The 144179-nt window shown below is 41.6% G+C and overlaps 1 protein-coding gene across 1 annotated transcript; it reads right to left on the reverse strand.

The window, feature by feature from the left end:
* Window positions 1-66426: 66426 nt before the first annotated feature.
* BASP1 (brain abundant membrane attached signal protein 1) lies at window positions 66427-119957 on the reverse strand. Its single transcript, XM_075084234.1, has 2 exons — window positions 119754-119957; window positions 66427-68054 (listed from the first exon to the last, which is right to left on the reverse strand). The coding sequence occupies exon 2, from the start codon at window positions 68043-68045 to the stop codon at window positions 67314-67316; it is 732 nt and encodes a 243-aa protein (XP_074940335.1). The 5' UTR covers window positions 68046-68054; window positions 119754-119957; the 3' UTR covers window positions 66427-67313.
* Window positions 119958-144179: the final 24222 nt, after the last annotated feature.

Below are 144179 nucleotides of genomic sequence, written 5' to 3' on the forward strand. Positions count from 1 at the left end.
TTACTTCAGCCTGTGAGATTGCCTAAAAGCAGCATTACTTTGCAAGTGGTCCAACACAGGCCCCATCCTTGCCTGATTTACAACAGTACTCATATTGATGTGATTGCTTCTAGCTGCAGAGGCATCTGTTACTGTGGTAACACTAGGAAATCACCAGGGGCCTTGAGAGCTTGTCCTCTCAGTACAAGCCAGTAGGTTTGCAGGAGGCTGGACCTCTGGTGCTTGGCGGGGAGGGAGACGGATGGTGAGTGAACCCCTGCAGAGCTTCAGGTTACACAGCTCAGAGGCAACCCAAATACAGCAGCTGTAAGTTAAACATCTTTCACTCTCCTCCTCAAAGAATCCCCTTACCTGTGTCTGAAGTCACACATTTTATATCAGTTTTACATTACCTTTCCGGAAGACAGCCTTGGAAGACAGATCCATGGCTTCTTACCTAGCCAAGGCTGGAGGAAATTACACAACCCCTCTTCCTCCGCTTCCCTTGCAGTAATACTACCAAATATTTAGAAGTCTCCAGTTCCAGCAGATGAAAGACACTTGAGACAAAGGTTTAGGTGCTGATTATTGGTTTCCCTCTCACACAGCTGATAAGTTTCTCGCATAGTTAATTGCATTTTAAACAAAGTAGTATAGGAGAACTGCTGCAGAAACCTGACACATATTAAGGGAGTGTAGGAATTGATAAAAAAACACAAAGAATAAAGATTGATTGCTTTGAGAACAACTGATGAGATCATTCACTTATGAAATAGCAGGCTTGACAGCAAGGATCAGGTGTCCCTGAACTAGCTCCTGAAGTGTAACCATACCATGTAATTAATATCAGCCCTCAGAGAGGCTAACATTTCTGTTCAAGTCGCACTTCTTTCTGCTATCAGTGAGTATTCCTGCAGGCTCAAGGCACAGCAGAGCTGAACAACAGGGAGTGCAGTGCTGTTACTATACAGGCTGCATTGTCTGCAGAAGCACACTGCTAGCTGGTAGTGGAAAAGGCAACAAAGAAACTACTGGAGGGTCACTTGGAAATAAAAAAAGTAAAATGAAATAAAAATGCCAGAGCTGTAGCACTGGATATGCTAGCTATTACAAGTTGGCTCAGGAAACAGAGAACTTTCCAGGGCCATTTCCAGCCTTTGCAGGAGACTCTGCTCTCTGGAACACAGAGCAGACCGGGCTGTGGGCTTGCCATGCCCTGTCACGCTATTCATGCCAATCCTGCCTGTTTTATCCTCTGCTTTTCTGAAGAGAAAGATAAAAAGAAGTGCCCCAAACAGCTCTTCCAAAATATAGAAAATGCCAACCAAAAACAGCAAAAGTAATTAAAACCTAAGGCCAGTTTAAAAAACATGTTGGAAGTCATACAGCTGCAGTCTTCAAAGGCTTGCTTTTTTCTGGAGAGGGGTGGAGAGGAGAGCTTTGATTTAAACACCACCACCACAATGGATCATTTGATCTTTTGGTTCCTCCTGTTTTATTTTAATTAATGTTTCTAAGTACTGATTTAAAGTCAATCCAGCTTTATTAAAGGTTCATTGCAGGATTAAGAGAGATTTGAAACCAAGCCCAATACAGTCAGCAGAGGCAAGTTCAAAATGGCCACTCAGCAAATAAAAAGCGTATCATGCTGGTAGTGTTTTGAGCGATCAGCCAATAAAATCAGGCAGCATTTCTAAACACTGTGCTATTTTTTCTTCCCCTGGCAAAGAAAATCTTTTAAACTCCTAGTTAATAGGCCTTTGTGCCACTTGTGAAACATTCCTTCTCATTTTTTTTAAAAGAACATTCATTCATTTAAGGTCAGTGTTAAACAGGATCTTACAACTGTGTACATCAAGTACACAGTCATTACCCAAGCTAAATACAACATATATTAGCAACCTCGTACTATTTGATTCCACTGTTTTGCCAGATTTTCAGGCTCAGAAAGAGCAAGATTCCCTAGTTGAAGGGGGCACCAAGGCTCTAACATAATATAGACTGTACATTCCTCTCTACATGCAGCACGTGCAGGACACAGAAGGAGCAAGGCTTGTGAAAGCAATGAACTTACTTTAAATCTTGCAGAAACAGTAGCCTTTCTAACTCTTCCAGATAGGTTGCATCCAGCTGACAGCCTGCTTTGGTGGTATAAGGACTGTGTCTAGGAACTTATTGTATTTTATATGGATTAGGCACCAACTTATTTATTTCACACTCCATTGGAAGAGCAGAAAATCTGACATCCTTCAGGAAAAAGCCCTGTGTTTTGCTTGCCTTGTTCCCACCTCAGATGAGACAACATGTCACTGGTATGACAAATGCCCGTCCTCCAAGGGGATGTTGTCCAAGTCATACATGCTGAACTCATTAGAGCATATCTATAGTACTGCATCTATTCAATGCTTCTGGTTTCTGCAGGTTTTGGAGAAGACAAGGGAGAGGGACACTAAAATTTCACGTGAGGCGAAAGAACCATTTTCTTTTGCAGAAACCTTTCCACAGCTTCTGCAGTGGGTAGGTGGGAAAAAAGGAACCATCCTTTCATGCTTGACCAACCTGATGATAGCCTACTATGATGGCGTGACTGGCTGGTCGATGAAGGGAGAGCAGTGGATTTTGTCTAGCTTGACTTCAGTAAGGCATTCGACACTGTCTCCCATAGCTTCCTCACAGGCAAGCTAAGGAAGCATGGGTTGGAGGAGTGGACAGTGAGGTGGACAGAGAACTGACTCAGCAACAGAACTCAGATGGTCGCGATCATTGGGCAGAGTCTGGATGGAGGCCTGTCACTAGTGGTGTTCCCCAGGGGTCTGTGCTGGGTCCCGTCCTGTTCAACATATTCATCAATGACCTGGATGATGGGATAGAGTGTAACCTCAGCAAGTTCGCTGGTGATACCAAGCTGGGAGGAGTGGCTGATACACCAGAAGGCTGCGCTGCCATCCAACGAGACTTGGACAGGCTGGAGAGCTGGGCCGAGGGGAACCTGATGAAATTCAACAAGAGCAAGTGCAATGTCCTGTACCTGGGGAGAAACAACCCCATGCACCAGTACAGGCTGGGGGCTGAACTACTGGAAAGCAGCCCTGTTGAGAAGGACCTGGGAGTGCTGCTGTACAGCAAGCTGACCATGAGCCAGCAATGTGCCCTTGTGGCCAAGAAGACCAACAATATCCTGGGCTGCATTAAAAGGAGTGTGGCCAGCAGGTGGAGGGATGTTATTCCCCCTCTACTCTGCCCTAGTGAAGCCACATCTGGAGTACTGTCTCCAGTTTTGAGCCCCTCAGTTTAAGAAGGATGTGGAACTGCTTGAGCAGGTCCAGTGGAGAGCTACCAAAATGATGAGGGGGCTGGAGCATCTCCTTTATGAGGAAAGGCTGAGAGACTTGGGTTTGTTCAGCCTGGAGAAGGGAAGGCTGAGGGGGGATTTCATCAATACCTATAAATAACTAAAGGGTGGGTGTCAGGATGACGGGAGTAGGCTCTTTTCAGTGATGCCCAGGGACAGGGCAAGGGGCAATGGGCACAAGTTGCAACACAGGAAGTTCCACTTAAATATGAGAAAAATCTTCTTTCCTGTGCAGGTGCCTGGGCACAGGCTGCCCAGGGAGGCTGTGGAGTCTCCTTCCCTGGAGACATTCAAAACCCACCTGGACATGTTCCTGTGCCCCCTGCTCTAGGTGTCCCTGCTTAAGCAGGGGGTTGGACAAGATGATCTCCAGAGGTCCCTTCCAACCCCTACCATTCTGTGAGTCTGTGTGTGATCCTGTGAAAGACCTGGATCCAGTCATGAGGGAGCCAGGGTATTAGGAAAGAGTGTGTAGCAGAACAGTGTGGGCATTGGTGCTTCTAGACAGCAGGTCCAGGATCAGCTGGTATGGCTCATAGCTCCTCGGCTTCATTCGGCACAGCTTCCTCTTGTTCAAATGGGCCACAGTTCACAGCTGTGGATATATTACCCTAATTCACTCGCTCCCCTGAGAGTGTCTACAGAGGGTATCAGGGGGCCTCCATTGCATTAGTGCTGCTACTAAAGTAAGGCGGTACTTACAGAAATGCATTTCAATTCTGAGTCCTGCAGACATGCTTTGGTTACTTTTGCCCACTTAATGAGAAAATAATCTAAGGCCCAGCTGGTGTAAGTCAGCACAGAAGCAATGAGCCCAAGGAAATCGTGCCAATTTACCTCAGTGAGGATCCGGCCCAAGGGATTCATAATGGATGGAGATGTCTAGTCAAGAAGAGGTTAGAGCAGCTCAGAATGTCTGCATTTATCGTCCCATTTTCACAGTTCAGACAGCTTCTGCCAAATGGTATGAGCAGCTGGACATCTCTTTCAAATCCATATTTAATTCCCTAAAGCTGCATTGAAATGAAGACTCCTGCCCACAAAACAGATCAATATCTTGCACTGCTTTAAATTCAAATTGTAATGAAGAAGGAAGATGCTGCTGCAGCTTAGGAATAAATAAATTAATCAAAAATACAGAATCTCTAGGCTGAAGAAACTAAGAAAATAAGATTTTAAGATGTTTTCACAGTTCATTGCCTATGATGGAAACAAATTTATCATCAAATATGACACCTTTGTTTTATTCAATACAGGGCTGAGCAGTAGAAAAAAAATACAGTCTGAAAAGTGAAAAAATTGTGCTAATTAATTGAGCAAATTATGACTTATTGTCATTCATGATACTGTCATCAATAGACAGAGATACTATGACTAAGTCAAACTATTTGAATCTGGATCAGATTATTATTAACATTAATCTCTCTACTTGAGTTTTCTCTTTCACCACAAAAATACACAAATTTCAAATCAGTGAATAACCATAGCTATGTATGGAAGACAGGGGTCATTTAAATTCTGATTGAACTTTGCTGCTTTGCTCTCCAAATCTAAGCAGAAGAATGTTCCCTTCAACATTGTATTGTGGTAAAAATTTAATCAAATATAGCTGAGATACACCTGAGCATAGGGAATGGAATATAAAGAGGAATAATAACATCAGGTAGTTTTACTGATTTTGTTGGGACTACTTAAATTGTATGAGAGTACATTACATTATTGAGTGGGACAGAATCCAGATATATGTAGCTTCTTGGATTATACTTATAAAGTCCAGTCTTAAGAATCTCTTTTGTGGTGTCTCAAGTTGAATTTTCACTCTTGTTAAGAAAGGCATTGTAAAGGCATGCCCACTAGATTTTGTCTACAGCCTTGATCAAAAGCAACCTGAAACCCTTAGGTTTCACAAGACTAGATAAAAGAAGCCTGGTTTAGAATACAGATATTTCTAAAATTTTTACCAGCACTTGAAACAACATTCCATGAAATGTAAATCTGATCTTTACTAATGTGTCACATTTTAAAACTAACATCTCCACATCTTTTTAATTCCTCTTGGTAGTCTAAATCAAAATAAGAAATATGGCCCCATAACCACAGAGGTGCAAGCTTCCATATGCTCACCTGAGACTATAAAACACATTCTGGTTTATTTTATGTATGGATCAAACCCTAAAGCCCGAAATCACCCAAAAGCCCAAAGATAAGAAGATAGAAAGTTCACTTTCTCTCTTTGACCCTTTTAAAGCTTAAAAGTGGTATCTCTCCTCTCAAAATGAAACAGAAGTTAGTTCATCTCGAGAAATAAACATGGGAAAATACTTTCTCAGAGAAAGAGGCTCAGTTTCTCAATCAGGTACAACTACACTTTTTCTGCAATGAAACAACTGTCATTTTGAAACTCCACCAGAAAATAAACTAAAGGTGCTTTCCGCTAAGAAATAACTCTTACTAAAAATTACGTTATACAGGCTACACATACCTTATATAGAGTACACGTTAGATAAAAAAGTCCCTGGTTGTGTCTTTCAGAACTTCTTTTTGTCTGCTATACAAGGGATTTCTAGGACTGCCAGGAGTGGTGTGGTTTTGAAAGGTAAAACTGCCTAACCATCAGGGAATGAGAAGCCAGATTACCTGCTTGACACAGCTTCAAGGACAATGTGCATTCTCTGTTCCAAATTAAACTTCAGAAGAATCCCATAATCAAACAAACTGAACGTAAGAGGTATCCAAGGACAGCACAACAAAAGGCTGCTTGCAGGGACAGAGAAAAAAAGGAATGGGAAATAATACAGTCAGCCCTCATAGGCAAAAGAATGCAAACTGAGAAAGGAATTGAAAAGTAAGGAATCCAAGTGTATTAGAACAAGGTAAAGAAGACTGAGGTGGGTTTTTTTAATTAATTGCATAAGCAAAATTATTTTACACCTCCTGAACTGAAAAAACAGCTGTCCCTCTAAAAGCTTCCTTTACAATTTAGAAAATTCTTGCATGAGGAATTGCAAATCCTACTTATCAAAGTCAAAACAAGATGTATATTTAGAGTCAAATTTCCATGTTTTTATTGGGAGAAAAGCCTTTTTACTGAAAGTACAATGGTTCTTATTTTATTTATTTGGCTTGGATATGCAATTAACAGTAGTCCAGACCCTAGTCCTACTTCGTACAGCAGCATTAATTTCACAGGATGCAAACACCACTGACACATTAATACAGAATCAGTGGATTGAGTTTTCTAATCAATATGAGCATAATGTTGAAAGTTTGTTTTTTCTAATTTTGAGGGAAGGGATGAAGCTGATAAAGTCCAAAGACAGGAACTACAATACATACTGTAATAGGGAGAACAGAACAAGGAGTTAGCAAATAGTGTGGCACAAAGGAAAGGAAGGACTACTGGACAGGAAGAAGATAATTCTTCAGGTTATATCTGGCCTAGTCCTGTTGACTGAACGCACGCTGATGCAGTCAGCACTTGGAGCACATCTGCAACTTTAATGTCCTCCAGAAGGAATCAATCTAGTCTGTATACTCCAAACATATCTGCAGTGCAAACAAACCATGGTAAGAGGAGATGCATGGGAGAGTGACTTGAAAAGTGCTTTCCTGATCCAAACTAAAACATTAACATGGATGTACCCGTCATGTTCCCAAACGAAAAGCAGAGACAGAGTAGGGAAGGAGCAAAAGGGCTCAGGCTGGGAAATGAGGAAGCTGGGAGAAATGAGGAAGAGCTGGGCACCACCAGAGCAAAGTCTTCTGGTGAGCTCTGAGTGACCAGTGCGGCAACCCAGTAACTGCAGACTATGCAACTCTCCCATCTCTGTGACAGTTCAAACCAATAGGAAGAAGTCTGTTTCTGTTATTGAGAATGGGGAAAGATCTGTGCTGTCTCTCTAGAGGATCCAGCCTTGCCAGGTAAGGAAGATTCCTTATGAGTGAGGCCATCAAAATTTGTTTTGGAGAAGTGCTGAGTATTACTTGTGCACATCTGAGGTCAGTGGGAGCCTGGCTAAACATGTCTTCTTTCAAACATAAGCATCTCTGTCGAACCAGATAAAGTAAAACCAAGAATCTGAAAACTGTCCCTTCAAAAGGAGGATGCCTGGGTGGGGGTCAGGTGTCTTTGATGCAGGCCAGAAATGGTGCAGGAATGTGCAATATCCTGCTTCCTTCAACACCAAAAAAATCAAAGAGTTAGAGATCGTCTCCCTGCTCACAGCTCCAAACCTCCCAGCCAACAAGCCTTCCACTGAGGGGACCTCTCTCAGGGGACTGCTCCAAGCGCCTGGCTGTGCCTTGCCATCTGTGTGTCTGCTTTTTTCTTTCCCCTTGCTTTTTTTTCAGTTGTTGTTCTTTTCTATCTCTGACTCCATATTCCACTACTCAAATAGCCCTGCACCTTAGTCCACACTGTGCAAAGCCCTTGGGCATATCTTTAGTTTGGAGACCAGTGCCATGCCATAAAGCAATTTAAGTTTTTGCACTCAGGGCGGTATTTATACTTACCCACTTCTGTGCACCTAGGCCTTGATACTGATGGGGGTGGAGATGTAAAGGGCATTTAGCAAGCATTTGCACAGCTTTTTCCCATGTCATGGTCCATAAAGCCAGGCTGCAGGGTTCTAATGAAACATCACAGATCCCCCAGACCCCCAGTGAGCTGCCTCTGCAACAGACATGGAGCTTTCCAACAAACTCTAGCTGCACTCAAAGCAGTCACCCAAATTGCCTGGGTACATGAACACACATACACACACATATAATCTTAAGTGTTCTGTGGCTTAATACTCTACCTGCAAAATGGTAGTCATATACCTCAACCTCCCAAAGGTCGTGGGACAGGAACTTAAATAATATTTGTGAAGTACACAGAAGTGTTATTATTAGCGGCAGAGCCCACACAGAAATTAATGACTATTCACTCAGAACAGGCTTGGCTCTGAATGTACAGCAGACAGAAGGCGTTGAACGCTGAAGGCTAGTGATAAAGGAGAAAAAATACGGTCATTTCCTCAACATCTCATGCACTGAGGCAGAAATCAGAGGGAGAAAATACAAAGTGATTATTAATTCAAACTTATGTTATACTGTACATGTGCAGAGATCAAGTCTGGAAGGAATAGAGACTTTGTTCTTAATTTTTCTTACTTCCAAGTTATTTTTATTTTGCAAATATGACTTTATATACAATATAAGTAATACTCACAAAATATATTTTATAAATTCAATTAGCTACTAATGGGGTATGATGCATTTCACATCCCAGGCTGCCAACTAGTAGTCCAAAACTTGCAAACACCCTTTTGCAGGAAAGCCCTACAAGTGCCAGATAGTCATATTCCATTTTCATGCAATCCCATATTTGCATAATTAAGACTGAACACAACCAACTGTTTGATAATCTCAAGAACGATACAAGAGCTCAATGAAGATTAGAAAAAGCAAGAAAATGTCAGTGTCTGAGAGAGAAATTAGGGAAGAACACAGGGCCGGGGGGATATAAAACAAGCAAGCAAACCAGAACGTCAATTATTTTCCACTCCTCTCTGCCAGTTGCATGCTAGCTCTAATGAGAACAGCAGCTAAGTAGCCCTGCCAGCCCTCCAGGTTGGAGAAGGATATGATGACAAGGAATGTGAGGAACCGAGCACTGCTGCTGCTGTTACATCTGTTTTAAAAAGTGAAATCAGCCTCAGAGCTAACTAACCAAGCAATTTTTGCAACTGTTAATGGGACACACTTGCTATTAATGAACTCAAGGTGGCGGGAAGAATCAAACCCAATCCACCCAGACTACCAGCCTGATTGCTATTATTTTATCCCTTAAGCTTTTGTTGTCTGTACCTTTAAATAGAGTTTTCTTTTTTGTAAATTAAGTCCAGGCCATTAAAAAGGGTAGCAAAACAACAACTTTAAGCATAGTCTCATTATATTCCAAAAGTGTTAAAAGATGAAATATCTTTGGCCTTTATAAAAGGCAAAAAATAAAAATAATGAGGACAAAAAGTGGGAAGCTAATGCCTGCAATTGGGAGTCCCCAGCTCAGTATGCCTGTCACTAGTAGTGCGTTACGCCATAACAAAGAAATCAGCAAACTGGAAATTCCTCCAGCTGTGCAGAAATGAAGCCAGAAATGACTGTCACTGCTGCTTGTACAGACAACATCAACATCAATGTGATGCTTCACAAGCCGGGTATGTTTGGTAGCCCTGGACTACAGAGCCTGAGCAGCATATTCTGACGATTCAGCAGCACGCTTAGGCATGAGCTAGTTTCACTCCCATTCTGATGTGGATCCTGTTAAATGATTTTTTGTAACCACTGGGGGATCTGAAGTAGCCAAGGGGGGAAATAATAATTTCTTTGAAGTTCCAGACAGAAAAAGACTGAATGCCACTCGCTGGTTTAGTGCAAAAGACAGTAAGGAAATGACCATTTTTATTATCCTTCTTTTTCCCCACCAGTTGTTTATGTTTTACCCAGTGCTTTTTAGAGGCAGAATGCTGCCTTTCTGGACAACAATTCTACAACATCCGAATCTGTACACTTGTGTGAACAATCATTATTAACTGCAAAATATCACAGTCTCCTGTTATGATGTAATTAAGCATCAGGCATGATAAGCTTACTATTAATGAAAATGTATTGCCTTCCAGCATGGCTGCTGTAAGTAAAATCATTCAGCTCTCATTTTATCTGATTGCATGAAGTGCAACAGCAAGCTTTATGTTTTGTACAGAATGCACAAAAAGTTAAACATAAAATTTAGACTATTGAGCAGAAACTTGTATTGCAACGTTAGCCATAATCTGTATGAGACATTTCAAAGACTTTTTCTTTGACCTAATTAGAAAGCAGGCAGTTTTCACCAGTTGACAAGAGTTCTACCCAAATTAATCTCAAACAGAACCAAAGGAATGGCTGATTGTGGAAACAAATGGAGAGACCACCCCTTTTTGTAAGCAGCTCAGAGGATGTATCTTAAATAAGGGACAACAGAAGAAGCTACAATGGAACAAACCAACAAAATAACCAGTAAGAAATGACCAGAATTAAGTTGATATTTACTGGTAAAGGGACTCAAGCAAACAGCTGAAAAAAATGTGCTTTGTAGCTCTCCTTTAATAGCCTTTGCATCTGAGGACTGGGAGATGGCAAAAGGGGTGTTAGTTTTTTAAAGAAATTTCATAGGGGAAGTACAGACTTTTAACTCTGGCCATATCTGTGCTGGAAAATTAAGAGAAACTATAATAAAGACCAGAATTAGTGGACACGTGGATAAAGATTATATATTTGGGAAAAAATAATGGGAGATTTTACATGGTCCTGCCTGGGAAATGTGTGGGAGTTCTTCACTGGGTCAAAAAGTATATCCAGCTGATATGAACTACCTGACTTTCCAAAGGTGTTTTTAAAGGTCCCCTTACAGTACCTTTCCAGAAAATTAACTAGTTATGGCATTGCATGGTGATTACTTGGTTATCAGGAAACAGAAAGCAGGGTGAAAATAGATCAGAACAAGGTCATCAGGATCAAGAAAATTCTGTGTTGGGACCATGTGCTCCTCAATACAGTGATGATCAACCTGGAAAGGGCATGAGCAGCAAGTTGAAAATGTCTGCTGACAATACAAACAGATACTGAGTAGGAACAGGAGGAAATGGTGGTGAAAAATTGCAGAGGTTCTTTGCACACTGTGTAATTAAAAGGCAGATGAAGTTCAGTAGAGATTAGTGTAAAGAAATACACCGGGGGAAGAACAGTCCTAACTTCATATAGAAAATAGTAGGCTCTGAGCTGACCACTAGGACTCAGTGGGGCTGCAACCGTGTTAAGATGAAGTGTCAATGATTATTACAAATGAAATTGAGAACAAAACAGAGAATAGCCTCATGCCACCGTAAGGAATCAGGGTTCCCTGCATATTAAGCTGTGCAATTCTCTCCCCCCATTTTAAAAAAGACGCAGCAGGACTGGAATAAACGCAACAAAAGGATAATTAGAAGTGCGAAACAGCATCAGTAGAGGTGATGACTAAGTGGAGTGAGACTCTTATCTGGCTCAGAGGGAATCCTGGGGAATTAAGATAAGGGTATCTAAAACCATAGGCAGCAGGGAGAAGGCACATAGAGATCAACTATTCATCTTCTCTTTTAACTTAAGAACTAAATGTCATTGAAAAGCCTTGAAGTAGCAGGCCTCAAAACAGAGGGAGTGCTTCACTTAGGTGTTGCTACCTACTGGAATTCCTTGACAGAGAAATTTGTGGACCACTTTACCTGGTTTGAAGAGAAAATTAGTGAAGTTCATGCAAGGAAATCCCTCAATAATTATTATCTGTCCAGAAACCACATCTAGCTCATGTGTTCTCCAGAATGTTCAAGGAGTAAGAATCCCTTTCCCCTACCTATGTCAGCCAACCTGGAAGTTGGTAACAGACAGATTCGTCAGAGAGGTCTCTCCAGAGACCAGCACCAGCCAAAACAAATATGTCTTTGGTGAGCAGCAGAAGAGTAGAGAGATTTTGATATGTAATGTTCTAGGACTGAGGCAAGGACATTAGAAATCTGGATTTATGACAAAATAAGTTGAAAAAATTAATGAAATCTGGGGATACTAAAATTTTCTATGGGGTCAAGGGCAGATAGGCAAGTCTCTGGAGAAATACTGCTATATGCCTCTCCTGTCCTTATATTCTTTGCAGTAGACTTGTATTACCAGCTATAGCAAACTGAGCTAGAGGCAACTTTGGTTTGACCTGCTACCGGTATTTTGTTTGATCTGACCTCTGTTTTTATGGCATCATGCAAACAGGCAGTGTCAGGGCTTAAAGCACATCCCCCTGCTCCTGGGGTTTTGGCTGCCTGGGCTCAGGGCCAGCTTAGAAAGAGCGCAGCTGCTGACTTTAAAAACTGCTGTGAAGAAAACTAGAAGAAGCCTCAGCAGATGCTGCCCCTCCTTCCCTTGGGAGCTGCTTTTAGCTGTGACTGTCACCCTTGGCTATGTTGCAGTTGTATTATAGCCATGCCTGCACCTGGCCGTGTACCCACTGATCAGGAGTCCTGACCCTGACCCACAGACTGACTGCCCAGTGCACCCCAGGTCCTGTCTTGTCACTGTGACTTCATCTGGTCATCACTGGCCCCCAGCCGTCCCTTGTCCTCGGCCCCAGCCCTGCTTTGCTTAGCTTGTTGGGGTGTGGTGGGATTGCACCCAGCCAGGGATGGCACAGCCCTACCAGCCTGTGGGCACCTACCCCAGCTGGGTGCAGTCAAGCACCTAGCGTGCCCTGCCCATACCTCATGGCCCCTGTTGTACCCTGCCACAGAGCAGCAGTGCAGAAGTTTGATCAGTGTCTTCTGCTAATATCCACCCTGGACTGGAAGAACACATCAATAAAACATGAGGAATCTGAACAGCCAGTATGCCTGCGACAGCATCTTTTGTCTTTGAAAGAAAAAGTATCTCCTAGAACACTGTCATAATTCAGAAGAGCTTCATTTATATAGAGATCTCTACTGTGAAATTCTATTGATTGCATAATACAACGTTTCCTTTTGGAATTGGCAGCTAAAATATATAAAGCCCTTTATCACAGGAGACTTCTGTCCAAAGTAAGTACACAGGAAATGTGGAAAAGAAGGCTAAATACAGGCTGTTCTCTTCCTCACTGTGCTTTTAGAACAATGTTCCCCATTCCTGTCTCTGTAAGAAGCACTGTGAGAAATAACTCAAACTGTCTGCTCTAGTAGGACAGCAAAATTGCAAAGCCCTGATTCTGAACACAAGTGTAAAAGTACATTGAAAGCCAAGAAAAAGGGGAGGGGGGGAAGCCCTCAATTGACATTTTCTTTACTGTTTCATTCATTGCGGTAGATATTTCCCTAAATAATATATTGCATTACATTTTAAAGTATTACGTGTTTCAAAATGTCTGATCCTTCATTCTTTGATTCTTTCCATAGTCATGAAGATTAGAATTTTCCTTTTTAGTGTTAACGTGGGTATCTTAACTCATTTAGTCAGCTGATTCCAGGAACCGAGGTTTTAAAAGTAGAACATTAAACACTGAAAAATTAGCAGTAAAGCTCTAAGAGTTGGCAACAGTTACCACTGCAAGAACTTTCCTTTTTAGCTCTTAAAGTTCCACAGTTCTGAATCAATGCAGTTCAGTGATGGAAACAGTAGAAATCTGATACTGCCTCCCAAAACCTCTCCTTTTAAGACTAGAATTCCCGTAAAATAAGTCAAAACAAAAAGAGCAAGAGCTTTTATGCAGGATACCAGTTACATGTGCATGTACTTTACTCCTGATCAACCACTTCACCTTTCTTACTTTTCCTACCCATTTTTCTCATTTACTTAATTGTCTGTTACTATGCATAATGAATATTGCTTCGTCCAGAATGATATTTCTAACCGTATAGAGTGACAGGCTCATTGCTGTTCTGCTGAACTTAATGCAAAATTTTCTGATGACCTATTGACTTCAGTGTCTGAAAAAACTAAGGTGTTTTTTTTCTGCCTCGGTAAAATATGTTGTTAGCATTGAGTCAATGATTCTAGAGTTTAAGCAGATTTTTCCTTTACAGCCAATTCAAACTATTAATTCTGTGAAGTCAGGCTTACATATATTATAAAAATTAAAAGTTAAAATTAAAAATAGAACATGAAGAGTTTCCACTTCACTCAAAAATGTCTTTTGTATTCAAGAAAAAATAAAAGGAGGAAAAGGCAAAGTTCTGGGTAGGCTTAATTTTAATATCCGGTATTTTACATTAGAATGAAATTGACTTGAATTCTATCAAAAACAGAATGAGATTTCAGGTGAAGCTTTGTGAAATAAGTGTATGTATGTAATTATGATAGATTACACCAAAGGAAAAACTAAGGTTTGTATTAGTAGACCTTGCTTTCCTTCAGGCATTTTTGGAGACCAGAACTGAGACATGTCTGGGCTCAGGAAAAGCTGCTGCTGATAACCCAGATGAGGAACACAGCTTTCTTTCCAGCTACATTTAGATGTGAGTTAACCCATGTTAGCAAATTTTGGGAGAAGGTAGGCCTTCTGTCTTATGTTACTAGGCCATATTTGGCTCTTTCCTTCATCCTGCCTCTTGAGTTGAAAAGAGAAAGATAGGCTCAATCTCTCATGAGCATACCTGTGAAAGGTATTTAGCAACTAAGCTTACCTTGTCATCTCCCTGCAAGGAGAAATCAGATACCTGACTTCCCATTTACAATGCCAAAACCTAAACATTATGCCCTTCAATAGCCTTTCTCTCTCTGCTAAACCACATATTAACAAGACTGAAGGTTTCTTTCCCAAGAAGCCCTGGAGCATTTTGGCTGATTTACATAGAGGCAGATTTCTTCACATGTAACAGAAATATCATAGTAATCAATCCACTAAAGGAGAAAAATTAAATATTCCCCCAACTACGCAACTTCTAAAGGATTCCAACAGTTTCTGAATTTAATTACCAACAAGTTTAGATATGCTGGGAGATTCCAAGGCTTTTTTTAATGCACTTTCCCTCGAACATCTCTTGTCAGACTTTCTCACAGTTCTTCATAAATGAGGGCCCTGATTGTTTAGATTAAATTGGAACATTGTGTTTATGTCCATACAGCGTAATACTAAACATAAACAAAGTCACATAAAAATTCTTGGTATGAGAAAAGAAGACAGATCTCCAGTGTAACTCTGTTCTATCATAGCACATAATTTCTTTTAAGATCCAGATTAAATATTATTATTTAAACCCAAACAAATTACTGCAATGTAAAAGAACATATAGGTTTATTCTCAATAAAGCAAGTAAATCCTGATTCTTTCCACTGAGTATTCAGACAACTTATTGTGGTACAACTAGTTTCAATGCTAGTCCGAAAGTCAAGGTCTCTATCCAGGCTCAGCTGAACACAGCAAAGAACACTGAACAAACTTGCACAAAATCAACTACATCAGTTCATGCATTTTCCAGTCCTTCAGCTGGGGAATGTTCATGTGTACACAGGACCTTTGAATTGGAATCAGAGTTCCCAGCTATGCGGAGCTGGTGGACAGGCTGTTTCCCTTTTAGCTGCAACCTTTCACAGCAGCTCCTGGCTTTCGAGCGCTGTAGCCTGAAGTCAAATAAATTGTTCAAAGACAATGTAGCTGCACATTTGTGTTCAGCTACAAAGGTCACATGCTCGGGATGCAGAGATCCAAGAAAAAGGCTGAATAAGAGGTTGGTGGTCAGAAGCAAAGTTCTTGAAAATATTTGTCTTTAAATTCATGTCAGAATAGTCTCAGAAGAGCCCCCTGCCCTTTTTCATTATTAAAAACACTTCTTAATGAAACACTGAAGTTTCTTAAAATTAAAAAGTGAGATTATTAAGAAATTCTCTTTCACACATAAAACAACATTTCTCTCAACTCTTTCCAATGTCTTTATAGAGCAGTCATCTCCTTTCTTTTCCATATATTTAGGTAAAAATGCTGAGCAAGGAAGATGACAACTAAACAGATAGTCAACTGCAAAAATCCAAGAATGACTTCCTGATCCATCCTGCATCAGCTTTTCCATTCTTACTACAACTGTGGTCCACATACCACTAGTAATGACATTTTTGATCACACTTTGGTATGATATTTTATAATTTGAATCTCCAGGAAGTTACAATGACACTCAGGAAAGTAAAGTGTTTATTTTAGGTACTTGTTAACTTGCCATGACTGGTGAATAAATTGTCAGCAATCCCATAATTTCCTGGGAGATACTGAAAATGCAAAGAAAAAGTGTAAAGGTCTATGTAGCTTAAATATAGAGTTTACCCTTTGCTAATGCCTGTAGTGACTTTTTCATTGCAATGGACAAGAGGCCTTAATTAAACAGGCACTTTCAACTTCGAAGAGCCAATGAAGCATGCAGATACACACCCCAAAAGAAACCAAAACACATGACGGTATTTGGGGGAGTTTTTACAAGATGTTTGACATACCTGCTATGGGGTTATTACAAGGAAACAAACAGCAACTGAACACAGAAGGATTTTTTGTTGCAAGAGCAGAACTTGAATTCTTTGCACTACCTACATTCCCATGAAGTCATGGGAACTCGCAAGTCATTGTGGTACCTCCGAAGACCTATATTTTCAGCCCATGACACTGTGTTTTAGCCTTGATCCACATATAAGCCCCATGAATCTATTTGGAAGCATTGGAAGCATGCTCGTGCACGTGTAAGCATGTATTGGATTTAATGAGCAGTGAAAAATTAAGTGACAATGATGACACTTCAGCATAGTTTATAAATGGCTATTTGGGAATGTACATGCACTGTAGAGGCTGTTCTATACTATTATTTGAAGCAAAAGTAAACAGCTATCAGCATGTACTTCCCCATATAAAAATACCTCATTTGACAGCCTTACTTAATGTTGTGTAAAAACACCACATTTAGAAAATAATATGCCACAGAGAACTGCTCTGCAGAGGCAGCTACTCTCAGGAGTTAAGTTTAGATGCAGAAAGCAAATCTTTCATCTAAAGCTTACCTTGTACCAGAACTCATTCTCTGTTGACTGAAAATTGAGATTTTTAGGTTCCAGTTTTTTTGTGAAGCTGAACTGCCTTCAGCATGAAGACCTGAGTAGAAGAGTAGAATTTAATTGCGTGTAAAACCCCATTTCACCAGTCGCTGCTAGCTAGGTGGGTCCTCAGACATATTTTAAGATAATATGTTTAATTTTTTAACACCATTAAAATTCAACCCATAAAGGGCACTACCTCTCTTCACTGTGCTGTGCTGATGAGGCAAAAAGGTAGCAGCTTCTCCACATAGACCCTCACCATGTAAGTTCCTTGGCTAGGCTTGAAGCTACTTGGTGCCCTCTTTGAAAAGGGGTGTTAAACACGTGTTACCATCATAAGGACAGAGCCAGACCAGAAGATTAAGCATCTTAGCTTGCGATACATTAATTTTGTATAGAAGAGATGTAAGATTAAGGGAAGGAGAGCTGATGCAGGTCACTGAGGTGGAAGGAGACAAATACTAAAGGAGAAAAGAGCCATCTGTTAAAGTTAAGAACTGGGGAATGGGCAGGAAAAATGCTGTACAGATGGAAAAATAGACAGTCAAATGAAGGAATTAACCAAAGGATTGGAAATCTGGAACTGGGAAAGTATTTCCTACTAGGTATAGCTGGGGAGGATATTGTTCTGTTTCAGAGAAACATGGTTATGTTCTCTTTTCCCTTTTTTCAACCCAGCAATAAAATGAACTCCTGGACACCTGCATTGTACTCATATGTAAAGAGAGAAAACCCAAATGAAAAATTAGGGAACCAACAAATATATGCAATAGAGGGAATCCAAATTACCATGGCTAGGTGGTTCAGCATACAAAGAACGAGTACGGTAGAATTCTTTCCTTAAACAAAAGAGTTTGGAACTCAGCACAATCCCAGTTCTGAAGTTATAACTAGGAGACCTGATCCTAGCACTATAACCTAGTCAGCAGCAATTTTCTTTAGAAGAGGTCTTCTCATGGACTGTTTTAGAGGCAGAACTAGACAAAAATTGAGCAGAATCCAGCCTGAAAAAAAAAAAAAGGTGCACTGGGATTTTATTCTAAAGCCTCTATACCCAAGGGTACAGCAATATAAGAAAATAATAAAGGTGTTGGATGAAAATGAGGTGGAATCCATCAGCAGGCACGTACTATGGGAGATCTCAGCTAAAGAAATGGGAATAGATATTTGCAGACTACAGAATGAGAGGTGTTTGTACACATATCAACAGAAGGCTTCCTTCTACAAAACAAAAGGAAGAAACAGAGACAGGAAGGAAATCACAGGGAACAGCTTGAGTAATAGCCAAAATGCAGTTTCAGACCTGTGTAAATGTCAAGGTAGAGGACAGAAAGCGGGGAGGGCTTACCTGTAGTGTTAAAAATCAGTTCTCCAATTAAACCAAGTAAAGTAAGAAAGAGAAAAAAAGAGAGAGGAAGGGGCAAGTACTTCAAACAAGAGTGTTGCTTCCAAAAGATATACTTTCCACCTATAAAAATAAAACCCAGAGTCCTAGCAGAGCCCGTAGGTATGAATAACAAACTGCAAACATTAGCTGAAAGAGGAAATATGTAATATGATAAAAAAAAAACCCACAAGTCACAGAAAGAAGACTATCTAAAGTAGAATGTGGTCAGGTGGAGAACACACTCTGAGATGAAAATTTAGTTATCTCTTCATCTTTCTGTTCTCAGATGAAAATGGATGACCAAAATGTTAGAACAGAGGATGAAGAGACAATAACAAATACTCTTTCTGCCATTTTCACTTGAGGTAATGAAGACTGAAGGAAATTAAATGACTGCCAAAGGCAGCAATTAATGCAAACAGGAGAATTATTTTTAAAGGAACATAAATAATATTAGAAGGAAGCAGACTGTGTGAAGCTTCTCAGATGTCAGTGCAGCAGATTCATGAATTTCCTGGCTTCCTTTTGTCAATGCTTATGTAGCACTATTTTAAAGCTTTGCTGGCTAACTCTTCTAGTCCTGCAACTCTTTTGTATACAGAATTTGTCAGATACCAGAAAAAAAAAAACTAGACTCAAAAACTATAACACCATCTCTCATAAGAAATGTCGTTTGCTTCCATGTTCATAACAATGAAACCTTACTGCTCAGTGAGAGATGGACAAACCAGTAACTATAAAGTGAACGTTTATCACCTGACCATGGTGGCTGTGGTGCTGCCCTCAATAATAAACAAGAAACATAGAAACAGACATTTTACAGGATCAGGCTATGCATGTTGCACTAAAACATCATCTTGAGCAATTCTTTTGGAGTTCTTGCATGGGTGTACTATGCTCAATGTATCTGATTCTGTATCCTTGTCCAATATATAGTTGCTGACATGGTGGAGCAAAATCTAAATATGGAGAAGAGGAGCTAAAGGGGAAGCACTAGAAATAGAACAAAATTTAAAACAGAGGCCAAAGACCTCTTGCAACAGATCTGTCTTGTAGACTTTCAGTGTTCAGCTTTCAGCCCTGGTCAGAAGGTGAAACCCACTGAAAAATCCTTCTCAGGCTCGTTCATACCATAATCAGCAAATATCTTTATGAAGAATATGAGGCCAATTTATGCTGCTCATCAGTAACCACGGTTGATATCAGAACCAGACCATACAACTCTTTTAAAAGTCTAACTAATTCAAGGCAAGGAATTTTAACAATATGCTTTTTGGATTAACATGGAATGTTAGGCGATTGACTCAGGATCGCTAAGGTTTCATCCTTCTTACATAGGAATATGTATGGTGTAGCATTTTTTTCCTAATTCTAATTTCACTAGGTGATCCAAATGGTTTTCTTGTGGTGATCCACTGGGTGATCCACTAGGTTTCCAAATGGTAAAGATTAAGAAAAGTAGAGTGATAGTTTTCACACTACCTTCAGAACCGATGAAAAGTGCACATTTGGACTATCAATCCACCTGACCTAAATTAGGAGCTCTTTCTGACAGCTGGGAGAGAATCTGTCAAGAAGCTGAAACCTGTCCTTCTCAAAACATTTGGGACTTAAGCAGAAAAAAACCTATGTTTTCTTGAATAAGAATTTACATATATGCTTTTTTCTTTACAAGTGTGGACCTATAAATTGCCCAAGAACTAAGAACCCACTAGATGATTAAATCAAGTTTTGAGGCTTCCAAGTAACAATTAATGACAAGAATAATGTTAGATGTTTTATTTTTCTTCTCCCTGAAACTACTATAGGTAGAATCTGGAGCTTTTTAACCTAAAAATCCCTTTAGTTTTTAAAAGACATTCTGCTTGTATGCCCGTCTTTGAAAATTCAGATTGAGACCTGTGAAGAAGACTGTATAGACTGTTACCTTCACTTCTGAAAGAGTAAGAGGGAGTTAAAAAGAGATTGCTCAGAAAATCCTACTGTGAAGCTCAGATGGCATGTGGGCATGTTCACAAGCTTGGTCGCTTGCACAGATTTCCTCAGTGAAGAAATCAGATTGAGCCTCACTGTAGGTTTCCTAACGTGACACTTTTTCTATGTTTTGAGAAGGTTGACCAGCACTACTGAAAGGGCTGCGCTGCAGATGTAAGCCATGCCCAAGTAAAGGTCCAGGTCTGGCCATTTTTAAAGCAAAAGATAAAAGGATGCAATCCTTTCCTAAAAAAAAGGAGTACAAGCTTTATTGTCAATTACTGTGAAGAATAATCAACCTTAAAAGCCTACAAGTGAGTTACGAACCACTCACTGCCAAGTTTAATTACAAGTGGAATGAACTGTGTGTGATGGAGAAGAGGAGTTTAATTTTCTGCTGCATTTCCCTTCATACAGACACCAACAGATGATATCAGAATATGATGTGGTGGCTTTCTACACTTGCTTTTTTGCCAGTAAGAGGTAACACATAATTATACAATGTGGAGAACAAACATGGGGTAAAGATGGGGGCAATCAAGATTTTCCACTCTAAGCAAAAAGAACATCTCAGATCCTCTGCAAGAGCATTCAAAATTTAAGATAAAGACACTCTGGAAGGCCCTTTCCCCAGAAAGGGCACACAGTAGTTGCTGCTACTACCATTCAGTGAAAGGTTGAATTGTGTCTTCTCATGAAACTGCTCCTTGCACACCACCTCCCTTCCCCTACTCCTCCTCTGAAGAGGAAGAGTGTACTAAATTTTCTCTACCACCTCTGACGAAGTGTGCAGGTGTCTCATTCTCATTTATTTCACCTGACCTTGCTGTCCCAATAAGGGCTTGTCCAATGCCTAATAACTGTAATACCTGTGGAATTCTGTTGATGTCTGAAAAAGCATAAATTGTCTTTCCTAAACCTAACACAATAACAAAAATATTGTCAAAGGCTCTCTCTCTCTAAGTATAATTTGATATTATACAGAACTCAAAATGAACATTTAGAGTACTGTTTTGTCTTTCATAGCAATTGAGCATCCCCAGGAAAAGGCAACCTACTAAAGGAAAGTAAGGATCACAGGACTTCAGTCTCTTTTTCATCTCTGGCTGACATGTTCCACATCACATGGCTTTATAAATTCTTACTGATCTCCATCAACATGTCTCTTTGATGTTTAAAGTCTCAGCTGGAGTCACATTTGTAAGCCAACAACTCCTTTCAAAATATTTATGTCCTTCGACTCAAAGTTCAAAACAGGGCAAGATTCTTTTTGTATAATTGCTTAAAGCAAGCACAGTGTTTCTGTTACACCAGTTCACGGAACAGGCATGACGTGTATTTTAAGACACTATACCTCATATAACTTTTGGCACTGGCGACGAAGAAGAGTAACCTTTTAGTAAAGGAGAACAATGTGCTCAGTTCTTCTCACATTAATCCAGTTTTGACTCTACTGAAATCAACCTCAGTGGTCTATAAGTTTTCCATGAGGAGAATTAATATAAAACATCCTAAAAAGAAAAATTGTGCGCACAGTTTATTGTGGCTCCAATATATGCATAAACTACCTATAAAAAAATCCAACGGAGTACGTTGGCAATTAAGTCAGTAGGGTTCATTTATCTTAAAGAATCTAATAAATAACGGCATCCTTTCTCTAGAATTTTTTAAGCAATATGTACTTTCTCTAGCAGGAGAGAAAATGATGAATTTCAGTCTATAGAGTTCTGTGTGGAGTATCAGTTTTATGTATATCACCACAGATTTTGTTTTGCAAGATTTTTAGATTTATGGTTCCAGTGCCCTTCTGCTTCCTAGGTATTCTTGGCAGGATGCTAAAGCCCCCCTCAGGATGTCAATTCTTTGGCTAGCTGATACGGAGAGAGGGTGTGAGACAGATAGAGAGGAGGAGCAGTTCCTTCAATTCTCACCAATCTGCATAGTTCATTCTGTCTGGGCTGGAGGGCTCGAGCCAGCTGCTGCAGAAGAGATGTCAATTGCCACATAGAAAGATACACCCCAAATCATTCCATAAACCATATTCCAGATACCCCTGTTCTCAAAGCAAGAGTCGAATAGGGGATTATGTTAAACATAGGTGGCAGTTTCAACCTCTCTGCAGCTGAGCCTGAGTGCTGCTGCTGCCTTCTCTTTCACATTTGCATCCTCCCATCTGTTTTTACTTCATTTCCTGCCATTCCACACAAATTATTACACTCCTTACTCAGTCCTCCTCCGTCTCTTTCCTTCTCTCATTACATCTACAGTCACTGCTTTCTCACTTGCCCCTGCCTTCCTCAGGCTGCCGCATTCCTTCCTCCTTACCCAGCTTCAGCCATCACAAGTCTTTCCCTCCTTTGCTCTGCCTTGCCTCTCCCCGCTAGCAGCTGTGACAGTGCCAGAACAGAGAGCATGACCACAAAGCTTCCTGAACTTGCTGATTTTATTACAAATCTGCCCCCTGCAAAAATAGAGCAAAAACGTGGCAGTCTATAAGCCTTATGTGACGTTACATTGCACTTTCATCTCTCATCAAGCATACATATAACCTTGGAAACAATACCACAGAAAAAAGATACCTCATTTAAATGAGATTTCTTTTGTCTTTCAGTTAATTATTTTTTCATGCATAGCACAATGAAAGAAATCCCTGTGCATTCTCTCAGCCCCAGGAATTTTACAGAAAATTCTGGTGACTTTCTGGCTATGCTATTTGAGGAATGTGGGAAATTACCAAGGGAACTCCCATGGAAATTATCTCTCAATATTTTCAGATTTGTATAACTGACAACAGAGTGCGACACAGAACAAAACTAATGGAATATGGATGCTTCAGAAAATACATGCCACCACACTCTCCTCCCTACATTAAACCCATTAAATAACAAGCAGAAAATGCCTATGTGGCTTATGATGAACCAGTAGAGAACGTCATGACCATTGAGGTGCCAGAGCAGCTCCAGATACAGTACAAAGACCACTTTACATTGAAACCATCCGCTGCTTTTACAAGGGGTTGTCTTAGAAGACTGCCCAGGCGATTAAGGGATTTCCCTACCAAACTACAGACAGAGCTTTTAACCACAGAGAAAACTAAGCTGACAACTCCAATGCTGTGGTTTACTTTAAAGCCTAATATGTTTTCTGCACCTTTTTTTGTTTATTTGACAAACGTAAACTCTTTAATCCAAAGCATAGGAAACCGTATTCTTATCATCAGGCTTTCCCTATACCTGTGCTTGACCAAATAGGGACCACTTCTCTACCAACTCAAACCTTTCCCCTTCTGTTTATATGCTTTCATCCAACTGCAACAATCCACAGAGAAATTTACTTTTCAGGCCCTGCTTGTGCTTCACTCCTGTTGCACCCATGTTCTTAATATTTCAAAAGGAATGGCATGACACTTTCACAAACCCACTCTGAAGCCAGTAGGGAAATTTGTCTGAAAGATATTGTGGCAGAAGGGAATTTTGTGAGGATGTACAAGATCTACCTGACTTACATATCTCTGTGTCCTTCTCTAGCAAAGACAAGTCAATTCTGTGATGAAAATTATCTTTAAGGAAGAATCGCTATGATGCAAATTGGCCCTGCTTTACTTCAGGCAGGCTCATTATTATCTTGTGAGTGATCAGATAAGAATGTCCAGTGGACTGAAGGTCTGTGAAACAGGATACAAAAATCTAGAGAAGAAATGGCTCTGCTTACAATATTTTTTCCACTATGATCTGCAACATTACCTCTGGTCTGCAGGGCCTAAAGATTATTAGGGAAAGATAATCAGCTTACAATACAGGGGTCCATGCCAGGATTTTTTCCTGCTCACTGAAGAAGGTTGAAAATCACTGCTTTAGACCCCTTACAATTAAATTTTCCCTGTGTGATTGCATTCTGCAGAACAGCTACATAAGAGAATTCAACGATGTTTTCACTACAGGAAACAGCAGCAACTTCAAGTGGCAGAGAAAGCTTGCTTCTCTGTACCATCTGTGTATCACTATTCCTACCCATCTTTACCATTAACAAACTCTGGCTTCAGATAGGGCCTGACAAGGGTGGGCTGAACCCACCTACACAGATCTCCAGTGAGTTTTCTGGGATTTCCCGCACTGAATCAGGAACTGAAAATATAAGTGATGTGTACAGCTGGTTGTATTTATAGGTTATGACTCCTCTGACTGACCAACAACAAAGTTGGGGATTTTTTTTCTTATAGAACTCAACTCTCTTTGCTTTATACTAGATGTCAAGAGGCAAAGCTGTATTTGTAGAAATAAGATAGCAACTGAAAGCAGAAAAACACGTCTATTGTCATAGGGCAGCCTTGAATCAGGCCCACAAACACTAGTTCTCCTACTTTGGCATCCTGAATTTTTGCTTTGACTTCAAGTGGGGAAGAGGGGACTCACATGTATGACATAATTAAACTGTGTATGTCCAAAAAAGAATTTATTCTGGCTATTTACATTGTATGCAGTCTTGCATAGGTTTATTTTTATATCTGTGACACCTTTATTTGCTGTTGGCTCTTTCTAAAAACAATAAGGACTTCCTGCGTTTTTACAGACTATTGTAAGCAAACAACTCTCCTTTTGGTTTTAAAATTAACTTTTGGACAAGAACATTTGTCCTACATAACAGCCAGTAAATTAAAGATATATTTGTGTGTAATATATTACAGCAAGTTTGCTGACTTCCTACTTAGTAAATTTTCTACTATTTTGCAAGTGTGGGCCATGAGCCATTCTGGGGTAATTAAGAAGTCAGAAACTTCTCAAGTGCCAGGTTTTACATGAAAATTACAACAGGCAGCTGAGGTTTTATGTAGATCTGGACCTTCCTCACCTCCCAGCCTCTTCTTCCACATTGGTTTATGGCCAGATTTTCAAACGAGCTCAACCACAGTAGTAGACCATTTGAAGACCTGACCCAAAACCTTTAAAAATTTTGGAAGTTTAAAAAAACCCTCAGAAACCTGGAAATCTAGTCTGTATTCAGTATCTGACCTATTGTTCCAGGCTATGTCTTTTTCTAAGTTTTCAAAATCTCATGCAAGATCTTAAGAAGCCTGTTCAAGCTGCTTTTGTATAAGTCCTACCCCACTGAACTATATGGGATCCTTAGAGCAGTTAGAGCAAATTACAGAGGGATTTTTTAGCCCAATAGCCATTTCTGAAAGATTACTCTTCAGAATATCTCTGTTTCCTACCTCCCCTGTTTCCATCCCTCCATTCTTCCACTTGCATTATTCTTCAGCTAAACTACATGCTGCTCTTCTCCTTTTCCAGCCCACCTTCCAGTTCCAGTAAGTACAAGCCCTATATTTGCTCAGGTTTTGACAGCTGACACTACAGTCTTTAATTTCTACCTATTTGTGGAAAGGGTTGAAAGGGTTGAAAGGGGCAATTCTGCTTCGTTGAATATGATGAGAAAGAACTGTTTGCTCTTCATCTTCAATTCTCCTTCCTGTCGAAGTGGAAGTGGACAGGCATCCCTGATCCATGCTTTGTGCTTGTTAGAAATGTTGTCCCAGCTTTTCTGTTATGAAAACCTGTGGGTTTTTTGAGCAGGAAAATAAGAGATAAGAAGTTAGCCCTATGCTTAGAAGAGATATAGAGGGTTATAAGACCTCTGGAGATGTGTTGTTGCTGGATGAGGAAAGTCTGAAAGAGACAACCTACAAGCAAAGGCAAGGCGGGTAGGTAACAAGCTGAGAGAACGAAGGAGGTTGTTGATCTCCAGAAACAGTTATCAGACAGAACATGCAAGACTGGTGTCACAGGTAGTAGAAAAATCAGGCAGTGAGCCCGGATGAGAAGACAAGGTGCTCTTTGGTAAATTCCACATACGGTGGTTGTCAGCACAGATACAGACCAGAAGTGACAACACAGATACTGGCCATGGAAACCTGGCTGTCTAGTGTTGCTATGAAAATCATTGTGATATTTTGCTGGCTAGAAAGTAGCTCCTGAAATTTCTGTGCCCTCTCATCCCAGCCAGCCTGAGCAGGGGTGAGCCCTGGCAACATATCAGGAGCTAGAACCTACTGGTTTATACCTGTCGGTGACCTTTCAGCACAAAAACCCAACTATCTGCCAGAGCTTGTCACAATGTACCCTATGATACCTTACCAACAGCATAACAATATTCAGTCAGCAGTGGTATTTTATCAAGAATCTGTTTTAAACCTAAATAGTTGTGGAGGAAGGGGAGAGGGGGGCTGCAAAAAAAATACATTTGCATTTTTTATTTTATTTTAGCTATCTTTAAATACATTCATCAACTTTTTGCTTTTTCAAATTTTGCCAGTCCTGTCATGAAGGGCAACTTCCCTGGTACAGGTTATTAGACCCTGTGCTTTGGAGTTGAAAAGTGTTTGCAGAGATAAAAGTCACAAATACATGCAAGCCCAGAACACTCCAGTGAAAAGTGGACAGCGGTATGGGAAAACAAATGAAACCTGAAGAGATATGAAAGAAGAACATACACTGTTAAACAGCTCCTGGCCCTTTTCTGTTGATAGTTTCTGAAGATCCATCAGACTGCCTGTGGTTTAATAACAGGAGAGCAGAATGCCCATATCCATGTCACAGCTTAAAGAAAATAACGGTCCAGCTTCATTTCTAGTGAAGCCAGCTTCAGTTAATTTCTCCATGGAAGCCAACAGAGTGACAAGAGGAATACTCCCCTGCCCAGGTCAGTCAGCTGATCCATTTAGCACCTATATGGGTAACTCAAAGAGACCAGAGCTTGGCACTGAGGTGGCAAGTGGCGCAGTGCAACTCACCTCCAAATGGCTAAGCTTTCCTTTCCCCACACACAGCTGGATGGCCTCATCCATACTGCTTGCCAGGAAAAGTCCTCGGTGCATGGTCCTCCCCAAACCATGCCTAGAAGCCTGTTAGGAACCATGGGTCAAACAAGAACATGGCCACAGTTATGCATGATCAAGGGCCAGTGCCTGGGCCTCGGCACTGTTTAGGTGACTAGCATGTATGTAGCCTTGTATTCCTTTTACAGAAGATCACCGGGAGCCCAGCTGAACTGTGACATGAGGGGGAAAAAACAAGACTTGGTAGAAATTGATTCTGCCCAATTTAAGAAGCGAGGGGAGACGAGCTGTGAAACACAGGAATTTTATTTCCATTATTTGCTCTTGTGACAGGCTTGCTGTCATCACCCTACCACACACACCAAGTTCCAAATATCAAAACAAACCGGGGCCAAATGCACAAATGAGTTTTGGCAATCTGCCACATACCTTGCAATGAGTGCATTTTTCCTATTAAAAATATTCTGCCTGTTGCAACAAATCCCTTTCCTCAAAGGGCTTCTGTTGTCTTGCCCTTGTCAAACACTTTCCATGAAAGTAAAATGGAGCCAAAGAGGAGAAAGAAACAAAAATAATAAAGAAAAAACCCCGTTCAGGCTATTTATCATTAAGATTTCTACAAAGTCCAAAACAAAGTTCTTATTTGTCTTTAAATACCTGCAAGCAGCTTAGGTCACTTACCTTCAAAAAGTATAGAGTTTTTAAATGTTGAATGCATCAATTGCCAAAACATTCCCCAATAATTTCATCTGATGGAAAGGAGTTTGAGTGTATCAAATGGGCCCTACATCAAGGACATAAACCATCCTAGGATAAATCTGGAATGAACTTCTAAAGCCTGTACACTAGTGTAAAACCTGGGTACTCCATATAATAGTGGCTCAATTATCTTAGAGGTAATCTGTTTCCTTTGAATAGCTGAACATCTCGTGGGGAACAGGACAGAGGGAATAATGCAGGGGACAAAGTTTTAACAGTGTATTTGGTTTGGGTAGCACCTTTTTATCTGTGACTTCCCAGTCACAGTCAATGTTCAGTCAATGCTCTCACTTCATGTCATACACCGCGAACCTGGTCCCAATTTGTACCATCTCTTAGGTTTGTGCAGTACTGTTACAAAATGAAACAGATGTCCTAGGACCGAACTGCTTATTGCATTTGGGAAACAGTGTCTGGACCTGGTCTGCAATTATAATGACGGCACACAAATAAACACAGAGGACTCAGGAGTGACAGAGGCATGCTATGAAACAGAAATAATCTGGCAAGCTCAATAGATACAGTGCTGGGAAGGCACTGAAGACTTCGTTAGGCTGGAGGTTAAACGCTGAGCTGTTCATTTAGCGTTTATCCCATTAGTGCATATATTGGAAATAAAAGTTATTAAAGTGACATTATATTTAGAAGTAAGCTTTGTTTTACCCAAAAGTAGGCTCTCAGGTATCATAAAAATGCCCTTCCTTTTGAGGCTTTTTGGCATCTGGCAAATCAGATCCAGACTGCTGTAGTACAACTGTACCCAAATACATTTCAAGCTCATAAGAAAGATCCGCACCTTTGAATTACACTGATCTCATCTGGAACAAGTTTCTTGATTCTAAGTGAAGAGACACAGAATAAAATCCTCTTGAGACATGGAAAGTTTTTATTCACTCCTTTGATTCAGCATCTTAATGTTAGCTATGGCAGGTGTTGACACTATTTTCTTTCTTCATGTGTACAGCCTGCTCACATAGTTTCCTTCACCAATGGGAAAAGATTGTCTGCTTAAGTAATGGCTTCTCATTGACATGATTTGTTTTTTCTTGCATACTGATTCAGTGGATGTAAATGAAACTATTTCCCCATACAACTCTCTTCCTCAATTCAACCCCAGCTAAAGTAACAGAACCCATGCTTTTTTCCTAAACTCAAACTGATTTTTTCTTTTAATAAATATATTACCATCAACTGTTATTATAATTGTCTTAGTCATTCCTCTATAAGGTTCTGCTCATTTATTTGTGACTTTGACCCACTAAGTTTTGGAGATAAAATTTTCTCTTTTGCTACTGGCTCAGGCTGATTTTTTCTAAACAGTTTTCAATTTACCATAGATCAGTCACTTTTGAAATACTAGGAAAAGTAAAGCATGGGTTTTTTTCAACTTTAAAGCTGATGATTCTTTCCTTGAAAGTTACATGCTTTGGAGCAGGAACTACAAAAGGACTAGGTAATGGCCTTTGTATCAAGAAAATGTGCTTTGCAAATACGCATTCAGAATGGATTGTGCTACAAGCCTTCTGGTGCTGGCAGTATCATCCAATTTTTCATATGTACAGTAGAGATTAACTAGGGTTCAACGTCTAAAACTGCTGTGCCACTCACATTTTCCAGGGATAAAGCAACACCTTCTTTGCTACACCAGCTTCCCATCACATGTGCCAGATCCCAAGTAAAGAACACGAATCTAACTGACTCATACACAAAGGAAGAATAAACGATAGGATAAGCAAGTTGATGTAGCAAGAAGAGGTGTCAGGAGGAGTAGCGAAAAGGCGGCTAAAAGCAGGGAACCTGCAAACCACTGAAAAGATGCCCTAAGGGATAGGTGAGACAGATTTGATGAAGCATGTGGGCATGGAGCTGACGGGGCAAAGACGCTAGGACATGAAACAGTGAGAGACTGGAGAACAGAGCCAGGGCGCTAAGGAACAAGTGACTAGAGGCCAGACACAGAGTGAAGAGATGCAGGGGACAGAAAGGTGAGAGTAACATTGTCAAAACAATGCTGCAGAGCTCTTCCCAAATACAAAATGCTCAAGTCTGTGAGAGTGGTGAAGACCTTACATGTGAATGTAGGAACAAAACATGAATGTGGTCCTCTTCTATCTTTGCTTATGCTTATGGACAATTACAGGATCAAAATTCAATGTGACCTTACAGCCAACAAAAATCATAAGCTAAAGGAAAATATAGTCCAGTGTCTGAGCAGATGAGCATTTAAAGAGATAACGTATAGAACTACAAAGACACAGAAAGAAAATGACAGATTACAGCATGAATCTAGAAAACTGGATCCCAGAGAGTTGCGATAAATGGAGTTAATTCCAGTTGGCGGCCAGTCACAAGTGGTGTTCCCCAGGGCTCAGTTTTGGGGCCAATCTTGTTTAATACCTTTATCAATGATCTGGATGAGGGGATTGAGTGCATCCTCAGTAAGTTTGCAGATGACACTATACTGGGCAGGAGTATTGATTTGCTCGAGGGTAGAATGCTCTATAAAGGGACCTGGACAGGCTGGATCAATGGGCCAAGGCCAATCATACGAGGCTTAACAAGGCCAAGTGCCAGGTCCTGCACTTGGGTCACAACAACCCCATACAACGCTACAGGCTTGGGGAAGAGTGTCTGGAGAGCTGCCCGGCAGGGAAGGACCTGGGGGTGTTGGTTGACAGCTGGCTGAACATGAGCCAGCAGGGTGCCCAGGTGGCCAAGAAGCCCAACAGCATCCTGGCTTGTATCAGGAATAGTGTGGCCAGCAGGAGTGGGGAAGTGATTGTGCCCCTGTACTCGGCACTGGTGAGGCTGCACCTCCAATACTGTGTTCAGTTTTGGGCCCCTCACTACAAGAAAAATATTGAGTTCCTGGAGTATGTCCAGAGAAGGACATCGAAGCTGGTGAGGGGTCTAGAGCACAAGTTTTATAAGGAGAAGTTGAGGAAACTGGGGTTTTTTAGTCTGGAGAAGAGGAGGCTGAGGGGAGACCTTATTGCTCTCTACAACTACCTGAAAGGAGGTTGTAGCGAGGCGGGTGTTGGTCTCTTCTCCCAAGAAATTAGCGATAGGACGAGACGAAATGGCCTCAAATTGCATCAGGGGAGGTTTAGCTTGGATATTAGGAAAAATTTCTTTACTGAAAGAGTGGTCAGGCATTGGAACAGGCTGCCCAGAGAGGTGGTGGAGTCACCATCCCTGGAGGTGTTCAAAAACCGTGTAGATGTGGCACTTCAGGGCATGCTTTATGAGGCATGGTGGTGTTGCATTGGTTGTTGGACTTGATGATCTTAGAGGTCTTTTCTAACCTTAATGATTCTATGATTCTATGAAATTAAGAGTAGCAGACTTTTACAGTTGTTACGGGCAAAGTGTGTTTTATACTTCAGTGACATCCCACCATGTCAGCAGCAGGCAGGGAGAAATCCTAATTCTCCTGAGCATTTTAGTTCATTAAAAATTCCTGTTACATGAAAGGCTCCTTTTTCCATCAATCAAGATCATGCAGAACAATGGGTCAGAGCTTTGGCAAACTGCACAAAGATGACTGATTTGTGCAATTACCAAACTCTACAGGCTGAACTAATTTGCGATAGAATAATGACAGGACAAAAATCCAGGCACTCAAATGAGAATGCTTAGAAAGCCCATTAGCTCTACAGAGAACTAAAAACATGTGCACAGCTAGTGAACAAGCTCACATCCAAGTAGGGAATATAAGCAAAGCAGTCACAAAGGTATTTCAGAAGGCAGAGCAAGGAAGGCATGAAAATTTACTGAAAATTGACAAAGGAAGGCATACAAACACAGAGCAGAAGAGATGAACAAAATCCAAAGACCTATGGTTATTGTGGAAAAAAGGAAGATAATAATGAAATGCCATTTATACGGGGTCACATGCAGAAATTCTGACAAGACGATTCATTATGCAAAGCATTGCAGACAAGAAAAAAAAATGCCCCCATATTGAGAAAGTAAGCAGTGACTCAGAGATCTTTGCATTTATGTGACATCAGTGCAGTGAAAAACAGCAAAAAATAAATGGACTGTGAAGTTCAGACTAGCACCAGATGCAAAGACAAGGCAGCAGAACACAATAAGAAATGGAATGCAAATGAACAGTGGGCATCAATGTGTGTGAAAGACACAAAGACCTCTTCAGAAGTGTACATGAAGAGAAAGGAAAATAGCAGAACCAAAATTTAAATTCTGTGATAATACAATCACAGTACCATAAGGCTGAGTAAATTAAGAGCAGAATATCCAGTGAGAAGTTGACAGAGCGAAAGTTCAGGTGGTACAAATGGTAGAGAGATGTTTAGCAAAAACCCCATCACATTAAACCTAAATTATGGATGATTCGTAGGAGAGACACAAAAATAAAAAACACACCCAGTGCACTATTGCATTTATGCAGTGAAGAACTGGACATTTAAGGCAAGACATTAACTGAGATGCTCAGAGAGAAAAAATGGTCAAGTGCCCGCTTTTAACAAAAAAAAGGTAATAACTTTTTTATTTGCTTTTAGTATCACACATTATACAACACAAATTCAGAAAGCTGCATAGAATACGTATCAGGAAGCCAAACACATTAAAAATAAGAAGACTGAATTATTCTATTAATTAAAAATTAAAATAAAAATATTAATTAAAATTAGTTTACATCCAACTGCTAAAAGTTAAAGAACCATTACCTGATATACTAAAGCAAAACTCTTCTTTAAAATCAATACACATTATCAGGTGAGAATAGCTATCTCAGTAATTCTATGCAGTAAACCAGTTTGTTTTGCAGTTACCATCATAGAAAATGATAGTGCACATTATACAGTGCCAGAGCCTGCCATCACCTACCTGGGGAGCCCCTGTCACTCCCAATGCCCAGCCCCAGGGAGCCACAAGCCCCCTCAGTGGCTAGACACTGAAAATGCTCTTGGGCCGCCAATCAATCAAAAGAAAAGAAGTTATAGCTCCTGCATCCAGCTATCTACTAAACACAGAGGCTTTTCGTACTAGCGAGCTTGAGCCCTGGCACACAATAGTCCAACTGTTGAGCTGCCAGGGTGCCTCTGTGGCAATGGCCCATCTCCCTGACACAGCCCAGCTACCCTTTTGGGACCCACACAAGCTAGAGGGTCAGCGTTGCTCACTGGCAGCACGGGCAACACCATTTATGAGGAGTGGGAAGGGAGCAGGAGGACAGTTTAGCCATATGAAGAAGCCCTGTAAGGCCTATTTTATTTATATTTTATTTACCACTACAGGTGAAAGCCCGGTGGAAAAGGAATATCTTTCAGTACCACTCAGGTGTGAAAAGTTCAAGCTGTATGTTCAAGGAGAGGTAACTCTTCAGGCAAAAATTAAATAGACATTACTACAGAGCATTTTTAAGAGCTGCTGCCTGTTACTCAATCTGCAATTTGATGCATTTGATGATGTATTCGATGCATGGTACACAAGACAGGTATGTGTTTACCAGGTTATGCAGAGCAACCTCACACTACAAAAAAAAAACCCACTATTAAGTCAGAGCATGAGATCTTCAGCCAGCTAGAAGGATGTCTATCTTTCTATAAGAAGGAGAAATAAAACAGAAGGCTAAGGGACTGCTCTGCCCCAGTTTCAGGGCAAGGGGGAGGACAGAGTCCAGTAACACATCTTGCAGAACAAAGATGAATACTTGTTCACATATGTTGTTGTGTTGGGAACTTGCAGAGCGACCTCACCTGTCTCTCAAGACACCAGGATTTCACATAAGCCAAATGTGTAGTATTTCACCTCCTATATTCTCATATCATAATACACATGCTAATAAAAACAGCAAATCTCCTAAGAGATCAGAAACACACTGAAAAAAAGGCAACAGAGAAGGACCATACAGAAGGCTCAGTTGAATTCATTTCTCCTAACTGCAGGCAGACAGATGTTACACATGTCCGCTGAACTACTTGCTTACTATGCCCTGGAAGTTAAAAGACAGCTATCTCTGGATGAGATAACTGTCCTGGAGGCACCTATTTCTTCCTACTGATTTCAGGGGGAACCTTATATCTAGCTTAGAGTACAGGCCTACTTTTTTGCTAGCTAAAGCCAGGAAGATGATTCCCAAGCAGCACAGAAAATGCCATATGTAGAACAACGCAGGAAAGGACTTAAGAAAAACATGGGAAAAAAATGTACACATGAACTTCAGTCCTTGAAGCAAAAAAAGAAGTGAAACTGTCACTGCAAACTACTTCATTATCATAGACCACTAGAAATTAAATTCACTGCCCTAGTAGCCCTCTCAGACAAGACGAGACATCTTAGCAGCTATGATACCCAAAAAGTATTACTTCAGCCAATGGGCACCTGCTTACAAAACTCAAAACAACAAAATCCAATTTTTACAATACCAGTCAAATAAATAAGCCAAATAAATTGTTAAAAAATTTTATACGCTACCGAAAGAAAGGAGAAAAATTTAAAAAAAGTCACAGAATCACAGCATGGTTGAGGTTGGAAGGGACTTCTGGAGGTCCTCTGGTCCAGCCTCCTGCTCAGGCAGGTTGCCCAGGACCATGTCCAGATGGCTCTGGAATATCTCCAAGGATGGAGACTCCACAACCTCTGCCAGTGCTCAGTCAGCCTCACAGTAAAAAAGTGTTTCCAGACATTCACATGGAAACATCATATGGCACCATACTCGAATTCCAAGAGATATTCATAAAAAAGCATGGGCCAACACTTTCGTGACAAACCCCCTATAATAAAAAATGTCATTGAGGAAAAGGGGTAGTATTTGACCAAGCATCAATTTTTTCTTCACTGGCTACTGCACCAATGTATCACAGCTGATCTCTGAGAGATGCCGGAGGCAAACTGTGGGGTTCACAGAGAGTTCATGCCATAGTTATTTTTAAGAATGATTATGAAAGAAATTTAGTACCAAGCAAGAAGATGTTGTTTAAAATAGGACAAATAGACTGGTTAAAGACAACAACTAAAACCCAAAGCGAACTCCCAGAGTGAGGAAAGAGACCACATTTACCATACAAGCTCTGTAACAGAATGAATTTGATGGCAAATGAAGATAGGCTGCCACGACAGGAAAAGTAGTAGATTTATATTCACAAGTTCTCCTATATGAAGCAAGCCAGTATTAAATTTGTATTTTCACTGACAAACAAGACTGCAACATCACCGAGCTGAATAGCAAGAAAAGAGGATACTGGGAGTTAAGGTGTTTTTTTGAAATTCACTTGCATCTAGTCTTTAGCCAGGAAGAAGGAACATCTCCAGAAAGTAATGATTAAGAAAAAGATCCAGATTTGTGTACCGATAAAAAAAAAGCACAATACCTCTGGAACTGGCCTCTCAGCAGGACTACTTGTAGATAACTTTTCAGAAAATATATTTCCAAACATGTCACCACATTCTGAAGGCTAGTCTTTGCTAAAATAAGGTTGATGGAATTCTTTCATTTAATCTTGTCTAGTAGTAAGATACTTCTTAAAATGAGCTAAAAAATGCCAGAAATTTTTTCCCCCTTAGCAAATGACTCTGCTTTGAGTGGTGCAGAGATAAACTCCAGAAATACTCTCCCATTACAGGTGCATATTGACAATCGACAAAGTAGGAGCCCATGCTTACCATGTGGTTATCAACTTCAGTGATACTCAGATACATATCACATCAGTAGAGGGAAAGCTTTTCTTCTACTTTTTATCAAGCCCTTTGGCAAAAAGCAGCTGGTAGCTGTTATCTTACAACTCCATACAAAAAACCTAAACAAAAAAACCTGGATATGAAAGAGCTCTAACAACAGAAAATGGGCCCCACAACTTGAGGATGTTGAGGTACTCGAATGCATCCAGAGGAGGGCAACAAAGCTGGTGAAAGGGCTGGAGAGAATGTCCTATGAGGTGCGGCTAAGAACTTCTGGTTTGTCTAGTTTGGAGAAAAGGACGACCTCATTGCTTTCTACAGCTTCCTGAGCAGGGAAGTGGAGAGAGGTGTATTGATCTCTTCTGCCTGCTATCCAGTGACAGGATGTATGGGAATGGTTAAAAGTTGCACCAGAGGAGGTTCAGACTGGGCATTAGGAAGCATTTCTTTACCAAGAGGGTGCTCAAGCACTGGAACAGGCTTCCTGGAGAGGTGATCAATGCCCCAAACCTGTCAGTGTTTAAGAAGCATTTAGACAATGCCCTTAACAACATGGTTTAACTTTTGGTCAGCCCTGAAGTAGTCAGGCAGTTGGACTAGATGATCGTTGTGGGTCCCTTCCAATCAAAAATATTCTATTCTATTCTATTCTATTCTATTCTATTCTATTCTATTCTATTCTATTCTATAATAAACACCCTTCAGAGAATCCACCAGTCCAATATGAATAGAACATGGGCCAAAAAGCAATAAATGCCAAAACAGATTTAACTTATCCCAGCACAAGATGAAGCAAGTGCAAAGCACTAGCCAGTTATCAAAAGAAAGACTTGAAGCTTGTCCAGCAGCTTGCTAAATAAGCAAAAGGCTTTGTACCAAATACAGAAGATGTTATTCCCAAAATAAAATAACAAACTCTCAGTAGATTTGGTGTTAATTTATCTGAAATGGATTTTCAAGAAATGTACCTAGGAGTTCAGTAGGTGCACAATTTATGTTATTCATGTCTCACTTCATTAACTCCCATGAAAGTGACACAAGAAAATTTACCGTATGAACCTCCCAGTATAGGTCTGTTTAACATATGTTTATAAGTTAACGCACAGGAATTTAAAAGCGCTCACAGAACGTACTTGGTGGTTGTCATAACACAAAGAGCAGAATAAAGCCTGGGTACTGCTTTTTCTTGCCTGCCATTTTACATCAATTTAATGCAAATAGCAAGGAACGGAGGCAGGCCTGAGAAAGGAGGTGGGAGAGAGAAAGTGTCTGTAACAGGGACAGGATGGAAAGATGTAGATGGAAAAGAAAGAAAGAAGCAGACAGACACAGACAGACAGACAGACAGCAGACCTGTGCCCCTAGCGCACACTCTCCGAGAATCTGAGGGAGTCTGAGGGTTGTGAATCTTGCATCCTCCATTATGGAGCTGCTAGGAAAACTATTGGAAGAGAGCCCCTTCCTTTTGCAGCACAGGCTACAACAGATGACACCCCATCTCTGGTACCATTGTGTGCTACGGTAATCCAAATGGCAGAGGTCAGGGTGGTGCATATAAGGGGTTCCAGTCCTGCTGTTGAACCATGGTATGTGAATATGGAAAGACGTAGTGGAAGCTGGGAGATGTAATTTGATCCACTGCTTTTCAGCACACACCTAGTAATATTCAGCTAACAGTGGCTTCTGCTGCTAGAGCAATCTACTCTTTTTCAGCCTAACTGGCAGTAAAACCCAGAGAACTGAGATGTTTCTGAGAGCTAAAACCAGGCTGATTGCTCCTGGGGTCAAGAAGAACAACACCATGTATTCTACAGAGTGGCATATGATTGAGCTTAACTTTTAATCTAGTTTGAAGAGAGATATTTTTAAGACAATTCTCATACAAAGAACTAGTGCCTTTTAGTTCAACACTTCCTGAAATTTTCTGAAATGCAGAAGCAAAACCAAAATAAAATTAAAAATGTACACAATAGAACAGAAGATATCTGTGGGAAAGTCTAGTTCTCAGTTCAATGATCAAAGTGGAAATAACCCATGGAAGTACTAAAGATTTAGACTAGTGTAATGAGAAAATAACCTTTACTGGACACAAAAATGCCAGTTAAAATGTTTACAGTCTCAGCATTTTGCTTTTCATTGCTGCACAACAGCCCAATATTTGTTCAAATAGCAGGGATAAGCTAATCCCACAGCTTCAGAGAAGCACATGTGAGCATATTCAAATAACAATAGCAACAAGCCTATGATCACCTCAATGAAAGAAATTTGGATCCCTCTGGATCACTATGTGGACACTCAAGATATTGACATGGAAATCCTGAAACCCTATAGAGATGTTCTGGATGCATTTCTTTCACTTTTTTCCTATTATCTAATTAGAGATGGGATAAATTAATTTTCCCATCTTTCTACACTACGTTTTCCCTTCATACTACAATTCACAGTAATTGATACTAACTTACTTCAGCACTGAACTGTTACTAGCTACAGCCTAGTGCAATTCTGGTTTCTGTTTGTAACAATATCTAATTTATTTTTGCAACACCAATCAACATCAGTATTAGAAATGAAGGGGAAAATGAAAAATCAAGGTTATTATTTCTGGCAGAAAAAGAACCTAAATATTTTCTCTTAGGATTAGAAGAGCTTGTACCTCCTGGAGGGGAGATGTGCGGCATCAGAAATCCAGTAGTCCAAAACTGGAAGTAATCTGCAGGGATCAGCAAAGAACAAATGGTACAGTCACATATAAACAGGAGGAGAGGGCATCCAGCTTCTGTGTCATTTACAGAATTTGCCTTTCACCTGCATACCTCAAGGATCACAGCACCTTCCCTTTCCACCTGTGGGAACCGTGATAACATAAGATAGCTCACTCACATCAGCCTAACAGAAGAGTCTGACAAAAAAAGGACTTGACCAGAACAGCCAGTTGAAGCCAATGTGCCATATCAGAGCAGCTGACTGTTTGTGAACAGATACTCAAGACTGACCTGGTGCTTCACATACTGAAGTCAACAGAAAGCAAGATCAATGATAAAATAAAACAAAACAAAACCTTAGGTCAACTAAAAGCTGTACTTCATGACAAAATAAAAGTCTTAACTTGTACATCCTGTCTGGAAGGGAAACCATATGCTTATTCAGCATAACCACTTAATTTTGAAATAACCTTATTGTGATTTTATGTATCCACTTCATAGCCCGTAAATTTCCAGGCTTGATATAGGCTTCTCTATTCTTTATACGTATCTCTTTATAGGTATCACTATAAAGAGTTTAACTGTTGTCTCTGAAGTGCAGATCGAAACCTCATGTCTACAATGATACAACAATGTTAAAATCTTTGACTTCTGAAACCCACATCTTTCATCCAAATTAATGATTCTCTCTAGTCAGTAGGTCAAAAAAATTCTTGCTCACAAAGATAACTCAAGTAACTGAAGAGGAAGGCAGGGGTTCTCTACATCAGACAACACTGATTTTACTTCTTCTCATGACAACAGGGGTTTAAATTACTCTTAGAAGCAGAGTCATAAGAATAATCTCTTTTGTATAAATTTGTCTGCATATACTGCATAGCTGTGTTTGCTACTAGCGAAATATTCTTTAACCAATAGACACTTTGACTTATAAGCAAGCCAAGAATTAAAAATCTAAGTTTTTTGAGAAAAGGCCAAACACTGCACATATTAAAACCATTTTTTTTCCGAGAAATTGGATATAGCTTGATTACAAGTTTTATTGTTTAATTTAATATTCTTTCCTTCACAATCCTGAAACTGATTTAGGAACAACATCAACAAGAACCCTACCCAAATCTGTGAAAAAACTACTGCAAATGAAAAAGGGAAAAAGACTAACTATGCTATTTGGATACTTAGCTAGTAGTTATTATACCCACCTCTCTAAAAAAAGTTTAATATTTTATTGATACTCCAGAGATTTTTTTCAGCTTAAAAATGTAAGTGATCCTATGTCTGTTACACTATGTTAAATGCACACATTGTAGACTCCACTGGGGGGTAAGGTCCAAGAGGATGCGATGATAAGAACGAAAGATCCAAAATTTTGTTCATGCAGTTACAAAGAACAATCTTCAACTGCACATTTTCCCTCTCTTTGAGTAAATTATTCAAAAAATGACCAAGAAACAGTAATACTGTAAGAAACAGTAATAGCTGTCTACAAAACAAACAAAAATTGCACCTGTTATGATTAAAGATATTTCAGATTGTAAATTTACATTTCTAAATGATATATTAGACTATGCTGTGCATGACTTGTAACTGTCTTGGTGCAGCTTTTATAATGATGTGGGCTGGATAGATTGGATATCCTAATAATTACAGGTTTCACATAACATATGCCTAAACAGAATCCACAGCCCCTAAAATTTGCTTCTTCCTGTACTAAATTGTCTGACCTCAATTGGTTTAGTGATAGTCGTATGGCCTTTTGAGAGAAGTTCCTCAAAAAAAGTACATAAATCAACAACATATTCTCATAGAAAGAACACTAACAGTGCAGAAGACATTTCTTTCTTACAGGGAGGAAGCACTAGCAAACATTTGACATGACATTTCAGCTGTTTGGAGAACAGTTCATGGGTAAGGAGAGCTTAATTTCCTACAGAACTGTCCTCTCTTTCCCACCTTCTTTCCGAGGCACCCCCACAAACCTTTCAATTTCTCCTACTTTCTTCTTCCAAGCATGGAGCTTGATGGAAAGCAGGACATGAGGTTTGAAGAATATGGAACATTACCTGCCCGTCAACAACCAGCTGCCCTTTGTGTTTTCATTGTGCAGGTTCATGCCCTCAAAATATGAAATTCAAACTCTTTTCTTTGTTCTCATCTTTCCCTACCACCAATAGGTTAAAGAGTTTGTTTTCAACTGCTCTTCTTGTCCTGCAGCAGGTGTGTAAGACTTAGATCAACAGAGCAAAGAATCTTCTACTTGGAGAAATTACTTCCATCTTTTCATACCACCAGTGTCACCTGGAAATGAAGGCAGTGACCAAATACAGAATATTAGTAAGAAAAAATTGTTGGTCTTAAAGGAGGAGGTGGACAAATACAATTTTAAAGTTATCATGTTTGGGAATATGAAGGGATAGAAAATGTAAAATGTATTTCTTTCCCCCAAAAGAATTCTATTATGTAGCACAAAGCCAAGGCAAAACATTTTCCTTGTATCTATCCAAGATTATTTTCTCAGCATTACTTCAGAGCAAAGAAAGAATTTGCAAGTTTCAGTCATTTTCAGTATAAAAAATTATGTTCTGTTCCTACTGGATATTGGGGAAGGGTATAAACCAAGGACAAGCAAACTTGTTATTTATGCATTTAAAAAACAAATAAATGTTTACTTACAGAAAGACCAAAAAAAAGTAAATCTCAACTAATGGAACATAAGTAGAGCAATTTGGCAGTCTGCTTGCATAACTGAAGAGCAATAGAAATATTTTTATTTATTTTTTAAAAAAAATATTCACTAGGGAAAAATTAATAACAGTCAACCACCTCCAATATCTTTGCAAAACAAAATTTGCATCACTGTTCTGCATATTAGAATTTAGCACAAAAATAATAATCCAGCTGATGTAATTTTACAATAAGGATGAGTATCTTGGAAAACAAAACAAAGTCTCACGTGAATTTTGGAATGAAATTGTGGGTTTACTTCACCCATTAGTTTCAAGGCATCTGTATTTTGTTCAGTCAAGTGACAGAGGGGATTTTTACTCAATAATATCACTGGTACAATTTCATTCTACATGAAAGTTTTGCTTTGAATGGTATTAGCTACATATTGTAGCTAGAACCATGCTGTTTATGCTGGTAAATAAATGAAAAACACTAACTTTCCCCCACCCCTTTCCCAGAAGAAAACATGCTAATTTGAGAAGCAATTATTTACATTTCATATTGAGTCAAGAATTGCTTTTCTCCTTTTTTCCAGAACTCCATTCAAATACTTTTAATAACTTGGTAGACTGCTCTGTTATTTCTTAATTTGACGTTCCTTCAGAAGGTTGGGCTCCCCCCTATAAACACAAGCAACACAACATGGGGTTATGGGTTATCAGAAACCACTTCTGCTCAGATCCTGTGCCACCAAGACTTCCCTGTCGCTCACTAGCAGGTGATTGACAGTGGGCACTTTATTCCGGGCCTTATGATGGGAAGGGAGGTGAGCATGCTGCATGTCCCTGTGGAGGTTTCTGAGGGCTCGCTGGAGAAAGCAGAAACACCTGCCAGAAGTTCTGATGGGATTCCTGCCAAACTGGCAGAAGCGAAGGGCTGCTGATCCATACACACCAGCTGGAACAACTATGTTTCCGTTACTATTAATATATAAAGAGGTTTTTAAAATTAATTTAAATCACATTTGGCATAGAAGTATGTGTTTTTCATCCTAGAGCACTGTACGTACAGGTGAAGTTTTCTGGCTCAGGCTGAGTAAGAGACCAGACAAGATAGTCCCAACAGTCCATTGAAGGTTTTGAAAAGCTTTTGAGCTAACCATTAATGCAGAGACAGTTGTACAAAACACAGACAACCATGAAATTGAGGCCTACTTTGAAGTTGCTGGCAAATACTTCATCACAGAAAGAGTAGAAAATATAATCATGTAGAAGAGCACCAAAACCCATGAAGACAATTACATTTGTTGTTCTGTTTGTTAATAATCTGTAAGAAAACAACAGCCACATCAGAACTGTAAAAACTGGTGAAGAAAGCTGGAAAAAATAACATAACGATCTGGATATTTCAGGTGTTTCTTTTCTCTTTGTCCAAAGCAAGGATGTAAGCATTTTTCAGGCTGAACCATTATTCTAATTTTACAGCATTATTCTCCTGTCAGAGAGAAAACATATTGATGAGAACATTTAAAACACAAAATATTCCTAGTGATCTAATGTCCAATTAGAGCTAAAACATTAGCTAACTTCAAAGAAGGGGTATACTGCAGATGCCAGTGTTTTGGAAAGTGCTCCACATTGGAATGCTTAACTGTTAGCAGAGAATGAGACTCCTGAGTATCATATTGGACTCTAATCTGTTGTGAGAGATACATTTACTTTGTTAAAAAGATTGTTGTTTGTAGGCACAGCTAATACAAATGAGTTTCCTTCTGGTAAGGCTACTTAATGCAAAACACTATCCCAAACAATTATGCCTAGCTATGGAAATTACTTTTAATATATAGGTAAGTGTACATGTATATATCTGCAAAGATCTATTTATTTTTATGCAAAATGCACGTGTTCATAGACGTATCTGTGAACTGGGCAGTAGGTAGTTCTCACATTCTGATTTCTTAATGTATAACAAATACTAAAAGAAAAAAAGGTGGAGGGGGGAAGATAACCAGAAGAACTCATGGAAATCTGAAAATGAATAGTCTGGAGGTTTTCCTCTCAGCAAAGCAAGGACTGAAGCATTTTTTCCATCCTTTCTACTACAAGGCTTTCCGACAACTCTTTACATGTTTTCCAAACTTTACCTGTTTAGAATGAAGCATTCCACGTTCATGTTTTTCAGAAGTAAATAAACAATATCCTCAGAAATAAAATAATACAGAGGAACCACCATGTTAGAGCACTCTAAGGGTATTTGCTAGGCCCCCTCTGTGCTTTTGAGCAAAGGCTTTGGATTTGGCTGATGGAACATCCCTGTGCTGCTTTTTTGTTCTAGGACTTTTTGTCCTAATGAATGTCTACTCAGACAAGTTTATAGACCCCTGAATATTTCAGTGAGTATCTGCTCAGTGTTTTGATAGCAAAACTCTTAGAAAACTCTGTCTTCTCTTCCCAGATCTCCACAGAGCCTGAGGAATGAACAGGACTTTCCCTGGAATTGCATCTGCCGTGATGTAGTACCTACTTCAGTGACAGAGAGCAGAACAACTCAGTGGCTGCTCTAACAAGACCCATGCAACAGAGAGATGGAAAAAAAAGTAGACTGTTTAGAAGCAAGTAAGAAGAGCAGAAACTGAGATGCTAAACCAATACAGATGCTGGAGGTGTGGGACACTGCAATAAGAAAGTAAATGAGCAGCAAGGAGTTGCAGAGCTGAGAGATAAAAGCAAGATTTTCCCTCTGCCATAGGTATTTTCTGTGAGCTAAACATTTTCCACAGATGATCAGTGCACAGTGCATTTTAAATATAATTTCCCAAACTGATTTGATTCTCCACTCCCAGGCTCTGATCTGCAGAAGTGCTAAGCACTTTATGCCGACTCATGGTTGAGAGAGCTATGCTCTGAGCAGAGGAGCTGCTCTCAGCAGAGTATCTAAACTCAGCCACATATATCTCAGGTTGCACAATTTCAAATGAACAGCACAGTCCCCCTGACCTACAGCTTTGAGGAATTTAGGTGCCTAACTTCCACATAACTGATTTGTCTGGGAACTGAGAATCTAAATATCCTTTTTTGGTGTTTTTTCCTTAAAAAAATATGAAGTGGTCCTCAGTTCCATCTGTCAAATTACCCACACTTTACTCAGGACCGGTCTCCAGGTCTGCCACTTATTCTTCTCAACCTTTTTCACAAATCTTGTTATCATGTAATTTGCTCTTAGAAAGTACTCAACTACAACCAGAAGAGAGAAAGGAAAGTTTTGATCACACGGGATTTTCTGAATCAACAGCAGGATCCTTGGAATACATTGTATAGGCTGCCACTGTGAAAGTCCTTAGCTTTATCTTACTGTTGGAATGCGTTGCTTTGCTACTCCACAGCATGGAGGGGAGTCTGTATGAAAGTCACCAGGTGTTTTTCTTTGAGAAATGTATGCTATAATCACCTTATCAGTGTGCTCATTTCTATAACAATTTTCTCTTTCACATCCTTTACAATCTGATGTGACTGGATATGCTAGAAAACATTCCTCCTCAACTTGTCAGTTTTTTTATAACACTTCAGGAAAGAAAAAAAGAGGGGAACCTTGCTCTGGCTTGGCACATCTGAAGATTTACCTCTCTGCTATGTATATTTAAAAAGAAACAAACAAACAAAAAAGAAAACCCCACCCCCAAAAAAAACCACCTAAGACGTTACTCTGCACCAACAAATTCAGTGGAAACTTTCCCTTTGACTTCATCAGGTACAGAAATAGGTCACAGAACAAGGGTGAATATGAAGATCTAGTTAAGTACATAACTATCACTTTATCAGCTGAGATGTAATCCTGGCAGGAGGGAAGAGGAAAATAATAAATCACTGGATATACATGGTGCAGTTGGCAGCCTTTGGCTACAGAAATTACACAGGGAACTTTAGTTCCACCACAGGACCTTTGCCCAGAGCCCTCTTTGACCTACACCATCCTCATTCCCTGAACCCTAAGAGTCAGTTGTTTAGTTGCAACAGACATTTGGAGAAGCAGAACTCCAGGCACGTAGCTAATGAACAGATGATGAGCCAAGAACTGACTAGCAAAAGGCTTTAGTTGAATTTGGGTTTTGCTTTTCTCTCTCTATAATAAATATCTATTGAATTATATCAATATAATAAATATCTATTTAATTGTATCACTGCAGTCAGAAGAATGCAGTAAATCTAATTCAGGAAGCACTACAGCAAAAGCCTCTCAAGGCTTTCTCAACTCCTTCTTAAAACACCATTCAATCAACCAAAGCATTACTGTCACTCTTCAAAGCAAAAGCACTTTCACTTTCAGTAATAAGAAAATATGTGAGCTTCATTATAAGAAGACTAACAATTAGCATGTGAGTTAAAGATGGGAGCTGCTAGAAGAAAGCGCTACAAGGATTGCAGTGGGCTTTACTGAATAAGATACCACCCCTTGAGTGATGGTGTGAGATAACTGGAGATCCTGAGCTCGATATTGTACTTGATGACTTTACAGTTCACTACAGCTACTCCTAACTGAAATCTGAGCAGACTTGTATACTCCTTAACTTTTCCCTTATCCTGAGACATCAGTCTCTGGCAAGATGTTTGCCATCTTTAAAATGAGAGTATCTATATTCCTCCTTCTGAGGCAGGCCTAGATATTTGTATTCCTATATGTCTATTTTGAGTCATCTAAATATTCCTCTGTTATATATTAATCATTGAGCAAAACGGAGTCAAAGACATCTGATTAATCCAGTCTCAAAGCTGTCACATCAGAGAGACACATCACAATGTGGTAGATCTTTTTCTTGTGACAGTCCCTGGAGTGACTTTAGTTTGTTTAGAAGAATGTTGTCTTACACAGAGATTCCTCTTTATTCCCAAAGTAATAGTGTACGTATACAAAAGATGGAGCTTCATATCCACTTTCATATTTTTTCATGATTATTATAATAGTGTTGATACATGCTTTCATGTGCTTGTCAAGCTGAGAGGTTAGCTCAGATTATCTGAAGGCTTCACTTAATTGATTTTCTGGTACATAGCTAACTTCTCTGCTGGCTCAAACTAGCACAGCAGCACTGCATTTGGCCGGTAAAGATACAGGCGTTTAGAAAGTCAGTAGAGAATATTGGTCAAATTCAGCTTTCGGTTGCTATAAATTGAGAGAGAGTTAATTGATTTCAGCTAATGTATTCTGGAGTTGCACTCGTACATTTGGGAGCCAAATTTGGGCCAAGGACAGTAAGGACTACAGTCACAAAATGATTGCGACAGAGAAGTAGCATTTAAATTCAGGGGTTTAGGGGCAGGTAATAAGCAAGCCATGGCAACGCTGGGCTGGGTAACTGACCTGCCAAAATAGTAGCTACAGTTAGCCTGCAGTTGGGTTACAGATAGATTGATCCCAGCTCTAAATTTCTGCCACTAGCTAGGGCATTTAACTGTTGGATAGCAGTTTGTGTTGTGACTGCAGCACAGGTATATCCAAAGTTATACAACTCTGCAAAAAAACCCCCATTGATTAACCAGTCACCTACTGCTGATAACATTTTTTCTAAATAATTCCAAATAGCTCCTTACCACAGCTCCATTTCTAGAAGATAGCTTAGCAGTTTCCCATGGTGTCATTTATAAAACAGCATGAAAACAACAGCCTCCAGGTGCTGTGAATTTCAAGCTGTTCCTTGTGACATAAGTACCATCAAGACTCCTTAATTTAGTTTTGGCAATCCCATATTTAACCATGTTGTTAAGTGTGCTGAAAGAAAAATCTGAAAGGGTTTTTCTCAGTTTTCATGTAAGTGTTGCTAGAGAGCTTGCAGGGTGAATCACACAATCACAGAATGGTAGGGGTTGGAAGGGACCTGTGGAGATCATCTTACCCAGCCCCCCTGCCTGAGCAGGGACACCTATAGCAGTGATTGCTTTTCAAATTTCCTTTGAAGTACAGTTGTTCTTTGGTCTCTTTTCTTGAACGTGGGCTGTTTCTTGGTTGCATTATAACCTCAGCTGAGAGCAGGGATGTGCCTTGAAAAGTTGCACACCAAGTGTGTGCAAAACTCCTAAGACTGAGATATTTTGAAGCTGGCTTCAGATTTCAAAAGGGTACTGCAGTACAATCATTATAAGGAAAGATAATTCTGTGCTTGGAAAACATGCTTAAATGTCATTTTATAGATACAGATTCTGTGTTTAATATGAAATGACATGTTCTGAACTAACATTCAGCTTTTGAGATCACCCTCTGGATTAGTTTCTTTTTCTTTTTGAGCTAAAAAGATACAAATATCTGTGAGCCATATAGAATTAAAAAAATCTATGCCTTTCTGCTCATAGTCATAAAGACACTCTTACCAAAATTTCAACATGAGGCCCACTCAGTTTTGTAGAGACTGATAGAGAATATCAGTGAGCACAGAAAAGTCTGTGAAACCATTGGGTTTTGGGTCACTAAAAAGTAAGACCTTCTGCAAACAGGGAGAGGGGAACAAGATGAGAGCTGCAGGTGACCCCAGCACTGGCCATGCCCTTTGCCGAGGAGGAACCAGCCCATGGCACCAGCACATGGGCTACTGACAGAGACAGGTCCCATTGACAGTCTACTGATCATCTAATGAAGGCAGGAGGATGAGCTGAGTCAGGCCAGGGATTGCCCTGTGAAATCCAAACAATTCAAAATGGCCACCTGCAACATAGCTCAGGAAGGGGCTGAGGGCCTCAGGCTGAGCTGAAATGGGGTCCTGAACCATTGGCAGCATGGGGAAAGCCCCAGGCTAGGCTGAGCAGGGACAGTCAGGGCTAAAAGTACCCTCAGAGAACATACAGCAGCCAAAATAATGAATGTCTTGGATACTTTAACTATTTGAGACTGTGATTTTTATGACTGGTTTAGTGTTTAGTATTTTATGACTGGTCCAGGTCCAAATATTATTTTCACATAAAAGCCTCAGCCCTAAAGAACAGACCCAGGTTTAGTCCTTAAATTAAAAACTCATCTCAGGTACTCCTGGTAAATACACAACCATCTCTAACGGTGGCATCTTTTACATCTTAAACTTATCACATGGAATGAAAATGTCTTGATCACAAAAAGTCTGCTCCTAGTAGGCGGAAAACTTTCCTGTACCTCATGTTTCAGAGACAATGTAACTCATAAAACTCTTTCTTGAGAAGAATTGTCATCGAGAGCTTCCTCATTCCATCTTTCTGTGCTGTGCCCAGCTGAAGCATTATTTCCCAAAAGTGCTCTAATTAGGAGGTTTGGTAAAGTTGCCAAGTCACATTTCTGTGGGATGAGGAGGTTCAGCATAATGACTATCTGAAAGACACAGCACATCAATTGAGCTATGAGTGCTGCTTCCTTTTCTGCTTTTCTTTGACCATTATTCATTTATTCATTAAAGAAAGTACTAGTAACTAGTACTAGTAACTGCTGTGCTTTCAAAATTTGCTACTCCATGGCCCCAGAGATTAAAATCCCCTTTCTTCTTTCATGCAGGATAGAAAACCTCCTGGTGTCCCTCTGCTGGTGCTTTCTGGTTGTTCTGGAAAGCCCAGCTACAGCTGGGAGGTTAGTTCAGTGGCCTCAGCCACTGGACCCTGAGGCAGAGGCTGCCATGCTATCTCGTATGTGAAGGGTAGAGAAGTAGCTGCTCTAATTATACTCAAACCATCCTGTGTCACCAATGGACATCTGCAAATTAATTCATTTTTAGTATAAAAGTCTTTGTGCCTCTCACCCTTCATCTGCTGCAGAACTTCCACTGCCAGTATGTGGATTTATGTGTACCACCTAAGGAGAGGAGGAGATACTGGGTTTTTATTATTGCTCATAGTTTTCTCCCGGTGAAACTGTTGATGCCATTAGTTTTATTCAGCCTCTTTAAATAAATATAACTCAAATGGTTCTGAACATCAAGCACTGGTGATTCATCTGCAGTGGTGTAAGTCACTGTTGTCACCCAGAAAAGGGACAGCAGGGGAATTAAACATCCATGCCAGAGCTTTCCCAGCCTCATACTGCACACAGAGCTTCCTTGACAATTTAAACACACAGGACTGTTATCAAGAGTGGTAAAGTCACCATCTAACACACAACCAGCCATACTTCCCTTGCTACCACAAGCAGGAGAAGAGGACAGAACAGATATCAGAGAGAAAGCATGAATGGATGAGGCCGGTAAGCTGCCACAGTTAAACTCAGGAATAAAAAGTAATATCATCCTAAATGAAATTTGATATAATCAACGTGATTAAAGTTCCTGATCTGGAATCCCTGAGGTAAATAGTTCAGCTCATGCTTTAGAGCTAAACCTCACAACAAGAATATTCAAGTCAGGAAATGGTTTGAGGTAAAAGAAAGCAAGGCAGAAACCCAGCCTGGAAGAATGTCTCGATCCCCACAGTGGTCTGGCAGGTTGTTTCCTGAGGGTAAAATGCACATGCCAGAACTGCACTGTGGGTTTGTGAAATGGAAAACGAGAGGGAGAAGCTAGCTACCTTCACAAAAAAGTTTTAATCTCAAAACAGAGTTGCTTTAAGTGAGCAGTATCCTGCAGAGAGTAGAGACTGTGTACGCACATTTCTGCTCCTAAGACTTCTCTGCTGCCTGCCACTGGGAGATCTGTATGGACACGATCCTGAGGGCTGTAATTTAAAACTCAGAACAATGCATTCATAAATCTGATGAATAACACAATGAGCACAAGCCAGACTTGGGAGCTGCAGTAAATGCTGAAAAGCTTATGTGGCTACAAAAACTTTGTCTCATGACCAGCCTGGATTGCTTTTTTATGAGTCACCTGACCTCAGAACGAGGGCCTGCGAGGGCTGGGCTTTCTGATTACCCTTGCTAGGGGTTTATTGTTTCTCAGGTTTCACACTGCTAGACTGTTATTCCAGAAAATGACAATGCATCTGATGGAAGCATCCCCCGGGGGTGGCCAGTGATTCATTTTGAGTGCTGTGATAAAATTGCACAAGCGCTTTGGTTACTAAATAAGCAGGATGCTAATGTGCTGACTACACTTACAGGACTTTCTAATGTGGTATTAAGAGAACCTAGTATATATTTGTGACAACGTTTTCACTGAGTATCAGAAACATCTGCATCAGAACAGTAAGTCAGTTCCACATAATTGAATCACTGTAAAATGGCTAAAATAAAAACAGGAGTACCATGTACCAACTTAAGGGCCCTGATTTATTCAGAGACCTGAAAGGATTACCCTTGCTACAAGCTAATAAAAAATATCCTTTTAGAATATCACTTCTAGTGCTAAATGCAAATCCAAACTTACCCAAATGCTCTGCCTTTTCTTTAATGTAGAAAAGGAAATGTTCTCTTTGAAGATTTCAATCTTATTTCGATAGCTTCTAGCTGCTGAAATCTGTAGGGCTGCATTTAAGCTGCATTTTAATTTCTATAGGAATTTAAGAGGTTCTTCTACTCCTATTTTTTAAATTTAAAAAAAAAACATAATCTATTTCGCGCTTACGAAGAACTCCACTGTAGTTGGGCGGGCACTGGCAGGAGTCGCTAGAATCCAGAAATGAAAATTTTTATTAAATGTTGTTTCACATTTATTTTCCCTTCCAGGTCAAGGACAAAATGAACCAAACCCTTAATCTGAGTGATTGATATGCCAATTTATACCACCTTTGGCTTTGATCTTTCAGTCCTACCACAGTACAAATTTGGTCTCATATTTAAAACTTGGAAAATCCCCTGGTTATAATGTCTGCTTTTTCTCACTTCCCATTCCGCTAGAACCACCTTTTTTCTGAAATAGTTGCCTTTTTTGTGGTTCCTTTGAGAAGTGTAGACCAACATCTCCTCTTGAACTTTAATTTCTTTGTGTATTTAGACAACTAAAGACCTTGAAGGAAAAACCCTTCAAGATTTTTCTTATTATTACATTGCAGCTATTAATACTGTAGAGATCTTAATAAATTCAAAAATTGTGAGTGTGCATTCAAAAAAATGCAAGTGTGCATGACTTCTAAGTCTCATTAAGCTCATGCCTGAAGTAAAATCCACCTAAGTGTTTTGCTGAATAGAGCCCTTTTGGGTCTGATCCAATGCATATTGAAGCCAGTCAGAAATTCCCATTGACTTCAGTGGGCTCCCAGCCGATTCCTGGGAGGTATCGAGTGTGTGAAGTTCAGCACTTCTCCTGCCAAACTTCAGTTTTTGCTCTGACATGTGTTCTTTAGTTTTTTTACGCTGTCTCCTTTCAACAGAGAAATATAAAATTTTTAAGGCCTCCTGAAAGGCCAGAAGAGTTTTTCACCACTCATTTAAATGCACTCTTGTGGAAACAGAAGTATTTCAAAACCATTAATTTCCCTCTATGAGAAACATAAAAAAAAAATAGTTTCAGGGCTGATAAATGTCATTGCAGCTTTATAATTTTGAGATTATGTTAGTATTTTTATACAAATACTTGGGACATGCATTACAAATACTATATATATGTATAAACACAGAATGCAAACACTTGTACATATTTACAACCTTCTAATGTTTTAGTTAATAAATTTTTTTTTCTTTTTCAGAATTACAGTTTTCATAAGTTTGGGTCCAGCTGGAAATTTTAAAATAGAAGCATTTTCAGTTTGGATTAAAACCAAATTTCTGAATGTTCAATTTCCCATAGAAGAAACATTCCATTTTCTGTTGATATCTTCTAGAATACTTCAGATGATATAGCTTTTTACACTTACTTCTCTCTCCAGCCTTTTACTAGCAAACATGGAAACCCACTTTTCCATATCCTCCTTTATTACAAATACTTCTACATTACGTATACAACCAGTATCAGAACTAAGTACTCAACTTGCATAAATGAATCTTCCAAGTTACAGTGCATCTTAAGTGGGAGCTCACAGCTAATCATAGTTATCTCAGACTTGGAGATTTATACTATGACCATTCTGTTGATTAGTAAGTACAAGTACACAAGGCTCGTTCCCCTCGGCTTGCCTGTTTGAAGCAACTTAGAAACACTAATAAACTCCGCCTTAAATAATCTTACAGTTAAATAAATGGACTTTGTATACATTGTGACAAGCTAAGCTAAATTCCGCAGATGACAGCTCTGGTTTCTGGTTATTGTGTTAATTTTGTGGCAGCTTCATTACACATAAAAATTGAGCGTCAAATTTTAGGAAGCTTTAAGACCACTGAAGCTCTGAAGTCTAATGAGCTATACTGGTTCAATGCAGCTCAAGATGCGTTCAGTTCAATATAAAATTGAATAATAGGAATTGAATAAGAAGAAACCTCTGTTTATTAAAATAATATATTCCGTTTATTTTGCGTGGTCCTTGAATTTTCAAAAAGCTTCTTTACTTTCTTGCTGTCTTCTCAGTGAAGCTCTTAGGTGGATGCTTGATGTTTAGACGGTAGAGATGGGGAGCTGGCACCCAAGAAGGTATAGGAGGAGTACACAGGGCATGTCATGTCTTTCAGATCCAGGCACAGATTGGCCATACGGACTAAGGGGCCCGTTGCCCCATCTCCAGAAGCCATTGAGAGAGAAGCAAGGCACCACTAAAACTGCTGCCCATAGCTGCCTTAGCCTTGCTGTTCCCAAGGCTACACCAAAAAGCCAAGTGCCTGGGGACAAGGGCATTGCCCTTGCTGCACCCATGCCTATGGCAGCCAGTATCAACTTCTAGGGCAGTCCTGGTTTGGTATGGAGCTTGGCATCCAAACACTGCTTCTCCTAAAATACCTCTGCTCTCTACAGTGCATCCCGTTCTTACCACACTACCATCACAAGGGAAGGACTCTAATATTTCTTATATTTGTATGAGAAGCCTTCCCCACATGTTTTCAAATGCAGATGTGAAGGACTCTGTTTATTTTGAGTAACAACTGAGTTCTGAAATGTTTTCCACACCTGGAATATTACATAAAGCAGAGTGGCAGAAAGAGAATAGAAAAGAAAGTGAGAAAGAGAGAAAGGTGGCGATAAAGAAGAAAGGCTTTATTTATACAGTGAGTTGTATGTGAAAGATGAGAGGACTGAACTTTCTTCATGGGAATTTAAGTTTCTATTTCTGTGCTTGCGTAGTCACTGTACTGACTTCAGGTTGGCCTTTCACCATAACAACAATCAATCAAAAGTGTGTTTGTGCTGTGAAGAGAAAAATGAAAATTCTTGTCAGTCATCTCCTTCAAGCATTTTTTCCTCCTCCAACTTCTCTGGCTGCCTGTTTCCCACAGCAGTGGCTTTTCCAAGTCAAAGCCAAAATCATAGAAAATGGTGATTTGGAAAATCACCTGTTGCTACTACTTTAGACCTATCCACTCCCACACTAACATTAGCGGTGATGTAATTAATTCCTTCAGTGTGATGCACAACCTGATCCTTGTTTTGCAAGGACCTTGCTCTGCAATCATTACGAGTCAAAGCCAAACTTCCCTCAACTTCATTCAGAACAGGATTAGGATATACTTCTTTTTTTTTTTAACCACGTGAAGCAGTAATTGCTAGAATAAACACAGAGTAGAAAGAGTGGTTATTGGAGCATGTACGTTCAGTGACTTCTTTTACTCCATAAGAAGAATAACAGATTAATTGGTATCTTCATTCCCAAAAGGGAAAGCAGCCATGTTCTTTCCATCAAGATTTTGAAGAGGGGGGGAAAAATAAAAAGAAGAAAGAAGAAAGCCTCAAAAACAAATTAAAACCCATAGACAGTGCTCTCTGAGGTCACTACTGAAGTACCTCGAGAAGAGGGCAAATGGGAGGCTGGTAAGTGAGAGGAAAAGTGTAGATCATTTTTTTAGAGCCCATTTGACAGATTCTTAAAAAGCATCGCTGGTCAGGAAAGCTACAGAGTAAAGAGAAGGTGCACAGCAGAGACTCTATGCTTATAGTATGTCAGTGGTGTCCACCAGCAGAGGATCATAGAAATATTACAAAGGGACAAGCGCCAAAAACTGTTGAGTCTACAAGTGGAGAGAGAAAATGAATAGGAGAAAGCAGAGGAAGCCTCCACCCTTCATGCTTCACTGATCACTTAAGTATAGTGAGTGCTTTTAAATCCTTTCACTCACTGTTTCCCTGGTGCTTCTCTGGCAACCTAGCCCTCCTGCCCCGTAGACTAATTAAACCAATAGACAGTATTTTATACTACTGTAATTCACACGATGCCTCTTCATCATTCCAGGATAATCCCAAACATTTTATTTTTTAGTGGATCATTAGCTTGTGTTGTACAGATTTCTGCATAAAGGCAGCTTACCAAAATACCCAGTTGGAACAGATTGTACACAGAGGTATAACAAATCCTTATACTTTCAGATAATGTAGTAGAGTTAGTATTATTACAAATACCCAAGACATAAGCTTTTAAGCTCTGCGTCTCACAAGCATTGTGATGGAAAGAACATGGCTGCTTTCCCTGTTTTATCAGCAACTATGCTAATGGTTATGACAGGGCAACCACCTCACGTTTTTCCTCCCTCAGATGACACTGCCTGGCCGGGCTACGACACTTGGCTGCAAACCAAGAACTCCTCTAGACTTGTAAAGATGGGCAGGCAGAGGGAAGAGTGGGCTACATGGGTAACCAACACATGCCTGATTTCAGAAGAGCAGTTAATAATGAACAGCATAGATATCTTGTCCAGGCCAAGGCTGTGTTGTTTTCGGTCTGGCTTTTCAAAAAAAAAAAAAAGGGAATTAGACTATTGCACTGTAATACACATTACATCTTTATCTGCTGCATTACTGCTTATGCACTTGAAGCCTGAACTAGGTGCGACTGTTTCAGACTAATTCGAAGCTAAAACAACTGAGGGCATTTTTTAACCTTCTGTGTTGTTTTTCCCTTCATTAAGAGTAGATCATGCATTTAAGTATATTAAGTAGATCATTCCCTTCATTAAAAGTAGATCATACATTTAAGAACATCTGTGGAAAGCTTCAGGGTCTTAAAAATAAAAATATGATCTCCTAAAAATAAATATGTTAGTAAAGAAACTGCCAAATATTGTGTAATAAGAAATTAATAAAAAATAAAAACACTTTTTCTTCCTACCTTCCTTTAAAACTAAGCAAACCCAGGGTAGCAAGTTTTTAAAAATTGTTTTGTCTTTGTCCCAGGGTGAAAAAAAAAATCTCATTAAGCATAAACTCTTTAACAGTGTGGTCATATCTATCATTGTCTGGGTTATCAGCCATAGCAGGAGTGTTCTCCCTTACCACATGACACCACTGCATTCCAGTTTTATGCACTGTACAAAATGACTGGGCCCACTGTAATAGCTATAGGTAATGGGGGTATATATACTGCCATTTATCTTCCATGGTGAAATCAAACATACCTTGTAGCCCACGAAGGTTGCCAAAGTGCATATCATATAGTTCCATTCATTTAATGATTTAAAATAGCCTCACTTCTGCACAATGTGTGAAGATAATGAGTATTATGAGCAGTTGCAATTGTTATGCCAAATACTTTACACGTAGGAGAATTTTAGAATATTTCCCTAAAATAAAGTTATGATAATAGAAAATACTGTAACTTTCCAGAGGGGAAAAAAAAATTAAACCACACTGTTGTTTTACCTGTCTTAGATCTTTGTTAACTGCATGAGGAAGAGAAAAAGGAGCTTTTCTTTTTATTACTGTGTTTAGGTTTAATACAATGGCTCGAGGAACGCAGCTCTCCACTTAGTTATTCAGTAACAACTTATGACGGATCCAACTGTATACTCTATAAGAAACTCATGAAAGAGATAAAGCTGTTCAATAAAGATTAGGGACTGTGGGGGAGTATTATAAACAGAGACAGGCAAGTACTAAAACATTACACACCCGCCTGTATCTGCATAGTGATAAAACAGTGGAGAAAATCTACACGGTAACAGGGTAAGACACCCATTGGTTTCAGATACCAGGTGAGCTGAATCTTTGGGAACCACCATGAATAAATAGTCCAGATTTTGTGGAAGGGCACGGCTGATTACTCAGGAGTTCCAGTTTTCACTATTGAAAGGATATTCAAGCATCTTACACACAGTTGCTGCAGTTGAACAAATATTTTGTCTACTTTTTCCTTCATTTGAATAGCTTTAATGATTATTTGAACAGCGTAAGTGCCCTGGCTAAAATCATGGCAAATTGTACATGCAGTCTGGTCCTTAAGTTCACTGAGATCTGGATGACTTTGGCCAAACTAAGACTGGAGGGGTGGGGGGGAGCATGGAAACAACGGTGATTTCCAAGACCTTTGACAGAGAACCCAGCAGTTATTGCAGATATTTTGCTCTGAGATTTAGGTGCTAATAGATGCCAGGTGTCAAGACAGAGTACAGAGGGAGACAAACCTATGGAGTTTTCAACTGCAAATGCTTTGAAAGAATCCTCAGAATTGTTTGTTTCCAAGTTTCAAATGGATCTAATTACCCTTACGCATATGGCTGAGTCACTTCTAAGCAGCTTCTAGTGCCCAAACATGGCTGTGTGGTGATGCACAAGGACTTGAGAAAGTCTGACTTAGCTTCAGTTTCTAATCTCATTGTTCCCTCCCCACAGCAAAAATGAAAGGCTTAGAAAATAATTTTCTCTTCAGGATAAAAAAGGCAGTTCAAAATTTTGTGGTTTCTCCTATGCCTATCCCAGCTCTGAACTAACTCAGTACTAGTATATCTATGCACAGGCCAGCACGAAGGAAAAAACACAGAACAGCAATGATTGCTCAGCAGTTAGCACTGTACATGAGGCAGGGATTTTCCAGGTCATTTTTATCCAGTTCATCACTACAATTTGCTGGTCCAATTCTGCCAAATCAGCAGACATACTTCTTAAAAGAAAGCCTCACCCAGTTTTGCACAGGCAGCACTCTGAGTGTTTGCAGGGTTACCAGCACTTTTCATCAGAGATTAATTGTGGATTGCACTTTTAACTAAAGTACACAAAAATTAGAAATTTCTCACCACTGCTGGACATCTGCACATCCCCCAAGTCAGTTTATAACAACTGATTATTTTCTCCGGTAGAAATAGCGATATGGTCCTTGCCTAGAGCAGGCTGAGACATGAACTGAACTGATACAAAAATGTATCCAAGGGAGGGCTGTGACAAAAACACATGCTATTGGTTCTCATTTGTGGTTCGATTGATGTGCACAGGAAAAAGTAAACAGTTTTGCCTATTGATGGCCTGGTGGACAAAGAATGGCTGGAATGAAATAATGTAATAGACGGGGGAGGAAAAGTGACATAAAATTGAGAAACATTTCATTCTGGGTATTCAGACAACACTTCAAAAATCCGTTTAAAAAGGGGACACTCAGTATGCCAGATGCGGCTATTGAAGTACAGCACTGTGAGGTATATTTAAGACTGAACAATACCTTGTACTGCCCTTAGTCCTGCTGAAGGCGATGTAGAGTGAATTATTATTCTATGGAAGCAGATATAGTCTAATTCTTACTTATTCAGGTGAAGAAAAACAGTTCCCACTGGGACATCTCCAGTTATCACAGAACCATAGGAAACTTTCAGGACTTCCCATTCTCCTGCCCTAAGGAAGATGTGACCATATCCACGTAATTCCTGACAAATAGTTCTCCTCCCCATCCTTAAGCTCCCCCAAGGCAGTTCTACAGCCTCCCCCGGTGATTTATTGTCCTCCAAGCCAAGCCTTTGCAGCAGGAGGCTGGTGCCAATATGCCCAGGCAGAGGGAGGAGCAACTGGCAGGCAGGGAGAGGCCGCCAACTGCAGCCCACTGCAGGCAGCCCTGGTGAGCTAAAGGGGGGCAGCTCTCCCCTCCTGCAGGATCAGGCCAGACCTGGCAGCACATAAGGCAGCTGGAGAAGTTGCTCATAAAATTATCTCTTTATGTTAACAGGACCATTGTTGTTTCAGGCAAGTACTAAAACGCTACACACCCACCTGTATCTGCATAGTGATAAAACAGTGGAGAAAATCTATGTGGTAACAGGGTAAGACGCTGGATTCAGATACCAGGTGAGCTAGTACGTCTTTGTTTTATACAAGATGCTTTGAAGGGCAAGGCTTCTGAAGCCTCTCCAGAAGCACAGGAGCTCTCTGGAAGATGTGGTATGTGTCACATTCCTTTTAGATGGGTGCTTTGGGCACTTCAGGAAAATCTTGCCGGTTGACTAAAGCACATCTCCTGGATGAGAAGAAAGTTCATCAATGAGAAGAGATTCTTCAGGGGAAAGTTAGGTCTGCAGGAAGAACCAAATATCAGCGTGGGAGAGGTGGAGTGAAAGGGAAAAGAATGGCAGTGCATTATTTTGTCTGTGCCTTAACATGCAGGCAAAACGCCTGTACTTTCCTTTTATATAGCATCACTAGCCTGCAACCCATGCTGTCTAGGCCAGAGTCTCACCTTATACCTTGTCTCCATACTCATTCAAGATAGTGCTCTGAAAATCATTATCTCAGCCTTGCATGCTGACTGCAATCTTCTCCTGGCATTCCCCCTCCAACCAACTCCTTCCCAAATGCTTCTCTGACCTTGTGATGTCCTTTTCGTCTTCTCTATCTACACCTATTCTTTGTCACTGACTTGCAAGAGATTGATTCTTACTTTCAATGCCACCAAACTCATTGTGGGATTTTCAAGCTGGACAGTAAGGTTATAAAACAAATGGAAACAGCCATTCACATAAAAGTTGCTCCTTCAAAATAGTCATATCTATACTGAAGCATTATGACTAGAATCGATTGCAGTTGGATCTGATTGATAGTGTCATTGGATCTGACAGTATTCTCCTGATGCTATCACTAAAACAGAACTTCTCATTCACTGCAAATGAGCTCTGATTGCTGTGTAGAACTGTGGCCACAGCTTCCATCCCATTCTATAATTTTTATTAGAAACATTGCATGTATTCAGGGCACTAACTAGGAACTTGTACTTCACCAACACCACATTTAATTTCTTTTTACATTCCTACATCCTGCTGTAGAAAGGTTTTGCTTACGCTGCTGCAAAATTTCATTAGGTATACCAAAATGTATTTTCTTGTGTTTGTAATCTAAATTAAGTCTCAAAAATGTAAGCATCTCTTTAAAGAGGTTTCAAGTTTGATCCCTTCTCTAAAAATGACTGCAACAGTGTCTTTCTGCCAAACAGTATATCCCTCCAACCATCACAAGGTTTGCTTCTGCCCAAACGCAATATTTGTTTTCATGGTAGTTACATTTTTGTACTCAGCTTCCTCCTCTACAATACTGTATGTGATTCCATTTGTGATGTGCTGCACTTCTCAGGACACAGCCTGTGTCTTTGTCACCTTAATTCTACCATGAAGTTAAACATTACTTTTATGCTAACTACCATGGTGCAAAGACTCTTCTTTTCCATTCTTTGCTTATCTTGACCAAGGAACTGTATAGCTTTTTTCAAGTTTTCAGCCTTGCAGCTGGCCTAGAGAAGCCCTCTCCAGCTCAGCATGCTAGAATGTATCTGCCGCCCTTACTTTTTCAGCAGAGGGAAGAGGGGGGGTCAGTGAGATGTGGGGCACCCAACACACATTAAAACCCACTGACAGCTTTTCCCAGTCCCTGACATTGATGTGGTGTCGTGGTTCAGCCCCAGTCGGCCAACTAAACACCACGCAACCGCTTGCTCCCTCCCCCCACCCCTGTGGGACGGGGGAGAGAAACAGAAGAGCAAAAGCAAAAAAAACTTGTGAGATGAGAACAGTTTAATAATTAAAATAAAATAATGATGATAATAATAATGATTATGATAATAATAACAATAATGATAATATAATAAAAAAGAAAAGGGAAAAAGGAGAAAAAATAAAACCACACACAATACAGCCACTCACCACCCCCCGACCGACGCTGCCCGTCCCCAAACCGCAATTGCTCCCTCCCTCCCCCGGCCAGCCCCTCCCAGGTAACATACTGGGCATGACGTTACATGATATGGAATATCCCTTTGGCCAGTTTGGATCAGCTCTCTCAGCTGTGCCCCCTCCCCTCCCGGCTTCTTCTGCACCCGGCAGAGCGTGGGGAGCTAAAGAAGTCCTTGACTAGTACAAGCACTGCCCAGCAACAGCCCAAACATCTGTGTGTTATCTCAACATTATTTTCATACTAAGTCCAAAGCACAGCACTGTGCCAGCTGCAGTGAAGAAAATTAACTCTATCCCAGCTAAAACTATGACATATGGACACATCAAAGCCAGAAGTAACAAGCTCAGATGCAACACGGTAGCACAGAGCCCAGTCAGGATGGTAAAGGCCCATCTGAGAGTTTGAGTCATCACCTGTTCAGATCCTCACCAATGTAGCCATGTTGGTCCTGGCAGCTTAAACTAGAAAAATTGGCATTAAATTAGGCAGGTATCGCTACAAAAGGAGACTGTCAGTGCAGCGAAACCAATCAAATCTCATCCAAAAGTCTCGTCCAACATGTGTGCCATACAGCTAAGCTAGAAAACCAAAATATGGTGCAAGGCAAAATTCAAGCCCAAGATATTTAAGGCCAGCATGATGCACCAATTTAAATTTAATACATATTAGAATGCACATACCACTCCTCCCTGCTGTCATTAATTTTTCTTCTCTGTTTCATTTTTACCTGCATATATAGAAATATGCTGATCTTTATGTTGTCCCCCCGTCTCACAGAAACACTATGAAACATTAATAAAAACTGACTACCTAAAATCTTGAATAAATCCTTTAAATTTACTATATCAGAACTTACATTGTATTCCTAACTCGTATTCATACACTGCTTCAATTCAAATCCAAATCTGTCTGCTACTGGGTTATCACTAAGGTTAACAGCTTAATTCCCTCATATGCAATCATTCAGTGCTACCTAGTATAAGGTGTCATTCTATTGCTAATAACCTTTTTATTCAGATCTGTATGGAATAACTGCAAATAAAATGATTTTCATACAGTTCAGTGGACCTGAATCAATAATTTTGCTAGCTGATTGACTGGCCTCCCATGTTGCAGGTTTTCTTTCCTTAGCCTGTGATGTGTGGCCAGACACCATAAGATTGTCCTTTTAGTTTATCATCAACAGTTATGCCATAAAAGTATGCTTTTATGAATATGCCCTTGAAAAGCTGGCTATCAGGAAACTTTTTGTTTTAAAATAAAATGTTGGGAAAGATTCCTGAGTAGTGTTAGAGCTTCTTCTGCTGGGAAGGGTTATTCAAGGTTTAATGGGACTGAAATTTTCCTTTGCAAAGTACTCATTATGAGCTACTGTTGTTCGCCTTTTGAAACAAAAATGCTAGCTTGGGAATGCTGTCTTTTATTTTAAAATAAAAAAAATGAAGTGCAGCTGACAAAGTTCAGATAATTGGACAGAGCAGCAGAGCTTAAACCAACAATGCATTCAGCACACTGACATGTGATATCTTTTGAAATCTCCATAGGGTCTTTTAGCTTACAGTGAGTCATTTCAGAATCCTGGACCATTGCAGGATAAAGGCTTTGCTCTTTCAGACTTGCACCAATTCCAATTATATAATTATTTTTCCAGCTTCTCCTTCACACCAGATCAATACATATTCTACTTGGTAAACATATAAGTTTTTACGGACCCAGTCCAGAATCCTGCAAGTAATGCCAGACCTCTACCAAAAAAAAAAAATCTAGAAAAATGCTATTAATACAGCATCAGTATGGTCTGTCATTACAGCAAACTATTCTCATTAACACATAATAAACCTAAAGCTGGTAGAATGCTAATAAAACAGGTATAGGGGAAAAGGAGTACTAAAAATGAGAGCCACTGGAATAGATAGAACAGAAAACCAGCAGCTGGCTTCCTGCCATACTGGGTATCTCTAGTAGCGCAGCTTCTCAGGGGGGTTGTGTAGCTTGTGATTAAAACACCTACTATTCAGGTTTAAGGTTTAAAGTACTAACTGTTGAGTTTTAAAGACCTTCTCCATTTTTTGGCTGGTATGGCTTACAGTCTGGCTGCTAAGAGCTTTGATCCATTCCCAAAGTGAAAAGACCATCTAGGGACAGACTCCTGTTTCACACTGGTTTTCTGAACTGGCTGGGACTGAATGGGGGAAAAAAAATTGAATTCTATTACTTTTCCACCTCCTAATGTGAACAGCTCTATTCTGTCCATGTACTGAGCCCAGTGCCATTTGTTTAATTCTCAAGTGAGACTGAACGTCTGATTTTACCAAGGGCTAATGTAAAACTACAGGCCAGCTGAACCAGTAGTGATGTTTAGCAAGTTACTCTTTTTGCAGCAACATAATGATGTTCCAAATAACAGACTGGTAGGTCTTGTAGGAAGATTTCACCTTACCCTCAGCAGGAATGTCACGTAAAACCTTCGACTTTTGCTTAGTATGTGGAACAAAGTTGTAACTCAATCAAATCTGCACCTTACTCGACTAAACAGTCTCAAAAAAAGTAAACTTGGTCCAGGCAAGTCATCAAGAAGCTCAGTCAGACTCCTGATGCAATGGGAGACTCTCAGAGCTGTAAGACTGTGGAGGGAAGACAAGACAAAGATGGAGACAACACATTTAAACAGCCATGAGAGTAAGAGCTGGAATTAATATTTGTTGCCTACACAAGCAAATATGCTAAAAGAGAGACAAGTATCTTGACAAGCTGGAGAGACTTGCTAACCTATGGTGGCCAGTTAACATACAATAGTGTTGCTCCAGGAAACAAAAAGTGTTTCATGAGCCCTGCATCCCAGTTCCTGTGGCCACATTTTGAAACATCCACTCCCCCCCCCTCCCCCCAACAAAACAAAACAAAAGAAACCAAACCAAAACAAAAAATACCTCCTCCTGCTTACCTGATTTTGGCCAGAGATTGAGCCTACCATGATAAATGCAGCAAGCACAGATCTGCCAGTCCCAAAGAAGAGACTCTTTTTCACATCAATGAAGGAGAACACATGTATGCTGATGTTCCTTATGTTGTGCTTTTCCCATGACTGGAGTGCCATGGTTTCCAAATCTGGCCGCTTAACAGCCAACATGCATTCGTATTGCATGAAATATGGTGGAGACATTAAATATAAAACAGGATTTTAAAAAATGTAAACGAAAGGCAGAAAGGCAACTGAATCAGAATCAGGATAAATGTGGAGACAGAAGAGTTTGGTGCAGAAAAATGTATGTGACCAAAAAAAATAAAAATAAAGGAAACAAACCAGGTGATTAGCATTTTAAAAAATCTTTTAAAATAGCCTTAAAGACTATGAACTCAGTGCCATGAGACAGCAATGAAAGTATAACAGTAGATGTACTGAAGAAATGTACTGTGACGAAATGCCTTCTGCAGCACTGGCAATGAATCTGAGGCATTTCATTGACACACTACCCAGTTTGGCTAAATAAGGATAAATTCATGGAAATGCAATCTAGTGATAAGGAGCTCCTGAAACAAGACTGAGGGCTTGATTCAACCACTGCTTCAAGCTCAGTTCAGTACACCAGAATCAAGCTGGATTTCAAGCTGATCCGGAGAGGGCAATTGTTAGGTGAGACAGAGAACGGGTAGACCTCCTAGAGAAGTGCTGGAACAAAGAAAGCACCAGAAGAGATTAGGAAGTCACTGACTGTTTAGGTAAAGGCAATCACACAGTCACATGCCTAGAAGTGCTGTCACATAAGACACTAATACAGCCTATGTTTTATTTTAGTCTTTCTTCACGGAAGTGCCGATCCTGTACAATCACATAAGTAAGTGTTCAGAAACCAGCTTCAGGGCAAGTGGTAGCAAGCGTTGCTCCTAGGAAGTTATTTCATTATTAATAGTTTAATATAACTTTAGTTGTTTTTCCATCTCAAAATGTCATTATGGAAAAAATGCCAGCAGGTACTTTTCAAGTACAGGAAAAAAAAGGAAAAAAAAAAAAAAGGTTAAGTTGCTGTAGATTTAACAGCAGCTGCATTTCTCCTTGCTCTGAAAGTGCGAGCAAAGCGTGAGCAAAGCCAATGGCACTGACCTTCCCATTGTTGAAGGGAGAGCAACAGATTCTTAACAGTCTCCAAGGCAAAACAAGGGAGACCTTGCAAACATCTCATTGTAGGGGCTCTAAACAATAGCAAAGGTTCTTTCCCAGGGTTGGATTTCTCTATTCCCTTGGCACACTTTCACAAAAGGGCTGGGTCCTTTGAGGTTATCTGCAATGTGCTTACGCTCAAAGCATTAACATGCCTGTCAGCTCTGTACCCTTAGCATACTTTTGCTGTTATTAACGAGTAATTACAACTCAGAAAAAGAGGATCTTGGAGATGAGATACTGGACTGAGTTGAAGAAAAGCAGGGCTCTAGGCTCTAACCTCTTCTCACGTCGCTTCAGGCAAACAACATGCTTCACATTTCTATTCCCTGTGTACACTTAGTTCATAAGCCCTTTGAACAGAGATTATTTCTTTCCTTGCATATGTAGGTACAGAATGGCAGCACTGTGGAGCAATGGCCTAAGCCAGAATGCCTTGGCACTGTCAGTTACACACTAAGCATTTTAAATACTATGACAAGGCTAATTTTGCAGCCCCCTCTATTAATAAAAGAATCAAAAATGTTATATGCCAACATTCTTTTCTATTTTTCTGAGAATAATGAGCACTGATTTGAGTCTACCAGACCTTGGCTGCACTGCCTTTCAGCTTCTCAGACACAAGTGCGTATTTCTTTGCCCATGTGCTAGTGATTTCCAGCCACATGGGCATAACATTCCCTCGCTCCATCAACACTGTTGGGAAGAAACTACTGTCAGCAAGCAGGTTGTGAGAACCGCAGCAGAGGCTGCTGGGTTTGGATACAGCTGGGGAGCACTCAAAGAATTAAAGTAAGACTGTATTCAAGATGTTCTCACCAGCTTTAAGTGTGCTAACTGAAGAAAGCTCAGGGGAAAACAAAGCATGCACGGACTCTCAAACTATTTTAATAATAGAGATTAAGCATTGTTTTAAACATTATACTGAAAGTGAATGGGTGTGATACCAGACAAGGAGTGAAGTTGTTAGTAGGCACATTCTCACACCATCCCAGTAAACAAGTTCCATACCTATTATCCATTGGCAGCCACTTCCAGCCCAAAGGCAGAGCACAGATATAGTCCCATCGGCTTCGGGTCGATTCAGTACTACATCACTGCGAAGGCCTTGAGGATCTCTGCAGCACTCTCAGTCGTGGACTCGTCTCATGAAAATTCGTGGGGGAGCTGTGGACAGAAGTTCTCCCTGTCCAGGACACATCTACACTGGGAAACGATGGCAGAGGGCTCTTACAGATTTGCAGGACAGTCACAGACTTGGCCACATAAAAGATGCTGTGGATTGTGACAGCCATTTATGCACAAAGCTTGGTAAACTACTGCAAATGTGCTATCTCCCTGGCCCCTTGCTGTGCTTCAGCTATCTAAAAAAGCCTTCCTGCTTTTTAAGCCAGAGTACGTGGCTGACCTTTGTGCAAAGGATCTTTATTTTGACATGCTAGGCATGAAATTGCCTCCTTCGCATTATGGATACAAAAGCTTGATGGTGGTGCAAGATTCATGTAAGTGAATGACCTAATCTAAACCCAAGAGAACTAATCCTGCCTGTTCCAGTAAGCTTTCCACAGGTGCGTGACTGCACATCAGTATCCCCAGCACAGTATAGGAACCTCATATTTCTGAATAAAATAAAGGATAAGAATTACGGAAGTCTGTAGAGTGATTCATCTTCAGTGCATGGAGAGAGTATGTGAAATAATTTATATGATTTTAAAACACCATTTCCCTTATTTACTAAACACAAGTCCTCTCATCCCTTTGGTATGTGTACAGGCTGTGTTTCTATTTACCATTACCCACTTCCCTCAGAATTTCTGCTCAACCTAAGAGCTTACTGATGGGCAGACCAAATATGCCGCTTTAACCAGTTTTGTGAATCCTGGGCTCTGCACTGAATTTTTTGTCTGTATCCAGCAAGGACATCATTCAGGAGAAACTGCAATTATCCAGCAGTTCTGCTGAATAAAAATGTGGCAAACAGAGAAAACTATTGAAAAATGTTTATGCTCAGCTAAACTCTGCTCGGCAACACAAGGTTACCCATACTTGAAACACACAGAACTGGCCTTTTGTGGCAGCTGCAGTTTATCTCCTGCACAGTGGCAATGGGGAAAAGAACAAGACGTATCAGCACTAGGAATATTTTCATTTATCTAATCCACTGTCTTACTCCCAGTTAAAACCCAGTCAGCATGCCTCTGGCTCTTTAAAATAGCAAGACAGCTTTTTTTTTTCCACATGTTAAGGCAGGTGAAAGCCATTTCTACATTGCCTGGGACAAAACATATATGAGATGTGCAGTTCATCTGCCACTTCGTCCAAACTCACTTGTGAATGCATGTGGTTGCTGAAGCAGGAGTTTATGGCAGCACGTTTCTAGGATCATGAGGTTGACCTCTACTTCACTATACATAGGACAGCCCCAGGTGTAACACTTCTTCTCTGAGTGTAAGGATCTCCTTCATCTAGTTTCCAAGGGGTAAAAGTGAAGATTTAATCAGTCTTTACACTTTTATATTTTTTAAATTATTTAACTTTTATTACTGTTGCACCATTTATACAATTACATATAATTTCAATGCATCCATTGTACATTTTGTTTTTTTCATTTGTTTTCCAATGAGTGTGTGTTGGTGTCTGTGACACAGAATGGAAGAGAAACTGGAACTGCAATGAACGCAGACTTTTTCATTTCCACTGACCAATAAACAGAACTACAGGTGCACCCAACCACGGACATGCATTAACTCGTCATGAGAAATCTAGGTAGGCTAAGTAGGATGAGAATGCTTTTTACTCCCAAAAAATATTTGGAGAGGAAGAATTGGAGGATTGGCATTGAGAAATATGTGGACAGCTAAGTGGGTTTTGTCTGAAAGTTGGCATTCATCCACTGCATAAAAAAAATATCAAAATAAGAAAGGCTGTAAATAAAAAAACCACAGAAAATACTGCTTTCATAAAGATCTGATTGCCTTGGCACAAACCCAGTGGGCAGAATCAAACGCATCACTCCCAAACCCCATTACAGAACAAAAAGAAGATTTTGATACATTGGTGGAGTGCATTTACAGCAGTTCAGATACAAAAGATGTGCTGTACTTTCAGACATCCATTTATTTTACTTTTTTTTTTTTTTAAATCCAGGACTTGTGTCAAGTTGGCAGAAAGTATATTAGATATTTCCCCACAAAAATACTATTTGGATTCTCCCCCCTCCCTCCCTCCCAACTTGATGGGACATCCTTTTCCTTTTTTCATATTTTTTTTTGTTTTCTCCTTTTCTTTCTGGGCAATACGTATTTGTTATTTCAGATCTGAAACGAGTTAGTATAGCCGAAAAAATAAAAAAAAGACACAGGTTGTTTTAAGTGGTTGTTTCAACAGGCTGTCCAGTTTAATCTTGCACTGCTATGGTTTGATCCGAATTAGTCGCTGGAACTTCAGAAGGTTTCGCTTCCTCTGGTGGGGCTGCAGGGTCCGAGGCCTTGGCAGTGGAACTAGGTGCTGCTGTTGCTGCCACGGTCTCCTTGGAAGAAGGCGCAGCCTCGCTGCTGCTAGGTTTTGAGTCTGAAGCTGGGGCCACTTCACTTTTAGTTTCTTGGGCTGCAGGTGTTGCGGGAGCCTCAGTCTTTTTGGCTTCCCCTTCCTCTTTGCTCTTGTCATCTGCTTTACTGGGAGCTGTGGCTTCTGAAGGCTGGGAAGCTTTTGCATCATTGCTAGGCTCAGAAGTTTTGGGTGCTTCGCTACTGGCAGCGGGAGCAGAGGCTGCAGTTGGCTCCTCTTGCTTGGGTGCCTGCTCGTTGTTCTTCTGTGGCTCTACTTTTGCATCAACAACAGCCTCTGACTTCTCTGGTTCTGGTTTCTGGGTTTCTTCCTGGGTCACTGTTTTCTCTTTCTCCCCTTCTTTTTCTTCCGTCTTATTGGCAGCGACCTGAGTATCCTTTTCGCCCTTTTCCTCCTTGTTCTCCTTCACTTCTGTGGTCTCTGTGGTTTGCTGGGCATCCTCAGCCTCCTTTGGAGTCTCCTCTTCCTCAGCTGCTGCTCCTTCAGCCTTCTTGTCTTTGTCTTTAGCTTTTTCATCATTGACGCTGTACCCCTTCTTCTTCTTGCTCAGTTTGCCTCCCATGTTGGAGCTCTGTAACAGAAAAGAGAAGGAGGTGGTTATCCAAAGCCCAGCATTTATCACTGAGAGAATCAAAATCAGATCAACTGACATGCAAGAGAAAAATTGATGCTGACTCCTGAAAAGAAGACATGTTTGGTCAGACCTTATCAGCTGAACACAATGACACCACTGAGCACCACCCCTGCTGAGCTTACGTCCCGCTCAGCCCTGCAGCGTTTTCAGTCAGCTAACCCCCTTCTTTCACATCCCCTTATGAACAGTCCTTCTCTGAACCCCTCTAACCCTGGTTAGTTTTTGGGGAGGGAGAAGGGAGGCAGTAACAGGATGATGGAGGACTAACATACATCACGATCTCTCATGTTCTGAGAAAGGGATACAAAGGGTGGAAGTAGAAAAAAGTCATATTCAGGTTGGGCACAAACTGAATTGGACTGTCAATCGTGGCAACCACCCCTGGTTAACACAAAATCCACTAGCACTCTAGCAAAGGCTATGAACAAGCTTTGCATTAAGGTTTGGAAAAATCAAAGTGAGCCTCGAGTCAGTCAGAAGGCCAATGCTCTTCCTAAGACAGGAAGAAGTAGACTTTCTAAGACAGTAGTCTGCATCTACTCACTCCGCTCTCACCACTTGTTACATCCACAGCCAGCTCCCACGGTATATACAGCCTATGTGTATGGCTGATGGCGCCCAGAGGCCAGGAGCGCGTGCTCCCTCACCCAGAGGGGCGCAGGCACCACACTCCAGCAGCCCCAGAAGTAGGAGCAGTTCCCGAGCAAGGATGTCCCCATGCATGGAGCCCCCACCAAGCCCTTTCTCACCCCAGAGCTCCTGCAGGAATCGCCAACCACAAGCCCCACATTCCCACACATGGCAGCACCTCACAGCCCCCCATAGCAGGATGGGAGACACAGAGCCTGAAACACAGCAAGCCCGTGACCACTCGGTGAGACAACAGAAGCAAATACGGGCACTTCTGAATGCAGACTTCCACGCAGTACGTGACATGATGCAATAAAAAGTAGGGGGGAAAAAGAGGGGTGCATGGTTTGCAGCCTCTCCTCACAGTTTGCAAGCATGACAAGTGATCTGGTACACAGTTCAGTTGTTTGAAAGAAGCTGAGCATGTATGTGACCAGATCGGTATTTATATACCCTTCATGTGGGAGTCTCAACAAAGAATATACAAAATTTTCCACAGTACTTCAAAGCAAATTTTGTCTACTAAAACAGAAGGAAACACAGATATATTGTGTCACTAATGAACATGAAAATCTCTGTGATTGCCTAAAAATATGCTTCTGATATTAAAAATATCATCCATACTCAATGAAATGTTAAGAAAAAAAAATCCTAGTTTCGTAGCATTTGAAAATAGTGGAGGTGATTTTTTCAAAATACTGTCAAACAAATGTTTAATTTAAGAGTTTCTCCAAGAGAGCGGAATCATTCTAATTTTCCGTTTTGCAAATGTAGGTAGTCTCATAGGTCCTGTATTTTTCACACACTTGCCAAAATTGTAGACACAAACCAGTAAAAATTGACGGGAGTGCTCACAAAAGGCTAAATAATGAATAATTTTAATACCACAAAGAACTAGCTGTCTCTCAGTAGATTTTCTGCTACCACAGATGCAAGGCACAGGCACAGCCCAACAGCAGACCTTCCATGTCTTGGGCAAAAATGAGGTATTATGGTCAGCACAGACCTTTCTGATTTCAGCGCTCAAGAAGAATAACAATTTGCAAATACTGTTGAAAGGTTAGCACACACCCCTGCAAAATGGTAATCTAATGTTACTAAAACACTGCTTTGATGTCTGAAATCTTACGGGGATCAGCAATAAAAGGATTAACTTCCACAGAGCCATAGTTGAGCAATCTAATCTCTACCTTCATGGCAGAGATACCAGCTTTTTAGGTATTTATGGACATCAGCTTGTTATCTGACAAATTTACAGGCTTCTTGATACCCCATAAATATTGCTCCAGCTTATTGTTTATGTACAGTTACAACCAAAAACTTTGAAAGGGCTTTTGCAAGTCAGAAGGATCAGAGGTTTATACTGAAGTCATGTGTGTATCCCTATCTGCAATCCCTAATTAAGCCTGTATTTGTTTCCTGGAAAAGCCCAGTACTGTGAGCCCAATTTCGTTTGCTGAGTCTTTTGTATTTTTCCAGATTTTGCTATTTCATGGATAGTAGTAACTCACCACAATTTATATTTTCTTCCACCAAAAGCTTTTAACCGCAGATACAGCTAGCTACAGAATGAGCATGCCAAAGGACCTTTAATAAGCAGAGAAGCATGCATATGAGAAACGTGCTCCCAAACTATGATAAGAAACATGCACTGTCTTCGCTCAGAGGTATACTGTGAAATCCCTGTGTCTTAATTTGCATCACAGCCAGCTGGCTCAAGACACTGGAGCAGAAGAGGTTCAGAGCCTATCATTATGCTCTATTAGTAAATATTTACGGTTACAAATGGACTCCCACCTTCCAGCAGTTTCTACTACTTTATAACAGAATAGATTCACTCCTTGTAACACTGAACCTTACATCTCCCTGTTTAAAAGACGCCTAGGTCATCATCATTGTAGCTATGCCAGGCTATCGTGCAGAAGCACAGCAATCATGAAGGTCATCGCCCAGCCCTGCAGGTAGCAATGCTATGATGTTCCTTTCCCCGTAACTGAATTACAAATACTCCTCCTCTCCCCAACCTCCCGATAACATATCTGAGCTCCCCTGTCACATTCTCCAGAAACAGCCCACACATGCTCCACGGCCTCAGATGCTGATCTAGTCCCTGTCGCACCTTAACTGTGCCTGAAGCACAGCTCTGAACCACCCAGTGCAAAGAGTCTCAGGGTCCAGCAGACACAAAGCGGACCTTCAGAAGTATTTTAAAATTACAACCAACTACACCTGGAAGAAGCAGTGTGTAGATCAAGCCACTTAACCATCTCTGTGACCGTTCTGGATATTCTTGCAGGGATAATCCTGCCTGGTGCCACATGAAAGTGAAACTCAGTGCAACGACTCAAAAGTGAAACAGACAGTGAAGTGCACTAAGTCATTGAAGTATGTATTCATAGGGTGTTAAATCCACTCTGTATTACTACCTACATATTAACATTTGCAAGAGTACAGACCTTTTTTACTCCCCCCCACCAAAGGACTAAAGTCTAACAAAAAGGAGACACTCTGCCTCTCCCAGGGAATCTCTGACAGCCATGGCTCCGTAGCTCAGCCTCTCTGACTTCCACTGCCTCTCCCTAACCCCCATAACGATGGCATCCGCCTTGTGAATGACAGACCCAGAAAACAAATTTGCCTAAAACTATCTACCATACAGGCTAATACCCAATATGGCTTCAGTTATTTGCACTACAGTACCAATTGACACACAGTAGTTTTGAACTAGCTCTGGCAGCTACCAGCTGAGTGCAAACCACATCCAAAATGAACATCCTTGCAAATTTTGGTTCTGAGCACCACTCCTGTTAAAATGGCACAGCATTTGATGGCTGTGCCTCTTCACCTGGACAGAAAAGGGTCTCGAAAGAGACAGTCTAGAAGCAGATTGTGTATAAGAAGTTGCAATATATCAGTTATTTTCAGGGATGAACCAGTTGGCAGACCAGCGCATCAGAAGAGCAAAGTTAAATACCATACTTGCAAGTTGTAATAGACTTCATCTGCTTCTCAGCATGCTCAGTATTCTTTGACTGTATTGCTCTTCTCATGGAAGAAGAAACAGATCCAGAGACCACTACGGAGGTCTTCTACAACAGGAGCAAGGATTTCTTCAGTTTCTAAGAGCTGCTGTTCATTGTGCTCATCCTGAAATTTCCACTGAAAGCAGGAAGAGAACTGGAGAGCTTGCTCAGGTATCTTTCTTACTGTATAGAAGAAATAATCTGACTGTATTACAAAATACCTTGTCTACAGGTCACCTAGAGCACATTTAAGCACTTTGAAAATTGGATATTCATAATAATCACGATTTCCTGGGATAACAGTGTCAAAAAATGAGTTAATGTCCATAAGACCATAATACAGGAGGAAGAACTCACAGAACATTTTAGATTTTGCAGTTGAAGACTGAGCTGACTTGGTGGAGATGAATCCCTGGCATCCATCCCTGGAACAGGCAGAATACATTTGTACAATTTGGGAAAGGAAATGTTACTTCCAAGTTTTGTATTTCAAATTATGCTCTATAGTGAATAAGTCCCTAGAATTAGACTCTTACTATCTCTCTCTTCTGTCAGTAAAGATTTGTCTGCCCAATTAGATTACTTATGTACTTACAAATTGCTAAACCTTTCATTTAGCATACCTTTTTACATCTCATGAAAGGGTCTGGCTATTACAGAAATGGACTTGCTATCACCCTCATTCTCAGTACAGAGAACAGCGCATCAGGCAAGGACAAAACCACAGGTATCACCTATAAATTGCTATAGTCTGATTGCCAAAGTTAAACTTCCAAAGCTCCTGTTCAACTTCATGCGAAGTATGGGGACCTCAGTCCACCTCCAGAAAAAACAGTTCAGGAAGACAACAGGTATCTTCTGAAATCCCACTGCCTTCAGTGAAATGTAGGCACATGTGGTGGGTCAGGCCAAAGTAGCTCTTGCACAAGCCTGTTCCCAGGCACAAGTTATCTCCCATCGCCTGCAGACAAGAGCTGTAAAATGCACATCCCTCCCAAGGCAGGGTTTCAACACTCCAAACCAAAGGAAATACCGATCACAGAAACTGCCCCAACCCGCCCCCCAGCTGCTCAAAATAAATAAAAAGATCTTGTAGAGACCATTGCATCTCTGTACCTCATTGATTTACCCTACACCTCTGGGGTTCTTTTTAATAAGCAAGTTTTTATGAAGGGACGTACATAGAAAATTAAGGAAACTTGGAATTTTCAGACATAATTTTCAAAAGATTTTCTGAAAGTTTTATGAAAGGAAAAAAACCCAAAAACTTACGACTTCTCAAAATATGCAGTACAACTTCATGCTTCCCCTTACACACACACATACTCTCAAAGACACTCATATCTCACCAGCCCAGGTCAGTTCACAGATTAATGTTAGAAGATGTCTGTAGAATACCCCTAGACAGAATTAGACTTGCTACCCTTGTCTTTTAGCAAAAAATACATGTTTTTCTGTTCTTTCTCAGTTATCCTCACAGATCTTCCTTCTCCTCTAGTGTTTCTTGGAATTAACAGAACAGAAATGCAAGGTCTCACTGACGTTCAAGCCTCTTCACACCTTAGTAGTGGTAACCTGTTCTCTTCTCTTCTCTTCTCTTCTCTTCTCTTCTCTTCTCTTCTCTTCTCTTTTCTCTTCTCTTCCATTCTTTCTCCTTCCCTTCCCTTTCTTTTCCTGTGTTCCTTATGTTTCGGAGCAGTGACAGGCACCAGCTGTCCTCAGTCAGGCAGGTTGTGCTGCTGGTGCAAGGAAGGCAGCAGAAGACATCCACCTGGCCACCTGTCCCTACCGAAGAGATGGCTGGGGTGGCACACAGCTGTGCCCTGATGGGCCGGGCACCTCATGCAATTCCATGCCTGCAGGGCTGTGATCAGCGCACCACCTTCACACAGCAGTTACATATATCCAAAGGTAAGAAGACGCTAGTTCATTAGATGCGCACAACAAAACATGGCTTGTGATCTCCACATGCCCTGGCTGTTCAAGCCGGGTCCTTAACACCCAACGATTTGGTGTGTTTATTGCTGTGAGACACAGGATAATAAGCTGAGAACATCTTGGCTTGGCACCTGTGCTGTTTTCTCCATGGACCACAGATAATTTTTTTCTCCTTCCCTCAGCATGTGCACAGTCCTGTAACTACTGTGCCGCCTCTCCTCCCTGCAGTCTCATGAACCTCAAGATCTAGTAAAGGAGTACAGAGGAAAAGAACAGTGAATATGTAAAATACAGAAATTGTGTTCACCTGATTTTCTAACTTTGATCTTTAAAATAAGTCATTCCAATTTTGTTACTGTCCTGGTTTTTTTTAAATATGCAGCCAATAAAGGGATTCTAAGAAGTAATATTGCCAAGTCTAAGGGTTTAATTCTCAGCCAGATCTCAGTCCTATTTTCCTTTGTTGCAAGTTTATTAAAAAAAAAAAAAAAAAAAAAAAAAGAACTTCAATTCCTCTACTATTTTAAAATTCCTGGGGACACATACTACACAAAAATGGGAAGAATGATGTGCTTTTTTAATATGGGCCATTTGTCAATATATCTAAATTATAATCATTGGTAATAGACTCCAATTATGAGAGTTATAATAATTGAAGCACACTGCAAGCTGATATAAAATTGTGCCTCGTTATTTGAGAACTTGTACATGACGATGCTTCATTTGAGAAGCGTAACTACTAATAATACAACAAGTTATCAGAAAAGTTAATAATCACATGACAATTATTTTGAAAGCAAATTAAAAAGTCATACCTGAGATATTACTAAGATTACTAAGACTCATGTGAAATACTTGAGCTCTGAGGTACATATTAAATCATCAATCAGGAACCTATTTTTCCAAGAACAGCATGGGAATGAAGATCAACAGTTCCATTACAGGAAAGATTTTGCCAAAACTATCAATTCATATTAGCATCAACTGAAACCACAAGTACTCCGCACGTGTAATACATCTTTGCAGCCTGTATGGAGTTATGCTATCTAACTAGGCAGAATTCCTGAATAAAAATAGAATTTATCTATTATTTGATGAAAAAGTCATGAAGATTTCATGGGTTCATTGAAAGTAACTATCAAAGGCTTTCGACTTATACCCTTCTGACTGTACAGCTGAAGACCCTGGAGACACATAGTGACTGAAGATCCACTACTCAGTCTGACTCGGGTCAGACACCAGCACTACTTTAGCTGTAGGAGATTCTTCAGAAATAAATATATCAAGGTACTGCATTTTGCAGTCTCTCTGTGTTTCATTAAAGCCACTTATGTGAAGTACTGACCTATGTGCTGTATGAGCTCCTCTGTTAGAAGCGTGCTCCCAAGTGCAATACACTTCATTTCCTTAAGCCTCAGAAGCCCTTAGCCCTTCCAGCTACAAAGCCATCTTGCAGAAAACACGAGCAGAACATGGACCAACACAGTCTTGCCTTCCCAAGTCAATGAGCAGCATGGAAGAAATGCTCTGCTGTGTGCAAACTCCCTACTCACCCCAGGCGAAGCTGTGCTTTGTAGGCAGAGATAACATCTTTTTTAAGACCAACTAATACAGATAGAAATAAAATCACTGCTGTTCTCCTTAGACAATTGTCTATAGCCGATACATTTTGGTGTTAGCATTATTTGATACTTTCCTATTGCTGGTTTCAAATCAGAATCGCACTGGTTTTGCCACACCTGTTTTTTTCAGTGGTCCAACCCAACATTACATTGCCCAGCAGCATAGATACAACTGCCAGTGCCTCCAGTTTCATCCCTGGCAGCTCCTGCAAGACTGGTTTGCATTGTTTATAACAGAAACACAAGCCATATTAAAACCTGAGCAACACAGAAGCAGCTCAAATTAAATATACAGTGCAGTGTATGTATTGCTCAGGCTTGCGTTCAGTTCATCCAGTGCTCTGACTGCTTAAATTAAAAATGCTGCCATCAATTTCTGTTTGCCTTATCTGCCCCATTCGGTCTACCAACCTTCCTAAAGACTTGATACCCATCTCATGTTCAAGGCTTTCCTCCTATATTCACATTAAGTGCATATGTTCTTTTTGTTGAATAATAAAAGCAGCTTGCAGACATGCAGGTACACACATGCAGCCAAAAGTCAGCCTGCCCCAGACTGAGATCTTAATCACACTATTGCTAGGCACATGGTTGGAAGGCGAAACACTGCTGTAAACACCTGTTTTGAAGAGACTGAGATTAATTTTACAAGAACACCTCTTGCAGAAACAGTTTGCAGTCTTCAAAATAACCTGAAGGAATAAGCCAAAAATACAAGTATGTGCCTCCTCCTTATTCTTTCCAAATTGCCACATCATTTTTGGATTTGTGCATGACTCCCCAAGAAGCAGTTTAATAAATATTTTACACTAGCCAAAGCTTTCTAATCTGTATCCTAGAATTAAGTTCCTAAATAGGAAATTATGCAAATTTCAGAGGTGCTTACTACCCACATCTTTCAAACCGTTCAGGTCCCAGGAACATGCACAGCAGAGGGAGAGGCGAGATTCCACACATATTATTCCAATTATGGCCAGCCACTTTTTGCCTCCCTCAAATAATCAAGACACCACCACCATGTCTAATTACAAAAACACGCAAGGTGATAAACGCCTAGATAATGGGACAATTTCCTTCTAATTCACGTTTTGCTCAAATTTGGTCCCTCCAGTGCTATCTCTGTCATGGATCTCAGCACCACAAATACGCTTGGCTGGCGGACCCCTGAACTGTTTTGGGTGCCTCCAAAAGAGACATTCCAAAAATGTAAGTGTCAGATGCTAGTAAGCGATGAAAACATCAGCCTCTTCCACACTACAATCCTAGTGAATAGCAGATGTGGGAAGACATCATTCCTGGAGGGACTGCACACTGAGAAAGGGAATTTTTTCAAGCTTAACTCCTATAGCGTGTATTTCTCTGGCCAAACAGAGAAATTTGTTCATCTGAACAAAGAACATGCAGCCTTATACTAAACATACAGTACAAGGCACAAAAAGAGATTTTAAATTCATGCTTTCTATGCAAAAAAAAAAACCAAAAAACCTATATGATTCTCATTTACATGTTTTCTTCAATAGCAAAGGTTCTAAGTCATTGTTTGCATAAATCGCAAACTTGCCTGCCATTTCCTTAACAAGGACATGGAGACTCACATTCACTTTTTAAAAAAGCCTTTAGGGTATTTAGCTAGTGAATTGTCACTGGAGACAATTAGCTGTATTTTTACATTATACCTGTTTAATATTCCACACTTTAAAAATCTGTATCACTTTAATGCCCATTTAACTAGTTAAACTAGTTTTTCTAATCAAACTTGAGACAGTCCTGAGCATATAAATTGCAGTATGCTACAAGAAATGGATATATTCATTTTGCAATCTTGGAACTACCAGTTTTACTTTGAAAATGGATTCTCCAACGTGATTGCTACATTCTTTGGCATTTTGCTTTCCCATCTCTAGGCTGCTCATGGTGCTGCTCACTGGAAAAGCACTGGGCATATGCCCCAGCTGTAAGAAAACATCCTATAGCTATGAACAGCACTCTTAACAGACAGCTCAGACCTATGATAGGTCATGGCAATCCTTAGACTATATATTTTCCTCCTCCTGTTGGCATGACACCCTCACTACAGACAGTGAAGCTACATTTATAATTAAGAACCAAATCCAAATCTCAATTTTGTTTTGCTTTTTCAAATACAAGCTACATGGACTGCAGCACACCGTATCTGACTGCAGCACACCGTATCTGACTGCAGCACACAACTTCACAATTGTACCACAGAAAGGAAGCAAACAACGGGGAAGCAAGACCAGCCGCCATCCACACAAGGCAACACTCTCCGCCACGGTGTGCATCGTGGGTCCATGAGAACATTGCAAGCACTTCCTTCCAAACTACACTGTATCTAGTTTACTCAGCAAAATGAAAGATTAGCAATTTAAACACAGTATTCATTGTTGACTCCTTTATTCCATTACCTACCTATTAAAATATTTTAAGGTTTAGGATCTAGTTAACACATTCTCTATCTGCTTTTATCTGTTTCATCTCTATATTAATCTGCAGCAATAGCTTTTCCCTGCTTTTCTTCAAAGGAAATGATTGCAGATCCACTTGATGCTCCAGGAGGTACCACAGCTTCAGGTTTAGACACTGGAAGAGGTTGGCTGATTTAAAAAACAACACCCACATTTCTCCCAAATCTTCATCACAGGACATGCAGCTGCCTCAGTTACTGTGCCCACCTTACAGAATCACAGAATCATTAAGGTTGGAAAAGTCCTCTAGGATCATCAAGTCCAACCGTTAACCCAAGGCCACCATGCCTCCTAAACCATGCCCTGAAGTGCTCCGTCTACACATCTTTTAAATACCTCCAGGGATGGTGACTCCACCACCTCTCTGGGCAGCCTGTTCCAATGCCTGACCGATAGCCTCAGCCCTGAACACTGCAACAGCATTCCTCAGCAATGAAGGTTTTTGCAAGGACCATGGGATTAAGCCAATTTCATCCTCCAGTTAATAGAAACATAGAATCAATAAGGTTAGAAAAGACCTCTAAGATCATCAAGTCCAACCACCAACGCAACACCACCGTGCCTCATAAAACATGCCATGAAGCGCCACATCGACACGTTTTTTGAACACCTCCAGGGATGGTGACTCCACCATCTCTCAGGGCAGCCTGTTGCAATGCCTGGCCACTCTTTCAGTAAAGAAATCTTTCCTGATATCCAACCTAAACCTCCCCTGATGCAGCTTGAGGCCATTATCTCTTGTCCTAACACTTGTTACTTGGGAGAAGAGACCAACACCCACTTCACTACAATCTCCTTTCAGCTAGTACACAATTGCTAAGGACAGTTAAATTAGTAATTGGAATGTTATTCTGAAAATACCTGCAAGTTTAATATTGCATTAGAAAGATGAGTAAACTTAGGTCTTCAAGACAATATTATACATCATGCCTCTGGTGGAATTTAACATTCTTCACGCAGTCAACACAAAACCTACTTACCACCTCAGCAGCACTTACAGGGTTTTCTACACTGAATTCCTGAAGAGCTGCTGCATTTCTCCTTGGACTAACACCTTTTGACTCTTAGTCTTGTGTATGCAGTTTCATTTTCAACGAAAAATTCTGTACTGAAGTCAATGTACATAAGTCAAGTCAGGTTTTGCATAACATCAAAACTACCTATAATGAAACGCTGCAAGACTTTGGGCTGAATTACAAGTATTTTTCATGTTGTTAAGAAAAAACTCCTCGTGACCACAGTATCAGTGTCAGCACCTTATCAGCTCTCAGCTTCTCACAGCTCTGTTGTAATAATGTCTTGTAGTAAAGACATGCTCAAAAGAAATGGGAGAAATGAAAGCCTGAATGCTCAGCATCTAGAAAAACTTTCTACATTCATGCTCCTGGGCACTCAATTTTGCCATTTACATTTTCTACCAGACTGTGGCTTGGTCTATTATATTAAGTTTGTCACTTGGGTCATTCTCACTTCCTGGTTCTCACACTAGCACAATATGTGTTTTTTTAAAACAGCATACATTTAACACAAAAGAAAATCTCATATTCCAGACTTTCTTTTTTGATCTTATTTAGAATGCATATTTATACTGGATTTTGACTTTTTTCCCTCCCCCCGTCCATTTTTTAAACAAAGCATTACATTCAAAATACCAGGCTTACTGGTTTCACTTTAGTCACGGGGGGAGGATTATCAAAATAACATGGAACCAGTAAACAGCAATCACTGGCAAGCAAAGAGCATTAAGCATCTGATTTCTGTTTGTGTCTTACAAATATCTCTCTCCATCATTTTCGCCACTACTCATTCACACTCCTCTGACGGCTGTTCAAAACACCAGGATGTCTTAGGCAGTCTTTTAAGACTGGCAATGTGCTCCAAAACTTAAGAAATTAGACCTGTATTTCTTGACCCAGCTGAAGAATGCATCAACCAGTGTTGTCAGGTGGAGCCTATTACATGCCTTCAGTGCCACATTTTGGTAGTAAGCTACACGAATTCAGAGAGCACCTTAGACAGCTGAGAGGAAAGAGGCAGAGTTTGCTTTTTGGTTTCAGTGGTGCAAGCTGACAGGGGGCTGCAGAATAAAACCAACCTCTGTTTGTGTTGTGTCCCAATGTGATAATGGCTCGCTCTGAGAAATCCACTTTGAAAATCTAAAGTCTTTCTAACAATCCCAAAGTAAGAGCTTTGCCAGGCAATAAGCTGTACCATGTCATGTGTTAAGCTGTTAGACAAGTCACCTTGGATTCAAGACTCCCAGATCTAGACTGATTGTCTAAGTTTCTTTCTGACATATTTGCTGACTGTAATTTTGCTTTTCTTTTCCTTGGTCTTGGTTCGGGTTGTATTGGGGTGGCTGGTCAGCTCTGCTAGAGGGGAGGGTTCCATAAGACTGGAGGCTAACAAGTCCATTTGGCAAGATTTAAAGATAGCAGCTAGTGTAATCCATGAATTGCAGAGAGATTTATGTTCAAACCAAGCAAGGCAGAAATCTGATTTTATAATTACTCAGCCAGAACCATTCCAAGCTATCAGCTACCCAAAAGGAAAAGAACAGCGCAGAAGGAATAAAATGAAAACTAGAAATCAGGAAAGGTGATCAGGTGCATATGTCCTTTCAATAAAATAGCTTGCTTTTTCATTTAAGTATCAGTAGGAAATCTGTCCATTTTAGAGCTACCAAATTTAAACTCACAGAATGAAAGCAAAAGAAACATAACTTTGCAGGGATAGCTGTGGAGCTGGATGTAGGCCCTTTCCCTCCCCCTCACCTGAACACTGACTTGCATTTTGTGTCAACAAATGTAATTAATACCTAATATGGCTACGATTCAATTTCTGCAGTTCAGGAGGCATATCAATTGCCTTAGATTATATTGCTCTTGATGTATACTAGCCCTCCCTCAAGCCTGTATATATGCCAATTTGCAATTTTGTCCAACTCAGACCATATAACAGAAAAGAGCTTACTTTCCAAGGCCCACATGCTGCACAGAAAACTATTTATAGAGAACTCTTAGAGTCACTCCTTCAGTTTAAAGAGCTTTCAGTCCATGGCTATTTGAATAATAGAGTTTAGAATTTATTCTAACCAAAGAAGGCAGGCAGACATCAGGATAAAGTATAACTAAGGATTTCAGCATTAAAATGAGAGAAGTCTATCAAAGTAAAGGAGACCTGAGAAGTATGGAAAATTGGTTTTCATTTTTCAAGACAGAGCCATAAATAAAAAGAAAAATACCACTAGAAAGCTTCTCTTAGCTCCTTCATCACTAACATGTTTCAGTAGCAGCCCATGTGTCAAACCGGCACCAGGGTCCCATTTTGCCGTCCCCCACATTAGCACATACGTGGAATATATCTACACCCCAGGATGTCCATGTTTTAAAAGGAGTAAGAGGATATCAGTTCATTTTAATGCCATTAACGGAACACAGCTGCCAAGTCTCCCGACACTAACTGGTTTTTCCAGAGGTTTTTTTGTAATCTGTTCTCCTGGCTGGTGAGGTAGCAACGGTCAGACCGAGCAGCACTTCAGTGGGGTTTTTTCCTTCCTGCACTAGCAGGTTAGCTGGTGGGACGGAGCCCCTGCATCCCCCTACGAGGTCTCATTGAGGAATGGGGACCGAGCGAGCGCCTCTGTCCTGCTGCCTCAGCTCTGGCTCCCAGGGTTTGGCAATTCATTTGCTTGGAGGGTGGAGAGGGGGAGCTTCGCTTCATAAACTTTAAGATGTTGGCTGTCACAAGCCAGGAGGCATTCAGCTCTGCAGAAATCGCGCACACAGTTCTGCTCACGGCAGTTGTCTGGGTAATCCCGCCACATGCACAAGTTAAGCACTAAATTCACACATCCCAGAAAAGGGGGCCGGGTCTAAATATGATTCAAGTGCACAGAAGTCTTACATCCATATTTGGAAATACTACTTTCAAAGGTCTCATGCTATTTCAGAAAATGCTAAGTGAGTCAGTATCAAGAAATATGTCTCATCAAACACGTAAATATTTTATGAGTATTTGCAACCCCAAATCCTCATTTAAGTCTCTTATCTACCACAATCTCTTACTCTCTTGTATTTCTTCTATTTTTAATCACAGGTAGCCGGTAAGCAATACCACAGTTAAGCTTACTCTATGATTTATACATAAAACAGAATAAAAACTTTTTTCCATAAATGGCCAGTTTCACTGCCCACTTTCAGCTCAGCAATTCTTCACTATAAAAGGGCAAGTCTTCTATTTAGGTATTTATTAGTGTTTGCAAAAGAATGATTAAAAAATGGTTCATTTTCAAAGTCTATTCTGTATGAATATACGGGGCTAAAAAGAGGGGTCCTTTTAAGCTAGTTTGCCAGTTGCAAACTTCTCTCATGTCACACACTTCTGACAAAATCTGACATGAGCCACTTCATTCAAACACAGAAATCAGGTACAGGAGGAATGATGCCCTTTATTTAGGACAACTTAGGTAAATAACGCAAAACTACCATCACACCATTACATTTTGTCATACCCTGCCATTCACACTTGGCTTCATGTGTGAAGCCTGCCCCAGCTCTACACCTTTCTGCAAGTCTAAAGAACCAACCTCATATCCCTAAAATCACAACATGCTCATTTGGAGCAGGAGTCATCTTCTCAAGGAGAAATATGCCATCCTGGAGCAGTGAGATAATATCCCTTGTTTTAAGCTTCCAGGAGCTGTCACGGTATGAAGCATACTATGGTAAAAATGACAGAAGAGATCTTCCCTTCCAAATCCCAAACGTAGACACATATTACTGCAAAGAAAATGTAACATAGTATAAAACCACACGAATATCTCTCCCTCCCTGTTTTCAGGGGTCCACAGCAGTCTGAGGTCACGGGATGCAAGAGCCCAAAACCTACTCAGTCTCTTCCAGTTGCTGTTGCGTGGAAGGCCAACTTCCCCATTTGCAAAATGGGATAATATCACTTTTCATCCTCAGAAAAGCTCTGCCTGATGCCAACAGGTGCTATAAAGGGTTGGAGATATTTTTCCTTTTTTTAAAAAAGCAAGCTGACCCCATAACAATCTTCACCCAAAATCTCTGTTAGAGAAGGCTGTTTTTCTGCATATTGGCACAGTACTGAACCACTGTCTCTGAAGCTTACCATTATATCGCACATATTAGAACAGCATAATGAGAAAGTCGCTCATCTGGATTTTACAGTACTATGCTAATATTGTAATATGGAGCCATAAAGCACCTCTGAAAATTTTCAGGTATTGCCGAAAGCTCCTTCTGGAACCAAGCTCCTTCACATTTATGCCTCTAGGCTGAGAACATCTGTACGTGGACATTTTGATTTATAGTTCCAAATACGCACATTTCACTCAGCTTCGGTTCACTTGATGAGAAGGATTTTTTTTCAAGCTAAGAAAGCTCAGGTGTATCCAGCTGGATAAAGATGAAGCTACTGCTTGGCAGCCATCTTAGTGCTTTATGAAATACAGACGTAAGAAAACAAAGTCATTTTGCTTAAACAGAAAACTGTGAATGCTTGAAAAACTACGATAAACCCCTTTTAACCTGCTTGCATTAGGTTTTCAGGTGTTGAACTGATGCATCATGGTCAGTGCTATGTTTATTCTATGTTTATTAATTATATGTATGTCTTTCTTAAAAGACCATCCCTTTTAGGATTAATTATTCAAATTTGAACAGATGCAAGAGGAAGCTCTAAACCGCTTCACTAACTTTCCAACACCTTTTTAAAGATTATGCAAGTTTGAAAATTCTGAGTTATATTTGTCACATACTGCAGAAGCTGCCTTTCCTACCTACAGATCTGAGCTGTAGTGACTACATTACTACAGTCATAGAAACACATGAAAATTAGAAGTGCCTTCCTTTAATGTGCGATTAAATATCAACAAGACGCAGCAATGCAGCAGACGGTGCTGCTGGACGTGATGATCAACAGAGTAGCAAACGAAAGGATCATCTGCAAGGAATGGCAGGAATTAGGGATTTGAAGGGTGACTAATTTAAGTAAATCCCCCTCAGTAGCAGCATTTTCACACTGTCTGCTCAAACTAGTCTATATTCTGGAGTTTCAGAAGCCTTGGTAAGTACGTTAAGATCAGCAGCACAAATTTGGCCAGGTAACAAGAGAATGAAGAACGGCCGCATACGTCTCAGTTCTTAGTGCCTGCACCGAGGGGCTCAAAGTCACAGACTGAATTTGTGAGCCTCTAACTTTGTACACACTGACTTTGATGTATTTTTTTTTAATGTACATTTTTATGTAATTTGCTTTTTTATTATGAGTAGATTAAGGGCATACACATGTTGCCGCAGAGACTTCTGCTTCCATGCGGGTTACATCGTGGCGATTACGTAAACACAAGGCTTTTGAAAAATATCTCATATCAGGGTCTGTTGAGAAGGTTCACAACCTATTTTGTAGTCACTGGTTGGAAAATAAACTTATCTTAAGAAGTTTTTGGATTAATTTCAGAAATAAGGATAATTTCCATGTAAAAAGTTCAAATAACTGTCACAGAGGAAGAAAAAAAAAGATTAAAATGGGGGTGTTTCTTTTAAACTAAAAGAAAACTACTTTCATAATCATATTTGTCAGAGGCCAGCCAGGAAAAATGTTATGTGTGCCAAAAAATCTTAAAGATCCTAGCCTGAGAAAGAAGTGAGGTTAAATAACTGAATAACATGGGATCATAACCATATAACACTCAGTTTCAAATGAACTCAGTTTCTATGAACTCTTATATTTGTAAGTTGTCAGCTCATAATTTTATCATAACCACCAAGTATTTGGATTTTTTTAAAGCATCAGCTATACTATTTATTACAAAAATAATCTAAGCTTTCATTTCTAATCCTTATTTTAGCAAGAAAAGTCCTGAAAGAGTCCTAAACCCACAAGGCATTTTTCATGGTTTCTTATGACATCATTCATTTTAAATGCTTAAGGCTGGGAACACTACATGCTTGCAAGGACAGAAAAGTATGTGAAACATTCATTAAAAAAAAAAAAAATGTTGATTTATTTCAGTCATTCATACCTGTTAGTCTGGTATTTGGATAAATTCAAGGAACACAAGTTCTTTAAATTTACTTTAAAATTTGTGTGTGTGTTTCTCCTTAGCATGCTTTGTTCTGACAAGTTAACCTTATGTATTCACAAGTCAAGACATCTAGCATCATTTGAAATAAACCTGATAAAGGACTGTACAACAAGGTCACAAGGAAGACAGGAGTGTGGATGGAAGAGAACTGAGTCCATGGCAACTGGTGTGTCAGGAAAGCAGAGATGGCAGACTATCAAAATCAGTGCAGGTAGAGAAAGGAGGCACCCCCAACGATTTTTCCATTTCAAACCTACATGGAGAATCCAAAATTGTCCTAAAAAATTAAATTAACTTAGAATGAAAAAGTCAAGAACAATTTTGTTGTCTACAAGCTAGCTACAGTGCATCACTGCAAGATGATCTATGCTATTAGCTCTCCATCCCATCTACTGAGCTTCTGGAGTGTTTTGACATAAATTCCTTTGCTCGTTTGCACTTAACTGGTATTTTTGGTGCTCTGAGTGGTTTTCCAGCTGGAACACTATAACAATCATTTGATTTTATTTATGTTATTCATGGAATAGAATTAATCCACAAATGAAAACGTGGGAATTTGAAACTGGCTGCCTATGAGGCCATTTCAACTGTTTTGCCTAGATATTTTTGTCCATCTTTTCTTCTATCTCATTCCTATTTTTAACAACTGGCATATAACTATCTGTTTTGAGGCTAGATTAAAACAAAAGCAGTTCTGAAACTTGTTTGGAGTAATGTGGTGATATTATCTGCTATACCAAATAATTCAGATACAAATCAATGTGTAATTTCAGCATTGCTCAAAAGGTGGAAGTTTCCTCACTTTTTTTTCATTCCCAAATTTTATTTTCATGAGTTATATTTTCAAAATTCAGTTAAGTGCTCATGAGAGTTTTTCCTTAAGATCTTTCCCTCAAAGATATCTATAGATAACAGTGCAAAGCAAGAACTCAGTCTTTACGAAATGCCACCATCATTAAGAATAATTTTGCAGTCTCTCTTGAAGAAGTACAAAGTAATGCTTAGAAATGCTAAACAAAAGTTAACCTGCAATGACCGTCTGTAATTCAGTACTTTCAAACGAGTATTAAAATACTAAGTTTTCTATTTAGGAGACTGAAATTTAGCTGTGATCTTTGATCACATCTCTAGCATTTGCCAGTACAATTATCTTTCAATAAAAAACAAGAAAAAGAGAGACAGAAAGGCTCCAGCACTATTTGCTAGCCCTACAAATGAAGCTAGACACTGGATCAAAGAACACTGAAGCAGAGGCCTTGAAGCTGGTTGGCTTTGTTGAACCCCACATTCAACAATTTCTTCCAAAAATCATGTGTTTCATATGGAGCCCAACTGTATGACATCTACAGTTACTCAAATATGATCCTCAGTTACCAGAAATAGGCTCATACTAGCAAGCAGCAGCTGGAAAACATCATTATCAACGGTAAACCTGGATGGATATCAATATCTGCAAGCTAATCACCAGGAAAAGAAGTACTACAGTTGTACATGGCTACCTGCCTATACAGATTGAGGACGAGTAACTCTCTTCTCAGCTGAGTGTCACCCTTCTCAGACTGCTTTAATGACTTAAAACATTGTTTTGAAAGCATATTCTTTCCTTTTGTAAGGTACAATGCCATCTCACCACTGTAAATCACTGAGGTTTACAGCCTCCCCTTGACTAGCACCTCAGCATGATGGTGTGGAGCAGAATGCACCACTGGGCTTATGAAGATTCAGCACATGTGATTAAGCACGTGAAACAAAAGACTTAGTACTCAGCTGCAAAAACATGTAACTGTTAATTAAATATTGACTATAGTAGGATTAAATTAAAAACCTGACTTTCCATTAGGACTCTGTAACTCCACCTCGGACTAAGGTCTAAGAAAATCTAAAGCCCCATCTTCCTTCATGTGACTTTATCAAGCAGTTGATGGTTCTGCTAATTAATAGACAGGAGAAGGGCGCAACAGGAGAGCAGCTTTGTGCACATACACGTTCTTGTTTTAAAAAGAGAGACATTAGACCATGACTGCAATTAATTTTACCAGGAAACAAAGTCTGGAATCTGAAAAGAGGTAATGAGATCTGAGAAAAGGGTGTTCTTTCCCCTTCTTATTTGGTACAGGAAAGGCACAGAAAAAAAAACCAAAACCAAACAAACAACAAAGGAGAGTAAATGTCACTCTACATTCCCATTCAAATGTGGGGACTTCACTGAGCCTGTCATCTGTGCCCATTTTCAATCAACGGTTATCCACAGACAACAGGAATGCACCACACAGCTGTTTATTTTCCATTTAACACCTCACCTGGAAAGATCAGCGGCCCTGCAGCTCTGAAAAGCACCATGCTCCATCGCCAGTCTTGCTCAGATTCAAGAGACCATCAGCACTCAAGTGCGCTCTGCAGATTTATTGGTGCAGATTTATAGGGCTGAACAACCAGTCACAGCCCACAACGTTGATATCTCGATGAAGACACTTCCACACAATTATTGTATGGACACCTGCAAGCTGTACTTTCGTTCTTGGAGCATGATATTGCTGGGAGGTTTCTATAGCACTATGGATACTCACTCTCTGATCAGATACTATCATAAATTCGGTACAATAGGTTCATGGGCATTATTATTCCTGTCCACCTAAATCCTCCCAAGATGTAAAGTCTTCCACTTCTAATGTAAAATTTAAAAAATTGCAAGCAATTCCACCATTTTTTTTTGCTTGAGAAGCTACAGGATTTTGCACCTCAGCTGTAAATAAATATTTGGTATCGTTGGGTCATGGCGCCTAGCTGACCTAGGAATCTGAACAATCTATATCTGCCACTAAATTCAGTGGAAAAGGGGCATAAAAAGTGTTAAATGGTTCTTTTATTCTAGGCTAAGCTTTAATTCTTTTCTACAGCAGTGTTTTAGATCTCAAAAATATTGAGGCATTAGAGGACCAATTTGGACATTACAAGCACAGTTGCCAAGAAAAGCTCGTATGTAGAATCTGAGTGTTGAACATACCGAGGAAAGTTAAAACACAGATTGAAATTAAGACCACGAGCCAGAACACTGAAGTGTGAGGAATTATTGTAATACAGAAAATGAAGTTACTCACTGCCATTGTCCATACTGAGCATGGTCTAACAGCAAATGTGTAGCAAGCAATGCCAGGAAAAGGTTATCAAGTTGGTCCTTACGCTTTTCTGATTATTTAAATGTTGTGTAAGGATCTGACAAAGAGTAGCTCCCAGTATTAGCAGTTATTTTAGGATGCCACTGATTATTTCTGAGGTCAATCTGTGCAAATGTTAAAGAGTGAAACTGGTTTTACATCCCACAGAGTTTGCAAGAGAAGGGAAAAGGACGAAAGGGCAACCCTTTCCCTTTAGAACATTTCTGAAGAAAGGATGTCTCTTATCTGCTTCTACAGCAGATACTGGAACATGGCAGGTCACATCCCTCCCACTGTGTTTCCTCTGTGTTTTTACCATGTTCCTCACTGAAGAAATATCCCATACACTATTCTAGGGTGCAGGGCAGTGCGGCCATCGTACACAGAAGGCAAGACACCCTGTGTTCTAACCAAGAAACCAAAGCAACTTATATACAGGGTCAGTATGGCCCACAGTGCTGGTTAGCTCTCTATTACCATGACAGAGTACCTCAGCTCCAAGCTGTCCTATGCAAACTTAGCATGGGAAGTGTCCCTTTCTTTTCCTGGCACCAATTAGCATGATCTTCCTGCTTCCTCTGCACTGGCATGAAACAAAAGACCCCATGAAAGAAGCTGGAGTTTCTAGAGGAAAAAACACAGAGGAGGAGGTTTACCCTTTGAGGGCGGGAAAGAGAGAGACAGAAGACAGGATAGAAAACTAGATAAAAGGATATATAGGAGATCTACCCTTCTTGTGTTCAGAAAGTGTAAGAATATGCTGCCACAAGACCAGCTTTCACATCTTTTTCCATGAGGTCCTTGCAAACAAAAGGTCCTCCCAACCCACAGCTGTAAGTCAGATAATAATCCATTATACCAGGTGATGTACACAGGTGTAAGACGTTCTCCTGGCCTAGATAAGAAAGGTGCAGCACTAGCAAAACACCAAAATGAAACACCAAATCAGCAAACAACAAAAGCTCCCTCAGACCAGTAGTAGCAAATCCAGCACTGGAGCTCAGCATCTGTTCGGACACAAGCTGGCTTGCCCAAAGTGCCTGGTGTCGCTGGGGCAGCGGCACAGTCTGAATGCACAAGACCAAGCCCAGCAAGACTTCAAATGAGATTTAACAGCAAAGTGTACAGAAAAAAGCAGTATACTTAACTCATTTTTGGTAAACGGCTATTCAGTGTAGTTGAGTTGGCTTGCATAGCTGACCTAGGAATCTGAGCAATCTACATTTTCCATGACATTCAGCAGAAAAAGGGGCATAAAGACTGTTAAATGGGTTGAAAAACTTCTCACCTTAAGTTTAATCTAGAGCAGACAAAGTACTTCGGTTACTCAGCAACATAATTTATTTTTTTTTATTTCAACAGATACCTGAAATTAGAGGCAATAATCTATGCCTCTAGTACGACTTTTATAACTGTTTATATTGCTATAATTACATAAACTGCATTTACATGCTGGAACTGGTTTCTGGGCATGTTTTCTGTGACAAACAGGGGTAATAAATCACACAGTCTTCAGTTCTTCACTGTCACTTTCTGCTGTATGTCACATTTTGGTTCATGTACTGCCTTTTATAAATTACCCTCCCCCTTCACTTACAGTGCCCCTTTACGTTTATGAAACACAGCTGTCAGGGACTTCAGTAATAAAGAAATTCCCAAATCCTCCCAGTCTCAGGCATTTTCCTGTCCATTACACTGCTTACAACATTAAAGCAGTATATTATTAAAGCAGTAATATTATGTGAAATAAGGCTGCCTTAAGAGTATAGCTGCCACTATCTATTGACACAGGACTCTTTAAAATGAGAATGTAGTAAGAGTCAGAGTTCAAGAATCACGCGTCCAGTCCAGCTGGATAGCATACAAACATCTTACAACTCAGTCTCATTGGAAGAGTTCAGGGAAAGGGCATTGCTAAAAATGAAAAACAAATGTCTTGATATACAGATCTATGTTAAACAGTAACAGAAGTCATTTCTAATACGGCCTCTTTCACTGAGAAGCACATAATGACACCTCATCTGTGCTGCTAAGGAGGAGCCCAGAAAGGACACACACAGCGTTAAGTCATTTGTGCTACTCTAACTGAGAGCCCATACCAGCAGAAGGTAATGACAGCAGTATGCTGATGTACAAAATACTGCTCCACTTACTTAAGCCAGGACCCTCAATCCTTGCCCTTCCTTTCTGATCACTGCCTGTCCAGGAGCCAGGCTGTTGACAGCCCAGGAGATGCTCACAACTGAGTTGCCCAATGTACTGTATGTCGCCACGTTTAAAAGACTCAAATTCATGCCTATAAACAACACTGTAGAAAATCAGAGACTACGCATTCATATTTTCACGGCAGGGACATGCTGATGCAAATCAGACTACTGATTTTACCAGTTTGCCAGTAATAACCAACTCGTCCATAGCAATCATACTGATTGTTGAATAAAGGTACTTTTTTTTTTTCTGAAGTACGTGCAGGCCTCTGCAAAAGAGCTCTGTATCAGGGCAATTGCTTCTGAACTGTTACTCCACTCTTTCCACAGATGTTTAAGCAACTTCCCGCACCATGTTTTATTTTCTCTGGTGCACAAATGCCACGCAGCACAGAGCACACACCTCAGATCCCACTGGAATGGACAAAAAGAACTGTTGAATGCACCTGCCATGGTGGAACCGGGTCAAAATGCCTGCAGTTGATTCAAAAGTGAGCTGCTTTGATTTGGGATTTTAGGAGAGGGGCAGCAGCTCACTTCTCTAGTAACCGCTAAGGCGGCTGAAAAAGCAGCATGTTGTGACACATGAGATTCAGTTTGAGGTTCCTGCTCTGTTTAATTCAGGGTGACCAAGAATAAAAGAGTTCTATCCTGACAAGCAGTTTGAACTTTGGCTCTCCCACAGCCTAATCTGTCCTTTAGCACATCTGTACAACATGTGCAAGACAGCTTTCCCTCTTCCCGCTACAGGAGAGGACCAAGAACACTGCCTGGGTGTAAAAACAGATATGTTTCCACAAACAAACAGTACAATTGAATTTAATTTGAAGCAGTACAGCTATTTCTCTTCCACACACTACTCTGAGGGAAGGAGGAATAGGTGGAAAAGGGCAAAACTGTGCAGCAATTTCACAGCTCACAGGTACAACACACACACCCCCCCAACCCTGTAAGCATAAAAAACAATGGCACCAATCCAAATATCTTCTTCCACCTTGGTGCCAGCTTGTTATCCAGCCTCTGGCAAAGAAACTGAGATCTCATAAGCAAGCACAAAGAATTTGCTTTTTCCTTTCCTCACCTGAAGCTTTGAAGATACTGATCTCATTTTTACCTACATAACAATTTCTCTAAGTTTAGGCACAGCGTTATTTAACTTTCTGCAGCTAAGCAGACAATCAGAAAAAGGCTCACAGGATTATAAGGATCATGTATCCATGGTGATTTTACTAAGAAATCTTACTTGCAGTACAATAGATAGAAGCAAGAAACAGAATCAGGCTTCACGGGTGATTTATTTTAGTTCATCTCCTAGGAAGTAGGGTGTTCTTGGTTTGATTCTCAGCCAAAAATTGTAAGCCTGGATCAAGTTCTTGAGACTCAAACTCAACTATATTCTGCTTTCAGAAACTAGGACACTATGACTGTCTTTATCTTGAATATTCCAGTTCTCTTTGGTAAATTGCTTATAATGTATTAAGCCAAGTTTTAACAGAGTCATGCTGTGAACACTGTTTTTGCCAACAGAAGTATCTTACTTCAACTGTCCTGTTTCTTTTCCTGTAGCTTTCTGAAAGAGCAGTATTTATGGTACTTCTGTTCCTTCCCAAGGCCACCAATGTTTAACAGTGCTCAGGTAAAGTAGCCTGATATAAATACACCTAACTTTGTCAATTCTTCAGCCAGGAAAGGACAGGAATTCTGCAGCGTATGTCAGGATGCTGTGTAAAAAGGAACACTGAACAGTTACAACTTTCATTTGTACCTATGTTTAAATTACATTATTTTTTAGAATTTGTATACCTATAAATACATATACATATATAGGTTCCACTGAGTATGAGCACCCCTTGTTTACAAAGCTTCTTCTTGGATTAGCTGCTTAATGCCCCTTAGTCCTTGCAGCTGATTGCTATATTTTCTGAAACACAGTAAGCTTGTTGTTACTATTTAATAAGCTAACCTATCAAGCAGTTTTAAATTGCTCACCACCACCATATTCCCTGAGCTCCAGGATAAACAGAGCATTTGGGCTCAAAACACCCATGGGATTCTGTGTCGAAGCTGCCCAGCTGAGGTGTGTCCTAAGCAGCGAAGCCATTTGTGATACTAGAGAGGCTATTACGTGCCCATCTGGTTTTCTCTGTTGTCTACAGCTATATTTTACTCAATGTCATTTCTCAGTCAAGGAGGAAGAAACCCCAAGAAAACTATGTCAACAAAGCAGAATTTGATAGAAAGACTTGTAAGAATACAGAGAAAAGAGACCTGTTTGCCTTCAGACTGACTCTGTAGGAGGGAGCTAAGATCAGAATGGAAATTATATTAAGACTTCTGAGAAAAGGACTCTGACGAATGGCAAACCAGCAGTGAAATGTTTGCATTCCTCTTGCAAGGTCCAATAGCTCTGTTCCCATAGCTACTCTGTGTTGAGATGGATGATGTAGCTACAGCAACAGAGAGCCAACATCTATGTTCACTGTAAAATTCCAAAATCATTACTTAATCCTTCTTTCACCTCCCTCCAAACTTCTAAAAGAGGAAAAAACTAGGGTTAGCTTGTTCTCTGAATGAATTAAAATTGCACTATAAATATTAAATTTAAAATATCCACTGCAGACAACTGGAGCTATAACTTGCTTCCCTGGCACAAATTGCCTCATCCCATGATTTCCATCTCCACACCGACTGGGGGTCATTGCTGTTTTGCTAAAAAGAGAGCTGTAACTGCATTACTCAATGAGTGATGTTTGGCAGTCTGCAGCTCCTGCAGGTCCCACTATATTCAAGTGCAGCAGCCAGTCATTTATAAGCCAGTCCTTCCACCAGGTGTACTTGGTTGTTTCTTATCTCCCACCACTCACCATTTCAACCTCACTACTATTTTGAAGAAATACTTCTACTCAGAAAATTTGCAAATTTTCATGGCAATTATTTGCATCCAACAGTGCTAGTTCCCTACATAATTAAAAAGGAAACACAGCACCAAGCACAGAAAGTGTTGTTTAAAGCACAGTGTCTTTTAATCTTCAGCATTATGTTTGCCATGTGATTGCCAACTGGATAATGTTTGGCAAACCAAGGACATGTTTTGTTATATGTATATACAGCCAAACAGAAAAGAGTTTAAACTTTAACCTACTATAATGATTTCTGCTTTTATGCCCCATTTCAAGGCTCACCAAGAACAGTAGGAGCCTCACCTAGGGAGATTTATACTGCGTCCTTAAGAGGAACAGATAGCACGAGCCTTGATTTCCTAAGGGCCCTGCACAGAAATATGCCCTACCATTGCAGAATCCAAACGTGGAGATACCAGCACAAGTCAGCACCCTGAGCTCTACTTAATTTTGCTTCAACGTCCTATTTAAAACTGCTTTTTTCAGAGGTACATAATCTTACTGAAATGGTCAGTCTTTGCTAGAACTATAAAAGGATTAAGCAACACTTAAGGCCTGATATAGCATAAATTAATCTGTTAGAAAAGCACTGAAGCAGTTTTATCTTAAGAAGTCAACCCTGGAATATTGTCAATTAAAAAAACCCAACCTCCATGCTCAGAAATAATCTCACAAGAGTCCAGAAGGCAGCAGAATCTCAGTGTAAATATTTAAAGTTTTAATAACAAGATGTTTATGCAAGCTCAAAAACCCATGTGTGGCATAACTACCCAATGTCTACACTGACATTGCTGATTTTGGTTTGTGTGGACAGAAGGAAGGCTCAAGTAAATACTGCAGAGAATTGTTTTTCCAGACCCCATCTTTCTGTCAGTGCAGAATTGCTTACGCTTGCAGAGACATTCGGTTAACATCAGGATAATTTTTTTTACTGTCTGGGAAAGGTACAGCACAGGTAGCACGTATGCAGTCGCTCCTTCAGCAAGTGTCATTAGTCAACAGTTTTCCATTAAAAAACAAGTGAAAAAAGAATATACACACAGCCCAAGTTTCACGTTTTTCAGAGGAGAAGATGACCATTCAGGTTATGAGAAATTCCCATTTTAGAGATGAGGTTGGGTTTTTTTCCCCCCTCCTGTCATTACAACATATCTTTCCCACTCCCTGAGGCGTAGCTTCTGAAAGAGGAAAGTTTCACAACACAACGCGGCGCCGGCAGAGCAAGCATGCGTACCACACATCAGCCTGGGACGACAGAAATTGTGCAGGAAGTGAAACTACTGTAAGTTCACAAGTGTTCATATACAGAGCCGAATATAGATACAAGCTAGCTGAAAAGTGGAAGAAAAGTAGAGTTGATAAGGTTCATGCAATGCAGTGAGAGACAGAAAAACGCACAGTGAAGTACTTACATTTTTGTAATCTGGACCTTTCTAATTTAAGTAACTTCACAGGTCACCCAAACAGGTTGATATTTCACGCATATTAAGGTATTTAAAGAAAATTTATAAATAATCTCATTTTTATCTAAAGAACTATATCTAGCTCTGGGCAATCTAACAAAATAAGAGTCTCGTAGGTCATCAGGTCATCATTAACCTTGGTGCTGTAATACCTTTGAAGCACTGCAGCAGAGTTCATTTAAACATCTAAGGCTAGCCTCCAGGTTGCACTGCTAGAATCCTCAATATCTACAAATTTGGGGTGATTGTAAGCTCTGAATGAATGAACAGCAGAAAAGGGAGATACGCTGCTCCATACGAGCTCTCCATGCAAACAGAGGCACAGGCACCTCTGGAATTTCAGTCAGAACCAGGAACAGCTTTCTAAAACGGCACAGAAATGTTTGCCGTTGCCCTGCAAGTACCAGTTCTGAGGCCAAAAGTAAAAAGAGTAGGAGATCATCAAAACTTTATCTTTCAACATACGAGATTCCACCTGCATAACAGGGTAGTGTGAAACATATTTGGTACAAGCCTAAGCAAGGACAAAAGAGGATCCAGAGGGCATGTGTGTACTCTGTCACTTCCAGGCCTAAACACAAACTGGTTCACAGATCAACTTTTACATTAGATTCTGTGGGAATGAATGACCTGGGGGACCAGGACTGCCTCTTCTTCAAGCTGTGTCCATTCCATGAAACTGACAACTAAATGTTATAAGAAACTGGCTCTACCTCATCTGGAGTTAGCTTGCTCTATTGACTTGAAAAGACTTCGAAATGAGGAGTCCCCATATGACAGAAAACAAGCCACGGCTCCAGAGAAACCTGCGCTTCCTTCCTGCATGCTGGCCTTTGCAAAGGGATAACAACAGGAACTCCAAATTAATACAACCATTTCAATATTAGTGACAAACCCTGTAAAAGTGAAGTACAAAGCTGGAAAAAAATTTGCTATGGGATTGCCCCAGCAAGAGAAAGAAGTGCCACTCCTGCTTCTTCCTGAAGGAGAGATGGAAATCACCTTGGGGAACTGGATTCCAACACCAGAAAAGCAGTCTGAAGATCAATAATAGGGACTAAACAGTAAACCGAGTAGCCTCAAAACTCAACATTTCCAAGATACTGGTTTTGTGAATCTAAAATATCTTTAGAAAAAGAAATCCTCCAAATTCAAGAGAATTACAAATAACTGCCACTCTCTCATAGAGGCACCAGTCTTAAGTTAGGGTTTTTACTCCACTGTACAAAATAAAATGCCAGATCCGACATTACGTTTCTTCCATTCTTCATTAAATTTACCCCTTAAATTTTACATTCTGATCCCTGGCATAACTTGAGGAAGGCCTCTCGCCCATCTGAATTTTGCCTTCTGGTGTGTTCAGTGTAAGCAGTGCTTTCTCCCAGTAATGCAATGGACTCTCGTTGCAGCAACACAGACTCAGCACGACAGTCTGAAGAGAGAGAAAGTAACACCTACAGATCGAGTCAACCTTCTATCCTGCATTTATTATAAGAAATGCAGTAATTTATTCCAGCCCACCTGCACTAGGAGAAAGGAGGTGTTTCACATGCAAGGACTTCAGCGCCACAGCATTTTTTCCTAAATATTTCACGAGCTTCTCAAGCAAGCAACTATCATCCTCTGATCACTGTGTCAGAAATGAAGCTTACATAGATGGCAATGAAGATTCAAGTATAAACAGCAGGTGGCCTGCACCCATCCAGTAAAACTAGCACTCAGCAAAAGAATTAGTCTTAACCCATATGCTGGTAAGGGATTTGCAAATGAGAAAGGGAGCCTGGAAGATGACGCCAGAGATACTCATCTCAGTAGCTGCAACATAGTTTAAAAGAAGTTTGCAACTTTAAGTGATTCAGCTTTACTATGTCTTCAATAAAGGAAAAAAAAATTGAAAAGTACAAAAGTGATGTGGACAATACTTAATCAGCATTATTTTGGAGGAATCAGCCACTCCATCATGATGAAGAAGAACTTTATTCAGACAGCTCTGTTTTTCTATTCTTTTGTTTGTGTGCACCAAAGAGTCACACAAACAAAAGAGTCAAATGGATCCAAATCTAAGCTGTTTGCAGTGACTGGTCTGAGATGACTGCAGGAAAACTTGTTATTACTCAACATTGAAACAGTGACAGTGGCAGCAGTGAGGTGATCCAGGAATGGGAAGGAAAAGAATTAGGAGCTCCTGATATCAGTGAAGTAATTAATTTCTAAAAATGTATTCCAAAAGGCAAGATGCAAAAGTGATAGCTGAAAACGTTCATTTAAGAATGAAAAATGTCCTGAGAAATGACAGTGGGAAAAATTCGTAACAGATCTAGAAGCTGCCAAGAGATAACTGCTCTGGTACACTTTCTATGTTTTCATCTGTATTCGCAAGGTAAAACTTTATGAGCTTCATGCAGCAGATCAGTACTGAGCAAATGCAGGTCCCCCCACAGGCCTGTGAAACTGTTATGTAAATCTTCTATTTTACATACCTCAGTTATTCACTACTTCCAACCTATCAAGCACATAGAAAATTTTCTAAGTATTTAAATGAATGCACTTGCCAGTTAATATTATTTTCTCCAGAAAAGGAGGTAACCCAGAGAGTGAGACTTCCATTTTGAGGTACTCATTTGCAAAACACCCAACTGTCTGGGGCAGGTGGGGGGTGAACTATCTCAGACAATTTCTTAACCCATGAGAGAATTTCAACTCAGTGTAACTGAAGAATTGGTAATGGTCAATGAACAAAAGGAGCTCCTTGCTCTAGGATGTGCTGTGCTTGTTATGGCGCTTAGTGCATGCCTGCTGGGCTCAATTAATTTCTATAGCCCTCAATAGAAAAAAAAAAAGATACAGTAAAATTTAGACCATGTGAGAGAGGAATTTAAAATAAACCCGAAGTAAGGAAGGACCAGTATTTTTGGAGATACTAGAAGTACACGAAAGAATCGTTGCCAACTGGCAGACTGTGGGGCAGAGAGCCTGCCAGAACAAACTATCCTGTGCTCTGGCGCAAGGTTTTGGCAAGCTTTACTGTGTCTATTGGAAGTATATTTCCCATGAGTCCTGGCAGCACCAGGCAGGCTCTTATCTACGCTGTGCCCAGGCAGGAGTGAACACAGAGAGGGGACAAAGAAGAGCTAAGCTTGAAGGAGAGCCTATGGTCAGGCAGGGGTCTGGGACTACCTTGCACCATGTGGGAGCACAAGAGGTAGAACTGGGATGGGAAGTGACTGCAAGAAAAGCCCTGAGATCCAAAGACATGAAGGGAGAAGGATGAGGACAAGAGGGATTCACAGAATCACAGAGTGGCAGGGGTTGGAAGGGACCTCTGGAGATCATCTCGTCCAACCCCCCTGCTTGAGCAGGGACACCCAGAGCAGGGGGCACAGGAACGCGTCCAGGTGGGTTTTGAATATCTCCAGGGAAGGAGACTCCACAGCCTCCCTGGGCAGCCTCTTCCACTGCTCTGGCACCCGCACAGGAAAGAAGTTTTTTCTCATATTGAGGTGGAACTTCCTGTGCTCCGGTTTGTGCCCATTGCCCCTTGTCCTGTCATTGGGAACTATTGAAAAGAGCCTAGTCCCATCATCCTGACACCCACCCTTTAGATATTTATAGGTATTGATGAGATCCCACCTCAGCCTTCTCTTCTCCAGGCTGAACAAACCCAAGTCTCTCAGTCTTTCCTCATAAGGGAGATGCTTCAGCCCCCCAATCGTCTTGGTAGCTCTCTGCTGGACTTGCTTGAGACATTCCAAATGGCAGAGATGTCTGTGCCAATAATTAACTAAAGAGGGCTCTGCACATTAAATCAACATCTTTGAAAGAGGACATTGCTGCGATAAGGGGTAGGGCAACTGTGCCAAACTGTAACGGCAACGTCCCCAGAGCAGGAACACAGAAGTGCCAGACAGGGGAAAATCACCCTGTTGGGACAGGAAGAGATTACATGCTGGGTTGAGAGCCCCCGGCTGGAAACGATATTTGCTACCTCATTTTAGTTTGGGGTTTGCAGGGTGGAGGGGCTCTGCGGGGAGGAAGATAAAAGGGGAAGGAGATTGTTCAAGGCAGCAAGACAATCCTTAATTCATACAAACAGGTTTTGGTCTTTGTTCCAATCTCCATAGCGAGCAAGACTAAGTGTGCCTCCATGCTGCCTCACAAAGGGTTGACAAAGGTTGGGTCAAGATTCAGAGGGCTTGGAGGCAGCTAGATTAAGTCTGGCACTGAACAGGAGTTAAAATCAGAGTTTTGTACAATCGAATTTCTCTCTACCAAGCCTTCCTCATGCGTGTTTTTTCATTTCCCACTATCTGAGCTAACGAAGAATTGTCCATTACATTAGTCCAGCCCCGAAGCAGTTGCCCAAGAGGAGCAGAGGTGAAACAGTCTCCAGTACTGCAAAAAACCACACATATTGGGAGACAGGAATGGATTAAATACAAGCACATGGTTCATCTGTTTCTCCATTCACTCTAGTATTTAACTGTATTAAGGTTATTTTAAATACAGAGGTCTCACTCACTACTGCAGTGGGATATTTTTTGAAGTAATTCCAGAATATTTTTACTGTGCTGCTTTTTTACTTTTTTTCCACTCTAATAGGAAAGCCTCACCAAAAAAAAAAAAAAAAACAAAACGCACCTCAGTTTTAAGAAAACACGTTGATTCTTTTATGTCCTCAAGGACTTGGCAAGCAGGCAGATTTGGCAAGCAGAATCATGGCCAGGCAGCAGCTTTTAAGTTTATGGACACGAAGGCCAGTGACATAAGGCACATACACGCTGCATCACAGCTGCTTGCTACTGAATTTCCACAGTGGGTCAGTGACTCGATTACATAAACAGTGGAAACAAGAGATCAAATCATCCTCAACAAAGTCAATCTATTAATAAAATAAAAGTCTTAATGGGTATAAAAAATCAGGAATTGGCAAAAGGTTCCTTGGCTTAAAAGACAGCCCAGACCGGGGTTTGAAGTTACTGGCTCCAGTAAACGTGGCTTAAAACAATCTTCAAGATCTATAACTTTTTGAAATATCATGCACGGCTTCACTGAGCACATGGTATATTAGGATTCTGGCCATACAAAGAGGAAAGGCAGTATCTTACAGAACCTATTTCTAACTCATGCTTCTCATCTCTGCTTCAAAGAAATCCTCAGATCATTTTCATTTCTGTCATATCTGAGGTATGATAAACATGTCCAAGTACGGTCAGCTAATTATCTTCAGTGGATCATTAGGAGCACTGAGGAGCTTGGCTTCCTCCATCAGTGGCAGATGCCGAGGGCTTTTAATTTAGGCACTTAAGTTTGTTTCTTAAGCTACTCGGTGAGAACTGCAACACTACATTTACAATTTTTATAAAACCTACAGAACAGCGAAATCTTCTTTTACATAATAATGATGTGTTTCAGAGCACTACCAGCCCTCTGTTGTAAGGACCTTCACACATGATCAACTAGGCCTCAAAATACCATATAACCCAGGTATATAATTGTAGCTGAATTCAAATAGCTGCTAACTACAGCTAAGTTACAGTCCCTTACTAAGACTCAGGTCACACTGCAGGGATAGAAAGAAGCAACAAGAGGGGAGCAGTTAAATCATCCTCTGTAACAGTTAGCTGAATTTCTTAATCAGCTGGTTTGTAATGATTTATTGCTTGGCCTAGGCAATTTGCTAAAAAAAGTCGGTGTTTCTCTTATGGTCTAGGAAATGAAATTTCAGATGCCAGTATCTAACTATCTTAAGACATAATAACATGATACAGTTTTCCTGGAAGCACGGTCAGGGAATTTCAAATCGCCATCACACTGTGTCAGAGTGAATCCTTACATAGTACCTGCAAGAGACCCTCTGAAGTCTTGGAGTGCTCCACAATTGTTGAGGCAGCAGCTGGTCAAAAAACAAAACATAGTCTGATCTTTGCTTTATTGTTGATCTGCATGATGTCCCTCTTTTGGCTACTCTATGTGTTGTTCTGTGCAAACAATCGGACTATTTGTCTGGGAATAGAAATATTCTGTATACTGAGAAAATGGTCTAATTTTTAATTTTCTTTTAAGATGACGTGACAAAATTCTTTCTGAAGCAGTACAAGTTACATGTACAGTTAAAATGAAAAATAGAAACATTGTTCCAAGAGAAAGAGGAAACAGTCTCAAAATACTTAATGAATTTTCCATGCATTGCTCCATCTGACCGGTTCTATTAATCACACCATACAAGATGCACTACACCTTCTCACCTCCCAAAACTGCACATATGTTAGGCATGAGAAAATTAAACCCATGCAAAATGGAGAAACTGTAAGCTCCTGAAAACAGGGGTTTAAAGAGTCTTAATCATGCTTCTGGCAGAGCTAAGTTTGGAGAAGATCTTGCTCTTAGCTTAGACACTAGTGACTGTATTTGTTTTTTATGTCCCTGTTTGACTGCTTCATAGTAGAAATATTTGTACAAAATTTGTACTTGTTAGCTAGGACAATGCACACAAGCCAGTTGTTGAGGCCAACAATACCCCCGAAGCCATGCTTCAGCGCTAGATTGCAGAAACAGCAAAGAAACCCAAATGAACCCAAAATTTCAAGGAAGCGCTCTTTATATCCCTCTAATTGGGTGGACACATCAATCCTTGTTAGAGCACCTCAGTGATTCATTTGTTGTTTACTGAGGCATGTTCTGGAAGAGTCCACTGGCATGCCTTCAAGGGTCACAGAGAAGGCTCTTCCATTGAAATTAAAAATCTAGTTGTCTTTAGCAGCTTTTTAATAAACAGGATTTCCATTTGACCCACATGAGAAGCTTGCTTTGTTGAGATTTAGAAAGAAATGTTTGTCCTTGCAAAAGAGCACACGGGGCTGTTAATATTCAGAATAGATTTTTGCAGTGATGAGGTATTATTAGCACTTAAGTTTCGGCTCAAAATGAATAGTTTCTTCCTTGTCTCAAGAAGTTCTTCTCAAGGAGTCACCTTTCTTCCTCTCAGAGGCAGCAGCCTTTACAGACACCAGAGTCTTTTTAAGAAATGGATTTTCAATCAGACCTGCATGAGGTGAGAAGCTGGAGCGCTCCAACATCTCATCAGGCATAGGTTTGTACAAGACCATCTGCAGCGCAGGTGCATGCAGCCTAGTTTTAACACCAGCTATGCCAGGTGCTGGTAGACGTGTGGGCTATCCCAAAGCACCGTGTGGGCTAACGGTGTATTCACACTGCTGCTTGCATGGTTTCTGCAGATTGCTGAGCTCCATGCTGCCATGCAACGCTAGCACATGCCTTCAGCTAACTCCAAACTAGTAGTGCATCACACAGCCATCACAGCAGCACCTGCAGTGTAGACGTGCCATAAAATTTTCAGGCAGAAGTAGAAGGAAGCAGCTTTCAATCCAGCAGCCAAGTTGTGCAGCTTGCCTGGTGGGTAAGCCCTCAAGCATAGCCCATCACGCTCCCCACGCCGGTAGCTTCCCCACCCAGAAGGCACCTGGCACCACCCAGGGGTGGTCAGGCCAGAAAGCTTCATGAGATCACAACTTCATTCCAAATCACAAAGTGCTTTTTTCAGCCTGTTCTCCTTGATGGCTTTTAGCATTTGTATCAAGGATGATATGCTTAGCCATATATTTGTTATATTAGTTACATCACACTTTTTACAAGCTTAAATTCCTTTATTCAATGTGAGTTTGTTTTACAGAAGCAAAACCACTAGAAAACAGGGGTCAGTGTCCTGTTACCTGTAACGCAGGTAACACTGGTTTGCTATAAATTGTGTTTATGCTGACTATCTGTGCTGAATGACACTGGACCCATTAACATTTGTATGATGGAGTCAGTCTCTATAGTGCCATTCATTTGTAGAAGTGTGCAAATACAAGGTAGTAGGATCTCCATCACTACTGTCATCTCTCATGTTGCCATTTTCTAATTATTCAGTTATTTAAGGTTGACGTTAAGAGGGACTGTTAGATTTTGCAAGCATTTCTGAGGAGGTATGTGCACAAAAAAAGGTTTAAAAGGTTTAAAATGGAAGATAGAAGTGGTATATTTAACACTGATTTTTAAATGTTATTGTTATTCAATTTAATTCCATTGAAAAGAATGGGAAAAGGATACTGACTACTCCAGGCAATGCAACACTGAAACTAGTACTGAAACACTCGGTTGGAAGGCAGAACTGTGAGGCACAGTGCAGTGTATCATACTGGTGCCTACATTAGTGGAAGCAGTAGGGTAAAACCCACATGAAATTCTACAAGAGGTGGCTAAACATTCTCAGAAGGATAAAATTAGATCCCACAGAGCATCCTCATGAATGTGGCTATGGTGCTGCTGGGAACAGAGCTAACTCCCACACTTCTAAACTACCAAATGCACTGCAGATATATTCCCACTTTTATGGCTGCAATATAAACGAGCAGAAAACTGTGGATCCATAGCTGTAGATCTGACATATTAGGAATGGTCCAACTGTTCTCCACTTCCAGATAAAATCAGAAAAGAAATTTACTTGCAGTTGGTTTCTCAAAAATCCCCTCAATGGTCCTTTCTTTTTACTGTATTGCCCCAGGACATAGTAGAAAATGCTTTTCAGGGTGTTTCGGTAGGCAGGAAGTACCCAATGAGTTACTGTATGAAAAGATAATATGATAGCTGGGCTTACCCCACAAAATACAGCTTGACACAAGTGCACTTATCTCGCCGTCTTGACAAACTTTCTCATGTTTGGCTAAGAGTCCTAACTTCCCCTCCCACGAGCAAGTGGTACCGTTTCCCTGCAGCCAAATGGCTGACGCAGTAGACATGAATACGAAAAACCTGTACAAAACGAAGCCCAGTTTCAAAGCCATCTCATAAGTGCATGAAGTGAGTGTACTGTGTACACACTAAGGACTGTGCTGTGAGTGAGTGAAGAAAATTTAAGTGAGAAAACAACACGTATTTATAAATTATGCTGAACAGCTATCTACAGGATAAGACATTTCATAAAATGTGCTAATTTCCTGTTTACAATATAAAGGATTTCTTAAACCAGTACCAATGTAGCAATTTGTTATCTGCAACACATTTTGATTGCTGCTTTACTGATCTAATTATATCAAGAAGTACAACCTGTAGTCTCAACAACCTGCTTCTAGTGGGAATCAGGAATTACAGATGAAACAGTCAAGCTAAAATATCCTTTTGAAGCAAACTATGAGTATCTCTTACATTAGCCAAAAAAAAAAAAAAAACACAAACAAAAGCCTCCTTTGAAGAGATCATAAATATGTATTAGGAATTAAAATATAGTTCCTTGATTAAAACTGATGGAAATCCCCCCAACACTCCCCAGTCAGCATTAAATGAACATTAAGAAACTCTTGAAAGTATGAACCCAAGTTTTCAGTTCAATGTAACAGTTTTATCATAACAGCCTACTCACTATTTATAATATTCGAATCAAGACAACATTAAAGTAAGAATTTAGTGAGCCTTCTGCCGCTGTCTTGCAGTGCCAGGATCACAATATCCCATGAGAGGTCTGGCTCCTGCCCAAGGCACAGAAGTGTCGGAAGCTCTGAGGCATCCCTTTACTCACCGTACCACTTTACTCACACCTGAGTTTTACACATCAGTCTCCATTCAGATGTAAACAAAAGGATTGCATCATAAACCATAAGGGTTATTGCTTGCTTTTACAGGAATTGAAACAACTTTAAAAAAGGAAGCTTAAGATTTGAGTTGGTCTTCATTTAAGCAAAATAGATATGGATGTCAGAGATGTAGATGCTCACTGAGGTCACAGTCTGAGTTAACCCACTTCTGATTTCCCACACTCCCTTGTCAGTTCAGACAAACAGTGATCTCTGGGAAGATTTAGCCCTTTGGCACTGAGGTAATTCACTTACTAGATTATAAACCAAAAAGCATTTTATTGAAAGATTTCACAATTAGTTTTAATCTGTGACAGTCTGTGCATTTTTTTTTAATTCCATAATGTGATGTTTCCATGTTCTAGTCATAAGATGGATAGTCTTAAAAATGTGGGTTTAGATGAAAAACATGCTTAGAGGAACAACATTAAAAATCATTAAAATCTTGAAATTAAGGTGTATTTAGGCGATACAGCTAAGCCAAATCAAATAGCTTGCTGTTTCAAGTGGGATAGGCCTACTGCCCACTCCCCTTCCCTTGCAGCTGGTCTGGCTCTTAGCTGAGCCCTGGGCGAGGTGATTCAGCTCACTGAGCTGGGAGAAAAGGAGCCTAGCTAGAAGAAACAAAGCCAACAGGAGAGAGCATGCAGCCAGCCCACCCTAAGGAGCTGCTGATTCAGTTCAGCCATCCTACCTGCACCCTTGAGGTGGAAGTATCTAACACCATAGACGGGATTAGTTCTCAAATAAGGAAAAAAATCCCACGCATTGTAACTGAAGTTTAAAATTTGCAAGCTATGTAATTTGCCTCTAACATAAAGTAGCGGGACCAGCTCCTTGGTTAAGATTCATGTCAAGCACTTGATTGGCAGCTGGGGACTTGAACATCTTCCCAGAAACTCCTACAAATAAAATTCTGCAAAAAAAGCAGAAGGGGTAGATATTTAATTTATTAATCCAAACAAAGACACTGGTACATGGTAAAAAGCTGTCCAGTCTCTCTAAAGGATGGTACTCATGGCATTTTCATATGAGCTTTCACAGCCAGGCAGGCAAAAAATTAGCCACAGGTTTAAACCCTTTGCTTAAAGAGGGTCACTTTAAAAAAGATAAATAAGCTATAAAATAATAAACTATAAAAGAACATGTTTCAGCTCTTCTCTGTCCAGTTCAGACCTGAACCTCAGCTTTCAACACCTTGGTGACTGCTTTGACCAGAGACATTCTCTTGCCGGTTGGTAGTTTATATAGCACGGAACAGTCAGCTCCATCAGTAGAGACTGAGACTGACCCAGCCAAACCTGGACAATAGTCTGCTGAATATGTTACTCTCTTCTTATATAGGAGACAAGTCTAATACCTCAGCTGGAATCAGCAAGAGCAAAAATTTATATCTCGGCTGTCCACATGTGTTTCTTATGCATTAAATTATTAGCTAGCTCCAAGTGGGTAAGTCTGCCCTTCTTCTTCAGCTAGAAATAAAACCTGTATGATTATTCCTACAGAATTTGAGCTGCAACAACTCAAACATTTTCCAGTAGAAAACCTATAACTGAAAGATTCCCAGCCAGCTCCATTGTCATGGCCAAATCTCAAACCTTTTTATGACAATCTTTAAAAAAAAAAGTAAAAGAAAATAAAAATTATAAAGTCAAAAGTACTCTTCACTTGACTAGAAACTGCTGGCAGGTTTTCATCTAAACTTTCCTCCTATCGGTATTACACTTCCCATTTGCTGAAAAAATGCAAAGGATGTAGTACTACACAGGAAGCTATAAAATCTATTAAAATGTATTCGGATTTCAAATAATTCACATTATAGCTTTTGCAACAAGTTTTATTATTGCTGCACATCCTCAGGGCGCTTTACTAATAGGCATGCGATATATGTGTTTCTTTAATTAACATGCACTTGTCCATAGCTTTGTATGCTACTGCATGTTTTAGGTCTTAAACCTCAAAATTCTATGAACTGCACTCTTTATTAAGTGGCTAGTTACCTTATGGTAGAAAATGGAAATGTTTTTACTACACTACTGTTGAAGACTGTATTCGCAAAAGCATACCCTAATCCTGAAATTCAAACTTGAGGGTTGATTTTAAAGTTCATGTTTGTTTTCATTGGCCTGTCTCTTAAGTAGAAAAGGTTTTCGTAGAAGACTAATTATGCCAGCCATATCTGGATTATACATGTCAGATATTTCTCTATGACAGATCAGGCCAGCTCGGGATTTTAAACATCAGCATGCACGTAATACTTGAAGATAAGAACTATTTGCTAGGGCATATCAAGAACTGAATGAAGTTCCACCATGGTAATTTTTAGCACTTCATCTTGCTTACCTATTGCTTGTACTTCAGAGCTCCATAAGGCAGCTGATACAATGAGCTTCGCTGCATCACTTGTGAACAGTTCTTAAAATAACCAGATTCACCACCAAAACACAGCTGAAGTCAGCTCCGATGCAGAACGTTGACTCAAAGCCAGGACAAGCAGTGAAAGCCCCATGACCACCCTAACCCGTCATTCTCATTCAGTAGCTCCCACACAGAGATCTACTGCAGAGAAGAGGGCACTGCCTGTGCATACACTAGTGTATGCTCCCTACCTACCTTAGTACATACTACTGCATAGTAGTATGTGCTTGCATAGCCGAGTATATCTAGGACACGCTCCCTTCCCTCACCGTCATAATTACCAGGTCTGCTGTTTCTCATGTAACAGGCCCAGGCACTGGAAAAAAAAATTATCTGCTCTACAGATTTTTCTGCAGCCCTTAGTGCCAGTTTATATGAGTTTATTAATATCAATAAGGCCAGGGATTTTGTCTCTGACCAAAATAATCCTAACCACAGGCATATTTTTTTCTGACCTATCTACTCAACATGAAAACTGCACTGCTGCACACACTTACCTTCCACAGATTAAAAAGATAATCCTTCTTCCTCTTCATTCAGTAGGAAACTCACCTTCAACATTGATACTATTCAAATTAACCTACCACTGGTTTCTCAAAGGAACCAAGGAAGAAGACAGGAAGAAAAGCAAACAGATGACAGAACACCCGGATTTAATGTTCTGGTAAACGCTTACATATCACGATCGTGAACACAAGCACTGTTATATCACATAAGAGCATCAGACCCAGTCAGTGCTGCCCACCCAACCATCCATATTACTGTGGAGTTCTAGCAGCTCACAGCTCTCTCTTTATTAGTACAACTCAATTAGATTCAAGGCAAGTACTCACTGACCAACAACATAAATAAAACCGGAATCAAGCCCACAGCTCTAATTCTGCTCCTAGACGTGCCTCCCTTATCGAAAGGTTCGCTTTAGAAAATGCCAACACGCTGTTGTGCACGGCTCCAAATCCATATGTCGTTGAATAATCTAACAATTAGCACCTAAACAAAGGTGAGCATTTCCCCATCTCTGCTAACACCAAGATACGTGCATCTAGCCAAGAATCCGGTTCATGAAAGAGAAACATACGCACAAATCCTGCAAGTGCTTCTTAAAAGCACAACGCTATTTCCAGTAAGCACCTATGGAAACTAAATAAATCTCAGGTACAAAAAGGTCGATTGATTTCAAACACGTAGTCCAAAGTAGCATGGAGTAGCTGCAGCATGGAGAGCCCCTGGTATTGAACCAGGAACTTCAATGGCAGCTGCCCACTTGCAACCAAAAGATAGATCACACAAAGATATTTGTTCAGCTAAACATTAAGTCTATTCAAAACCATTTATAAATACACACCAAGGATTTCTTTAGAAATGAGCCTAATTTATATCAGGCTCAACCTTCAAAGCTGTTGTTATTATGCCATTAAGTTTGAGCAACCACGTGTTGAAAACGTGTGTATAGCCTTCGTTACACAGTTAGATTCACCACTCATCTGTGGAACAGCCCAGCAAACATCTCTGCAGCCTATAGATTAAGTAACAAAAGACATCCTAGCGTCATACCAATCAGAATTACACAGCTGTCCTCAGAAATAGTTTACAGAGTAAAATTTTCAAACATATCCACATGACTACATGTCATGTAGTTTGTTCCTTGAAACAAAATTTAGGAACTGAAAAGTCCCAGTCATTCTGGTAAGCTTTACTCCCCTTCTTGCACATCAGCCCCAATTTGAAGAATAGTGTCAAACTTACAGCACATTTCAGGAATTCTGTCAAAAGTGCTATGAGAAATCTCTGTTTAACAACCTATGCTGGTCAGCATCAATAAATTAAACCTCCTCTTGCCGGCTCCAGAAAAGCCTTACTCGTATATTTCTTTATAGCATATACCATGTCCATAAAGCTTCTTAGCAGAGGGTTTATCTTTTGATCTCTATTTTAACAGAGCTCAGACATACTGCCAATAAATTAGTATGCTTGGGAACGGTTTTGTTTCAGCTGAACTCATTTCTCTGCACTCAAGAATAAGCTCGTTTCAAAGGTTCCCCATGTGCCTGATCCCACAAACCACAGGGCTGGAAAGGACCTCAAGAGAAGTCTGGATAGTCCCTCTTCTTGCCCCAAGGCAGAATGAGTTACATTTAAGTAATGTCTCACTGGTTATTTTCTTACCTTTTCTTAAAATAATCATTCTCGTCTTTACACTGCACAAAACCAATGTGTTCATTTTTTCCCTTTCAAAGGTCCTGTCTGATCACTCTTATCGTTTGCATGTGCATTCACTTGAACGGTATCTCTCTTTTATGTGGCATATGACCCATGCAAGTAATCTCTTTAAATGTTCAATGCGTAGTATATGAAAGGAAATTCTTAGATGTCCATTTTAGGACAGTTAAAAGGCAATTTATTCTATTTTGGTTGCAAACGCTTACCACAACTAGGGAGTGGACTTCTGTTATTCTTGTTGTCCCTTTCTGGTCAACAAAATCTTTATAGTAATACTGATCCCATATTCTTTAAGCCTACCATGTACCATCTTTATTAGAAATGATTCCACAGAAAAGGAAATTTTACTATTATTTATCCGTTTCAAATTATTAAAATTATTTTAACTCAAGTTACTGACCGTCTTCCATCTGTTACAGTGCACAGAGCAAATATTTCCCTCATAGAGTCTAAAGTTATGTTTATCTACCCAAACAGTGGATATCCCATTTCTAATGTACAACACAGTTACTTGCCAGTCCTTGGTAGCAGAACAAGAAAAGATGCCTCCTGGTTTCCATGAAAGGCCTTAATGTAATTTTAAGTTGTGAGGTATATTACTAACACACAAAAAAATATTCCACCATGTTAATTAAGATGAACTCTTTGTATGTTTTATTTCAGATGAAGGGCACCTGGGAGGTATTCCCAGCTGTGACTCTACAACTTTGAAATATAGTCTCTTAGAAACCGTGAGCAGATTTAGCCACAAATAACTAAATGCGCCTAGATACATGAAGTTATATTTAACCATCTCCCTAGCTAATTAGATCAGGGAACCAGAATCATGTGGCTGGATTAATTAAGATAAAACAGGGCATTTGTAGTAATTAAGTTTTAGCTATTTGGTCTCCTTTCCAGTGCAGGGAGTCAATGAACACCGTCAGCGTAGCAGACAATGACTGGCGCTTCAGAACCTGTGTGCACCATGGATGCAGTCCCACCAAAGCCACTGCGTTCGCAAGACAGCGCAGGGGGCTCCTGCGGACAGCCTCATTTTATTTGTTTGTTTCAAGAAGACTGAGTGGCCAGAGGAGCTCTTTCTCTGGAGAAGTCCCTGAGGCTGCTCAGAGGAGAGAAGGTTTCCAGAGGCAGCAGAGTGAGACAGGCAAGAGATTCAAGCTGGGAACCTAGAGCTCAGCAACAAAACTGTAAAAATGCTGTGAGGAGCATGCAGCAGACCCACAGAGAGACCCCAAAGAGGTTGGGAAGGGAGTTTGGGACCAGGGAGGACTGTGGAAATTTGCTTCAATGCAGAAAACCACTGTGTACTTGAAACCAACATTAGTATTTGAAACTTGCAAGGACTCATGGTCAGAGATCGGGCTGTGAATAAACCTTTTATCTATTATTTTGGTTCTCTCATCACTGTAAGTTATTAATTAACTGAGATGACTAGTTGTAATTCTAATGAAAGTAACGTCCTTTGAGATTTTTGGTCTTCTTTGGGAGCTCAATGTACAGGTGATGCTCTAAATCAATCCACTTCAGTTCTCTGGCCCCCTACTTGGGGACCCTCCACAGCGACCAAAGGCTATTTTGTGTCTTCACTCTGTAGCTGCAAACTTGCACTTCAGAAAAAAAGGCATATATTTTTGCCATCATGAACTCATTTGGCCGGAACATGGCCCTCATCTTGATGGCATTCATAATGAATTTGCACAGCAATCATGTTGTTGTCTCCATCATTTATAGATGTTATGCTTTACTTGGACACAACAAAGATCTCAAGCAATTAGAAGTGGATCCAAAGATCTCTGTGAAAGAAACTCAGGCCAGTATGACTGTGACAGCTACTGGCCTTTATGCATTATGCAGCCCAGCAAAGCCACAGCTTGACAGACAAGCTTTGTCTGTTATAATAGCAAATGTTTCCCCTAAAAATATGTTTTGTAAGGTTTTTCAGCTCACTAATATAGTTTAATTATGATCTTGCAGCAATTTGTTTAATGTCCTACAGGCATCAAACAAATAGTTCTTCTTGAAAATAAGACTGACAATGCAAGCTATCACATACAGGTTTCTTGGTTTTTGGTTTTCTATCATTTAGTCAAGAGCCAGTTTTGATTAAAACTATAACAACATGTAAAAAGGGAAAAATTCTATTCCCTTTCAGTCAGCAGAAGGAGAAATCACATTAATATTTCTTCAGGTAACAAGAAGTTAGAAGTGTTGAATGCTTTTGGCTGGCAGAGCTCCAAGATTTCCATATTGTTATAGGATTTGCATAAAATTTTAAGATCAAGTTCTCATGTTGATATGATCTCACTTTAGTGAACATCTAGATTTGAGAGCCATATCCATGCAAACAGTTGGGGTCCAGGAGCATTAGTTTTAGAGTTTAAAGTTTTGCAATAAGTGGTTCTGTTCTCATATCTGTGTTTATTACACAGGAATGACATCACACACTTAAGCTTATGACATAGATCTTACTGTGTTCCGCATATCTGCTAACACACATATTTCATCTTACTGTATGATTAACAAGGTGTTCTCTGAAATAGGTTGAATTAGATCACAGCTGAAAATACAGACTTCTAAAAAGGATAACCAAGGGAAATGGCAACATAACCACCATGATAATTTAATTGAAATTCAGATAAATGATCTACAGGAACATGGCAAGGAAGGATACGGAGCCAACACTAGCTGAAAAATAAGTAAGTACTAGCTTGAAGGCACCAAAACTTCTTTTACTGTGACAGATTTACAAATATGCACAGAGATAATACGGTATAAACTAACATGTTAGAATACAAATTTTCTATCAAGAAGCATATTGAATGGCTTCTTTAAGTAGGAGAAAATGTGCCAGAGAACTTTGTTTTTTAAGTAGAAAGGAAATAAAAGCTGCCAAGATACGTCCTTCTATTCTCAGACTGTAAATTTACTGTCATTGTTTCACAGCAAACTCCTGGACAGACTTTTTTTCTGAACCACAAATCTGTCAGTGCAGAACTTCCTTCACTGCCTATCACCTCCATGTTCTAGATGGTGAGGCACTCCGATATTCAGTCTCTTGCCTCACACGGTCAATGGCTGTGGGAGAACATGCAAAGCCAGCTCATTTCCCTCAACACCACCCTCCATATATCAACTCCAAGTTAGAACAGAGTCGGCAAGTATTTAAAGACACAATATTTATCCTGCTTCAAGCAAGGGAGATCCATTACCTTTGGCATTTGTTGACTGCTATGTTTGCTTTTCTCCATAATGCCTTGGTGACAGCATTGTTTCAAGAGATGTTTACAAAAACAGCTGTAGGTGATTTGCAGTATAGTTTGAACCCTTGGTAACAGAAGCTACCTCAGCACCGAAGGCCACTTTCAAGACATTGTGCCACAATGGATTGTCAATAGAATGTATTATTCAGTCAAGAATGAGACACCACGAGGGGTGCCACATTTCTTTTGCCATCACCACCAATAATTTATTCATGAATCTGTCAGTCACTGACTCATCCACAGAAGAGGATGACAGCTGAACTTTCAGTGACCTTATAATTACTCTAGTGCCTATAAAAAAATACTGTAATACTAGTTTTCTTGACTTTGTTGAAGCTTTTACTCAATATTACATGCACAGCAGAAAAGTACACTCGCGTGAGCTATCGTATTTCAGTGCACATAGCAGCTCTTACTTAGCTTGGTTCTAAAGTATTATTCATTGAGGCAATGTCATCAGTTCAAGGCAACTGGATGTAAAGCATGGGCCACTATGCAGAAAAGCTGAATGTTCCTCTACATGTCACCTAGGGAAACTAGCACTGAGGAAATCATTAAAATGGACAACACTGGTGGAACATCAGATGACCACAAGTGACTTAAAAGGGTTCTGCTACTATCTCTGCACTGTAGGATGGTTTTCTTCAAGGTGAAGACACCTGAGGGTAGGAAATGAGAAAAGGGAACAGCGTACAGGAACGGAGAATGGATAAATCCTTCTCTGCAAATTACGCCAGATCCATGAGAAAAAACTGTCTGCACAGACAACTTGTCACTCTCCTTGAACTCTCACATCCTACATGAAGCTTTCTAGAGGCATCCAGATGCTCTTAGCTATGAATGCTGGAGTTATGCGGAGCATGTACGGACTGCAAACAAGGAGAGTTTCCACATTTCCACCTTTGCTTTAGCCCGCTAATTTAGGCATTCGAATTATAGGCTCAGGGGCTAGCTATCCTGAGCACTGAGGTACACTACAGAAGCCTCACATGCTCCTAGTGAAAGTTACAAACCAACAGCACACTCTCCTCCATCTCAAGCAAAATATGGAAGGGAAGAGCATGGAAAATCTGGCCAGGTTTTCATTTTTACACTCTGGGGAGCTGTTGCCTCCCTCGCTTCATGGGCCTTGTAGATCTGAAAAGGAAAGCAACAGTCAACAGGCAGCTTTCACCCACTCTTCCGTGAAACCAGCTATTCCCACCACGGGCCGTACATTCACTGGTGTAGAGTTCACACACAGGGATGAGCGGTGCTGCTGCAGGACAATGAGCCCCATTCTCTCAGACCATCTGGTTCGGCAACCTGATGATTACAGCCGCTAGCACATCTTCCCCATTTGCCTCAGCTTTTGTGGTGAAAGCAAGAAACCCAGAAGAGCTGTTTTTGCCACCTCAGAGCTCACTGAACTTGCTTCCTCCCACTAGCTCAGCACAATCAGTAGCAGAAGACAATCGCGCGCTTACCGGCGCTGGCCAAAATACAAGCAACAGGAAACTTTGCGTATGAACAGGGAATGCCGAAATCGTCTCAGCACCACATCTAGTGGTGGCCAGTTTCACCCTATCCTTTTCCAGACTCCTACTGTTATAACACCTCTAGCCTGTTTTTGGTTTTGTTTTCTTTCTCCCCGAATGACGTGCTTCACTGCTTTGAGGAAGGATGACTACAGGAAGCTGATGTAGCAATTCTCAGGCTCCAGTCTATCATGGACAAACAGATGTACCAAAGGGTTTCTCATGGTTTTACTCTCCCATGTTGATTACATGTTTGCAACGGGGTTTTCACTGTTTTCTACAGACAGATTTGTGCTTGTTTTGTGTGTGCTTTTCTAAGGTAGTTAAATGACAGAGATGTGTATCAGTTCTGTTATTGTTGATCCATTCTTTGTTTTGTCTAACTTTGCTTAATTTCTCCTCCATAGTTCAGCAATCGTCTTAAATTTGCCTAACAGATGCACACCTACAGCATCCTGCTATGTGACCACCTTCAACTCCATCCTAAAACAGTTGATAACGTCAAGCTGTAATTTTGAATATGAGCCCCTCCTTCACCAACCAATCACATATGGAAATCAGTAATAGCAGAAGATAAATTCACAAATTAAAACCAGGCTCTATCCTTTTGCAGGGGTTATGCTCTACATCCCCTCGAGTATTTACGGACTACTGAAGCAGGAGACTGCCCGCAGCCCCGATTTTACTGCTGGTAGAGAAATGGCTTCCATTTGTCATGCAAAGTCATGATGGCATAGATTTTTGCCATTAAAGTTAATCCTGTAGGAAGCTTTGCCATTATAGTTACTAGGCTTTTGCCTGGAGTAAAAGGTTATGCTTCAACATTGCATCCACAACCTCTTCGTGCCAACGCATCGGTACTACAACCACCATCATGACATCATTAGCAAGCATCTATCAACATACTTTTATAAATAGCAAAAGGCAGGTAGTTAAGGCCCAATCTTATTACACATTCAGTGTTGTATCGTTTACAAGGACCGCAAGTCTCTAATCAAAATGATGCTCCTACCATCAGTCCTACAGTTCACTTTAAGTGCCAAGTGCACGCTGCGCTGAACAACTGCTAGGGCAGTGTACATAAAATTAAATCTTTTGAAAAGACATTCAAATTCCTACAGGGTAAAAAAAAAAAAAATCCCTGGATCAGCAGATCACAATCATATGTGGAACTACTTACCAGGCTAAAATCTAAACTATGCAACATGTGACTAAAAAGCATGTGGCTTTCCCAACACTACAGCACTGGTGAGGTACTTGGCAGCCTACACCCAACAAGTCAGATCAGCTATACAGCCTACTTAATTTCTATTCTGCAGAACACATCAAAAGAGATCAGCCTCTGATTTATATCCTAAGACAGAAGGTTTTTCTTAATAAAACTGTTTCCTCAGAGTTAAATTCCATTAACCATACTTAAGAGGGAATTACTACACATCTTGCTCCCAGGCAAAACCTGACCATTCCGCATGTGTCACAAATCAGTATCTCTTTACATTTATTGGTATGCTGAAGAACGTCAAAGGATTTTATTTTCAGATTCTGGCAAGTCAGGAATCTTTCATGTTTGAGGAATCATGTTGCTATCGATCAGTTTCTATTTTAAACTTACAAATTTTCATATCAAATAACCAATAACTACATTTTTGTACTAACAGCGTGTCTCCATCTTGAAGTAAGAAGCTTCGCTGGCATCACGCTTTTAAGAAAGACAGCTGTGATATACAAGATGCTGTAGAGAAGACTTTAAAGTCCTTTCCATCCTGCATGAGGTGTTTCCCCCCTTCTTCCCCCTGCATTTTTTTTTAATCTTGAAGGCATTTCCTACTAATGCATGAAACCTCTACTATGCTGCATATGGTTTCTGTTTTCAAGTCTCTAATGCTTTCAGGAATTTCTTTGATTTCTCTAGTTGTTACCTCATTCTTGTCGTTCCTGATTGACACAGAAGAAGCAATTCAAGCCCCTCCTAAGTTTTCTTTCTTTAGTTATGAAGCTGTCTCAAAGCACCTGTATAGTACTTCAAAACGGCCTGCCTTTACTACGCTTGTAGGAATGAAGGTAGAGCCTTGAATATTGGTTGATAACCTTTCATTATATTTGAATAGCATTCAGTTTTCTTACTTGAATAACTCAGATTTTAACCATTAAATTTACAGTGCACCCAAGGACACTACGTTTACACCTACAGACCTAAATCAAAACCTGGGATTTGCACACAAATGTGCCTTTACAAATGTAGCATCTCCTTCTTGCAGATGGAGGGGAAAAAATATTCTAAAATTCTTGTTTTCAAAATTAGTGCAAAATCAGCTTCCAATGGTACTTTTCAAAATAATTAGTAGCTCAATGGTAGCTGAACGCCTGAAAACGTAGCCGCACAGAACTTCCAAGATTTCATGGGAAGGCCTGTTTCTGCCCTGCAACCAGCTTCTGTCCCTCAGAGTACCCCATCGGGGCATGGGTGGATGCCTGCACATGGGAAGAATTTAGCATTGTTCGGACAGAAGCTGTCCTGTACACAGGAGGCTCTGCGGAAGGACTTCATGGTTCACTGCATGGGGCAATGCTACCAGTAGAAAAGAGCACAAACACAAGAAGCTTCACTTGGAAAATGCAATTTATTCCAGAGACTTCATGCTGAAAGATCAAACCACACAAATACTTAAGGACTAGAGATAGCTCTAGAGATGGTTCTGAAATTATGGAGTGTGCACACTACAATCTCAGGGAAAGGATATGCTCCAAAGGTATGCCACTTTCTGAAATCAATCAGTATTTTATCACCAGGTTGCGTCAGTGCGTGTTGCATTTTAAATGCAAAGAAGCACAGAAAGGGCGTGGGGGGGTGGGGAGGGGAGAACAGGAAAAAAGACCACCTGATCATTGCTTCACGCAATAACTGGAATAGTAATTTTACCCGTTTTACCTTTTAATGTTGATTTTATTTTAACTTGATATGATACACTCAGAGGTTCATATCAACAGAAAAAAACCTGCTGCGTGATTGCTTTTTGGCAGCTACGCACGATTTCCCTGAATTACACAATCAGCTATTTCACACATGAAGCGTACAAGAATAGACAGAGCCACCATGAATTTCCCAATGCTTTGGGTTTATTCTGCCCACCGACCACAGTCGGTGCTCTGCAATTAAACAAAAACAGCCAGACACAAAGGAAATATTTGCCGCATACAACCCAGTAGGTAGGGAGATCACAAAGCAAAGCTGCTCCTCATATGAAGTTCCATGAGACAATGAGTAGAGGCAGCAAGTGCAAAAACCTTTGGTCACGTCCTTGCTTCTTCCTTTTCCCTCCATCCTAAAGCTTGGAGAGTCTGCCCAAAATTCTCAGAAACACCCTGAATACAAAAGGATTGTGCGGGTTGAGGTATCTCTCCACTGGAGACAGTGGTAGCAGCAGATAGCGCATCTTCCCCTGGTACAGCGCTCCCACCCCACCCTCTCACTGTTCCCGTGCTTAATGGGGAGCAGCTACACCAGGAAAAAACCCTCAGTGCTTGAAGCTTGGCTGCAGGTCTAGGAGGTGCCTGGCAAGCATCTGGCAAGCAGAGAGGGGGCACTGAGATAGATTTTAGGGCTCTGACGGCAGCGCTTCTTCAGGCGAGACCTCAGTTGAAAGCACTGGAAATACCAAGCGATCACCATGTGAAAGGCCTTGGAGTGTATGTTCTCCAGCGAATGTTCATCACCCTAGAAGGGAAGCAGCAAAACCCACCGCCACCCTCTCTTTAGGAGCCCACTCGCAATACTCGTTTGTCATCTTTAACTCCGGCTTGGCAAATGCACCAGTTCTCTAGGTGGTCAGAAACTAACAGTCATTAGCTCACAAAATTACCCATTTCAACAGGCTCCGGCACGCTCACCCTAAAGAGTAACATATATCCTAATTGTGGACAAGAGCATCTGCCGGGAAGGAGAAGGGGCGGAGGAGGGACGAGCACCGATGCCAGCATCGAGATGCAACAATTCGAACAAAAGAGATTTCAAGATGTCGCACTAACACGCGCAGACACACGAAAATCTTCCTCTTGAAAGGTTGCTTCCCCTCGGCAGAGGAAGATGCTTCAGGAGACCGCCCGGACACGCAGAACACGGGTGTCTCCCCCTAGACGGAGCGCGGCCGCAAGCGCGTCCCCGCGGCGTGGCCGCTTCGCAGCGCGCCCAGCTGCGGCGCGTCCAGCGCACCCCCTTGGCCCGCCTTGACCAAACGGAGCCGCCAACGGGCCCGCCGCGCCGGCGCTGCCGCAGAGGACCCCCTGCTCCCGCCGATCCGCTGCGCCGCCCCTCGAAGGCCGTTTTGCGGGGGGCTGGGCGGGGGGGGTGGTTGGTGCCCAGGGCGGGGGTGCTCTGCGGGCACCCCGCAGGCACTCGCCTTCCGCCGCCCCAGTTCTGCTGCGGGCGGGGTGGGGCAGCACCGCCTTCCCCTTCCCCTTCAGAAATGCCAGATTTTGTCTCGGCGAGGTGAGGGGGTGCACGGGACACACTCACACACGGCGGGGGGGGCGGACGACACACGGGTCAGCTCCGCCGTCGCGCACGGTACCAGATGCCAAAGCCAAGCCGGGCGCGGCGTGGGGGTGACGGGTGTCGCCGCGCCGCTGGGACGCCCCCATTCACCTCGCCGGGGCCGGGCGAAGCCGCGGTTTTGGGGGGGCGGGGGGTCGCAACGCGGCGCCTTTGTTCCGCCGCCGGCCCCATCCCCGCCCCCGCCTCCGCGCATGCGCCGGGCAGAGACAAAGGCGCGGGCAGGGGCGGCGGGGCTTCAGCCGCCCCCCGCGGCCCCCCCGGGCGCCCACGCGGCGTGGCGGGTGGGTGGGTCCCCTGCGCGTGTTTCTCCCCCCTTTCCCCCGCCACGCCCAGCCGAGGCGCGGGGAAAGCTCCTTGCGGGAGCCGCGCTTGAAAGACACGCGTGTGCGTGGGGAGAGGCGACACGGCGAGGCGGGTCGGGAGGAGAAAGAAGAAAGGTTGCGGGGAGGTGTGCCTTGCTTTGGGATGGGGGAACGGAAAAAGAGGGGGGAAAGGGGGTATCTGTGGGAAGTGGGGGGCGGCGTTCGATGAATATTCATGGCGGGGCGCCGGGCGCTGTGAGCGGGGTGGCACCGGGGGGGCGGCGGCGGGCCCTCCCTGTTTTGACGGCCGGTCCGCAGCCCCTGCCCAGACAGGGCTCGGGCAGCCGATGCCCGCACCCCACCCCCCAAAAAAACCAAACAAAAATCCTTGGCATAGCGCCCCGCCAAGAGCAGGGATTAAAATCGCCGTCGCGTCCAGCCGCACGCGTGACCAGCGCCGCTCCTGCACCGCCTCGCCGAGAACAATCGCATTGTTGCCCGCCACAGCGGGCACGCGCCGCCCCGCGCCCCGCCGCCACCGCGGGCTGGCCTCCCCCGCACGCCCGGCCCCGCCCGCACCCCGCACCGCACCGGGGCGCCGGCCCCGCCGAGTCCCCGCGCAAGCCGCCTGCCCCCCCCCTCCCACCCCGGCACCTCCCTGCACCACCGCCGCCCCCCGCCCCGCAGCCGCCCTGCCATCTTCCTAGCGCGGTGCGGTTTCTTCCCCGAGCGATTCCTTTCGTGGAGAGGTTTGGGGATAATTTTTTTTTTTAAATATTATTCTTTTTTTTTAAGCAGCCTCCCTTCGGAAACCTATTCAAGGCACCGAAAAGAAACGGGGCATAAACCACTATTATTCCCACCACACCCACCGCCGCCCACCCCGCCCCAGGAAAGCGTTATCGGGCATTTAAATTTCACGGAACAGCCTCGGTCCGTTTTGTGCCTCGAATCCGCCCCTCAGCGGTCTCCCCCTCCAGGCACCGAGCTCCTCGCACCGATACTCCTGAAAACGTGCCCGGGGTGGCGGCTCCCACCCTGCTCCGCTCTCCCCACTCGCTCCGCTTCAAGCGCACATCGCCTTTCCCCACGCCCGAGACACCGCGGGGAGTGCGGGGCGGGGGGTGAAACGACAAAAATGGCAAAGCTCTCAGGTTTGCCGTGTCAACGGCGTAAGTGAGATACACCCCTTCTTACCTTTTTTCTGCTTTTCCTCCCTCCCCCTCTGTGTATCTGCGTGCCGGGGTGTCACAAAGAGAGTCCCAGGTATCGCGGAGCCCGCCCGGCTTGGTCGGAGCGCTGCGCCTCCCCCCCGCTCGCTCGCCGGGACCGGAGCGGCGAGTGCCTGCTGGAGCAATGCCGGCGCTACCGCGGCTGCTGCCTCTGCATTTCTCGCTCTCTCTCGCTCCCCCCTCCCTCTTTCCCTCCCTCCCTCCCTCCCTCCCCCACCCCCCCACCCCCTTTTCTGTGACAGTCTGTGGGCAGTTCAAAAGCCACACGCACTTATTTATTTATTTTCCAGCCTCGCGGGCGGGAGATGCGCTGCGCGGCGCTCGCGCTTAGGGGGCGCACGGACCCGAGGCTTTAAATACCGGCCTCGCACGCTGCGGGAGGGCTTGCTCGGGGGTCCGCAAACGCGCCTTGCAACCTCATTTCCCCCACTCCCACCCACTCCCAGAAATAAAAAAGGAAAAAAAAAAAAAAAGAACTCAGGGAGGATCCCGGCGGGGAGGGGACGGGGAGCGGGGAAGGGAGAAGCCAGCCTTCCCGCCGCAAGGAGAGCGGAGTGGCTGTGCCCCGTGGGGCGGCGGGGGTCCCGTAAAGCTGGGCGGCGGAGGGAGCGGGCAGGGCGGACCGCTGGCTTACAGGTGCGGCCCTTTCGGGGAGCGCGGGAGCTTCACCTCCGGAGAGGGGCGGCACCGGTGGAAGAGATTGAGAAAATCCCAGGCGTTTATGATTTTGGCACGCTTAAGGACAGGGTTCGCCCGTTAAACACAAAAGAAAAAAAAATAGAGGAGAGCAACCCGTTTCTCAGGAGAATGGATCGCTCCCGGGCGCTCCTGCAGCTTGAAGCGCCGCCCTGAACGTCGCGGGGGCTTCAGGTCTGGTACCTCTCCAGTTCCCCCAGTTCGAAGGCGTCCCTGGGGCAGCCACAGCACCCCCGCACCCCCGCCACAACTAGGGGCACTGCCCGCACCTCCCTACCTCCCTCTTTCGAGAGCCCTGCAGCCGGGCGCGCCCTCTCCGCCGCTCCGCGCTGCGGGAGATCGGCGGGGCCGGATGCGCGGGGCTGGGGCGCCCTCTGCCCCCCGAGCGGCGGGCAGGGGCTGCCGGCCCGGGCCGGGGCCCGGCTGCCGGGAGGGTGACCGCCCCCCCGAGGCCCCGCCGCCGGGGGAGGCCGGTGAAGGGGACCCGCTGGGAGCGAACCGCGGCGGCGGCATCTCCTCGGGGACGCTCCGGCTCAGGGGCGCGGAGGGGAGCGACCCGGCCACGGCACGGCTTCGAAGCCAGCAGCACCATCTCCCGGCGGGGACGATGAAGGCTATTTCCCATGCGTCTGGGGACAAGGACCGCGTGAGAGACGCGTAGCTGGCCCGTGAAAAGGATAATTCGGGTTTGCATTTCCGACAGAGACGGAGCGAAAGGGGCGCAGGGCGTGTGGGTAGGGCAGGCGCGGCGGCGGGGGCGTTTTGCTGCAGGGACGTGGTGTGCGGGGCGATGTGCGACGCCAGGAGCCCCGCTTCCCGTACATTCCCATGTAGGAAAACCATCGGGCAATAAAATGCATTTGAGATGTATGTGTTTCGGGCATTGCAGCCTCTGGCCGCGCCTAGCATCCAGCCGCCGCCGGGGCGGGGAAGTCGGCCCGAGCCGCCGGGGGGGGGGGACGCCGGGGTCGGGGGGGGACGGGCGGCTCGGGCGGCGGGAGACCCCCGTTGTCTCCCCGCGGTCACACAAAAGCCAAGGGCGTGGAGGCAGGGAGGGAGGGAGCACGGGCACGGTGCGTTCCCCGGGCGGCTGCAGGGACAATTCCCCGTATTTTCGTGCAAACCTTCACATGCCAGCCTTCGCCCCAGCCTTTTCCTCTTCTTTCGACCCCCCCCCCCCCCCCGAATTCTCCTCCGTATCCGTTTTTTCCCCGGTGGTTTAACCCTCGCTCTGCAGCTATGGGGCGCAGCAGCTCGCCATGCCACACCTGCCCAAATGCAGCATCCTACCCCTCCTCAGGCGCGGTGCGGGGCTGGCTGCGCCCTGCCGCAGCTGGGGGAGGGAGGGCAGGCGGGACACACACACACCCCCACACCCACACCCACCCGCGACATCTCCCCTCTCACGGTAACGGGCTGCTGGGGAGGCGGCTGCACCGCACGGGTGAGGCAAGCAGCATTTACCGTTACATTGGGTAATCGAGGAAAAAAGAAAAGGGGGGAGGAAGGGCCCCGACACGTCTCAGTTCTCGGGGTGGGGGGTGGGGGGTGGCGGCTCCCCGCCGAGCTGGGGCGCGTCCCGCCCGCTCCCGCGCTGCCCCGGCGGCTCTCGGCGGGGGGAGGCGGGCGGGGGACCGGGGCCGGGGCCAGCCGGGGTGTGCCCGCTCGTTCTCCCGGGAGCAGCCCTGCAGAGGGAGCAGTAACGCCAGCGCCGGCCCGTCGGTGGCCCGCTACGAGGTCAGGGGGGGAAAATCCCTCTCCCCAGTTTTATTTCTGATCCACGCGTATTTGTGAGGCAGGGCTGCAGAGAAGTGAGAAGGAAGATGGGTCTGCAACCTAGCCAGGCAGTGAAGCAGAGGCAGGCAGGGCACAGCAGCGTGCCCACCGAACAGCTCAGTCAGGGACTGAGGGGCTGGGCTGGGCTGAACTGGGGTCCTGGACCATGGGTAGGACTCAGGGGAAACCCCATGTTAGGCTGAGCAGGGAAAGCCAAGACTAACAGTGCCCGTGGGGCCATGCCATTTAGACTGTTGAGATTGTCGTGCAAAACTGTCCACCTGCTACAGAACCAGCGTGAGATAATATAATGGAGAGAAAGGAAAAGGCCTGCTGCCAGGTTGAGAGGGGTTTCAATCTTTTTGGTGATGATAACCATGGTTTACCAGCTAGTATTCTTTTAAATATACCTACATGCTATATTATGTATCTCCAAACAACCCCCCAAATTCAGATCATCAAATGCTTCCTTTAGTTAATTTGCTGCGTCAAAATATCATACATGTCTGGATGTCTTATTTGATAAATGTGATACATTTATCCAAATGGGGATCCTAAGCAGCCTTTGAACACCTTTGTCGTAAGGGTCATAAGGGTCTGTAAAGTATCCCCACCTTTTTCTCATGCATCAAAGGAATTGAAATAAAAAGTTGGTATCAGGAAAAGAAAAAAACACTAAGCAGAGACATCTGCAAAAAGACAGAGAACCATGTCTGTGCTGGAAACAGGTACGTCTAGGCCCCTCTGCGTAATGTGACAGCTCACTGCTTTTCTGAAATCCCCATGTTACTCTGCTGTGACAAACACCCAAGCTTCCTCCCTCTTCTTAGCCAGCTCATCTTGTCACCTGTTGCCAGTTGCTCCATCTCAGTGCCTTTCCCTCCAGCTTCAACCTTTCAGGCCCAACTTTGTTCAGCCCTGTCAGTCTTCCAGGTCTCACCTGCTGTAACATTTCCATCTTCCCCAATAGGGAACAAATCCAGTCCTAAATACATTTTTCCCTCTTTAATTTGTGTTCAGTTTGTTCTCTGATTAATAATCAACTCTTTGCTCTGTGATCATGTTAGGTCTGTCAACAGACCCACAAGCCACGGCTCTTAGGCCAGCATTACCACAGCCCAAGTCCGAAGTACTCAGAAGGCCACCTCCCTTCTTCTGCTACTCTGCCAACGTCCCTCCATCCCTATCACCCAGCACCTCCATTTCTGTGTCCAATTGCTCTTTGGTCTTTTTCCTCAGAGAAGCTAGTATCAATTAGGAGCACCTACACTGGGGAAGCAGGTGACTTTTCGTTTTGCCCTGTAGGAAGAGCGAAATGACCAGCAATCAAGAAAAAAGAAACCACCAAGTTAAAAAATCCCACCTGTGCTCCTCTTTCAGAATCAGCCCAGCAAGAGAAACGCCTCCTTCCTGGCACATGTAAGTGTGCACAGCAAAACAAAAGCAAACCCAGAGTTGTAACAGCTCAGGGCTTTCCAAACCTCCCAACTTCGGCTGCATCTGCCGGAGCAGCCTGGCCCCCCGAGCCTCCATCTGCCGCTCTATTTCCAAGCTGACACCACAAGAGGGAGCATTTTGCTCAGTTTATTGGCAAAACCTAGTTCCCCCTATAATGAGAGAAAGAGAATAAAAGCGGTTTCCCGTATGTAGAGGTTTTCCCAAGCCCGTTTACCCCATAAGCATTTTCGTAATAACATTTTTCTTTTACCATGCAATGCAATTTTTTAACATTTCATAAGGTTATTATTAACTTACAGTAAATTTTATAACGAATATCTAAAATGCAATTAGAGTCTAATTCCCTGTTGCCTCACCTGGTTATAGAGTCATTTATTCTGAGGAAAGTAAAACATGACATTGTAAGGCATATGTAAAATTTTCTGTTTGCGGTGGATATCATTCGCCTCATAAATGTGAGTACCAGCTACATGAATTTCAAAAATTGACTGCAATAGCATTGGCAGAGACAAGGTTCTTTTTAATGGATTTGCAGGCAAAGCACATAAATAAACAGCTTCCGTAAAATCCTAAAATAACAACTTTGATAAATCGCTACTGGAATGCCTCAATCCAAATTTAAGTCCTGACACAAAGACAGATGCAAGCCTCTGATAACAATTTTAATCTTTACAACCCTAAGCGGTATGGTGGTAGGCATAGCTAAGTCTATCTTTATTAGACTGGGAGTTTCTGTTTACACCATAAAAAGTGGCGCTTCACGCCTACAGACAGGTAGGGATATGTGGGTTGTGAACCCTGCTTTACCCCAATGATCCTGGCTTCAGCTCGATTTATAATGCAAAGCATATGTGCCTCCCAGGAGGTCCTGTGCTAGCCATCGATTTTAAAAGGCTTCCCTGCTCCACAGAAGTCTGTATGCACATTTTCCCAAAGATGGATATAGTTGCTGTTCTGACAGTACAATTATCTGGGTTATTTCTGTCTCTTACCCCAGTTACCCTAAAGAGTTGTAGTCACTTATGTACAAAAGAAGCAAATGTGCTCAACTATTATAAGCTTCCCTTATGATTTATGTATGCCAGGCTTCTCTGTGACCATCTATAGGTTAGATCTCAGTGTCTTTGCTCCATTTTCACTTACAAGTTTCACTGAAGTAACAGCTGAATAAGATACTCACTGTTTGGCTTCCATGGCCATGAAAATGTCTTTCAGTTAACAGCTGGAGTGACTATATCAATATCTTGATAGTGATCAGAATTGGCGTCTCATGTAGTATTTTCTTCTGTTCTCATTCAACTACAAAAATGTCAGTAATGTAGGATCAAATGCACAACTGACTGGATGATCTAACTAATGTGGCAGCTAAGATGTACCTCCTGCAAGGTAGGAGAAGTAAGGTTCACAGAAAAGAGTGTCAAATACCCTGGGAGAAGAAAAATGTGATTCTCTGCTCCAGTACTTGGTGTTCTGATCTCTGCAGTGAAGGCTGCTTATATACTTTACTTACTGGACTAAAACATTGCTCTGTTTGAAACACAAGTTGTTGGATTCCTGCCTTGAGAGAGAACTTCTGGCTGTGAATTCCAGGACCATGGCCCTGAGGGCACTGTTAGCCCTGACTGTCCCTGCCAAGCCTCCCCTGGGGCCTCCCCCGGGGCCTACCCCTACCCCTGCCCATGGCCCAAGAGCCCCTTCCAGCTTAGCCTGGGCCATCAGTCCTGATCCCATCCCTGTCTCTGACCCCATCTTCTGCTGCTTCTGCCTGAAACTCCTGGATGGTCCCTGGACCTGGTTTATCTCCTCATCTTGCACCCTCAGCTCCAGCTCCTCCTCCCTCGCGGAGCGGCCCTTCGCTCGCTGCTTCCCTATGTCCAGTTTGTCACAGGGGCCCTCTGGCAGCCCAGTTAGTCCTGTAAAGACAGCACAAAATGCAGTTCCTTGAGGTAACTCCAGCTTAAGCCATTGGGTTTAGCTGGCACATTGCTTCTTGGTGAAAACACTCAAGGCATTGGTACCACTGCTCTGTTTTCAGATTCAAACTGGGTCATGTGAGGCCATTTCAGGAGCACCTGCATCTATACTTTTGCAAACTTAACCTTATAATTAAAACTCTCCTAACAGTGCCAGTGGGACCAGAAAGTCAAAGCAGAGGAAGGACAAGATGGACACCCATCTCAAATTTGTCCAACAGGGGCAAATATTCTTGACACCTATCTGTTGCTGCCACTCCTGTCCTGGAAGCTGACTGCAGGAAAGCCTGGGGGTTCGTTGCAGGGGAGAAATGTATAGGATCATTTGGTTGTCTTCCTACTGCTCTAGGTTGCAGCACTCATTTATATATCTTGCCTGTCCGACACGCTTTCCCAATGAAGGGCATTTCTAGGTCAGGAACTGGCTGAAATGAGGTGTTTTGAGGATCTCTGGTGATTGAGTGGTCATGGAAGAGTTTAAACCCTCATAAATTACAGCAGCTCTAGTCCTATACAGCCACTTTTCTTAGTCCCCTTTATTCCTTCAGTTTGGAGGCACTAGGTTTAAAGCTGTCTGCCTCTTGTACTTTACTGCGCTATTTGTGCCAAGCACAAGCTGCAAATGACTTGTGGAGAGTCAAATTAAATAACTATGTTTGAGGTGGCTAAAGCTGAAAATATTTGCAAAGGATGAGATGGAAGCAGCTTTCCTAGAAAATGAACGCCAGATAATACTATGCCTCGAAGCCATTATTTCTCAACTAACCACCAGAGATGTCAATAGCACAAGTTGTTGAGATCACTCCCATGCACGCAAACACTCCCCTGCTTCCAGTCAAGAGTCAATTGGGGAGATTTCTCTGAACTTGAAATGTTAACAGTAGATATCACAGAAAGGACCCAGTGCTTCAGACTAGTGAAGGCAAGTGTAAGCAGCTACAGGGTAAGTTATGTAGCCACACCTAGATGACCTGTCCTTTCCATACCAGGGATGGGTACATTTTCAAAGCATTCACCATGCATTCAGCCACAGGATTCACCATATTGGAGCAAGACATAGTGTCTGCTTCCTGAATGCTTCTTTGAAATGCTACACTACTTTGATATTTTTATTTTCATGTTTTTATGTGCCAAGTTTAGTTATCGGGGGGTGGGGGTGGGGCGTGTGTGAAAGTACTTGAGCTTTAAATAAGCCTTGTAATATGCACTACCAGCTGTTTTTAGCTGAACGACAGAGGATCTGCAGCCAGGCTGTACCTTTTGCCTTTATTGGGTGAATTCTGTGAATACTACAAATGAAAGAACATATGGGAAGTCCGGACATATGGTAGGATCAAGGTTGTTACAGTGCATAAATCAGATGCTTGCACACAAAACACGGTTCAAGCTTTAGCGAAAAACTTCAGAAAGAAAAAGATAAAGGTCAGTGGGATCTGTGGAGATCCAGAAGCTGATAACTGTTTGTGCTCCAGCACAGAAGTATCAGGCATTCCCTACTTTATCAGCTACAGTTCTTTGACCGGTGAAACTGAATGACTTCATGTAATGGAGGCAGATGCTGCTTTTGCTTGCCCAACAGCTCATATTTGTTTAGAGACAGGTAACAGCCTTGGTGACAGGCACAGGCTGTCCTTCGGTAAAGATCAGTTCATTGCAGTAACAACATCTGACCATGCAAACAGTCTTCCTGTTTAGTGAGTTGAAAAGCTGAGAAAGAACTTTCCAATGGGACAAGGAGGGCATCATCTTTTCTCATCAAAATCACTGAAAGAGGCCTCACTGCTGGTAGGTCTGACACAAAGCTCAGAGGAATTCAGCCTGTTTGACCGGAAAGGCGTAACTTTCTGTAAGGAGTACTTTCCAAGTGTTTCTGGAACATCATAATTTCCAAGGTGGTCAAAGTATCTAGTACCTTCCAGAAGAGCTGTTACCAGCAGGCCGTGGTGTGGCTTTACAGCCTAGACTTCCTTGATGTATTGTCCCATATGACTTCTGTGAAGAGACATATGGTTTTACTTCTGATCAATGAAGTTCAAAGATACCATCTTGTATTGACCCCATCTGCTCTGTAGTCTCAAACAAACTTTTTCAATTCATTGGTCATTTAATTGGTTTTAATCCATTGGTCAAGGAAACAAGGTTAATATCACACCTGGAGGTAAGTCACAGATTAGTAAATGTATCCTGAATTCCATGAGCTCCATAAGCCTGAGGCTGAGCTATTAATAAGTATGGATTAAACGCCAAATCATTAAAAAGTTTTTGTTCCAAATATAGTGGCCACAGCGTTAGCCGAAGGGCTTCCAAGCAGCTGTTTCTGTGAACTGGGAAGGTAAACTGGGCAACGGCTTAACACAGAACAGTTGCCATTTAGCCAAATGATGAATTGCTTAGAGTTTAAGAGATGCTTCAGCTCTTCTTTGTACTCTCCCCACCCACCCTCTCCCTTCCTTCCCTTACAAGCCAGAGCTTTGGCTTCTTGCCAGAGAGGTTGTAGTACTCGGCATGGCTAGGGTAGGAGCTTATAGAATCTTTCAGCAATTGAAAGGGAATGTAAGGGAGCTGCAGGAATTCATAATGTAAGTAACATCAAGTCCTAATCAAAACTCGGAATCGCCACAGTCACCCTGCTTTTCAGTCTTTCATGTGATTTCATCTGTGCAGTCTGTCCTGTTGCAGTGTTAGGTCTTTGTGACAAGGCAGAAACTTCTCCTGGAAATACACACCTGTGAGTTGTAGGTCCTAGCCAAGACAAATGGATTAGTAAGATCATGATGCTGGCTAGGCTCCTGTACAGTGTAAGAATCATAAAAAGCATAAGGATGAGTGATGCCCCTGTAGTGGGGATAAAAAAGCCTAAGAGGAAACAAGGCTAGATTTTGCGGGGGCTGTTCCCCTCTGTTGTATCGGTAGCTAATGATGGTGCAGTTGGCCCAGGCAGCTCCTGCACCTTGTCCCAACATAGCCAGCATGACCAAAATCATGTATCAGGGAAGATTTACTGATGCCAGAACTGCACCTACAGCAGATGATTTCCTCCCTGCAGAAAGAGAAGAAGGATGTTGGAGGGGCTATCAGATCCATTCAGGAAGAAGCTTACCTACACCTGATTTTTGGCACAGAAGCCATCAGTACTAGCAATAAAAATCCTTACTGTTTCATTTAGAAAGAAAAGCTGACCAGAGCATGTTGGGCAGTCATATTCTGAGTAAATATTGCTTTTCCACAACAGATGCAATAGACTTACTTTTGAGACTTTCATGGTGAATTTGCAGTGGTATGTAAACGAATTCAATGCATGTGCACTTCAGTGCACGAATGTGCATGGTCTGAAGCTCCAAGCTTGCTCAGTCTACAATCTACATCTAGTTTTCTTGTTCTGGCACCTCTATGCAATATCTGTTTCTTTTGTTTGTAGAAGTTAGTAACATAACTTAAACAAATCCTGTTGCCTTCTTTCTTTACATGCTATTCTTTTAAAAGACTGTTTTTAAGCAAAAGTTACTTCTGGCCATTATTCTGGCCTGAATAATTATGCCTCTGAGCACAGATTAAATGCAGTATTAGAGGACAAAAGAATAAACTTTCCCATGTTTCTTTCTCAAACACATTCTTCTATTTATAGAAGCAAGTACTTGTTAGCCTTCACTATAGCATAATTCTGAAAACCTTTGCCAAAATTACCAGTTACAGTGTAGGCCATTCTCATGGAGGAAATAACCTGTAGCCAGCAATTTATTTTACAGCCATGAAGCAATTTAGTCACAAGAGCCACTAGATGCCTCAGCCAGATAAAGAAACAGGAAGCTTGAAGGAAGGTTGTCTTCTCCTCCTGTTCCCTGTAACCATCAACATTTGCAAACCTGCTTTCAGCACAAACTGCAAAGTCGCTTTAAGCTGTACAGCTCATTCCCGATACCTTGCAAAGAATGAGAGATGGTGAAGATTTGCCTCCACTTCTTTCAGCCTTCTCATACCAAAAAAAGCTATAACAAGATTTACCTTTGTTACTCAGGAAATAACAGGAATGTTGAGTCCACCACAAGATAGTTCTACTGCAAGGAACGATGGGAATAATATACTGAAAGCTCCTTCACCATTATGATAGAAAGGCTGAACCAGACCATTTTTACCAGGGTATATTAGAGTTAATATTGTAAACAAAAAATAAAGGTCAGCAGTTTGACTTGAGGTTGTTTTCCACCCGACTGCTTAATTATCAGTTTCTGGATTTATGTGCAATCCGGTTTTATTTGTTACCGAGACCTTTCAAAATATAGTGCCTGGATATTTCTCTTCTCTCCTCCCTCCAAACAAACAACTCTAAAAAATATCTGCTTTGAGATAGAGGGGGGAAATAGACCATAAACTGAAATTAGTTCCTTAGTCAGGAGTTTTCCCCACCAATCTGAATTGTATATCCTTCACTGATACACAGCTACACTGATACACTGATACATGAACAAAACAAGCTCCTTAAAATGCAAGATTTCAGCCTGGACCAGAGACATGCCATAGCATGTTACAAGAGTTGCTTCCATGGAACCTTGGGAGGTATATAGTTTGGTGTTCTCCTTAAGGTAGGACAATAATTAACATGGAATTATGTCATTATTTCATCTGGCTGAGTCTTGAAAACCTCCAAGGGTGGAGACTCTACAGCATCTCTCATAGCTTCTTCTGGTGCTGCACTACCGTCTTGGTGAAGAATATTTTCCTAATGTCTTATTTGAATGTCCCAAGTCACAACATATGTCCCTTACCCTGGTCTGCTTTGTGATTGCTACTGTGAAGAGAAGTCTGGCTTTGTCATCTTCATAATTTCACTTTGTGTAGTCATAGGCCATTCAACTGCCCCTTCATGTCTTCTTCACATCTTCTTCACCAGACTAAACAAGCCCAGTGCCCTCAGTTTTTCCTCATAGCTTAAGTGGTCTGTGTCCCTGGCTGTTTTGATAGTCCTCTGCAGGACCATCTCCAGGTTTTAACATCTCTCTTGAAGTGTGTCAGTGGGGTCCCGGAACCAGAGACAGTAGTGCAGCTATGGCCTCCTCAGCGGCAGATTAAGCAAGAATAACCTTCCTTGATCTGCTGGCCATGCTGCCCCTAAGGTAACCCTATTAGCCATTTGCTTTATTCATGATGGGAGCACACAGTTGGCACATGTTCAATTTGGCATCCACTGTCACACCAAGTAACACCTGTAATCTCAGGTCCTTTCCGAGGCTACTGCTCTGCCAGCCACTTCTCTGCTAGCTGCTAGTACTGATGCACAGGATTATTCTGCCCCAGATGTACTTTTCCTTACTGATTCCCATGAGTTTTCCATTGCCGCAGAGTTTCTTAGGTCACTGTGAACTGAAGTTCTGCCGTTTGCCATGTCAGTCACCCTAATTTGTCATCCACAAATTTGTGGAGGGTGTGTGCTGCCTCATCATTAAGACTGTGGATGAAACACTGGATAATATGGACAGTTGTGTTACGCTGAGGGACTCCACTAGTTACCAGTCAGACCTCAAGCCACTGATTTCTACCCTTTGAGCCCCAATTTCTACCCTACTCAAGCCCAAACTTCCTCAGCTTCTTAGTGAGATTTGGGATACAGTAGGAGGCAGTGTCAAATGTTTGCCTAAATTTGGGTATATATTATACCCACCACTTTCTCCTTCCCTACATAGCCAGTCATTTTGTCAGAGAAGGTATTCTGGTTAGCAAAGGATGATTTGGTCTTTGGAAGTCTGCATTGACTAGTCCTCATTACCTTCTTGTCCTTTAGGTGTTTGGAAATGTCCAGAGGACATGCTCCTCAGCTGCCTCTCCTGATTGTCATTATTTTCCATGGACAGAGGTTTACACAATCACATCAGCCATCTCTGTCAGGACCCACCTCCTTCCACAGACACAATACTTCCAGCTTCTCTAGGTAGCCCCTAAACTATTGTGCCCACCACCTCCTTCCAAATATGTGCTGGTGCACACAGAGATCTGGGAGCAGGTTTTGTCTGTGAAGACAGAAACAGAAAAGGACTTGGTCCTTCAGTCGTTTCCATATTTGTTACTAGACTGTCTCCTAATTAATCCACTGACCTACCTATTCTCTGAACTTCCTTTTCCAGTTAGTGTTCCTGTAACACCTCCTATTGCCCCTTGTGTCCCTGGCCAGTTTTAGCTCTAGACCCACCTTCTGCTTTGACCATATTGATTTTGTCCCTTCAGCATTTGTCCTTAAGCATTGCCAAGCAATATTTTTATACTCTTCTTTCATTGCCTTTCTTTGTTTCAGCTTCTTGTGCTCTTCTTTTTTATGTGTTTTAGTTCATTGAGAAGCTCCTGGCTTAACCAAGCAGGCCTTCTGCCAGATTTCCTGGTCTTCTTATACAACAGGATGGTTTGTTCCTGAGCTCTTAAAAAGTTTTCTTTAAAAATTAGCCAGGTTTCCTGGGCACCTTTCCCCTCCATGGCTGCTTCCCAGGGCACTCTGCCTAGCAATTCCCTAAAAATGAGACAAATTCTACTCTCCTGAAATCCAGAGTCCTAATCCTGCTGCTTTCCTTCCCAACCTTTCTTCAGATCCTGAGCTCAATCATCCTGTGGTTACTGCAACTGAAGCTGCCAACCACGACTGCATTTTCCACTAGTGCTTTGCAGTTTGTGAGCAATAGGTCTGGTAGAGCTACAGTTGAGTGTCTAACATTTCTGTGTTATGAAATTAGCACCAACACAATCTAGGGGTTTCCTGAAATGCTTACATAATGCCGTGTTGTCAATGTCTAGAGGGTTGAAAACCACAGGAGGATGAGAGCCTAAAAACAGGAGACATTTGCTAGTCATTTTAGAAAGCCTCATCTGCTATGTCCAGGTCAGGTAGTCCTTACAGACTCATCCACAGTGTACCCTTCTCCTCTGTTGTTGACCCAGAGACATGCTCAATGAGCATGTCCTCCAGCTTTATACTGCAGCACTGGACAGTCAGACTCTTCATGAGCCCCACTCCTCTTCTTCCCTGCTTGTTCCTCCTAAACAGCCTTTACTGATGCCTGACCAGGGACTCCTGTCTCTGTTCACCAGGGATCTATGTTATACAAGAGAGGAATATAGGATCAGCGTTCAAGTTGTCCAACCTTGATGTCTGTTTGTAGCTAGCTTACTGTTCACTTACACAAGTCATGCAAAACCTGCTGTGTTAAATGTTGTCTCGTATTTTGGAGGGAAAAGAAATCTAGGACCTGTCCTCCGTACCCTTCAGCAAACAGGGGTGTATGAAGTTGTGATCTGAAAGGGGACAACACAGCTGTTCCCTGTGACATGGCTCACAAGCACAGACAAGGCATGAAATGAGCCAAGATGAGCCACCAGACAAGCCCCAGCATTCAGATCCAGTTTTCTACCCACACCTGCATTTCCACCCATGGAAAATACAGGAATGATTAGAACAGCAATGACTTCACCTGCACTGTGGTACTACAGTTATGCTGCGCACATGACCATTCAGGCTGAGGAAGAGCAGGAAGAGAACTTGCTTTCAACTTCAAAGTAGTAAGCACATTCCTTTAACTCAGGAAACTCTCATAAAAATGTAGATATATCCTATTTCCTATTGTATTCAGTAGTGCCTATATACATACAGCAATACCGTTCACAGCAAACTTTTATAGAGCTCCAGCCAAGCTAAATGCTTTTGAAACGCTAATGAACACAATTAATCAATTCTTCATAACCCAAGGCATTGCTATGCACTAAATAAGGGGACAGCATCCTTTGGAACGGCTGACTATCCCCCTTCACGTGGGAAACACATTAGGTTTGGACTACAGAGCTTGTGAGTAGGAATCCAGAGCCACCTTCAGGTTAGTGCTTACATAGATTTTGTTACATGCTGGACTATATATGAAGCAGCTAATTGTAAGTGTGTTTCAGCTACAGGCAAGGAAAATTATACTTGTATTCCATGTAATAAACTGTAAGCCAGACTGTATGTGGCTTGTGGATCCCTCCTGAATTTGTGATGACATAATCTTGAACAGTGTTCGGCTTCCTCACCACTGCGAATAGGAATGGAGCATCCATATGGAAAAGGTACAAATATATGTGTGAATAAGCAGATGTCCCCTGAAAACTTAAGAATCATTTATGTCAATGAAAATGAATTTTAGATTACTTTGGATTTATTGTCTCAGTCTTAGGATGAATGACAACTGTGGAGAATGTATGTTTTCTGCATTTGCTATTTGCTGGCAAGCCCAAGAATTCATACTGTGACAAGAAAAAGAGCTTTCTGGACTCCAGGGTACAGGACAATGTTGACAATGCCACTGGTGGTGCTCTATATGTAGAAAGGTTTGTATGGAAAATACAGTGTTTCCAAGCAGAAATCCAAAGTCTAAACTTCCTTCCACCACCACCTCCACAAACATTGACCCTGATGGGCGGTTTTATCCAACAGTGACAGAGATCTCACATGGAAAGCTCAAATTAAAGAAATTACCTGTTTTTCTAGAGGGACTCTGGTTTTGCATCACTTTTGGGAAAGGTTGCAATGTGAGCTTGCACCTCAGGGACATCAGCAAGTGCTCGTATGAGCATCCTGAATGCCTTGGGTTTAGGAAAAACTTTGGACTCATCTTTATGTAGGCAGTGGACTCAGTAGGCAAAAAGTTATTAAGGGTATGTTAAGAATGTCTCTCCTGTGGTACATGTATGTAGCAAGTCAACGTCTCATGTGAACGAGACCAGATGTGCTGCACAGATGTTGGATGGTCTGATCTTACTACACAAGTGCTTTGCAGTTGCTGTGTGCACATGTAGCATAACACATGTGTTGTAGGCACGGAACACCAGCTACAGGGATCTGGAAAACAAACTTCTGCTTGTTACAGTAACTTCAATTGTTCACAGAGCTCCTTGTTTTCTTGCACAAAGGCGTTTCTCGTGATATTGTTAATCAAGCAAGGCCAGCAGGAGGATCACTTCCTTCTAACACTGAAGCTCTGTAGTGCATAATTCTCATAGCTTCCCAATTGGCTCCTGCCTTTTGGGTGGGATTACAAAGCACCACAAACTTGTGTGCTACAAATATCACCCAATGCTGTTGAAGATGTTCAAGGAAGTGTAGTTCTAAGTCCAGGATAGTGGGTGGTCTTCTTAGACTCTTGGCTTTCTGCAGCATGTGAGTATGAATACTCTCCAGTAATGTCTTAAGCAAAATAAGTGATTTGTCATATGTTTGGTCCCCGCTTTGAGAAAGGAGTCATAGCTTTCAGGTTACGTCCCTGGGAGTAAGCAGAGCCACACTGTTTGCTGCACTTGTGTGTCCCGCTCCGATGGAAACTGGGGAGCCACCCAGATGACTTAATCTTGGTGACAAGTTCCCTTGGAGACAGTAGATCAGCACCGTTCTATGCAGCAAACATTGCTAGGAATGGCGTTATTGGAAAGCTTCATGCTTGTGCTCATTTACCAAACCAAAAATCAAGCAGAATCCCATCAGGGACAGTTTTGACCAGAGAGGAATGACTCATTTCAACTATTTGCAATCTGAATTAAATTTTGAAAAGGAGTAGCATGTTTATCCTTAGGTCCTACAAAAATAGCAGTTACTGATTCCAAATTTCCCTCTGTTTGATTCTGATACATTTTGTTTTCTATTCTAAGCTCATTCAAGCGGGGCCAAAACCAGCTCTAAGTAATTCAAACATCCCATGCTACCTGCTGGCATGAGCAGTGGTCCTATGCTCCTAGGGAGGATCTGATAGCTAATTCTATCTCCCAGTTTTGGGAGTACTACAGAAGGTGCACAGATGAATATTGTCTACCTGTCCTGGGCTCTTGCTATGCCCAGGCTTACTCTACCTTTTCTTGGAGTGGGACTCTTGGAAAATCATTGTCCTGCCACTCAATCTTACACACACACAGAGTAAGCAACAGTTCTCATCTTCTATTTCTTGGCCAAATGAAAGCTGTAGTGCATAGTTTGTAGGATCAGTTGTAGTGGGGACAGAACATATGTTGCCTTTCCTCTGAAGAACCATAGAATCACAGAATATCTTGAGTTGGCAGAACCCATTAAGGATCATCGAGTCCAACTCACTCCTCTTCGCAGGACTACCTAAAAGTAAACCGTATGACTAAGAGAGTAGTCCAGATGCCCCTTGAACTCTGACAGGCTTGGTGCCATGACCACTTCCCTGGGGAGCCTCTTCCAATGACAGACTACCTTCTCAGTGAAGAACCTCTTACTAATGTCCAATCTGAACTTCCCCGATGCAGCTTCATTCCATTTCCTCATGTTGTGTCTCTGCCACCAGAAAGAGGAGATCAGCACCTCCCCCTCTGCTGCCCACCCTGAGGAAGCTGTTGACTGAGATGGGGTCACCCCTCAGCCTTCTCTTCTCCAAGCTGGACACCCACTCCTCATAAATCTTGCTCTCAAGGCCTTTCACCATCTTGGTCGCCTTCCTCTGGACACACTCTAATAGTCTGATGTCCTGAATGGGTTAGTCCACAGATCCTCCCCCAGTATTAAAACTGGAGTTAGCTGAGGGAGATAGCTCTGGAGGCAGTGCAGGTTTCTGCAAGGTAGAGAGACTGGGAGACATCTCATTTTGTCAGTCAAAATCATTGCTTATTAGCTAACGTGAAGGGAGACAGAACAACAGATTTACTCAGAATCTGTCAGAGCAAGAAAAGAGCCAATTTTTTACAATTGAAAATATTCAATCTTTCCTAAAATGATTGCTAGCACTGCCATTGGAAGCGCATTGTATGTTACAAGATCATGGTGTTTATAGTCAGTCCCTCAACATCTTTATAATTTCACTGCAACTAACAGCCAACAGGACTAAATGAGATATGAGCAAGGCCATAATAGTACACTCATTAATAGAATAGGAGTCTACTTGGGAAGTGTAAAACATCTGAGATTTCTCAATTGTCTTTAAAATTTGGAACATAGTGTGTTATTTTTGTTGACATTTGTTGTGCTTTTAGTGAACAAATAGGCTGGAAGGATACTAACAGGAAATTCTGTTCACAAGATAAGCAGCTGTTAGCCCCCAAAGCTTCAGAAGTTCATGAGGGCCAAAAAAAAAAGTCTTTCTGTGTCTGATTTAATGAATAGTCAGCATTCCACATCAGCCAAAGGAAATGCTTTGGGGGCAGTTTTTACAGATGCAATCAAATCTTGTGCTTGTGTGAAGAAGGACAGAGCTTGCCATTTGTTTGTGAAATAACAGTTTCAAAGGTTATGCGTTCACCACAAAAATCTTGAACTGTTGTCATTCCAAAATGCTTGAGAACTAACCTATTTTGTAACTTACTGTTTAATTTCTGGAAAGAGACTTGGTCCAGAACATGTCTATTTCTTTCAGGTTGGAAACCCTCGTTATTTTAATGAACACTTCTTGACAAGTGTTCTGGTCTGGCTTATAATCATCTGCAAAGCAGCTAGCAGAGAACTGCTGCAATCTTTTGGTCTTCTGTTTGTGGCCCACAGATGCTACAGCTTTCAAGGAAACTCACAGAGGAAAGAATAACAAAAGCATGACGAAGTAGAGCATATGATCCATTAGTAAGATCACAAAATTAGTATGTCTTTGTCAAATCTCTCAGTGCTGTGCATTAAGATACATCTTCAGCTGATGTAGATGGTATAACCTCATTTATTACTGCTTTGCTAATTTACATCAGCCGAAGCTGCGGACCTGGTGAGTCACTGGTAATTCTGGGAGAATTCTATGCTTCTTTGGAAATATTTGTTCTTGGAAAAGTAGTGTTGGATTTTTGTATAAAAAGCATGTTCAAGGACTGTCCTTCATAGCAAGCAAGTACTAAACTTAACTTCAGACATTATGATTTCATATGAAAACATGAAAATAAAAATGGAAATTGAACAAGTTACTACGGGTTCTGTGTGATCTATTTGTAGAAGGGTGGTGAAACTTTAGAGCCTTGAATTCCTTCCAATGGAAAAACCAAGCTCTAAGGAGCTTGGCATTTATGAAATCTTAATCCAAAAGGGCCAGAGAAGTAGTAAGCCATCCTCCTTGCAGGGAGATCGACATAATGACTTCAAACCTTTCACAAGCCCAGTGACAGAAGACATGGTAGGCCTTCAGTCAAGCTGCTTTTTAGTTGTCGTCAACATATAAGAAGATAAATGACAACATTTGTGTTCTGCTAGGCGTTGGTAGTCTAACAATGGAGTTTGGCTCCTTTTCTGTATTTTCTCTTCCCAGTGTAGGACAGAATGAAGTTTTACTTGTGGTGGCCAATAAATGTGTATTTAGATGCCTCTATGACCGAAACAATGTAACTGCATATGGAGTTCTCATCAAGCATAGGGTGGATTTATTTTCTCAGGAAAATACAATGGCCTTAACTGTAATTGTATACCAGCATTAGGTCATTCAATTTCAGAGTAATGAAGTATAGTAGGAAACAGCCTAGACAAGACAGAATATGTACAAAATGCAGCGCTACTTGCTTGCACAAACACTATCATTGATAAGCTGAGAATCTCCTCAAGTGTTACGGCATGATGGAGCAGAGGACCACACAGCTGCTCTGACTGTGTTACATGTATGGACCAGGGTTCTTTTTGCATTCAAGTTTCTTCTGACGCATGGCAATTCCAAACTGACAGGCACTTGAGTATTCACCTGCCTTGGACCAGAACAGATCCAGTAGGTCTAACCATTTCCCTTGATTTCCCTATCACTAACATGTCCTCAGAAGGTGCAGATGTAACTGGTGTTGGAAATAACACTGTGAAAGGGGAATAAACAATTTTTCAGGAACATTCTGGTCTCAACATGACAAATGATGCTTTTTTTCTCTGTATCTGATAGCATGTTGTTTTCTTAGTAATTCTTAAAGTGCATAGAAGTAGTAATGATTTGTGATATTTATATATATTAATTCCTGTCCTCATATTTGAAAATATATTTTCTCTGGAAAAAGTTGAATAGTTTTATTTTCTTCTTCTTCTGTTTTTTTGGTTTTGGGTTTTTTTTCCATAACAAACTCTTTTCAAAATAGAAATAGATGTTTCAGTTTTGGCTGAGCTTGAAAGCAACATTCTGTTGCAAGACAAAGCATTCTTTGAATTTTGTTATGTTTATGTGTGTGTGCATTTCATTAATGTGTATTTGTATAGAAAAGCTTATATAAAATTTCACTAATTAAAAGTCACTGCAATGGTTCAGAAATATATTTAAATGTCTAGTCTACAGGAAACTTGAATTTCCCCTGGATCACATTCTAAATTAACTGTCTATATTTTTGAATGGTACTCTTCAAAACTGAACTGCTGCATAAGGTCATACCTCACTGAGCTTGGACAGAAATTCCATCTTTTTTTCATCCCTTTTTTCCTGACCTGGGCATTTGTGCTGCTTTCACCACTTTCTTCAGAGGCAGTACTTGGACAAACTGAAGTTCCTGCCTCCCGTTGCTAAAAGCAGCCCTCTGGATTTAGCTGAATGCTAGCACATGGTACATTTTTCCAGCAGTTTCACTGGATTAAGTTAGTAGGCTCTTGTGCTTTTATTTATAACACCATTTTCATTTGCATCTAAACGTAAAAAGCGCTGAGGGTTTTTGCTTGTATTAGCAGAAAGGATAAACTTCCCAAAGGCTGCTGTGGAAGTGGTAAGATTCCCATTTTCTTCAATGGGAAAATCCTGTCTCTGGAACCCAAACACAAAACTGAGCATATCACACTTAGCTGAGCTACTGTCTCAGGCTGCCTGCCAGTACTGTTTCAGAAAATGCTCAAGTTCAGCTTTCCAAGCTGTCCTTCACATCACACAGACAGCTGCCAAGGAGCTTTTTTAAGCAACAGCAAGTCTGAGATTTCCTGAGACAGAAGGGGAAGGCAGCTGGTTTTAGTTATCAGAGATCATTTACATATCACCAGGTATCCCTTGCTAGGCGTGGAGAGACTGACCACCACAGAAACAGAGGGCAGTAGCTTTTATGGAGACACATTAGTGCTTGCTTTGCTGTCAGTATGCATATTTATGTGTTCATGTTGTCTTCTTTCTTCACACAAGGAATCCAGAATATTTGTGAAGTAGCACGCTTCAGCCTACGCTGAAACACAGACAAGGCAGCTCTCCCCCCCCCACCCCCTTAGCTATTTCTTCTCAAAAATCAGTTGGGTATTTTGTAGGGTAAATTTGCACTTCAGTATGGCATCAGCCATGTCACCACTCCATGGACTGTCACTGACCTAATCCATACCATGCAACATCCTCAGCTCTCCTTTCTCAGCAGATCTTGGCATATACAGTTGCTCCAGCTCATGAATCATACAAACTTTCTGCATCTGCTCATGAAGTCAACCACCTCAAAAGATTTCATTTTCCCCTTCCCTTCTCCTAAGTGATTGGTTACACACAAGCAAAATACTGTCTGGTGTTTTGATGTTTGCAGGCTACTTCCCCTTACAACTTCGAAAGCTCCTTCCCGTGTTACCTATACAAATACGTGGTGTTTGTTCATCTGGAATTGGATTAGGAAAGCAGTTGAAGCTGTGAGGCTCTTTGTGATGTAGTTAGAATTACGTAGTTAGAAATCCAGCTGCTCTCCTGCCTCCCTATCCCTCTTCCCGTTGCTAATAATTCAAATTCCTTTTGGCTTCAATTTTCCACACTCGACCTCAGCCCAAAAGTAATTACGTTGGATGTCTGAGTAAAAACTGTTGAGCCATTTTTGAATGATTCCAGTGCGAAAAAAACATGGCCATATGCTCTAACCAAATATAAATAAACAGAGGGAAAATTTAAAGCCAGCCTTTTATTTTTTTAATTCTGTAGAGGTCACTGAAGAAAGTTTACCAAGTCTTTTCTGCTTGTTGCAGAAGTTTAGAATGGGAAATTTTGATACTCAGCGTAAAGTTGCAGCTCCCCAACCCAGCCTCATATCCCTTACTTTTCCCTTGTTCTACGGCAGGGCTCTGAACTTTTACCTGCAAGTGTATGTGGGCACACACATAAAGGGCATCATTCAATCTTTGCTGTCTGTGCTGACAGCAGCAGAATTTTGGTTTCCTCTCTGCTTGATGGAAGTTTACCACTGTGTTAAAAAGGGAAACCAAAGCAACACGCTGTTTTCTGTTCCAAGTGAACTTTGTTCATACAAACAAAGTGTCTGAAGGGAAGACAGAGCAAGGACACTACCTGGCAAGGCCTTCCTTTCAAGGCCAATCTAAAGCTGTACCCGTGGAGATCCAGAGGAGATGCTTGATGACTAAAGAAAGGCAAAAGTCATATACATCTTCAGAAAAAGGCCAAAAGGTCAACCTGAAGAACTACAGGCTAAATGGTCTTTGATGGTCCCTGAGGAGATAATTAAGGGTGGATTTACCAAGCATAAACTATGCCTGACCCACCTGATTGCCTCCTATGATCAGGATCTCAGTTTCTGGACGAGGGCAGTGCACTGCATGTCATTTATCTTGACTTCAGCAAGGCTTTCAACACAGTTGTACACAATATTCTTGTATATAAGTTAGGATGTTACAGTTTGGATGGATGGATGGATGGATGGATGGATGGATGGATGGATGGATGGATGGATGGATGGACGGATGGACAGATGGACAACCACCCATCTAAAAACTGATTCATTAGGCTCATAAGGGTAGGGGTTGATGGGTCATACTTTTTCTGTAAGCCAGTAAAAAGTGGAGTACTGTGAGGCTTTTCCTGCAACCTGTCCTTCTTAACATCTTTATCAATGGCCTGACTGCACTTTCATCTAGTTTTTAAATGACACCAAATTGGGGGAAAATTGTTGATATACTCAAGGTCAGGGCTGCCATCCATAGGCACTTAGACAGGTTGGAGGAACAAGCCAGCAGAAACCAGTTGGAATTCATCAAGGACAAACATCAAGTGCTGCCTGTGAGCCAGAAGCTCTGGTGCAAGGACACAGGATGGTGCCTGCCAGGCTGGGGGCAGCTCTGTGGGAGCTGGGCCTTGGGGGCCTTGGCAGGCACAAGCTGGGCATGAACCAGCCGTGTGCCCTGGCTGCAGGGACGGCCAACAGCTTCCTGGGAGGTATTCACAGGGGCACAGCCAGGACATCAAGGGAAGGGTTTATCCTTCTCTACTCAGTATGTTTTAGACCACATCTCAAATACTGCATCCAGTTTTGGCTTCCCAATACAAGAATGGCATTAACAAACTGGAGCAAGTTCAGTAGAGGGCACCAAGCTGCTCAGGGCCTAGAGCACTTGCCTTGTGGGGGCAACTGAGGGACCAAGGCTTGTTCAGCCTGGAGAAGAGATGACTTTGGGGGGACCTAGCAGTAGCCTGCCCACTGCCTGCAAGGAGGTCATCAAGCAAATGGAGCCAGGCTCTTCACAGCAGAGTGTGGGAGGACACGACACTGGGCATAAGCTGAAACAAGAGAGGTTCAGGCTGGAAAAAGGAAAAAGCACTGGAATAAGGTATAAAATACTGTTTTCACTCTAAGGACAGTCAAACACTGGAACAGGTTTCCCAGAGAGGATGTACAGTCTTTCTCCATCCTTGGAGAGTTTTAAGACCAGACTGGATAAAGCTCTGTACAACTTGATCTCATCTCACAGCTGACCTTGCTTGTAACAGGAGGCTGGAATAGAGACCCCCTGAGGTCACTCTAGCCTGATCCTGTGTTGCATTCAGGAGTAAACACAGCCTGTCCTCCCAGCTCTGCTGGTGCAAATCAGTACTGCAGGCTGAGGGTACTGGTACTTTGGCCAATGTGGTGTCAGGAGGCAGAGGAAGAGACCATGAGAGCACATTCTCTGCAAGGTGGCATGTACCCTCCACCTGCCTGCTCACCTTTCCCTTTAGTCCCTGCTACACTCCCAGATGCATGATTTGGAATATTTTTCTATCTTATGTATCAAGAGCATTAAAGAAAATTATTTCGTAATCCACCAACAAGCCCTGTTAATTCCGTAAGGGTAAGGGTAGGATCCAGCTACTTTGAACCTGGGGAGTGTTGGTATTTGTTTCAGGAAGAGGAATTTGAGACAGAACTGCTATTATTTCTAAGACATCTTCTCCCCAAGATCAGAAGGTGACAGCCTGCTTCTGCCCAAAGCAGCTTCAGACAAATTTAGTGATACAAATCTCCCTTTTTTTTCTAGAGTCAGCAGTAACCAAATTAGTCTAAGAAATAATTTGGGACTTCTAGGGTATAAAACACTAAGTATCATAGAACATGAGGGCCACTGTTATTCTTACTTGAATACAAGAAGTTTTAATATGTGAGCAAATCATCATTTTCCAGACTGATTCAGGAGCTCACTGAAGTAATTGGGTTTTCCCATCCACTGCCAGCTGGCACTGAATCAGACTTCATGTGCTGTAGTGGAAGTAAGACTGGTAGGTTTGAGTCATATTTCAGTCATGACAATAGATCAGCTTGTATTAAAGCAGTGGATGTGGTTGTAAAGAAGATTAGTTCCCAGGCGTATGAAATGGAATGGGAAATGAGACACTGTAATAATGATGGGTTGTGAGAGAGCAAAAGGAAACCAAAGTTGCTGGACAAGTGAGTGGATGTGGTATCAGAACAAGTCAGACAGTTTATGTTGGAAGATAATGTGGATGAATAGCTGGAAACAGCAATGGAAGATGGAAAAGCTATGACTCAAGGTAGAAGGACAATCTTTTTCAATAACTTGAATACAAAACTGGAGACTAGGTAAGGATTTAGATGGCTAACAAGGAAAAGCAAGCACTTAATTACTTAGGAATGGTGTAGGATCAATGGTTTCATCTTCAAAATGAGGTTTACAAAAAAGTTTCATTTCAATGAGAGGTATATTTGCAAATAGAAGTAAAAATACTTTTGATGTGACACACTTAGCACAAAGCCATCTACAGCATGTAGTAAATCTTGCTACTGTCATACAGTCCAAAATTTTATTGAGTCATAATGGCGGTATGTGATGTAATGATTAGGTGGTGTTAATCTTACCTCCTTTTCCTTAACGCAAGAACATCACAGGACAGTTAATGGAGGGATAAAAGTTTTTCTTCTCTTTGTTCTTCTTTTTGAGTTATCCTGTACTTAAACACAAGACTGTTTTAAGCAAGAAAATTGGAAAAAAAAATCTGATGGCACCAGCAAGTGAAAAATAGCTTATTTTAAAATTAATTTACCTTGGCATATAGGTCCTCCTCAATACCAGTAGAGTCACGCTGTATCAACAATGAACACTAAGTAGCAAGATACTACAACTGGGAGAACAAAGCCCTTACAAGTAAGATTATATTACTTGAAAGTGTACTGTTGCTAGAACTGCTTGAATACTTTTGAAAACGGAATTTTGACTTGGAAAGTGAGATTTTGGGTTGGAAAGTGAGACCTACATGCGTGATTTGAAATCTGAAAGCCATCGCTAGGAATGAGAAGAGTAAATTCAGTCTGTTTAGTGAATGGAAGTCTACAGAACTTAATCTACAGAATTTATAAGTGTCTCTGACACT

This window comes from Phalacrocorax aristotelis, chromosome 2, assembly GCF_949628215.1.
Source record: "Phalacrocorax aristotelis chromosome 2, bGulAri2.1, whole genome shotgun sequence".
Lineage (NCBI taxonomy): Eukaryota > Metazoa > Chordata > Aves > Suliformes > Phalacrocoracidae > Phalacrocorax > Phalacrocorax aristotelis.

Coding starts and splice junctions, on each gene's coding strand:
- BASP1 (XM_075084234.1), bottom strand. CDS start 68,045: ATGGGAGGCAAACTGAGCAAGAAGAAGAAGGGGTACAGCGTCAATGAT.